The sequence below is a fragment of the Rhinolophus hipposideros genome (genome assembly GCF_964194185.1).
Source record: "Rhinolophus hipposideros genome assembly, chromosome: 5".
Classification (NCBI taxonomy): domain Eukaryota; kingdom Metazoa; phylum Chordata; class Mammalia; order Chiroptera; family Rhinolophidae; genus Rhinolophus; species Rhinolophus hipposideros.
In genome coordinates, this window is record NC_138051.1 from 30,160,212 (window position 1) to 30,262,491 (window position 102,280).

At 37.2% G+C, this 102,280-nt stretch overlaps 2 protein-coding genes across 44 annotated transcripts in view; one reads left to right on the forward strand and one right to left on the reverse strand.

Annotated features, from left to right (window-relative positions):
- Window positions 1-10,540, reverse strand: part of RPGRIP1 (RPGR interacting protein 1) — a gene marked incomplete at its 5' end in the record, with an annotated part of 40,072 nt that extends 29,532 nt beyond the window's left edge. The window contains 5 exons of the mRNA XM_081050251.1: window positions 3,165-3,303; window positions 3,856-4,059; window positions 4,513-4,697; window positions 9,900-10,050; window positions 10,502-10,540. Coding sequence (XP_080906377.1) covers window positions 3,165-3,303; window positions 3,856-4,059; window positions 4,513-4,697; window positions 9,900-10,050; window positions 10,502-10,540 — 718 coding nt within the window. The remainder of the gene's footprint in view (window positions 1-3,164; window positions 3,304-3,855; window positions 4,060-4,512; window positions 4,698-9,899; window positions 10,051-10,501) is intronic.
- Window positions 10,541-53,397: 42,857 nt separating this feature from the next.
- On the forward strand, window positions 53,398-101,988 carry HNRNPC (heterogeneous nuclear ribonucleoprotein C). Of its 43 annotated transcripts, none has more exons than XM_081050277.1 (12): window positions 53,413-53,558; window positions 54,171-54,216; window positions 57,941-58,101; window positions 58,428-58,453; window positions 58,985-59,156; window positions 80,893-81,171; window positions 83,434-83,509; window positions 84,142-84,189; window positions 100,332-100,492; window positions 101,008-101,121; window positions 101,360-101,520; window positions 101,620-101,988. In XM_081050277.1, the coding sequence occupies exons 6-12, from the start codon at window positions 80,931-80,933 to the stop codon at window positions 101,701-101,703; spliced, it is 885 nt and encodes a 294-aa protein (XP_080906403.1). In that variant the 5' UTR covers window positions 53,413-53,558; window positions 54,171-54,216; window positions 57,941-58,101; window positions 58,428-58,453; window positions 58,985-59,156; window positions 80,893-80,930; the 3' UTR covers window positions 101,704-101,988. The 43 variants fall into 43 exon arrangements, with proteins under 43 accessions (XP_080906409.1, XP_080906426.1, XP_080906402.1 ...); XM_081050288.1 differs by having other exon boundaries at window positions 59,059-59,156; XM_081050297.1 differs by lacking the exons at window positions 57,941-58,101; window positions 58,985-59,156 and adding exons at window positions 62,708-62,874; window positions 76,841-76,953 and having other exon boundaries at window positions 101,363-101,520.
- Window positions 101,989-102,280: the final 292 nt, after the last annotated feature.

A 102,280-nucleotide genomic window follows, 5' to 3' on the forward strand; every position in this document is an offset into this window, starting at 1 on the left:
TTACATCTGCAAAGACTCTTTTTTCAAATAAGGTCACATTTGTTCTGGGGTTTAGGACATGGACATCTTTTGGGGGGCCACCATTGAAACTACTACATTATTTATTTAGGTTATAAATATATTTTCAACCACACAAGTTAATATTTTTGCTTTATACAGTCACTTAAATTAACTGATATCTTTTGGTTTGCATTCCTTGTTGCATCTTTGTGTTTTCTTCTGGGATAATCTTCCTTCAGCTTAAAAAAACAATAAGTTTTCTTTAAAATGTAGCTTGGAAGCAAACTCTCCATTTTGGTTTGTCTTAAAATGTCTATTCCGTTTTCATTCTGGAAGGATATTTTTGTTGTGCAGAGAATTCTTGGCTGGCAGTTAATTTTCTTTCAGTACATTGGAGGTATCTTGCCATTGGTTTTTAGCTATAGTTGTTGCTCTTGAGAAGTCAGTTATCCGTTTTACCAATGCACCCATGGCTGTCTTTTTCTTATAAATGGGTGCTTTTGATGTTTTCTCTTTGATTTTCAGCATTTTTCCCCTGATATGTCTAGATTTGCATTTATTTGTACTTATCCTGCTTGAGTTTTATTTAATTGAATCTTAATATTCATTCTGGAGAACTCTAAGTCATTATCATTTTAAACATTGCCTCTGTTCCCCTTCTTTCTCTTCTCCTACATTTAAGTGTAGTTTAGACATCTTCATTTTATCTTATGTCTCTTTGCTCCTCTTTTTTATTTTCCATCTTGCTGTCTCTTCTTGCTTTATTATGGATATTTTCACCAACTCACTTCAGTTGTGTCTTATCTGCTTTTATATCTTGCTCATAAATTTCTGTATTTAGCAAGGTCTATCATTCCTATTAATTTATTCTCAAATTTGCAGTGTATTTTGCAAACATTTCATAATTGATTCAGGGGAAAAAAAACAACCTATAAATGAATGTCAAAAGTATTAGGTGAAATTTGATGAGGAACGAGATAGTTATATAGTCTCAAAATATCTTCTCGTAAATTACTTAATAACTATGAAAGGAAAAATAATAATTTTCTGATGGAAAATCGTGACAGGTGCTTCCTTAACCAAGTGATCAAAGTTAACATCACCAATAATGGGACAAACTGACATCACATACCTCCTAATATGATGCAGTGAGGGCACAATATCACTTCTGTGGTATTTCTGTAAAAAAAATTGATGACCTGAATCTAATGATGAAGAAACATCTGACAAACCCAAATTGAGAAGGAACACTTTACAGAACAGCTCATCTACACTGTCCAAAAACGTCAATATCATGAAAGACAATGAAAACATGAGGAACTGTTCCAGATTAAAGGAAACTAAAGAGATATGACTGAATGCAATACATGATCCTGGATTAGATAAGGGGAAAGAGTCTGCTACAATGGACATTATTGGGATAGTTGGCAAATTCTGAAAATGGACTGGACATTAGGTAATAATGTATCCATGCTAAATTTGCAAACTTGATAATTATACTATATTTTATAATTTCTTTTCTCTTATTAAAATACGATGTTTGTAACTTATTCTCAAATGCTTCAGAAAAAAATGATAAAGCAAAAAGTGGAAAAATATCAAAAGCTGATGAATTTGCATGAAGGGTTAATATGATTTTTTGTCCTATTCAATGTAGCTCTTGTGTAAATTTGAATTTTTTTAAAAGATTTTATTGGGGAAGGGGAACAGGACTTTATTGGGGCACAGTGTGTACTTCCAGGACTTTTTTCCAAGTCAAGTTGTTGTCCTTTCAATCTTAGTTGTGGAGGGTGCTGTTCAGCTCCAAGTTGTTGTCCTTTCAGTCTTAGTTGTGGAGGGCGCAGCTCAGCTCCAGGTCCAGTTGTCATTGCTTGTTGCAGGGGGCATAGCCCACCATCCCTTGTGGGAGTCGAACCAGCAACCTTGTGGTTGAGAGGACGCATTCCAACCAACTGAGCCATCTGGGAACTCAGTGGCAGCTCAGTTCAAGGTGCCGTGTTCAATCTTAGTTGCAGGGGGCGCTGCCCACCATCCCTTGCAGGACTCAAGGAATTGAACTGGCAGCCTTGTGGTTGAGAGTCCACTGGCCCATGTGGGAATCGAACCGGCAGCCTTTGGAGTTAGGAGCATGGAGCTCTAACTGTCTGAGCCACCAGGCCGGCCCTGAAATTTTTTTACAACAAAATATTTTTTAAAACTTACAATAGCAATTTCCATTAGCTGTAGTTCCTTGCTGAAAATGAAAGTTCAGCTTTTCTCTCCATGAAGCTAGTAAACACAGTTGTTATGCAGCTTGTGTCGGATAACTCCAGTATCTGGAGTCCTGGGGGGCTTTGGGTCAGCCCTGGCCACTCTAGTCCTGCTAGCGCCCAAAGTACGGTTCTGCCTCTCAGAGCAGAAGAGGCTCGGAATGGTATTGCCCTCTGGGTCCCAGACCAGAGTGGGAAATTCTGCCTGGGCAAACACCTGTCTACCCTGGGCAGACACCAGAGTCTGTCTGCATCCCATTTCCCCATCCCAAAAGTCCACCAAAAGCATTCTATCTCTCCCTCACTTCCTTCAGACCAGCAGTGTCCCAGACCTGAAGTAGTTCCAGCCCACACGGTCTGAGCTCCAGTCACCTCCTTGATCTAGGTTTGGTCATTCTTCCTTCTCTTATTGGCTCTTTAATGCTTTTAAGAACAATTGAGACTTTAAAAAAACATATTCGCTTTAGCTTTCTAGTTGTCATCAATGGGAGAGTTAGTCTGAATGACCTCTTTTGCCATAACCATAACCTGAAATCATGTCTACTTCTCATTATAACACAAAAGGCTTACCTTAGTTAAAAAAAATTGGATTAACATCACAAATGATCCAATCACACTCCTCCTCCTATTTCTTTGTAACCATAATTCACAAGACCCTAGAGTAAATTAACATTTTATAATTGCTAGGTAACTAAATTGGCTATTAGCTGGCTTAAATACATAGAAAGCTATTTGAGAATTCCAGTCTTGATTGGCCTAACTAGCACACTATAACATAAAATTCAATCTAGGATCTTAAGTACGACCTTCTCATGAAAAGTTTAGCAATGCAAGATGAACAAAGAAAGTAATTAATTGTCTTGATAAAAGAATTCAATAATTATATAGGAAAATTGGATTTTAAAAAGACAATACCATTTACAGAATGTAGGGCTTCCTTCTGTATCAGTGCTGAAGGGGATGATGTTATCTCCTCTTCTTTCTGCTGATTTTTAAAATCGTCATCTATGGAGATCTGAAGTCCTGAGAACTTCCATTCAGTGTAATCCACCTGCTTCAGAATAAAAACAAATGTAATTGTATGTAATTATAATAATTTCATCAAGTTAAACACATAAAATTACATATTATTAATATAATTCTATAATTAATACAATATAAATTATTGTAACATAATGTAATATACAATTACATATAATTATATAACCATATAATAATACATATTTATGTCATATATATTACATATATATTATGTATATTTTAGGTGCTACATAGTAACTTTAATCTAGTTTTCTATGAAAAAAAGGCAGTATCAAGCACATAGGAAGTGTTCACTAAATACTTGTACTTTAATTACAGTTGAGTGGACTGGTTAAATTGTGGTACTAAAGTTCTAAGCATAAACTGCAGGATCTATAATTTGTTGAATTAAATTAAAATAAGTGGACAGTCAAGAGGTTTATTAAACTACTGTGTTTGCGGAAACACATACTAGACATGACTATTGCTTATCACGTGTGTCTGTTTCTGCTTCTACCTTTGAGAATAATATATCTAGGAACACTATAACCCATATTTTAGCTCTTCGGGGTTTCTAAAGCCTTACCTGTAGTGTATTCCCAGTTAAGATGTTCCGACTAAGATACTCCATTCTGTTCTTTCCTTGGATCCCTGTTCTTTTGCCATGTTTTCTTCTTGAGTAGCTTGCAACCTGGTGTTCCCTTTCCTTTCTTTCTCCTGGCTGAGGAGGTTTTCTCTTAGATGGATACTGGCCAGTTTCAATGGGAATCTCAGCAGATACCACCTGGTCCTAAATAGAAGGATCAGAGACAGCCTTACAAGATGATGGTTTAACAGCCTAGATACTCAAGAAAGGAATTTTTAAACTAGCATCAGATTTCATTTCTCTCCAGCTACAGAGGTGAGACGTGCCATCTCTCTCTCCTTCCCACAATAAAACCCAAAGTTTTGCTCCATCAATAGCCAGAGGGCATTATGAGGGAGGCAGATTAAGCATGCAGAATACATGACACAGAAGGAACTTCTTTTCCTCCAATTTTAATACTGTCTTCTTTTTTTTTTTTAATACATTTTTTTTATTTTTTTTATTTTTTTTTTTGTTGAGAGCCCACTGGCCCATGTGGGAATCGAACCGGCAGCCTTCGGCGTTAGGAGCATGGAGCTCTAACCGCCTGTGCCACCGGGCCGGCCCCAATACTGTCTTCTTTAAATATGCTCCACAGGATTGGTGGAAGTCTCCTACCTGGGGAGGAAAGGAAAATTTTTCCTCTTCCGATGACATTTCTAAACTATTCTTGGTGTCGTTCTCCTCAGTCCGAGCTTCTGGTTTCAAGAAGCTCTCCGGGGGCAGGTAACAGGACTTCCAATCCAGCTGCACCTGAACAGATCCATTAGGTTTCCCCGCAGGGTCAGTGAGATTAAAATCACCTGAGAGGCACACAGACATTAATAAGATCTGATCAAATGAAATAGGCAAGTGAGCATTTATCATTCCCCCCCTTTTGAATTTCACTATAATTTGTAATTAATTAACATTCATCAAATAATCATAATAATACACTCAGAAGCAATATAGAATGGCAGTGAATAGTTATATTCCCTTACAATAGTTACTTCTAATATTTCCTTAGAATATTTATAGGGGAAGATGGATCTCCAGGTTTCAGGAAGGGATAGTCAAAAGATGGATGGAGAGGTCTAGCTTGCTTGTCATCAGTCACCCATTCAAGAAACAAGATTGTATTACTATGACTGTTATCAAAGGTTTGCTATGCCTTAAGCATACCCAGAAAACCATTTTTTACCCTCAAGTGGTCCTTATTTCTAAAGTAACAAAAGCCAAGAAAACTTCCACAAAATGGCTTTTTCTAAATGCCAGACTTCTGATTTGTAACACTGATTAATTAAACAGATGACTCACTCTCCTCTTTGGCAAAGGACAAGTTGTGAGTAGAAGTGTCAGTAAGCCTTTTTTTTTTTTTTTTAAGTACTTTTGGTATTGGAAGGAGGGAGGCCTCACACACTTCTTGGTATATCCAGATGCTTGTTAAACATGGTTGGTATACTGGCTGTACCCATCCACACTTCCTAATGAAAGCACTGATACCCCTGCCTCACCCTCCCAGGATGGCAATCAGAGAGTTGACCCTTCCTAAGTGCACCTCACAACCCTGGGTATTTAAGTAAGGTAAGGAGCATGAAGTGAAGCTCCATATTGGGGGAAAAAATATTCAAGAAATTCAAGTCATGGTAAGGCATGGAAATTTTGCTAACTTGTGTCTAATGTTTAAAAAAAGCAAGAGAATTATGGGGGGGTTTTAAGGGCACAGCTTATAATCTGCTATCTAGTCATGTGCTAAGAGACAACAGGCCTTAACTAAAGACAAATATTGGGAAGCCCTACAGAATGAGAAAATATTTGTTCAGAGATACAGACTTCAGGTTGGTGGGTCTACCCACTTGGAAATCTTGTTTATATTGTTGAAAAGAAAAAGAAGCCAGTTTCCATGTGATTAGTGAGGACCTAAGTCTGCTCTGTCGCTCTTCACAATATTCTAAAATCCTTTCAGCATGTTTTAAGAGAGAGTGTTCCAAGCAAGTAAGCAAAGGAAAGCAGGATTAGGACAGGGAAACACACTGGGCAAAGACCATAAAGATGCAATAACCTTGAACTCCCACCTTTAATGGATTTGTTTTGTGCCAGAGGCAGCAAGGGCACTTGGACTTTGCCGAGGTACAAGCCAGGCTCTGAGTCTTCATCATCAAAAACATACACAGATAGGGCCTCCCGCCTCAGATATTGATCCAGGTCAGACGTCACAAGCACTGGGAATTGAGCTTGGTCTCTAAAGTAGGGATTGTTACTGGCTGGAATGATGGCAGTGTCATGGTCAGAAAAGGTAAAGAAGCGGTACATGGCATACGGACTGGGTTGGGTTCCCAGCCATCGACTCTGGAGGCCGCAACATCTGGTGATTTCCACCCGCAGCTCGTTCTGATGCTTCCAAGTCTCCGATCTGGACTGGAGAGATGTTGGTCTTGGATGGAGGAAAAGGGCAACCTGAGAGAGTTGTTATCGGTGAAGCCCAGCACCCTTGATGAGCAAGAAAAGAGCTATGATCTAGAGAACTGTTGAATCCTGACTAGGTCACAGAGAAACCTAATGACTTCACCTGCCTGCAAACTGGCTCTGGCAGATAGTTATCTAAGGGAGATGCTGGCACTCAGGCCTTAGCTTAGAGAATGGAACAGAGAAGCTATTTTGTTCACAGCAGGGACAGGTAGCTAGCTCCAAAGGCATGGTTTCATTTCAAACTCAGGCTTGACTAAGGGAAGAATCTTGTGGTGTAACAGTTTTTCTCTTTCATCCACATTCAACACTTATTGAGAATAGTAGACTGAGCTGTGTTCATGAGCTGCTTGGCTGAGGCTCCTTTGAGATGCATGGGCACATCCTTTTTCTCACCTCATTCTCCTGGGCCTCCCAGGCTCCAAGCACATTGGCTGACAGGTAGGCCTGGGCTTTCTTTTGCTTATTGCATGCCTGTAGACTGGCTCTTATGGGGAAATGCAGCTTCATCCAGTATTCTAGCACCCCGAAGTCTTCTCCATGAGCTCCTGGGTAGCAGAAAGTATGAAAGGCACAGAGGATATACTCGTAGATGGTGTGGCAAGGGTCAAGAATAAAGCAGAGGAAGAAAATGGGAAACTACTAGAACAACGATAGACTGGGAGATGCTGCATTAGTTCCGGGAGCTATGGGAAGCTAACAGCACTTACCAATAAGTGTGGCAGAGCCATGGACGCTCTCTACAGTCTCCAGCACCCTGTCAAAGCAAATCCATCCAGTTGCAAGGGTGTGGTGCTCACTGGCTAGAGCCTGGTGGAGATCAAGTCGGGCTGAAGCCCCTTGAAGGTAGTGCAAGAAAAGGGAATCTAACTCTACCACATACTGTGAGGTGAAGTCATACAGGGGCTGTGGTCCCACAGCTAGTGGGGTACAGTGGGTCTCATAATCATAGAAGGAATAGGTGCAGAAAGTGGTAGGTTGAGTATCTTCAGCCTGAGCCAGGGCAGCAGATGTCAGGAAGGCCTGGTGGATATGCAGCTCAAAAAGATTCTCACTCTGACGCAGCAGAGAAATGTCCACTTCATCCTCATCTCTGTGGGCTGGCAGTGTTTCCATATGTAATGACATCTGTCGGGTACCATAAGCCACATCTTTGAGCTGTTCTAGAGGTAAAAGAAAACTGCCTATCCATTAAAGAGTAGGGAGCTCTTCCTTACTATAAAAGAAGGTGGACAGAAGGAGAATAAAAACAGTGGTGGAAATCCAAGTTGTGATAATCTCAAGAAACCATGTGATTCTAAAGAAAAAGCAATAGAATAACAACCAGGAGCTTTGAATTCTGTTGGCCAAATAATCCAATGTCTTCTTTTGACATAAGTTTCAAAATGAACATGGAAACAACCAAAATGTCCTTCGATAGATGAATGGATAGAGAAGTTTCAAAATGAGTGATTGGAAAGTAAACACTAAGCTCTGGAAAACACTGGAGGCACAATTTCATCTATAAATGACATTGTTTTGGTTTACAGCAAGATCCTATGGATTAATTGGTAATTCCATCAGAGGAGCACTAGAAACAGAATATATGAATATTTTCAAAAGTTTGGGACATTGGCCATGGAAAGAATAGTAAGTTATAGTCATGGTGTCTATTACATTGCATTGGGCTCCACCAAGAAATGATTCCCACTCTCCAGCCAGATCACAAGAATCTTCATCCTGTTAAGAATTTGGTTTAATGTAAGAAGGCAAAAAATCCACTTTAAGTTAAACAGTAATGGAGTAAAAAGTGGAGGAGGACACTTACTAGAAAGAGGTTGAAAATACTGGCAATAGAATGCAAAGATATGTAAGAGAGTCTACCAGATCTGTGCATTACTTCCCATGTTCAACCAATCAGAACTTTGATACACAGTCTGCTTCAAATCGGGTAAAATTTGAGTCATCACAGTGTGTTGATGGTGAAGGTCCTATTTTAAGAGTTAAAGTTGTAGAATAAAAATATTTGGATACATCAGAATTGCTTCCTGCCCAAAATAAATGGAATACAGAGACTGACTAATAGTTTCTTAATTGATAAGATTAATATAAATAAAATATACTTAAAACTTTGCATTACATGACACAGAGTTAACAATCTCAGCACATATAGAACTTCTACAGGGCCGGCCCGGTGGCTCAGGCAGTTAGAGCTCCATGCTCCTAACTCCAAAGGCTGCCGGTTCGATTCCCACATGGGCCAGGGGGCTCTTAACCACAAGGTTGCCAGTTCAACTCCTCAGAGTCCTGCAAGGGATGGTGGGCTCCGCCCCCTGTAACTAGCAACAGCAACTGGACCTGGAGCTGAGCTGCGCCCTCTACAACTAAGACTGAAAGGACAACAACTTGACTTGGAAAAAAAGTCCTGGAAATACACACTGTTCCCCAATAAAGTCCTGTTCCCCTTCCCCAATAAAATCTTTAAAAAAAAAAAAAACTACAAATAAATAAAATACTATTGAAAAATGGGTAAAGGACAGAAACAGGCAATTCTCAAAAGAAATAATACAAATAACTGGAAAACATATGAAAAACTCTTAAGCCTTACCAGTAATGAAAGAACTATTAAGTTAAAGCAAATGAATCTTCAGAAGTAGATACGGTTATTTATCCTGCACTGTCCCAGGAGAAAGACCCTGAATCTGAAAGACATGAGCATTTCAATCCAAGGGGGGATTCCCTTTGTCATATGGCAGTGACCTTTAACAGACTCACCCTGGCCTGGATAAATCATGCCCCAGAATGACTCACCTCCCTTTACTCTAGTTCCATCCTCACTAAGTAACCTACTTATTGACTCTGCTTTCCAGAGAGAGGGCTGATCTGTACAGTGGTTCCCAATATTCTCATGGCAGCAACAAGATAGCCACTATCATAAAATAACAACAAACATTCCGGCTGAAATATCAGTCTTTGCTGAATTTTGGTTAGGGTAAGTTAGGGCTCTCATCACTGGGTATAATAACAAAGCCAATTTTCTTGACATGCAAGGCCGAGACCAGCTCCTGGTCATCAGTGATGATACTAAATATAGGAAGTAGCACATTGTGAAATTTGCACAGATGTCGAGCCAGATGCCCCGTTATAGCAACAGGCTCAAACAACAACAAAGAATTTAGAGACTTTTAGAGAGAAATCACAGAAAAGGATGCTGAGAGATAAGTGATGAAGCTCTATTATTTCATAAAAACCGCTAGACTGGCCTGGGTCGAGGAAACAATCTTGAGAGAGGGAGTTTACAACCCTGAGGGCCAACAGTGATATGCCTCTCATTCTCAAAATAGATTCAGCAATTGCTGGGCCCTGTTGAAACTCTCTAGAGAAATCAGAGAAAGGCGCTGACATGATGGTTAGGCTGCTAACCATGTACGAAAACAACAAAGACGATAGGGTAAAGAATGGGAGGGGTAAGTCATATGCCGAGGACATAAGTGGGCTTCTACATAGGCACACAGAGGGGAGCACAGGCATTAGCTGTGTGATGGGTTCCAAGGGGAGGGGAACAAAGTACTAAGACTTGCCGGATAGTGGAAGGCCATGGCTTCTTAAAATACCTTCCAGCTGCTTGATACGATCGTTCTTGAGGTCCAGGAGTTGATTCAACCTCCCCAGTTTTTCTTTATGATCTTTATTTTCATTATTGGCTTTTGTCATCATTGCCTCCAGTTCCTCCTGAAACAAAATAATGTCTGAACATTTCTATCTCAGTGGCCCAGAACTAAAGAGCTAGATAAAAAGGTGGCACTTGCTGGATAAAGAAGACTCTGCTATCTCCTTAGCAGGGCAGATTATCCACTAGAATAATCACAGACCCCTCCAAGATCAGTAATGTTATTAGTGCCATGGGATAATATTTTCCTGGGACTGGGAAAATTTGAACTCAGAGGTTCACACCTGCCATTTTCATTAGCTGGCCCCTTCACTGGCTGCTATTGCCAACATGCCATGGGCATGTGTGAGTACTCAAGTTCTTCAAAGGACAGCACTTCCTGTGTTTGCACAGGACCTTGCATATCAAGTTGCATCACCCCTGGAAACACAGGTTGTGCTTCATTCCCAGTCTTGTAAGTGGTTCCCATGTGCCATTTTATCTATACCCTTCTTGTACCATCTTTTCTTGCACCTGATAACACATGTTGATTTTGCACTGCAGAACAAGCATGTCTCTGGTCTTTTCTAGTTCCAATATGGTTTCTGCATGTGACACTTGCAACTCACTTAACATCTGGGACAGTTTCTTTTCTTCTTGGTTGTTTGGTTCACAGGGCTATAAAGGGAAAAGCATTAGTAAAAGGGAGTATAAATATAATAGGTACAGTAATAACTATTCTCCATAAAGCAGTTGTTGGTCATAGTAAAATACTAGCAGCAGAATCTACTCCAAAATGTAAAAGAGGGCTTGTGTAAATTCATGTTCAGTAGCAGCAGAAAGTTATACAGCCTCTAATGGCTATTTGCTCCTCAGCAAATCATTTCAAGTCTCATCTGAAAAAAATCTTTTAAATTTTTTGAGCTATAAAGGGTAGGAAAATGTGTGGAGCTCATGAAATTACCTCTACTCTCAGTCTTCTCATATCCTTTCAAATATTGTCCTCAATCAGGACAAAATGTCATTCAGGTAGTATTCTAATCCTTTCATCTTTCCTAGGGATGTTTTACAGATATCCCTCTGTAGAGGGGACTTGCTTGATTAAAGATGCACAGACCTCTATCTGAGTGTCCTCTTGGAATAGAGCTGGGGGAGTAGCTGCGTCAGGTTGCTTGTCAGGAGATTGGGAAATTGTGTCTGTATTTTGAAGGATCTGTACTTCCTGTTTTTGCTTCTGAAGTAGGTCGGTGACTTCAAGATTCAGATCCTTGTTTTGAGCTGTGGAAAAAATAATCCAGAAAGCTGAAACTCTGTAGTTATCAGTAACCATGGTTAAAGCCGGACCAAGTATGAATTAAATGTTCCCACTAATGTTTAATTGATTTTATAAATTTGCCCTTAGGTATTTCTACAAATGGAGATCCTAGCTTAATTGACCTGACCTTTGGACTCCAAAAACAAAACAAAAAACAGCTATAGAACTGTAAAGTGGAAGGGAGAACATTAACAACAAATATAAACAGCCTCTTGATTGGCTAGGACAGTCCAAACTTTTGACAGCACCATCCAAACCAGTATCTCAACAACTTCTCTCCAACTCCATTCTGACTTCTATGCTATTGACTCTGTGGCACCGACTCCACCCCCACCCTCAATCTGGAGGGAGTGTGAGCGTTTGGGCGTTTCTGTGTGTGTGTGTGTGTGTGTGTGTTTCTGGTAAGAAAGGTGATCAGTGTTTAGTGTGATCATTTCATTATCATGCATTAAGCAGGGCATTAGTTTATATTACCCTTAGGTCTTTACAAGACTTCACTTGTGCTTCATACCTACTATAAGGTCTTCAACATGTGCTTGTAAGCTTTAACCTTTGATAGTTCCTGCCTCTATTTTTCTTGATGTCTTTTTTTTTCTTTTCCTTCACTCTCCTATGTAACTATACTAAAATATGATGAAATATAAGCTAGGTAAGACTAAATATCAAGGTCTAGGCTATCAAAAAGAAGCAAGACAAAGGTCTCTTTGACATTGACAGTGTTTTATATCTTTGGGGGTTTTTTCAAATTTATATTTGTTTCACTCTTAGGATATATTCTGATGATTAGTCAATACACTCTAATATACGCTATGGTAACAAATATGTGCTACATCTCTGTGGTATAACACAACAAAGTTAAATTCTTTGCTTGAGAAGTCCAGGATAAATCAAGAGGCTCTTCTCCATGTGAGTCTTGGGGATTAATCAGATTTAATTCTGTGGCTCTACTATTTTGACATGTGGTCTCCAATACAGCTTATACAAACTAAGCAACTAAAGCAAGTCAGCCAAGAGTACAGGGTGCTGGGCCATCGCCCTGCCTGCCAATTGCCTCCTCAGCCAGGAAACCTTGAATGTGCTTCTCAACGTACAAGCCCCTAAGAAATCTTTGGAATAACTACAAACTGTTTTCAAATTAGCAGGGGAAGGGGTAGAGGTAAACGAAAGCAGCGACTTGCTTCTCAATTTCAGGTATTGCGTGTTAAAAAAAAAAAGGCTCTTAGTCACCTCTAAACTGATTGATAAGATCAAAAGGCAGAGGAAATCCTTTTCAATACTTTCAATAAATTAAGTATATGTTTGAAAACATAATAAATTATGAACTGGCACACTCTCAAATGGGAAGTCATTATGTAAGAAAAAAGTATATGAGTGAAGTAGGTGTCGTGCTTTCTGGATTGTCAATCCAATCTGATTGCCAGTGTTCTTATTCTAGTTATCCATGACCAAGTGAGGGATGGGAGAAATGCTGGCCCAAGGTCCCTTCTCCCAAACCAGAGATAGGTGCTTCATTTGAGAGAGCTCTTCAAGCCCGACCTACCTTTCTCACTGGACAGCTGAAGTAAGACTTTTCTCCTCTCCAGTTCAGCATCCAGCTGATCCTGCAACTCAGAGACTTTCTGCTGTAGCTGTTCTCCTACAAGCTCCTCGCTCAAGTGGGGCTGACTACTGCTGTCCAACATGCTGAAAATGGGGAGCAAGTAAGGAAGGAGGGCGGAGTTGTCAGATGGATACTCGAAGCTCCGTGATAGGATGCCTTTATTACAGTTTCAGCATCTTCTTTCAGCATCTCCTGGGACTTGTTCATCATTCATTTCCCTACATGTTTTTTTCTGCCCCTGCTTTATCTGTAACTGTCATTTACCAACTGCCTTGGAATTTTTGGATCCCACTGCGGAATTCTTTAGTATCACTTCTGATTAGGTCTCAAATAGCCCACTGAGCAAACAACCCAAGTCATATCTATTTCCCAAGAACTTTTCCAGCATGCTAGCTTTCTTTAGGCAGGTACCTAGCTGTGTACCAAGACATTCTCAGGCCTGCTGGATTAGAAATAAGGAACAAAATGCTCCTCTTTTTCTTACTTCATTCCTCTACCATGACCAATGGCTTGTTTAGAGAATATTTGCCTTTGAACTAGATTATAAATGACTATACTAAAGGGGAGGAATTAAATCTTTCAGTGACTGTACCCTGCATGCCATGAGGGCAGATGCATTTTGAGTGTAAAATACACATGGTCAGTCCTTGACTGTTTACACAAGTAAAGTAACGTTCATAAATTATTATTTCTGCTTATGTCTTTTTCTTATTTATCATTTTAATAAATGTGGTCTAAAGACAACTTGCTTAGGCTACCGTGTTTTCCTGAAAATAAGACCTAGCTGGACAATCATCTCTAATGCATCTTTTGGAGCAAAAATTAGTATAAGACCTGGTCTTATTTTACTATAAAACCGGGTATAATATAATATAATATAATATAATGTAATACCAGATCTCATATTAATTTTTGCTCCAAAACACGCATTAGAGCTGATGGTCCAGCTAGGTCTTATTTTCAGGGAAACACGGTAGTATTACGAGTTCTTGGCACGTCCTGACCATACATGACAGGGTCCAAGAAGATAATACGAATGGTGAATGGAAGAGGAGTTGGTCACAGGGAGTCTTCAGAGTGGATAATCCCCACACTGCTTCTTTTCACTGAATTGAAGAGATTCCGTTGCTCCCAGGATGCTCTCACACAACCTCCCCAATCTCCCCTCTGCTGCCTTTAACTGAGTCAGAAGGCACGTTTCATGTTTTTTAATTCTAGCTATTTTTAATTTCAAAATTAATACATGAATATATATGTGTTGTGAAAAAGTAAAATGATGTGAAAGAATGTAGAATAAAATTGAAAGTGCCTCTTTGCCCTACTCTAATCTTTTTAGGTCAGAGTTAGCATATTCTTTTGCAACCTGATTTTTCTTTTAACAATATATCTTAGTTATACAGGTCTTACCTCATTGTTAACAGCTTCATAGTATTTTGTTGTGGGAATGAAACATGATTTATTTAGTCAATCCCTATCAAAGGAAATTTGGATTGTTTCCTTTTTTTTAACTATTACTAACAGTGCAGTAATTAACATTCTTATTATACAATATTTTTGCACATATATAAAATGACTTCTTTAGTTTTTATTCCAAAAAAATGGAATTGCTGGCACAAAAGACATGAAAATGTTTAATATTTTGACAGTGTCAAATTCCCTTCCAAAAAGACTGCCAGTTTATATTCTCCCTAACAGTATTGAGTACCAGTTTCCCCATATCCTTATCAATTCTATGTGTTATTTTTTAAATTGGGAAGGTACTTTTCTTTTCTATAATTGTCTCTTATAACAAACAATGCTCTGGAACCCAAACTTGGTACTCACTTTTCTAAGAGTTTGTCATAATTGTCATTCAGCAATTTTCGTTCTTTTTCCAAATCTTCAACTCTTTCCTGAAACTAAGAATGATGGTAGAGTGACTGAGATAAAACATTTAAATCTACTGCCTTGTACAGGATCTCCTTTTTCTGTTGCAGGATGGGGCTTGGGTGGGAGGTTTTCTACATTCATCTTCCATGTCTCTGAGGAGCCATTCGACTGGAAAGACTTGAACCAATTAAAGGTAGGCTAGAAACTTTTATTGGTATTAACAAGGAGTCTCTAAAGAAATCATCATGGTGTCTGGTTTTCTGTTAGGGAAGCAGCAGAAGACTGTAATAAAGCAAAGACTTTGGAGAATAGACGTAAGTATAAATCACAGTTTCTCTCCCAATGGTATAATCCTGAGCAAATTATTTAACACCTGGAGGTTCATTTTTCTCATTTGAAAAAATGAAATACCCATAGTGTTGCTAAGATACACTTTTTAACATCTCTAAAATTGGAACATTTACAATTGACGGTCTCCTTCAATTGTTATTGTTACTTACCTCCTTCAGTGTTATCTGCAGGATGGACACATCTTCCATCTGGCTCTTCAAGCTCACAGCTTTCTTGCTTTCCTCCTTCAGCTCTGCCTTAAGCTCATTCACTTGGCTAAGGAGGGCATCGTGGGCTGCACTCAAGACGCCCTGATTCTGGGGCAAAAGGAAAGTTGCTATGGGAATGGTCATATCACTCACTAGGAGTGGTCTCAAGATACTAGCAATCCTAGCATTCCCTAGTGGATGTCACAAAGAATGGTTTTGATTAATATCATGTTGCATTTGCATTATAAATTGACCTTGTTTTTCACCCTACCATTTCTCAGGAAGCATCGTTTCCCTGTTAGTGAGGATTTCCCACTCTGAGAAACTGTAATTCATAATTAAGAATTCATAATTCAAATTAATTCTTAATTTTCCCAAAGTTCAAATTTAACCCTGACTCTAAGTGAAGTACCACATTTTACAGCTGCCTTTACTTTTTAAGCAATTTGAATGCTTTTTATGATGATATACTCCTCCCTTTGCACCTACCGTGTTTTCCCGAAAATAAGACCTAGCTGAACAACCATCTCTAATGTGTCTTTTGGAGCAAAAATTAATATAAATTTTTATAAATAATTTTATAAAATTAAATAATTTTATAATTTTATAAATTAATTTTAAAATTAATATAAATTATAAAATTAATATGAGACCTGTTATAATATAACAAATTATATCATGTTATGTTAGATAAGACCCGATCTTATATTATAGTAAAAGACCGGGTCTTATATTAATTTTTGCTCCAAAAGACACATTAGAGCTGATTGTCCAGCTAGGTCTTATTTTCAGGGAAACACGGTAGCAAAGTAACATGTTAACTCTAGAAGATAAGTGTGCATTTTTCTGGTGGACATCTCAGGTGAGGAGGTCCTGGCTTTAGTGACTGTTTTTGTTTGTTTGTTTTTTTTAGATTTTATTGGGGAAGGGGAACAGGACTTCACTGGGGAACAGTGTGTACTTCCAGGCCTCTCTTTTCCAAGTCAAGTTGCTGTCCCTTCAATCTTAGTTGTGGAGGGTGAGGGTGCCGTTCAGCCTCAAGTTGTTGTCCCTCCAGTCCTAGTTGTGGAGGTTGCAGCTCAGCTCCAGGTCCAGTTGCCGTTTTCTAGTTGCAGGGGGCGCTGCCCACCATCCCTTGCGGGACTCGAGTAGTTGAACTGGCAACCTTGTGGTTGAGAGCGCACTGGCCCATGTGGGAATCTAACCGGCAGCCTTTGGAGTTAGGAGCCTGGAGCTCTAACCGCCTGAGCCACCAGGCAGACCTGCCTTAGTGACTCTTAATCATGGACGTTCACCCAGCTTCACTTGCACCACACTCACAGTGGTGACCAGGGCCAAATATTTAATAACATCAGAGAAGATCTGCAACAACTTTTGCCATATCTCACCACATCATCCACGCTAGAGGAATACTCAGGAATTTTTGAGCAAATGCTATAATTCTCTCTAGCAATAGGTTGAAAAATATTATTCCAAATATTTCTCAACTCAGATCTCATTTTCAATTTTTATGAAAACAGTGTAATATGTATCTTCTGATAATAATAATAGTATCATTTGTCTTAATAGAAATTATATGATATAATAACATTGATTTAGCTGGCTAAATTCTGGCGTTATGTTACTTGAAGATGAATCCTAATTTCTTTGGGTTTCATTGCTCTGATTATTCAGAAACAGAGAATCAAGGAATCTTTATTAAGTACCTTCTGGAGCAGAGTTTCATATGCCTGCAAGACAAAATAAGTATTGTTTTATTGATGTATCAACTTGATGTTTATTTTTATGTTTATCTCTGTCATAAGAATATAAACATTTATTTTAAAAGATGTTATTAAAAATTCCTATAAAACAAGTCAGTTTGTATACATGTTTACTAATTGCTGCTACTTTTCCCCTGGCCTAACTTGCTAGGTAGTCTGTGAATGTACTAGATCACACCATTTCTTTAAAAAGAATGAAAGATCATTTATTGACATTTGCATTGCACTTGGTGAATTATCCAAGAAAAGCATTTCTTTTTAAACTAGGCATTATGTTACTTAGCATGCTTCAGAAAGGTCTCTTTCCAATTTTAGAAATAGAAAAAACAACAATAACCAAATTAATTGCAATAGCTATTAATACTGATTAATACTGATTGAGCAGTTACTATGTGTTACATGATACTATTTGCATGTGTTTCATTTTCTATTACATTATGATCATAATTGTTTCACATATATTATCTCATTTAATCCCTACAGCAAATCTGAGAGGCAGGTATTAGGGCCTAAATTTTAAAAATGAGAAACCCAAAGCTCAGAGAGCTAAGGCACTTGCTCAGACTCTAGTCCAGAGCCTCTGCCATTGACCATCATATTTTACTGCTAAGGGATTAAGAGAATGCACACTTACTTTAGCATATGTGTAAGAAAGCATGACTAAAATATAAATTGCTGAAAAAAACAAACTGTAAAACATACATTTTTAAAAATTGTGGATGATATTCACCATTTTAGGTCATCTCTACCACTACCACTGACATTGGTAAAGACGTTCAAGTTAGAAGGGCTTTCTTCTTTCTTTCCTTTAACGCAATGGAGGAATAAATGAATTTTAAAAAAAAATCGAATCCCACAAATACAGGTTTCCCCTGTTTTTCAAAAGTTTGCATTATGCTACTTCACTTTTACGAAAGACCTACATTAGTACCTGTTTTTGCTAACTGAAAGAAATCCGAAAAGGATTCTTGCTTTTACCAAAAAAGGTGAAAAGCAAAAATTCAGTGTTTGTTTTGCAGTGAGCCTTTATAGAAGCAGCACACGCCCAGAGCAGAGCAGTGAGAGTGGTACCGCCAGGCTCATTTCTAGGAACCGTACTCAGTATCTCAGCATCAAGCCACCAGAGCTTTGAACTGTGTCTGTGAGCAACTGTGTTTTATCTGTCCTTTATGCATCCATTAAGATGTGTCCTAAGGTATCAGAAAAGCCTAAGAGAGCTCATAAGGGTGTTACACAGCATAAAAGTGGATATAATTTAAACATTTGATCGTGGCAAACAAAATAAGGATATTGTGTGTGTGTTGAACTTGCCTCTGTCCACCATTCATACTATTTAGACACAGAGAGGAAGAATCTTAAAAGCTGCAAAAAATTACTATTGGTCCGCTAGTAGCAAAGTGGTCTCAATTAGAGAGCATCCAGTAACAGATAGAATGGAAAATCTGTTGCTGAGTGGATTGCTGGGTATACAAAGCGTGGTGTGCATGTATCACATCATTCCTGCTTTTATAATATACATGTTAGTGTTATTTTAGGTTTCATGTGTTATTTGGTATGATTTGGGAGGTTATTTTTGTGTGTCTGGGAACTTTCCAAAATTTTCCTGTATAAATTAATGGTAAATGCATCCTTGTCATTTTGGTTTACAAAAGGCATCATTGGAACGTTCTACTTTGAGATAGTGGGGTAGGGGGATGGGGTGGAGGGGCCTATGTAGCTATTTACCCATGCAATTTAAAATTATCTTCCTTCCTATATCGCCACATCCTTTAAGTGCTACCACAATTAGCCAAATCAAAACAATACAACCATATGCCTAGTTCTCTACAAAGCACAGGTTTGAAGGTTGGCTTTGTAAAGATGCCTTTAGACCCCATCAGAAGGGACACACTGAGGGAGGTCCTAATTGTGGCCAGTCTCAATGAATGGCACCACCATCAGCTAATCACCCATGCTAGAGACCCAGAACTCATCCTTCATTTCTCCTTTTCCTTCACCCACTCCCCTTTGGTGATGAAGTCCTTTCTTCTACTTCTTGGACCTCTCCCCAAACAGTCCTTTCTCTGCAAGCCTTTCTCACTACCGTGGCTGGGACCCTCATCCTGTCTCCCCGGGACGATTGTAGTCATCTTTTACCTAATTTCTTTGCCTCCAGTCTTATGCCAGCCAACCCGTCATTCACTCTGCTGCTAGATGATCTTTCCTTGTAATTCTTGTAATTTTTGAAAAGTTGAAAATTTCAGAAGACTATAAAGACTATAATAACAGTTATCTATCAGCCTACTACCCAGAATTAATAGTTATTAATGCTTTCTAATAGTTTTTCAAAAGTATTTGTCTCCCATCCAAGTACTAACCAGGCCCGACCCTGCTTAGCTTCCGAGATCAGACGAGATCGGGCGCGTTCAGGGTGGTACGGCCGTAGACAAAAGTATTTGTTTATTAAAATGTATATTCAAAAATATTTCAGACATTTAAAAAAGGCAAAGTGATGTCTTTGGGGGATAAAAATTGATTGTTATCAACTTGCTTGAAACCTTTCTGCAGTTCTCCCCTGTCTATAGGATAAAGTCTAAATGCCTGATAAGGCCTCCATGACTGGTACCTAATGTTTCTCGCCTGTATGCCTTGGCCTCCATCTCTCCTCTGCTAGAAAGCTCTCCCCACTCCTGTATACTGATTAACACCTGCTAATCTTTCAGTATCCCAGTATTTAACTCATGGATGTACTCCTTTATGAATGATTTTAGGATCCTGTACCCCATCCTAGGATCTGACTAATCTCTCTTCTGTGTCCCCCGTACCCTGGAAATGCATAGCTGTACTTGTTTACTTCTTACTAGTTATACTTATTTCTGTAAGTTCCTTAAAGGCACAAGGTATCTTACTTATCTTTATAATCTTCGCAGCCCAGTGTTTTGCACAGTTCCTGGTACTCAGTAAATACTTATTCAATAAAAGAATGGTGCCAATGTGTCACTTAGACCCTTGATGCCCTATTTCCACCATTCAGATATGTGTTTCTATTGTGTGGTAAAGAGAAAAGAGCATGAGCTTGGTGCCAGATAAACCTAGACTCAAAGCTTGCTCTGCCCCATACTATTTTTATGACTTGAACAACTTACTTAACTTCTTTCAGGCTCAGTTCCTTCATCCGTTAAATGTACATAGTACCTTCAGGGCTGTCGTCAGGTTTAAAGGAGATCATGGCTGTAAGTGTCTAGTAGAGTCCAGCACACAGAGGATCCTCAGTGGAAGATTCCTTCCCTTCCACTGTGACTGCTCTTAGCTTTCAGACTTAATTACATTCTGCTTGTGGCCCTTGGCTGGGACCTTAACCCTGAGACACATTAACCCCACTTAATTCCACCTTAGTGGGCAGAGCCTGAGCCTTCTTCCCAATAGAGAGATAATGGGAAATATTGGAAAAAGAATGGACTCTGAGTTGCAAGGTTTGGATTTGAATATCACTTTTAAGTTTTGTGACCTTTGACAAGAAGTAACTTCATTTTTCTCTGTTGTTGCTCCCACGTACAAAATGGAGAAAATAATACGCAGCCTTTAACTAATTGCTTTTTCCCCCCCAAAAAAGCACAGCTGATTATGGCAACTCACCTTTTGAATTTCTGATAATTGTGCTTTTGTCGCTACCAATGAGATATTCCTTTCATGTAAGAGCTTCTTAAGTCGAATCAGCTCTACGTTCTCTTTAATAGAAGCTCTGGAGAAAGTAGACAGTGACAAAATATTCTGTCTGAGAATGGACAAAGCTAAGCACCTATTACCCCTGGCTCTGCACCAATAAGAACATCTCCTTTTTTTTTTAAACTTTTTAAAATTAAAAAAAAAAATTTTAACTTTTTTTATTAGTTTCAATAAAACAATGTAATAGTTAGACATTTATCGTTTATATCCCTCACAAAGTGATAGCCCTCCTCCCCCAATCTACTACCCCTCTGACATCGCATGCAGCCATTACATTTCCACTGTCTCTAGAACATCTTGCTCTTACCTCTTGCCTGCCTATTTCCCCCAGAACACACCAGAAATAGAAAGTGTATATACACTCCCACAATAATCTCCTTTCTCCCATTTCCCCTCACACCAGCTGAGATTTGATAGAGAAACTACTAACCCTCAATTCTGTGTTCTAAGAAAACATAATAGCTATTTTTAAAATTATAGTGCTCATAGTTTCCCATAAACTTTGCAAAGGCCTGCTAAATCTGACACAAGGGAAGAGTATTCTTTTTGAACCTAGGAGATGTTTTCTTTAGTATTTGAAAAGTACTGGGGAGGCTTTGGGTTCACTAGACTCTATCTCAGTAATTCCCAGTCCTAGCTGCTTATTAGAATCATCTGGAGATATTTTTAAAATTATATGCTGCCCGGACTCCACCCCCAAAAAAGAACTGATGGCTTGATGAATGGAATGCCACTCTTACCGAAGCGTTGTGGCCTTCTGAGCACACTCCAGAGAGCTTCTCTGCTCAAAATCTTCATCTTTGGACCACATTTTCTCAGAAGACTTGGGTGGTTCTTCTACCTGCGTAGCATTGCTGGTCATAATGTGGGCACTGTTAGGCACACATAGACCAATGAGTTTAGTCTTAAGTATGCCGCTGAAAGAAATTATACTGTTAGAATTCGGAATATTAGACACAAAAAGGAGAAAGAGAAACTGCTGTTACAGAGGCTGAGAATTGGCTCTCACATATATAAAAAGAAGTTAGAAGAGTTAGTATGTGTGGAAGATAATCTTACAAAACATAGCTTTTAAGTGTCAAACTGAGATAAAAATGAATTATGACCTAAGGGATAAAAATATAAAGGGAAAAAGAGGGAATAACTTCAATGAAGAAAATGACCTTTATTCTCCTTTCCTTGGAAGACAGAGAAATGCTTATTTTCCATTTTTAAGTAACAAATTAGAATTTGACCTAGGGTTGACCTTCATCTTCTCTGATTATGCTATGAAGACTCAAAAATGCCAACATGCACTTGTTCCCTAAATGACATATTCTTAATGAAAGCTGAAAGAGTAACAGTGCAGGATAAGTGAAAAGAACTCACAGTTCGCTGGGTTCATTGGGTATTTCACCTCTGGTTTTTTCATTTGTCACATGCTCCTTGAATGTGGGAGGGGCTGTGTAGCTCAGCCTGTCCATTAGCTCTGAAAGTTTAAACAGAAAATGTAGACTCTGGCAAAAGATTTTTCCAGAACACCAACTGCTAGAACTAGAACACAAAGTGCTAGAAGTAGGGAGCCTTGAGAACTGCGGGAAATCCTTATATGTTTAACCACTGATTCCAGAGGAGAGGTTCTCAGTCTTGACTCTTGCACAGATATGTAACTACAGATTTGTAAGTAAATGGGACTACAGACATTCAACTGAGTATAAACGGGAAGAAGAAAGGTGCAAGCTTGTCCAGGACAGGGACTGTATGACTAACTCTAATGCATCTTTATTTCTAGTGCCTGGTATATAACTGGTACTCAATAATGCTGAGGTTAAACTGAACTGAAATTTATATTTATTTAGTTCTTCTACTTTTAGATGTTTTTGCCAAGATTTGGTTGGTTCAGTAGGGAGTTTGAAAATATAGGAGCATACTAAACAAAACCTAACACTGAATCTCCAGAGTAAAGACACTCCATTCCCGTGGACCTAAATCAGGACTGTGTAGGCTACATGAAGGAAATTTACACACACGATTTTACTTAGTTCAAGGTTGGGTTTCATAGAAGCCTGAGACTCTTAGCCACTTTAAATACAGGAAGAGGAGAAATTGCAACTCTTCACTCACAGCCTAACTTCTAAGCCTGGACTTCAGGAATAGGCTTTGGGAATCACTGAACCCATAGAATTGTATCAAAGGTTTGTGTATGTGTTGTGCCTTTTTCTTGAGAGGAGGCCTCCCTTTGATCATGGTTTCAAAGGAGTCCACTCCTCCCAAAATGGCTAAGAACTCCATTTTAGAGGCACTGTAATAGGGTGAAATGCTTCTCTCCCTGACTCCACCTTATTTCCAACCTGCATATCTGTAGATATGCGAATTGACTTGGAAGAGTTCTGACTGAGATTTCAGGAACTTCCATCTGACCCACTAGAGACAAAGAGATTTACAGATTCCATCTCCTCTCCCCCCACTTTCTTGGATCCCGTCTCTTGCCCCGCCCATTCTCTCATCTCTTGACATAAAAGAAGCCTGAATTCTGGACTCTCTTAAGATGGATTTGAGAAAATTTTGAAGTCTCCCATCTTCTCTTTATCGTGCCATTTTGATAAATAAAACCTTTCTTTATTCCAAACTCTGATGTGTTGAATATTAAATATTTAATGCACCGAGCACACGGGCCTTGCGACTGCAACAGCACGGCCACTTGGCCCAGAGTCCCAGTAGAGGGACTCTGTCTTAAGATCACTGCGGCTCACACCTGAGCTGGACATCTATGTTATCTTTCTGTCTGTTTTCTAGACCTGCTGCAGAACAAATTCCCGTTTCCGTTGTCTGATTCTCCTCTCCACAGTATTTAACCGTGAACTGAAAATTTTGAACCTGACACCCCACTCAGGGGAGAAAAAATAAATATTAGGGAGATAGAAAGGAATGAGAACAACAGAACAAATGTACAAAACGGGGTGTCAGGCAGAACAAGGCAAGGAAGCGGGAAATGTGGCTGGCAAATCAATCCTTCCCAGTGTTTTAACCTGTAGCCCTGTTGAGGGCTCGGCCCTGAACCTCACCCCTCTTGGGTTTCTCCCGCACTGGTGCCCCAGCAGTGTGGAGCTGTCTCTGTCCCGCGTGGACGCGAGGCTGGCTGCGGCACAGAAACTGCTGTTGCAGCGGTAGTGTAAGGGGACGCTGGTGCTTAGGGGGGCGTTGCCGCCAGCCTGCATTCCGCCGCCTCCTGGCTGGCTCTGAGAGCTGCTCAGTGGTCGCCGCCTCTGCCCTCAGGTTCCGTCCTGCAACAGTCAATCGAAGCAAGGCTGTCCTCATCCTATAGGCAAAAATAGAGCTGGTGGCATGTGACTTCTTCTATGACACTTATTTCTAGTTTATTTGGTGGCAAATAATCTGAATTAATCTGTGATAGACAGTTATCTACTGTAATTCATTATATGTACTTCAAAAAATTAATTTTTCTGCCCCCAATACACCGTAACTCTGAGGGCAGGGACATGGTGGTGCCATCTTTGTCCATTCTGTTACAGTGATCACACATTCATCTTAGTAAAAAATGTTGGGGCACTCCTCAAGATACTTGTGTGTATATTTATTTTGAAATTATATACATGCACTTCTGTTCGAATAAATTATGGCCATTATAAAACAAACCAAAATACTAATTTTTAAAGGGGAAATAATTAAACATAAGTAGAAATTTTAATATTTACTTCTCCCATCCCAACTGTCTACACAGCCCTGTATATATGCCCAATTTTAAGGATTATTAGTCTTCTAATACCCCAGTATGATATTCTGTGATCCCACTGCCTGTCAGTTCTGACATTTAGTATGTGGCCTTGGCATGTCATTAACCGTTTGTGCTCAGTTTCATCATCTATGAATAATGATAAAAATAGTCACTGCCTCATTAGATTGTTATGAGGATTAAATAAGTCAATATATGTAGAGTGCTTAGAACACTGATGGTGCACTGTAAACACTGTATGAGGTAGCTATTATTACTTATTCTTAAGTCCAGATAAAGAAATCAAGGTTCAAAATAGCTAGGTTAACTTGCCCAAAGCGAGGGAGTGGGATAGAATCCAATTTAGTTTCTTAACATCTATAATATCAAGTACTTTTTGGTTATCAACCAAGAAGCAATATTTTTTTGTCCCATGCAAACTTCTGACTTCAGATTCTTGAGTTCTCCACAATATGAAAGAATCTCCAACTCTAAAGAATGAAAAGAATCTAACCTCTAAAGAATGCCGACGTATACTGGAAGCCTACAATCCTATAGATTCTAAATGAAGCTCTGAACCACTCCTGGGGATTACCAATGAGAGGGCAAAAAGCTGCTTTTGACATCAGGGAATCGGTCCGACATAGTGCTCAGTGTTGTTTGAAGTTGGCCTGGTGCTCACAGCTAGGCCATGTTTTCACCCTCTTGGACATCATCTCACAGAACAAGGCCATTCTGAGACCACGACAGAATGATACAAAGCAAGTCCAGTGCATAATCTTGTCTAAGCACAGACAAAAAGCAAGGTGGCTGTGACACCACAAAACACCAAACATCCTCCTCTCCTGGCTAATACGAGTGACTGCTATTTCTTTACCAAATACAGCTTTAGCCTCACTCTGGTCTACCCTCCCTTAGATAAGATTTTTTTGAGAAATCCAAACATAGAAGTGTCCCTGCTTTCTGACAGTACCAAATCTGGAGTCAACTCCTGTTACATTGGACCCTCCCTCAAATCAACCAGCTGAACCCAAATCCTATAATAGTTTCTTTCTAACACATTCTTACTGAGATGCCTTTAGTTCCCCATGGTGTACATTTTCTCTAGCTGCAATGAGTAATAAATCCAACTTGCTCAACTATAGGTGTACCCTTAGTGGTCTTTGGCTGGACACCACTATGCATTGACACCAATATCTTCAAAATATGTCCTAGGGATAAACCTGGAACTTTTAGAACTCCCATTCTTCTCATCTGTTTATCTACCCATACCTCATCTCAGATTCCTCTCCAGGTCTGCACCTAAGAGATCCACTTTTAAAACCAATACCCTAAGGTCACTGCATATAAATTTTGGAGTTAACAGCTTTCAGCTCTGCCACTCACTAGCTGTGACTTTGGGCAAATTACTTAACCTTTTTGTGCTTTTTTTTCCTCTTAGTAATACTTCTTTGAGAGTATTAAATAAGTTAATAGCACTTATAATATTAACTTAGTTAATACATATAAAGCATTTACAACATACTTCCATACAATAGTCAATATGGATTTTGGTTTTGTTTTATAAATAAAACCCCCTTTTCTACTTGCACCTCCTATAGCTTTATTCCCCTGAGATTTGGGCCATTTCCCCATCCCCTCTTTGGTGACCAGAGCAGGAGCCTGCCCAGTCTCTTTCTCTGTGGGCTGAAATAGCTTTTTAGGATGCTCTGTGGCCTATGGCCACAGTCAATTGATATGTTTGGCAAGAAACCCAAGTATGGCAAATATTGCTTTAAAAATTATTTTTGGAGTGAACCATTCTTGACATTTGAATTGTTTTCTGGTGCAGACAGCTCAGGAAAAAATAATCGTTTTGGTTTTCTGTGGTATAGGTCTTGTGTAGCTGCAGCTTTTAAAGACTTAAGGTACCTTTTCATCTCATCCTGTTGCTTCCAAGAAAGCTCCTTCAGCAACAAGTGCTCTTCACGAAGACGAAACAAACGGTCTTCCAATTCTTCTCTGCTCATCTTGCTCAAAGGTGGTTGAGTTTTTACATTCTTACCTAAAGTCCCAGGACAGGGTAAATGGAGATTATATGCAATTTTTTAAACCCCTCAGGTCTTTCATCACATTTTGTCTAGAGGGCTTGAATGTATCCTAAGTCAAGTGTTTAAGAGGAAATGAAGAAGTATATGAAAAATGTGTGCTAAGGGACCTCTTTGTCATTCCATATCACTTCTGTATAAGGAATATCATTCCAGCATGAGATATGACTCAACTTCCTGTCTAGAAAGTACATTCTCTTTTTAAAAACATCGAAAAGGCTGTTAGCCTACTTAATTTTTCTGTTTAATTTACTCTTATATATTTTTTCTCCTTATTAGATAATTTGGAGCTAGAAAAAATTGTGCCCACAACCGTCTTCAAATCCCCAGTAAGGAAAAAAAATAGAACCTTTTTTGATTGCTAAGAATCATCTCATTTGTATTTATGGTCTGGAGAAACTGTCCCCAAACTGCTTCCTTGGAATAGAGCCTCTGTTTGGTCTAAGCAGAAGAAACTAGAGAACACTTTTCAGTGTGTGAGTGTTCACTGACCCAGGGTCAGCTCTTATCTTATGGGAACCATTCTAAACCCACAGAAATCAGAACCACCTCAGCCACCACTACCACCTCTCTGATCTATCCTTTGGAAATGATGACAAGTAAGTTTTTATAAACAGCTCTATTAAAGTATAATTGACATGTAATACACTGAACATATTTAAAGTGTAAAATTTGATTAAATTTTACATATGTGTATAGCTGTGATACCATCACAATTAAGATACAAACAAACACACACATCTAGTATGTCTATTTCTACATGCTAGAAACTACTAGTTCACTCTGATACCTCCATTTAATATCCAAAATCATATTGTTTATTCTAGCCTTCTCCTGGTCCATATTTGTCTCTCTCTCTCTCCTCAGTGAGAAACCAGCTCCTACCATCCTCAATATTTTTATTTGCTCCATCTCTTTGAATGAAACTAGTCTCCCAACTAGGTGAGCTATGTCCTTATCCATGATACTGTTGAATCACACTGGCCTGTGCCACACACACACATATACACACTGAGTCTCACACACACACACACACCAACCAGGTGACATGTTGATTTATACCTTTCTGCAATGGCAGAGAAGTATCCCATCAGTTCTGGTGGTATACCTGCCAAGAGTTTGTTTGTTTGTTTGTTTCTTTTTAATATTATATTTTATTATGTTCTTTCTTTCTTTGTTTTTTTAACTTTGTGATGTCAACATTTTTAGTAATACAACTAACTCTGATAAAATTTTACCAGACATGATTATTTCCCTTCGGAAATGGTGAAATCAGAAAAAAAATATTAAAATTAATTTTTGAAAATATACCATAAAAATATTCCCTTAATGTGGTCTTATCCATTTATGACATCAAAGTTTTTCTTTTCCCAAAGCAAAGTTTCTACGATAAATTTAAGATTGCTTACAAAGTAAAGAAAAAAAAGATACAACTTCCAAACCAACAAAATTACAAAACGAAGAAGTTGATGGCTAGGCACACTTAGCTTAACAGGAAAATACGGTCACTAAGAAGAAAATTTGTAACATGACCATAAACCTTTATGAAAATCTTCATTTACAAACACTTCACTTCTTTTATGCCTAGCTATTTCATAAATAACAGAAGGGAAACTGGGCACAGTTGGTAATAAAACCTACAAAAGTTTCTTTTTCCACAAAGTAAATGTGCAAGTCCTCCACTTTGGCACTTTCTTCTTTAGTTCTTCTGTTGTGCTGAAGAAATATTGAGTTCTTTTAAATTTGGGACTGTGTGGATGGCTTCCAAGCTGATTAGACTCTCTAGGTAGTTAGCCAAAGACCCTGCACAGGGTCTTCCTGTCACTCGTTCTATGACTTTTTCAACTTTGAAAACTATCTCAACCAGTTCATTTTTCATGTGCTTTATTTGTGGAACAGTTAAAACTTTGAGAAGCACAAAATCCTGAACTGTGCACTGCTAAAAAGCATCATGAACACAGTAGATTTTTCACTTATTAAAATATTATGATTCATTTAGCATCAGAAATTGAATACGCTATAGACATTACATGGCTTTGGTTACCTCCCAGCTTGACTAGGTCCCACCGTGAGTTCTCCTTTTTTTTTTTTAAATGAAACATGTTTTATTGTTAATATCTTATACAAATGAAAGCACAACCAAAACTTATCAAGTGCAGCTAAATCAAGAATAACAGGAAATTTTATAGCTGCTAATGCTACATTAAAAAGGAAGAAAGATCTCAACTCAATCACTTAATTTATACCTTAAGAAATTTGAAAAAGAAAAGGTAAATAAACCCAAAGCAAGAAGAAGGAAGGAAATAATAAAGATTAGAGCAGAAAAAAATGAAATAGAGAATAGAAAAATAATAGGGAAAGTCAACAAAACCAAAGTTGGTTTTTGAAAGATCAACAATATTGACAAAACTTCAGCTAGATTGACCAAGAAAAAAGAGAAGACTCAAATTACTAAAATCAGGAATGAATGGGAAGACATCACCACCAACCTTAAAGAAATAAAAAGAATTATAAGGGAATACTACCAACAATTGTTTGTCAACAAATTATATAAATTAGGTGAAGTGGATACATTTCTAGAAAGACACAAACTTCTAACACTGGCTCAAGAGGAAATAAAAACTCTGAATACACTTGTAAGAAGAGACTGAATTTGTAATAAAAAAAAAAATTCCACAAAGAAAATTTCAAGACCAGATGACTTCACTGGTGAATTCCACCAAATGTTTAAAGAAGAATCAACATCAATCTTTCACAAACCCTTCAAAAAAATAGAAGAGGGAGTACTTCCCAATTTATTGCAAGAGCCAAAACCAAAGACATCACACACACAAAAAAACTACAGATCAATCAATATCCCTTATTATTGTACACACAAAATCCTCAACAAAATAATCACAAACTGAATCCAGCAATACATAAAAAGTATTATGCACCATAACCAAATGAAATGTATTCCAGGAATGCAAGATTAGTTTAACATATGAGTATCAATCAATGTAATATACTATATTAATAGAATAAAGGACAAAAACCACATGATCATACCAATAGACACAGAAAAAACATTTGACAAATCCAACATCGTTTCATGATAAAAACACTCAACCAACTACTAATAGAAGGAAACTTCCTCAACCTGACAAGGGTCATCTGTAAAAAACTCACGGCTGAAGCCATGCTTAATAGTAAAAAACTGAAAGCTTTCTCCCTAAGGTCAGGAAAAAGACCAGCATGTCCACTCTTGCCATTTCTACTCAACATTTCACAGGAGGTCCTCTCCTTGGAAATTAGCCATGGGAAAAAAAAAAAGCATCCGAAATAGAAAAGTAAAACTACCTCTATTCATAGATTGCATGATTTTATATACAGAAAATCCTAAAGAATGCACTAAAAAAAGCTATTAGAATGAATAAATGAATTCAGTAAGAATTCAGGATATAAGATCAATATAAAGAATGAATGGTATTTTTATATATTAGCAATGAACGATCTGAAAATAAAATTAAGATGATTCTATTTACAATATCATCAAAGAGAATAAAATACATAGGAATAAATTTAACAAAGAAATACAAAACTTGTATACTGAAAACAAGAAAGAATGTTTAAATAAGTAGAAAAACGTCCCACGTTCATGGATTTGAAGACTTAACTGATAACATGGCTATTCTTCCAAAATTCATGTACAGATTCAATGTAATCCCTATAAAAATTCCAGTTGGCTTTTTTTTTCAGACACTGACAAGCTGATTCTAAAGTTCATATAGAAATGTATAGGACTCAGTGTAGCTAAAATAATCTTCAAAAAGAACAAAGTTGGAGGACTCACACATCCTGATTTCAAAACTTACTACAAAGTTACAGTAATCAAGACAGCATGAATTGGCACAGGCTAGGCATGTAGATAAATGGAATCAAATTGAAAGTCTAAAAATAAATCTTTACATTTATTATTAATTGATTTTTGACAAGCATGCCAAGAAAATTCAATGGAGAAAGAATAGTTTTTTCAACAAATGGTGCCAGGATAACTGGATAGATACATGCGAAAGAATGAAGTTGGACTCTTACTTCATACCATATAAAAAGTTAACTCAAAATGAGTCATAGGGGCCGGCCTGGTGGCTCAGGCGGTTAGAGCTCCATGCTCCTAACTCGAAGGCTGCCGGTTCAATTCCCACATGGGCCAGTGGGCTCTCAACCACAAGGTTGCCAGTTCAATTCCTCGAGTCCCGCAAGGGATAGTGGGCTGTGCCCCCTGCAACTAGAAACCGCAACTGGACCTGGAGCTGAGCTGCGCCCTCCACAACTAAGAGTGAAAGGACAACAACTTGAAGCTGAACGGCACCCTCCACAACTAAGATTGAAAGAACAACAACTTGACTTGGAAAAAAAGGCCTGGAAGTACACACTGTTCACCAATTTAAAAAAATGAATCATAGACCTAAGTGTAACAGCTGAAACTATAAAATTCTTAGAAGAAAGCATAGAAATAAAACTGTGACCTTTGGGACAGCCAGATGGTTCACTTGGTTAGAGCATGAGCTCTGAACAACAGGGTTGCCGGTTTGATTCCCACATGGGAGAGTGAGCTGCGCCCTCCACAACTAGATTGAAGGACAACGACTTGGAGCTGATGAGCTCTGGAGAAACACACTGCTCCCCAATATTCCCCAATAAAATTTATTAAAAAAAAAGAAAAAACTGTGACCTTAGGTTAGGCAGTGTTAGATATGACTAACACTATGAAGTTAGACATGTAAAGCACAAGACAAAAAAAACAGATAAATTGAACTTCATCAAAATTAAAAACTTTTGTGTTTCAAAGGACACTATCAAGCAAGTGAAAAGACAATTCACAGAATGGGAAAAATATTTGCAAATCAAATGTTTCATAAGAAATTTGTATTGAAAATACATAAAGAACTCTTACAACCAACAATATAGAGGCAAATAACCCAACGTAAAAAGAGGCAAAGAATCTGAGGAGACATTTTTCCGAAGAAGTAGGCAAATGGCCAATAAACACATGAAAGATGTTCAAAGTGGTTATTCATTAGGGAAGTGCAAATCAAAACCACAAAGAGAACAAGTAAATTAAAAAAACACACACACAAGATACCACTTCAATAATAGTAAAAAGTATTGGTAAGGGTATAAAGAAACTAGAACTCTCATGCATTGCTAATAGGAATGTAAAAGGGTGCAACTGCTTTAGAAAATAGTTTGACAGTTTCTCAAAATGTTAAACATAGTGCTACCATATGACCCCACTTCTAGGTATATACCAAAGTGAAATGAAAACGTGTCCACACAAAAATTTGTACACAGATATTCACAGCATCATTATTCAAAAATTGAAAATGACCCAAATGTCCATCAACTGATCAATGTCTAAACAAAAATCACATGCTCATACAATGAAATATGATTCAGCAATAAAAAGGAATGAAGTATTGATGAATGCTACAACATAGATGAACTTTGAAAACATTATACTAAATGAAAGAAGTCAGACTTTAAAAACCATATATTATATGATTCCATGTATATGAAATGTCCAGAATAGGCAAATCCATAGAGACTGAAAGCAGATTAGTGATTATCAGGGACATGGCATGGCGGACACTGAGAATGTCTGTCACAGGATTTCTTTTTGGGGTAATTAAATGTTGTAAAATTAGTGAATATGGTGTACAACTCTGTGAAAACCATAAAAATTGCTGAGTTGTACACATTAAAGAGTGAATTTTACAGTATGTAAATTATATCCCAATAAAACTGTTATGTATTATATATAACATAAATTATATATGTATTATTATATAAGCAAATTATTTTATGTTATTATATAAATGAGGAAATAAAACATATATGGACAGTTCAAAGAATAATAATAAAGTGTACACAAACATACATACCAGCTTAAGAAACAAAATTAAGAACTCTCTCTGTAACTTCCTCAATCATATTATTTCCTTTTCACCCCAGAGGTGACCACCATCTAAATGTTGTATTAATAACTGCTTTATATGACTTTATAATTTTATAAAGAAAATTAAATTTATTTTTGTCTATTATAAAGAAAGTAAATTTATTATTTCATTGTATGAATATATATCAATGTATATTCATTTTCTGATTAATGGCTATTTATGTTGTTTCCATTTTTTACTATTATGTATAACACTGCTATGAACATACGGTAAATGTCTCCTGGTACACATATGCAAAATTTTCTGTAAATTTTATATCCAGAAGTAAAGTTGCATGTTCAAAATATCCCACAATGACAGACTGAAAGTTGTATTAATTATAAAAGGCATCCATGCTCAGGCACTGAATTTACCTTTTGACACTGGGATCATTAGAGGTATCGAATCTATGTCTCTAACAAGTTCTCTAATGTATTGTCCACCAGAAGATGTGTTGTCATATCAGTTCCCAAGCGGTAAGAGATGCCAGAGGACACTGAAATAAAAACACAAAAAAGTCCAGCCAATTACATGCAACTTTAGGATGCCTTCTGCAGGCCATACTTAAGTTGTAGCAGGAATTTCTCACCACTTTTGTGATGGTACATGACTCATCACAATCTTTTCAGTAGTGGTGTGGGACCACTCTATACTGAAGAGTAAAACCAAGCATTCAGCAATAATGACGTTACTTTTTAAAAATGAAATCATTTTTTTCAGATTATCGAACAATACATATCATTTTGGATCATTTTTTCAGTGTCTCCTCAGCCTCAAAGCTAATGATCATCCCCTCTCTCTGGGAAATGAGCCCCCGACCCACCCCTCCTCACCCCATTTACAGGGACTCAGCCCCCAGCCACCAGTTCATACTCTATGATACAGTTCCCACAGTGATTGTTCATTGTACCAGGCGTAGACAACTGACCTGAGCTGGGACAATCAGATTCTCTTTCCCGGGAGACTGGAAATGGGACTAACAGTTAAACTAACCTCTGTGGATGGCTAGAACTTTTATGTGAACTTGGGAGTTCTGGGAAGGTCATATTCAACTTTGTACCCTGAATAACTGTGAAATCCTGTTTGTAGAGTCCCTCTCACCTTGGTCAACACAATTTTCCTGGATTATAGTATCCAGTCTCCTGGCCTGACATTCTGCATATATGCATGCTGTTCCTCCCAAAATTTTAATCTGCAGCCCTGACCTTCAGATATGTACATCTTCCTGTCTTTTAAATATTTCCACTTGCATGACTAGTGGGTATCTCAAACTCACCTGTCTCACACGGGAGTTTTGATCTCTCTCAAATGTGATATACCAGTCTTTCTCTATCTCCATAAATGGCATTACCGTCATTACCAGTTCCCAATTGATTCCTCCCTTTCTGTCATCCATTACCAAATCCTCCAAGTACTTCTGAAAAAATCACCATCTCCACAGCTACTATTATAATTTAAGGCACCTGTCTCTTACCACAACTATCATGTTTTCCTAAAGCTCTCCTCATTTTCATCTCCCTATCCCTCTCCCATCAATTCTACCTAAAACATCCAAAGTGATCTTCATAAAACAACTAGGTAAGAATTCTAGAAGAGGATAAACTGGGTCAAATATATGGTGATGGAAGGAGAACTGACTCTGGGTGGTGAACACATAATGTGAGATATAGATGGTATATTACAGAATTGTACACCTGAAACCTATGTAACTTTACTAACAATTGTCACCCCAATAAACTTTAATTAACAAAACAACAACAGCAGCAACTAGGTCATAGCATTTCCTGCTTAAAATTCTCCAATGGCTTTCCTTTACATTTAAAATAAAATCTAAACTCCTTACCATGGCCTACAAAGCCCTCCACAATCTGACCTGCCTCCTATTCCTCAGATCACTCCTGGCACCTTTCCTCCTGTAGCTCACAACACTCCATGCCACTGGCCTCTTCTCTGCTCCCCAATCATCAAGCTTGTTCTTGCCTCAGTGCCTTTGCACTTCCCTGGAATGTTCTTTCCTTGCTCTTTACAGGGCTGGTTTAGTCTCTCAGCATATTTTCTTTCATCAAGAGGACTTTCTCTGACCTTCATAACTAAAGTGAGCACTTCCTCAGTTTTACTGTCATGTGGCCCAGTTTATTTTCTTTGTAACACCATACTCAGAAACTGCCTTCATCTATTTACACTTGTTTATTGTCTGTCTCCTCTTAGTAAAACATAAGGACATTGGAGGGAGAAAATTGGTTTATATTGTTTATCTCTATTTCCTAGTACCTGAACGGCTCCTGGAACATGTTAGGCACCTAATAAACATATATTAAATAAACGAATAGATGAATGAATAAACTAATCAAGGGAGAGTGACCCTGAGTGGCTGAGATGAGTCAAAATGTCCTGAAAGCTTTTTGTTCTTGATTTCAGTCTTTTCCAAGGCTGAAATCTGTTCCCGTCCTTATGTTCCATAGGAGATTCCTGTGTTCTATACAAAAAATTTCCCCTTTTTGCTGAAGCTAGCTTGATTTGTCAACTGAAGAAGCTTGTTCCCAAGCTTGTTTTAAACAAACAGAGAAATATAAATAAGAAAATAAAATGCATGATAGAGAAATTCCATCACTGGAAGAGATCTATTTTCCAGACAATTCAGCTTAAATTGGGTTATTCATATTCTGTTCTGTAATGTTTCATTTTTTAAAACCAAAGTAAGGAACATCTTTCCAAAGACATAATTTTAAATGGGTCTATACAGATTTAGCATGCCTATTTGAAGGAAGCTGAACAATCACCCAAAAGTTGACATACTTTCACATGGTAGAAAATAGTCCTAGGATTAGAACAGAATGGAAGCAACCAAGGAAACCATTTTTGTTTTAAAGTAAATCTCACATTTAAGCTTTTGAAGATTTGCTAAGATACCCCATCTTCCCAGTCTTCTTCTATAGAGAAGTAATGTGGAAGGGAAAGGAGAGGTGACTGCATCACAGGCCTATAGACCTGAAGCCATTTGCAAAAATGGAGCTGTAGTGAAAGAAGAAATGCTGTGGTTCTTTAATATCTGGGCCCAGAGAAAATTGTTTTGGTTATTACTATTCCCAAATACACCACCAAAGCCGTACAGCACTGTTGAGAAACTGAAAAGTACCACTAAAACTGAAGTCAAAGAAACTCTAAGAATGAAATGGAGGTTATCAGCATGTTAGGAAAAAAAACCCAGGAAAGACTGTCAGTGAAGGTGTGATAAAGGAGCATCCAAAATCCAATGAAGTGGCCAAATTTAATCTCTCACGAAAAATGAAGAAGAGAGAATAAATATAAAAACGGAGGGCTTACCAATCATTTTAACTCAAAGGAATGAAAGACTTAAAGAATTCCCTTGCAAGGATGGCAGGTTAGCTCAGTTGGTTAGAGCATGGTTTTAAATAACACCAAGGTTGCCAGTTCGATCCCCTCGTGGGCCACTGTGAGCTGTGCCCTTCTTCAAAGATAAAAAAAAAAAGAATTCCCTAGCAGTGATATTCAGAACTGCAGTGCCCGGGGGCAAGGGGAGGTGAGTGGAGAATAGCACTTCACTGGTGATAGATGCATAAAGCCAGATTGATGTCACCAGCAATTAAACTTATATTGATTTTATACTCACCTCTGATTAAATTTGAAGAGGATGAATTTGAATAGTGGCTGTGATCAAGAGCCTAGAAATAAGAAAGACATGGATTCACATTCTTCCTTGGCTGTGTGACCATGGACAAATTGTTAACCACTCTGTTTATTGTTTTTCTATCTATAAAATAGGAAAGAAATACTCACCTCATTGATATAATGAAGACCAACTGAGATAATGCCTATAAAAAGCTGAGCATAATGTTTGGCCCTTAGTAGAGGCTCCATATTAGCTAAAAGCTAGCTGTTTTTGTTGTTTCCACTGAAATAGTCTCTGACTAATTGATAATTCTATGTTGTATTTGTCAGTATAGGTAAAAGATTTATACTATGATAGACTGTATGTCATTTTTGTGTGTGTTGGTTAATATGAGTTCTCTATAATTCTGATACATCATGCATCTCTTCACCAGTCTATGAACTCTTTTGAGAATATCTGTATATATACTACCTAATACAGTGCCTGGTACCTGCAGATGTGTAATAATTTTTCAGCAGATGTATTATTATGACATTGGATTGTGACAGAAATTGTTTTTTTCTTTCTAGAATTGCTTTTAATGATTTTACAAAGTTTTGCATTAATCCTACCCACCTCCAAGAACACAGTGAAATGAGAGCCATAATGGTATCACAGGTTTGAGTAGGAGAGAGGAAGAAGAAAAGAAATCCCAAACTCAGATGACGAATTTGCTTAAAGGAACGTCAGTTGCATTTCAATAGAGTATAGAAAATAATACTGCAAAAATGTTCTTATCTTTAAAATGATCAAGATTAAATAGACCTGTGTGACAAAATATAGAAGTAGGGTTTTAACATTTCAAATCTAATATGGGAAGGAATTCAAGTCTTTCTGCATAAGGAATAAACTTTAACAGTCCCAATAAATACGTCTCTGAAAGGGGGGCTGTAGTTGGGATCCTTTGAGTTGAAGATTTTGGGGAAGAAAGGGACAAATTATTAATAGATCCTTAAAGAAAAATAGTTTTCCACTTAGGTAGGGAACTCAGAAAGAGTTGATTTTACGTGAAAGGATAGAAGCAAATGAGATTTAAGCACTGAGAAAGAAACTTGGAGCAGAGCTGAAAAGAAGCTGTAGAGAAAAGTGTAGGTTCTGTAATTACAGTGTTAATTGTATGAATATTCATAAAAGATGATAGGAACTCCTGAAATTTGGATTGAACTCATTGACAAATATCACCTTGTGACAAATATTACATATAGAATGATTTTGTTAACTTGCCACAGGAAAAGAAAAATAGAGCCCTTGTTCTTAGGAAGTGATTAATAAAGATGGGAAATGAGAAAACACACTCTTAACTGGAAGTTAAAATATAAAAATCAATCAGAGATGAACAAAGCAAAATGAGCGTGAAAAGGAAGACTGAGATTCACATTTACTTGAAGGATCAGATAAAACTTTATGGAAAGAGGGTTGTTGGAGTCTGGGAGGGATTTGTCTGCAGGTGGACATACAGAGTGTTCCATACAAAGAGGACAGTTTGAATAGACTCAGGGATGAGCAAAGAGCAGGATGGCTTTGCACAATAGCAGGTAGGCATGACAAGTTTGAGAAAGAGAGTTGTGAGAATTTAAGTGAAAGGAAGCATATTTTTGAAGACCTTGCATTTAAGATAGAGGAGTTTTATTCATTCTGCCAACAATGGCCAGCAATTTACATACAGAGGCACCCTACACAGGTGGCCAAAAAAAAAAATGTATGCACATTTTAAGAAAGGAAAACAGTATTAAAATTGTTATACTCAATATGTGCCAGTAACAAAAGATGAATACAAGTCACGTTTGACTTCTGCAATTACTAGAGGTGCTCAAAGTGGTTACCATGAGCATCCAGACACTTCTGATTACAGTGAATTACTGCTTGAGCAACATTGACCAAAGTGTCCACTTGTATACAAAAGAGTTGACAATTAGTTGGATGTGGGATGGAGTGAAGAGGGTGACAGGACTAAAGATGATCTAGTGATGTGCCTAACGCCTGGGAGACTGCTGGGATGATACAAAATGAATAAACTATTTCATTCTACTCAAAAACATTCCATGAAGAAAATAGGAGACCAGAAATATGTATTAGATATAAACTTACAGTTTTTGCGTCCTTCAGAGTTCTCTCTAATTCTTTTCTCTGACTTTTGTGATGTCCTCTAATACTCTAGAATCCTCTTGTCTGCCGGGCTTGTTAAGAGAGGAGTTAATACATTTCTGTTTAGCTCCTAAGATATTAACTCTTTCTAAATCAGAGCTTGAAGGCTGTGCTGTTTCACTATGCATGTTGTAGTTGGAAAAAGAGCACCTAAAAGATTCCTTAACATACCAACTTCTCAATTAAAACTAAAAACCTATTTGCTTGATTTGAGATTGATAGAAATTTGTTGGTGTTGAGAGAATGATTTTTAAATCTCTCTGAAGGACAACAACAAGAGATTTTCTGGAGCCATGAGTTCTCTTTGAAGACAACAAACCTTGCTACACTGGCGGGATCAATAGGCTTACCCACATGTGCCAGAACTCTCTTTAATGAAAGAATGTATGAGGTCTGACAATTAATAATGCAAACTCATCTTAGAAAAAGTGCTACCTACCTCATTGCTGAATATCACTAAAGTCACCCTCGAAGTACTCCCCTTAAGAAGCTATGCACCAACACCAATACCTAATCCACCCTTCCAACCAATTTTGAAACTCTTTTTCTGGAATGGCCATCAGAGCTGTCATCATACTGCCCTTGATGTCCTGAATGTCATCAAAATATCTTCCTTTCAATATTTCCTTTATCTTCAGGTAAAGAAGAAGTCATGGGGGCCAGATCAGGTGAATAGGGAGGGCGTTTCAATACAGTTATTTGTTTACTGGCTAAAAACTCCCACACAGACAGTGCCCTGTGAGCTGGTGCATTCTCATGATGCAAGAACCATGAATTGTTGGAATTGTTGGAAACAGTCCACATTGTCTAACTTTTTCACGCAGCCTTTTCAGCACTTCCAAATAGTAAACTTGGTTAACTGTTTGTCCAATTTGTACATATTCATAATGAATAATCCCTCTGATATCAAAAAAGTTTAGCAACATCGGTGCTGCAAGATCGCTAACTTAATTGTCAGGCCTCGTGTATCTCCATTTCATTGTGACCAAATATTGGGATGTAAGTATGCAATAATAGGACTTGATATTTGAAAATTAGATGCCTTAATGTCGATGTAAGAAACATCCAAAGCTGTAGAGAATTTTTTTAAATTAAAGTTTACTGGGGGACAATTGTTAGTAAAGTTATAAAGACTTCAGGTATGCAGTTCTGTATCACATCATCTATATCTCACATTATTTGTTCACCATCCAGAGTCAGTTCTTCTTCCATCACCATATTTGACCCAATTTACCCTCTTCTAGAACACCTGTCCCCCCTTCCTCTCTGGTAATCACTAAACTATTGTCTGTGTCTATGAGTTTTTATTTCTTCATTTGTTTTTCTTGTTCTTTTGTTGTTTCCAGTTTTATATACCACATATCAGTGAAATCATATGGTTCTCTACTTTTTCTGTCTGATTTATTTCGTTTAGCATGATACTCTCAAGATCCATCCATGTTGTCGCAAATGGTACTATTTCATCTTTTCTTATGGCTGAATAGTATTCCATTGTGTATATATTCCATAACTTTTTTAACCATTCATCTATTGAAGGACACTTTGGTTGTTTCCATGACTTGGCCAAGAATTTTTCTGAGTTTATTTGAGCCAAATTGAAGACAATTGCTGGGAAGCAAAATCTCAGCGGATAAGAAAATGATCCAGAGAATGGAACTTTTACAGCTTATTTTATGCATTAGAATCAAAGGAGGAGCTGTAAAGGGGGTTATATGAAATTCATTGGTGGTAGATTAGGGAGGTGGGAGAAAGCAAAGTGGAGAAATTTCTGAGATTGGATGGAAAGTAAAACAGAGAGACACAGACTTCTTTTACATTGATGGGTACAGGATAGTTAGTAATTAACATTTACAGCACATAGCATGGTATGTGGGTAACAAGATAACAATGAGAGGTTTTGCAGCCTTCTGCTCTGGTGGGACATTGTGCCCTGAATGGTCTCTAAAAAGGAGATTACGCTGCCATTTCAAAAGTATATTATCTTAGATGCAAAAAGACAATAGTCAGGCTCCCTTAAGGTAATGATATATCTTTGTCAAGGAAACTACAAGCCTAGGACAGTGACTACCAACCATGAATTGCTTTCAGTTGGGAATTCCTATGTTCAGATCATCTTCTGTAGTTACTTTCGGTCTCCGAGTTCATAAGGACCACCAGCCATAGGCAGGTCTCCCCTGAGCTTGTCAGGTTTGGTAAGCGGCCCCTTTTTTGTCCACATTAAAAATCGTTCATAGCTGGTCACTGGATTCATATTATATATTAACGAATATAGTCTCCGTTGTTACAAGAAATCTTGTCTTTTATGTATGCATTGTGTGCATTGGGAAAGCCCCCATTCTTGTTACATTCTGGTTACATCCCTTATGAAGTGTAGGGACTCCCAGGAGGGTGAGCAAATACTTCATGGTCCCTGTGTGACTTCCCTATATCCTGTGAAACAATAAAAATGGAGGGGACAATTAGAAGTCATCCAGAACACAAATTTCCCAGTAAAAATAGAAAAACCCAACATAATATTTTCCCAGGTCTAAGTGACAGAGGTATGGAAACTGGCCTATTCCACACCCAAAATTACTTCTTGCCAATCTATTTCACAATGAATCTTGGGTCTTCTTTCCTCTATTGGATTGTCTAAGCAGAGACAGTGATGTAGGAATATTTTCCTGTGAGTCCCCAAATGATGTAAATGATGTTGAATCTGTCAGCAGTTTCTGGGTGTGGGCCGGGATCGTGTCTCGTGAAGCCGAAGGATGGACACACGGACCAGGGAGAGGCAAAAAGTTGTAAAGGAAGGTAGTTTATTAGAGGCAGGAGAAGAGGTTGCACCTCCCGAGCAGAGGGGGTCCCGAATGGGGGTGCCCAGTGACTGAGGCAAAAGCTCTTAATTTTATACCTTCCCCTGCCTGCTTGCGGAAGGGGGCTGGAGCCTTCTAATTGAGTTCATATATTAGGTGTGTCCTGTTTGCTCCTGAACCAACCCATTTCTGTCTATCAGATTTGCTCCTTTGTTCTGCCGGAAGGGATTTGACATTATCTATTAACCTCAAGGCGGATTCTCCTGTCCCTGTCCTGGAGTGAAGGAAACATTCCAGGGCCTGGAATTTCAGGATATGGCTGCTTTTTGTTTATTCCACCAGGGACCCCCCTGTCTACCTAGCAGTCATACTAACTAACTTGTTTCAATAGTACTAGCCAAAATTTTGAAGTAGGCTACATTTATGGTTGGTAATCTTGCTCTCTCTTTTCTGAATCTCTGACTTGTTTATTTTTAAAACATTTCCTCCTACACCTTTCGGGCAACCAGTTACCTCCTGTGTTTTCCCTTGACATCCTAACTACATAGACCATTTCCACTAGACCAATTTTTCACTAGACTTAATATACTTCACAGGGAAACAAAAGTTATCACCCCAAAATGTGTCTCCCTGGCATGAGGATTATTTCATTTTTAATAAACAAAAGACTCAGGAAGAATCATTGACCTTCCCCCAAACTGCCTACAAGAATTTAAGATAGAAGGCCTGTCCCAGTGAGAACTACCACCATACATAACCATAGTATAACATGAATGACGCATGGTTTATAATATAGGCAGGATCCTAGCAGGCCCCCTTGGATCAAAGTCTTCTCTGTGTCCCATTATTTCTAGATGGTCCAGCAAATTCTTTTTTTATTAAACAGTAACTCTTTTCAATTTATGAATTGCCTTATTTTCCTTTGAAGTCCCAGAGAGTTATCTTGTTCTCCTTAGTCAAAAATGACATATATACCTCATTTTGCCTTACTATTTTGGAATTTTCATGCCTATGTCAATTCCCTGTGCATATGTATTAAAATTTGGTTTTCTCCTGTTAATCTGCCTTGTGTCATTTTAATTATTCTACCAGTCAAGTTCCTCTCCTCTACGGCTTCTGAATGTGGAATGCAAGACTTTGTTCCATGTTAAAGGAATTTCAGTCATCAACAAGGAGTTGGAGGTATAACATTTTTCTGATTACAGAAGTAATACGTGTTCATAGTAGACATCGTAGGGGTTCCGAACAAGCTGCCTTAAGATGCGCCTCAGTTGTATGCAGATTATTTTGAGCTAAAGGTAACTTTAGCTGCAGGCTCAAGAGAAACGTCTGCCCCTCCCTTAAATTACCTAGAAGAAATTGAATTAGGAGCCTTACCCATACTAAGCTATTATTAGAGATAATTTCTTTTGATCTATCTCTAGGGCAGGACAAACTTCTATTCACTAAATGTCTATTCTTCTTATCAACCTGTAATGACCCCTTGAAGCCCCCAAGGTGCATTACCTCATCCCTAGCTCAGGATGTCTTACATACCTTAATCACCTTTTCTATCTCTGAACCCTCCAGTGCTTGTGGGAGTTCTGACTCCCTCATGTATGTGGGATTACCATACATATGTATTAAATTTGGTTTTCTTTTGTTAATCTGTCTCATGTCTATTTGATTATTAGACCAGCCAGAACAACCTTGAGGGTGGAGGAAAATTTGTTCCTCCCCAACAAAATGAAAAGAAAAATAAGAAGGAAATGAAATGTACTACTGTTATTATTTTGCTACTGTTATCATTTTGGTTTGTGTATGCATATAAGTGTACAGAATATTTAAAATAAAAATGGGATAGTTTATCTTATTTTTAAAAATTTATTTAAATAAAATTTGTTTTAAATAATGGTAAAATAACATAAACTTACTATCTTAACTTTTTTAAGTGTACAGTTCATTAATGTTAAGAATATTCACATTATTGTGCAACCAATTTCCAGAACTTTTTCATCTTATAACACTGAAACTTTATACCCACTAAACAATAACACCCCATCTCTCCCCCCTCCAACCCCTGGCAACCACCATTCTACTTTCTGTTTATTTTTTTAAAGTCTTTTTTTTTAACCAACATATAAGAAAAAATGAACAAACATTTAAAAATATTATTAAATATTCTACAACATAATTTTAAATGACTGCTTAATATTCTATTCTATAAACATACCACAATTTAGTCAATGCCCTATTGATAGACATTTAGATTATTTTAAGCTTTTTTGCTATTATAACTACATTGCATTAAAAATTCTCACAGCTAAATCTTTGCTTACATCCATAATTATTTTTCTAAGATGAATTACTAGAAGTACAATTGCTAAGTCAAAGAGAATGCCCATTTTTAAGGTCTGTATTACTTATTTCCAAATTGTCCAACCAAATTACAGAAAGAATATATTAGTTTATAGTCTTATCAGCAGTATGCATTTTTTCTCATCTTAATATTAGGAGCATTTTTTTAAAAGTATCTATTTTATACATAAAAATACTAATTTACCGTCATTTTAATTTGCATTTCTGTAATTGCTATTGCCTTGAACTTTAAAAATAGTTATTGTTCTATTTGTCTTTTAAGAGTCTCTGATGTGTTGAGGATACTAAACGTTTGTATACTTTCTATTTTGGTTGTTGTGTATGCTGTAAGTGAAACCGGAGGGTAACCGAGTCCAGGGCTCGTGCTGCTGGTGCCACTCATCTAATAGACCGACACAGAAGTTGGGTTATAGGATAAACATTTATTGTCAGAGCATCTGTTACCTCAGAAGGCAGCAGGTTAACACATTCAGCAACTGCCTTAACATTCTCAGACCAGCTTGGGGTATTTAAGGGAAAAGCCCGGCATTCCTCAGAAGCTACAGGATAATTCAGGGGGTCTGCAAGGAGGAGCCTTCCCTCTGGAAACGTGGTTCTCCAGTGGCTCAGCAACTCAGGAACAATGATGGGAGAAGCCTGGAAAAATGCTAGACCCTAGAGATTGTGATCAATAAGCTTAATGGTATTAAGCATAAGTTTTAGGGTAATTTTCTAAAACAGGGAACTGAGGGAACATTCTGAGCTCAAGCCGCAGGGGATGATCTATTGTTAAGCTACATAGGTCAAGGAAAAGGGCCCTGGGACTTAGCGAGGCCTCTACTACGGGGGTCCCATGAGTATTTTGAAACTGATTTACGAAAGTATTTTTTAACAGCATGGAAAAGTTTTATCTAATAGATCTATGCTGTCCAAAACGGTAGCCACTAGCTACATGTGCTTATTAGGCACTTGAAATGCAGCTAGTATAACTAAGGGACTGAATTCTTTTCTTTCTTTTTTTTAATTTTTATTAGGGAATATTGGGGAGCAGTGTGTTTTTCCAGGACCCATCAGCTCCAAGACAAGTCGTTGTTTTCAGTCTAGTTGTGGAGGGCACAGCTCACTGGCCCATGTGGAAATCAAACCGTCAAACCGACACTTCGTTGGTGTTATGAGCACTGTGCTCTAACCAGCTGAACTACCCGGCCACCCTGGGACTGAATTCTTAATGTTATTTCCTTTCAATTTTTTCTTGCATTAAAAAAAAATAACTTTATTGAGATATATTTTACATATAACCATTTCCGGTGTAAAATACAATAATTTTTTTTTTAGTAACTTCACTGATTAATGCAACCATCACCATAAATCAATTTTGGGACATTTTCGTCCCCGATTTTATTTGCTTTACATTTAAATTTGAAAACTGATACTTCATTCAGTTATTGGAACCTTTATTCACACAAGTTTAGTAAGGTTTTCTTTTCCTTTTCAGGACTCATTAGAAGGCAAGGGACTTTAATGTCCTCTCCACATTGGTTCAATCTACCAATTCAAATGCATGCTACCATGTGATTACCTTTCTTTGTGATATTATTATCCCTAATTCATTCAGCATTTCTTTCCATTCCTGAAATTTACCATTCTTTGACCCCCTGCTATTCTGTTTTTACCACTCCCTTGAAAGGAATGGTAGTCAAGATTCTTTGGACAATGAGGAAGTGAGAAAATAAGTAAATTCTGAGGTTTTAGGTATTTGAATATAAATTGAGATGACAAAAAGGCAGTATTCTGGGGTGGATTTATGGAATAGGTAGTAACAAAAGATTAGAGGTATTCTATTGGAAATGTTCCTCAGATATTAAGAGAGGTCTCCCAAATTGTGTATATAAAAAAAAGTCCTGGGTAAATTGTTTAATGGTCAGTAATGTGAAAGATAATTACTATGTGAAATGTAACTTCATATTTGAAAGGACCTGGGACAGGCAGGTCATAGAGTATTTTTATTGTGGACGGAAAAGGGGCCACATGTTAAACCTGACAAGCTCAGGAGACTGAAAATAACCACATGATGGCGTGAACATAAAAATTCCTGGGGTGGCCAGATGGCTCAGTTGGTTAGAGCGCAAGCTCTCAATAAGGTTGCCAGTTCAATTCCTGCATGGGATGGTGGGCTGCGTCCCCTGCAACTAAAGATTGAAATGGCAACTGGACTTGGAGCTGAGCTGCACCCTCCACAGCTAGATTGAAGGACAACAACTTGGAGCTGATGGGCCCTGGAGAAACACACTGTCCCCCAATATTCCCCAATAAAATTAAAACAAAAAAAATTCCTAACTAAGGTGGGCCATGGGAGAAAGCCACATTGGCCTGTAGCTTCTTTGACAAAGGTCATTCTTTACCTTAAGTTAGCCTGTCCTCTTTTTTGCATCTAAGATAACATATCTTTGGAATGTCAGAGTAATCCCTTTTTCCAGACCTCCTGAGGGGGCACAACCCACCACAGCAGAGCAGGAAATTACAAAATCCCTCTTTGCTATCTTGTTCCCCAAATACCATCTCTATGTGATATAAAATGCTATTAACTATCCTGTACTCAGCAATGTAAAAGAAGTGTGTGTCTCTCCATTTTGCTTTTTATTCAATCCCAGAGATTTCCCCTGCTTTGCTTTCCCCCACCCCTTTAATCTGCAACCAATGGATTTCATGTAATCTTCCTCTTTTGATTCTAATGTATAAAATAAGTTGCAAAACATCCATTTTCTGGAGCATTTTCTCACTCCGTTGAGACTTTGCTTCCTGGCAATTGTCATCAGTTTGGCTTAAATAAACTCATAAGTTTTTTCTTAGGCTGGATATTTTTTCGTTGACATTACAATATTTAGATATTTGCTCACAAGGTCAATTTCTACCATAATAGTAAAATAAACACTAATTATGAAATGTAAGACTTGTCAACTAAAAAGCACTTTGTAAACTGTACAAAGAAAAATTACCACATAAAATCTTGTGCTTCAGAGCCAGAAGGAGAACAGATGGTAAGTGTGTTAAAGAAGGCTTAACCTATGAGAATCCAGATTTAGGTCATGGCTAGGATGAAAATCAGAACAGGAGGAAAGAACACAAAGGAAAAGATGGAGAAAAACATTTAGCAGGAAAGGGGAAAAAAAGAAATTGAGGAAATAAGAAATAGAAAGACTTTTTAATTAAATTACTTATTTTCACAATATCTCTTTGAAGGGGCCGGGACCTTTGTTAACAGGTCTCAAAGCACCTTGTATTTATCTTTAGTAGTATTTAATACAAGTTATTATAAAGAATTAATGGAGTAATTATTCATTTAATACTTGAATCTGACCTGAGGGTCAGGGGCATATCTATTTTACTTTTGTGTTCTTGTGACCTGGCAATGGTCATTACATAGCATGTACTTCATAAATATTTGTGGAATAAATGGGTAGGATTTTCCCACTTGAGCAACCTTACATTATTAATAACTGTGTAATGATTATATGTACGTACTCTAAAATCAGACTTCCTAGTGTTAGAATATTAGCTCCACCAAAAATTAGACGTACCACTTCAAGCAAATTACTTAACTTCACGGTGCTGTAGTTTCTCATCTTTAAAACGGGAATAATAAAATTACCCAATAAACTAATTCATGTAAAACACTTTGGAAAAAGTGCTAGACACTTGGTATTTGCTCAATAAGTTAGCCATTGTTTTGATTATTATTAATATGAGGGTTGTCCATAATACCTAAAATCAAATACTACGCAACCTCAAAACCACTAAATGAATGTCATGATTCAGATTGTATCATTCTAATTTTTTTGAAGCTTGTGGATAAAGATTTTTTGTGTATTTGTGTTTTAGTTTTTCAGCTCAGTGTTTTTGGTTATTAAGAAAAAAGAGATGAATTCTAATATTGTCCAAAGCTCTTATGCCTCGCTGAAGGATATCAGTGTTCAGAGAAACTCTGGTAACATTTAGTCAATTTTTGGTATTCACAGGTTCAACTATACAGTCCCTGTATGGGTCACTGTCTTCCATACTGTCAATTGATAGAAATACTTATGCTTCCAGGCAGTTACATTTCCATTTTAGAGTAATTGATATTAGTAAAAAACAAAATTCAACTGAGTAAATTTGAAAATCTCCTTAGCTTTATTAAGCAATTCATGTATCTAGCATCATCCCAACAACTAGAAGGGAACAAGGAGGGGTTGTACAGAATGGAAGGCTTTTAATAGGAAGAAGAGTGGGTCAAGAGGGATATTAGCCAAAAGAAAAGAAAGGATAATATTTGGGCTGGGATATGTTTTCTTTTGGGGAAGGAGCCATGAAAGGTTTTTATCATGCAGATTGTTTCTTCTTTCCCTGGGCGATGGAGAGGAACCCTGTGACTGATTACCTTACTGGTGCTTGAGGAGGAAATTCCATACTGATGGATTAACTTTCTGTTTCTGGGAGAGGTTGAAATTGCAATTAGATCAGGTATTAAATCTAAGCTTGGTATCATGGGCTTTTAGCAGAAGTGACACCATTTGAGCCTGCAGTTTTCTCTTAAACAAAACACAAAGCTAATAATCTAGAAACAAGCTCAATGGCCAAGAACAGAGAACTGTTTTTTTAAAAAAATTATGTTGTAGAGGTGGCCGGTTAGCTCAGTTGGTTGGAGTGCGGTGCTCTTAACAAGGTTGTGGGTTCGATTCCCACATGGGCCAATGTAAGCTGCATCCTCCACAACTAGATTGAAATAACTACTTGACTTGGAGCTGATGGGTCCTGGAAAAACACACTTAAATAAATAAAAGTTTTTAAAAAAATTGTGTTGTAGCCATAGATTTTAATGCAACGTTGTTGTCAATAAGGATGAGGTTGATCTTTACATATTGATATAGACAAAAATGTACTATGTAACAGTAATTTGAAAAAAGATTATAGATTATGATATTTAGATAAAAATTAATCCCTATATGTATTTTAAAAGGTTGTAAACATCTATCCCAAATAGTTAAGAATGGATGTTTTTAGAGGGGGGCTCATGTTACAAGGAGGGCTTACTTCTCTATTTCAAATTTTTACAATGATCACACATTACCAGAAAACAAGTGAACGTGATATTTCTATCTGGGAAGCTTTAAAATATGAGAAGAAAAAAAGAAAAAAACACTGGAAGCCTTGAGAAGATGTGTATCCAACCAAAGTGATGAATAATTTTATTAGCAGCATGTGAAATCTGCTTAAGAGAATTTGTACTCTAGAAGCCAGATCATCAATAATCTATTTACTAGACTCTATATTCCGAATTCCCCTACTATTTTACCTACTGTCAAAGGTTTTTTGGGGATGAAAAGAGAAATGGATATAATGAAATGCTGTATCAGATAGCTAGTCAAACACTCAATCTATCAAATATGGTGATTCATACACATACACCAAGCTCAAAAGGGTCCATAAATAAAAGAATTACAGTATAAAACAGTGCTATTTTGTTCTAAGGCCAATAATGACTATGAAATGAGTTTGAGAAGGGGTGCAAAGCTTGAGGACTGAAACTGTTCTATTCAGTTATGTGATGTTTAGGTCAGTGTCTTGAATGCACAAAACACTTAAGGTTAAAAAAACAGTTAAATTATATGTTGATTGAATAAGTAATTGAATGAATCATTATATTAGAGTAATTGATGTTATTAAAAAACAGAAGTATTTAAGAATTATTAATTCTTAAAAGAATTAATTGGGACTTGAGTTGGGTTTTAAAGAATGGACTAAGGGGAAAGAGAACCTGTAGAATGAAGACTGCAGGGCTTCATCCTAGGGACTAATGGAGGGAATAACGTTGTTAGGTAATAAGGGCCAGTCAGGGAAGAGGAATGAATGAAACAATGACAAAGGAAGACTGGAATAGAGAGCTATTTTAGGATTTTAGTGTGGGAGTCACAAAATAAAAATGAATGCTTTCAGATGATTTCCATGACAGCAGTTTGCAAGATCAGCTTAGGGAAAGACTCAATGTTAGAGAAATAGGCTGCAGTAAAAGAATAAGGGGTCTTGAAAGCAGTAAATGATACCTTTATTGTGTTATTTTCCAAGTAGAACATGGTTGCCTGTAGAAGATACATTGCAAATAATCAGAAAGGTCTCCAAAGTACTGTAAAGAAGTATAAAGTAGTGTTGGGTAAATTAGAGAGCTCTGTGAAGTTTTAAATAAGTGCTTCATCTGGATTTATTAGAGGCCACCTTCACATGCTTCAGTGGAAGATGCTTATGACATGTTGGATGATGGAGGATGCAGAGAGAGAGAGGCAATAAAAATTGTAAAATTCTATTTGACTTGTTAAATGGAATAAGATAGATGACTAGGTAGACGGACAGAGGTTATGTAGCGTGATAGACATTGAGGAGACTATATAGTTAATAACAGGTAAAAAGTAAATGAGGCATTTCACAGCTGCTACTGCTTTTCCTTTCTTCCCCGTCTTAACAGGTGGCTTGGAATTGGGAGGAGGGAAGGTTGTAGGTGATACTTTATTCCAGTAATACCTCCAAGTCACATAAAGCCTTCTTCAAAGAGAATTACTTCTGGAATAAAGACAAAAGTTCAGTTTTGCTTTGTTTTCTCTTTAGCCTAAGGTAAGGAGTTACTGCTTTTCTGTTTCCCTACCTGTCCTCTTACTCCCCTTCCCTTACTGGAGTCTGGCTCATGGCTTTCTTTCTCCCTATACACAGCCACCCAACAGAGGCATTCAACTTGAGATGTGTAAGAGAGTGTAGAGTACACAAAAGAGATCAAGGGAACTTCCAACTCTCCATCTCATCCACCTAGGTTTACAGATCTTACAACCAGATAGTTATGAACGTTTGTCATCAATATGCTACTTAGCATTCTGATTTGTATTATGCTATTTTTGCACTGGTTTTTTCATCCTTAGTAAATTCTAACTTACTTGATCGAGGAACTTGTTAATTCTTCTTGGCTCCTCTATTTCCATCTCAATTAACATAAGGGTGAATTCTTGAAAACATAAGTAGGTCGTGACAAAGTTCATACAGCAAAACTGATTTCTGGTAAAATGAAAATAAGTAGTTTTCATGAACATTGTATAGACTTATTATATGAGAACAATGAATAATAAAACATTTTAGTGTTTATTGTAGTTTACTTAAACCAAGAATTACATGAATCACATGTCCACCAAGCCTTACAACCTCTAGGTCCCTCTGAGTAAGTGCTATATAAAATATATAATAAAAGACAGTCTACCTGTTTGTCCTGAGAAAATAGCAATTTCCCTATAAATAAAAATTATGATTATCTTAATATAAACGACACTCTCTGTTTAAAGCCCTGTGATATGTAGCAAGCAAGGGGGAATATTGAGAGAAATTAAAGTTAATCTCTGTCATCAAAAAACATACCATCCAGGAAGGGAGAAGTGATGAGTGTAAAATTAACCACAGTGCTATAAGGGAGTTTTAAATAAACTGCAGTATGGCAATTGAGCTGAGCTGTAAGCACATGGAAGATGTTTTCCCTTTGATTACTTTTTCAATATTGACAATTTAGAAAATATAGAAAAGCAGAACGAAGGAAAAAAGACCACATGTCCCACCAGGAGAGAACTACCATTAACACTTTGGTATAATTTTTTCTTACATGCTTTTTAAATTAGCCGAAAGCAATACATACATGCATATGGCAAGAAATCCAAACAGTATAGAAAGGCACTCCTCTATTGAAAAAGATTGTCAACTGAAGTTCATGGCCACAAATCCAACGACAACAGAAATCCCCAAAATGGGGTTCAGTGAAGGGAGACTATTGAAGTGAAGCAGCTCAAGTGTTACAGCTCTGATGTTATAGCCCAAACAGGGAAAAGGCAGCTGAAAGTGGACTTCACTGAGGCCGAAAGGAGGGTGGGTTATACAGAAGTTCCTGCCCCTGGTCCCTGATTGGTCCATTTCTATGTAAATGAGGACTCCAAATCTGAATAGTTTGGTTGGTCCAAATAGCATTGTGTTGATTGGTTGGAATTGCCCATTTTGATTGCCCAATATGGCCGTGCTCTGATTAGTTTCTAAAGATGAAAATAAGGGTAAAACTTCGTAGCTCCGACTGGAGGGGAAAGGTCTCAGTCTCACTGGTCCAAATAGAATACCAGGAGCTTGTTTATAAGGGTCTACTCAACTGGCAGGACCACAGTGCAGGTAGACCAGGAGCCCAGTCTTTGGCTTTTCCCTGAAATGCAGCGGTGCATGAGCAGCTCTGTAAACAAACAGCTGTTAGACTTTAATTATAAATTTGGGCCCAGTTAACCATAGAGTTCTTTTTGACAGATATTTTCCTTCTCAGTGTCAATAAGGTAAAAGGTTCACTTCCAAAGGTATGTTGAAATAAATTTCTAGGCTGAAGATGGAGCCGCTCCTGCTGGGGTGTCACTTGCAAACTGAACTTTTGTGTTCCTGTAAAAGCTCCTCTTGACCAGAAATGCAGTATATCCAGTAAACTAATCACCAAACACCAGGCCAACTCTGGGCTCTATATTTACTTCCTTGTTCCTTGATCTTTCTAAATAAGGTCAGATAATCAACTCCGGACAATCATGCTGTTCCCCACTTTGCCATTTCTAACACTATAAAAGTTGCTCTTGCCTAAAATTCCTCAAGAAGAGTGCTCCACTGCTTGTGAGGCACTGTACTCCCCCAATCCACGGATTGTTTTCCCTTGAATAAAGGACATTAAACTCATTATTAAATTATCTTAGTTTTGTCATTTGACAGATAACTGCTAGCTTCCTTGTGAATTTCTCAAGAATTCCGAACAAATTCAAAACTAATGCAAAAAACTACACTCATATATACATATGTCCCTTAAATTGTATATATAGAATCATTTTATCTAGTGTTCTGTACCTTGTTTTCCTAACAGCACAGAGACATTTATTTCCCTCATTCTTAGTATAGCTTGTCCTATTCCATTGCATGCCTGGCTGCTATAATATTAATATAATCAGAAGGATTGGCAGGAAATGGTCTGAGTGAACAGGTTCAAGATAAGGGGAATTTAAGGACCAGATTGGGGGTGGAGAGGGGTGACAGATGGGTAGGCAAATTTGATTGGCACGTGTATGGTATTAGTGCGATTACTTGGCGTCAAAGAACGGGTATTTCAGGCCAGCGTTTTAGACTTCCTTTACTTTTTGTAGTTAAGAGTAATAGTCAAAAGTTGATTTGGATGAGGTATGGGTTGTCTGAAGAAAACCTTGATAGGCTAAGAAAAGTTGTCCAGGAGGTAGCTGACTGACATTCTTGTTTGGAACTGAGATAGGATCTAAGGTTGGAAAAACTGCCAGGGCAGGTTAGTTTTTAAACACATGACTTAATCTTCACTGTTCCCTCCCCGCTCTAGCCCTTTATCCATACTGCAAAAGGGAGGATTTGGCCCATCTCCTTTATCCTAGGCCCGGGGCTAGAGCAGAAGCTCCTTGAGCTCCCTACCCACCCAAATCCCTCAATCCCTCCCTGCCCCCGCGCAGCCGTAATTCCGAGATATGTGAGGTCCTTCTAGTAGGCACTGTAAGGAGCAGAGATAGGATACAGCGGCCGCCAATCAGACCTCCCGGGTACCCGGATGTGAAGCTGTGAGCGATACAAAGGAGAGTTTCTACCCAGCGCTTCGTCAGGTACGGTGGCCAATAAGCATTTCTCAGGCGATAAATGACAGGAAAAGTAACCATTTACAAACTAGTTTCTTTCACGCATGCGGAAATTCTTTTGCTTAGTCTAACCCACTACTGATTGTTATTGGGCAAAATTGTGAAGAGCGGTAGAACTGTCTAATTAGAAGCGGAAGCCAGAAGAATCACAGCCAATAAGAAGATTCTCAGGAATGGGGCGGGGATAGGCCTTCGCCTCGGCGGCAGAGGAGACTCGGGGGCCATTTTGTGAAGAGACGAAGGTTGAGTGGTTGCGACCGCGTTGCCGACCTCGAGGAGCAGTCGGCTTCTTCACTTACAACCCGGGAGTAGGAGATTCAGAATCGAATCTCATCTCCCTTCCCCCTTCGGGTAAGTGGAGGAGGCGGAAGCAGGGGATGGCTGGGTTCCTCGGAGATCGAGAGGGGGTGGGAGAGAAGTGGAGGGCTCTCTCCTCAGTAGAGTAACCAGGCCCCCATTTATTCTGTTTTGCATTGGGGGACTAGATCTTATGCGGGAGCGAGTTTTATAGGCCTCAGCCCTTCCGTAGATTTAACCTGGTGTGCTCTAGGCCACGATCGTCAGGGAAAAATGGCTTTTCTTTTTCGTTCTCTTTCTATGCTAACGGCTGCTTTCCTTTCATTTTCTACGCCCATGAGGACTCGAAGAGATAATGAAGGGGAAGACCGAGATGCTCAGTATAGTTGAAGTTAATGTAGTGCTGATGCCTCCTATGAAATTTAAAAATGGGGCGGGGGATGGGGAACGGTTACCAAGTAGATGTAATAGTACCGCAAGCCTCTAAATTCTGGAGCGTACCGCAGGGCATAAAAATAATAGATTTCGTATTTTACTGATGACTTTTTATCTTCTCTGAGAAAATGATGGACCTCGAAGTCGTTCTTTTCGATTCTGTTTTTTAAAAGATTGTAATTTTATTTACATATTAACAGTAATTAAAGCTGGCTTACTTTTTATCTGCAGGTTACAAATCACTTGAAATATATAAGTTAGTGGAACTTTGCTTGAGGTAGGTATTACTATCTTTCTCAGACAGAAACTCAGGCATAAGTCTTGGTGGCCAGGGTCATACTGAATCAGTAGCGGAACTAGTAAGTCAAGTGGTTTTAGCTAGCTATTGGAATACTAGGCACTAAAAGTACTGTATTTGAATCTTTATGGGAACCTAATTACAGCAATCACTACCAGTAACTGGAAATTCCCAACTGCACTTGGGAAAACTATTTGATTAGGAGAAATGCATTTATTATAACGTCCCTTGATAATTTTCAGGATATACTGACATTAATTGTCCAGACCATCTAAACTGGCAAAAATGTATACCTACATATTTCTTATTAAGCAAGTGTTATAGTGCCCACTATTTACTAGGTCTTGAAACTTACTAAAAATTTTGATAAGTTTATAAAAATTATACATAGGTTTCTAAGTAGTATTACATTCCCTTATCCAAAAAATTGCTTTTTTAAATTCTCTTGTAAGATTTAGTTGATCTTAATTTTTATGTGTTATTTCACAAAAACTTACTAAGCGCAATGTAAACCAGTACTGCAGGGTAGAGTCATCCCTTAGGAAACCTATCTGAAAGGAAGTGAAAGCAGTCTTGTTCTAGATAGCTAGACATCTGTTGATTCCTCACCATGTAGATAATTGAAAATGTATGTAATAGGGATCAAAAGAATTGCTTTTTTTAAAAAGTCTAAACACGTATTAATATACATGGGCTTAAAACTAAAGTTTGTCACTGCAGAATTGTTAGAAATGAGGTAAGGGCAGTGATTGGTTAATTTAGGAAATCACCTACCTAATGAAAATATTGTTGGCAAATAAAGGTAAATGTCAGGAATTAATTTAAGAACAATTATTGAGGTGAGATTAATTGAAGGGCACTTTTCTTGCCTTGAGGTGTTATAAATATGGGTTGCTTGGGATCAGCATGTACCAAGGTAACAGTTTCTTTGAGTTAATCCATCAGGAATAATTTGGCCACAGAATTAATATCTGAAACAATTCCAGATGTATTTTTTTACTTTTCTTTTTTTTAAATTAAAGTTTGTTGGGTGACAAGATGTGTTTTCAAATAAGTAAGCATTAGCAACATGTTGGCTAGAGAGGAGAGGTTTAAGCAGGATGACTAATTTGCAGGTCTTCTGACCTTTCTGTTTCCCATGCTCATGCATTGGCGAATGTTTGGTGGTGGTTGCTATTCCTTTTGTAGAGAATTGAAACATAGCTTATATTTGTAATTAGGTCTCTAGAGGATTTCACATAGCATGTTGACCTTGTTTAGATGGAATTGCTGTTAGAAACAAGCAAAGAATAAACTCCAAAATAGCTAGTTATTCTAATCTTAAAGATTATTATTATTATTTTTTTAAAGATTATTTTAAGTGGTGAATGTGAGATTTTGACTGGCGAGTGTAACAGTTGAAGGAATCTTGACTTAGCAGTTAAGAGAACTGGATTTTATTCTCCCCATTATTATTGGCTGTCAGGCAAATCAGTTAACTTCCTGGATTTCAGTTTTATACTTATAAAGGGGCTTAGATTTTTGTTTTAATTTGATTTCTATAACTCATTTGTTGCCAGAAGGCTGGAAAGTGTACAGAAAGTTTACTATTAAAAGCCATTTTTATATTACTAATGTTAACTGTCTTTAATTACAGTGTTTCAGTCAAATAATTTTATTAGTAGTTGTCTTTGGGGAGCATTATTTGCTCGTATTCATTCTCATTGGGATTAGGGAAAATAATGGTTTTGTACATGGTTAGATTTACTAGAGAATTATTGACTGTTGAGATCCAGAACTATTAGATGTAGCATACATAACTGCACGTGTTCTCTTAGATGCAGGAAATTTGGGGTTTATAAAGGAAAAGGATTGCTATAGGGTTTTAAAAATTATCTTGGTGTGCTTACTATTATAGGTTATAATTTACTTGGATTAATTTTATATAATGTAAGGAACACATGAAGCCTTGGTGCTCCTGCTGTCAGTACACTGGAAGGATGAGGCACTTTGTTTATAAAGACTTGATCTTAACTAGGGGATAGAGGTTCCTCATTAAACTTTTCACAGTTCTTAAACATGAGCTGACATCAGAATCAGCAAGAGGGCTGGTTAAAACACGGCTGGGATCTGCACCAGAGTTTCTCATTAAGTCAGTCTGGGGTGGGCCCCGAGAGTTTGTATTTCCAGTAAGAGCCAGTGATCCTTGTTGGCAGACCTCCCTTTGAGAATACCCGTTTAGAAGAAGGGATTCAAACCTCCCAGAAGATTGACAGTATAATGTAGGTATACTCTTAATTACAAAGCATTAGAATTATGTGCTAAAGTAGTTTGGTCTTTTTTATGAGCGATAGTGCATCAATTTATATAACATCTTGGGAGATACCTTCTTGACTTTGAAAGATGTAAATGCTTTTCATATTAACCACTTTTCTTTAAGCTTATGTCTTGTGTGACACATGTGCAAAGTATTTGTAGATGAGTCACAAAGTAACTTAACATATCCTGAAAATTTTAAGTACCAGGTTCAGGCTGTGACTGCAAGAAAGAAAATTGAATGTTTCACCATTACTGTACATCCCAAACACTGACTCGAAGGAGATAACATTCAGAAGAATTTACATTTTCTACAATTTTTTCTATAGGCTGTTACATTTTGTACAATTTAACATAATCCAAGTGTAAGAGTAACTTAAGTCATTTCTAAACTGGTCTACTTTTTAAAAATTTACAGTTAAAATTTAAGTTATAGTACCTGTTCTGTTGCTGTAGTGTTCATACATAATTGATTCATGGAACACTCTTAAAAAAAAAACTCAGCTTAAAATGTTTTTGTTTACAGACATTTGGAGATGAGAACCAAACCTCATGGCTAAATACTGAAATGTGAATGCAACCAGTTCATTCTTATTTGCTCAAACACCTAGGTACAGTCCAATTGCAAATGTTGTTTTCACTGATGAGGCAGTCAGTCTGTTGTATGTTTTTGATGTATATGTATCCGATTCTTAGAATTCATATCTTGGAATTAGCTACATATACTAGTTTACAAATAGTGGGACCACAAATTTCTTAAGGACCATAATTTTTTGCCTGTTTTATGGCATTGAATAGTCAGTAGCCATATCTTTTTTTCCTTCATCTGTGGTTTTTCATTCTGTCAACGAGTGGAATAATGTGCTCCTTATTTAAAGCATCTTTCCCATTTACTGTAGAACCTATTAGGTCCTATACTTTTATCAGTCTTTGCCTTTGAGAATAGATATCATTTCTATTTTGTGCCTTCATGGTAGACCATTCTTCAGTCTGTATTATAGGAAAAACTACATGGACTCAAAAATTTAAAAGCCCATAAATTCATTTACCTTCATAATCTTGATATTTCACATTTGCTCACTTCTTTATCTCTGTTGGCCTGGTTTTTCTATATTTTCCTTGTCCAAACTGCTGGTTATCAAGATGAATGTTTGAACTTAGATATTTTTTGAGACCCTTAAGGGAATACATGTGTGTATTTTGTTAATTTTAGTTATCTACTGATGTTGAAGAATTGTGAAGAAAGTCACTGGTAGAAATGATTCTGGAGAGGCTCTCCCCATCCCAGTGGAATGTTATGCTTTACCAAAATGTGTTAGATGCAATAGACAGATGTTTCTGTCTTGGGGGTTTATGGCACAACATTTCTGAGGAACTCTGACTCAATCTGTCCCTTCTCCTTTCACAGGGCAGCAAGGCGAACCCCATCCCTACTCACTGGAGCTCAGCTTTGATTTTTAACCTCCCTTCCCCACCCTTCCAGAACACACACATTCCCATTCCAAAACTGATTTTATAAAGACATTTTAAACATAATGCAACTTGGTGTGCACTACAGCAAATTTACAGGTGTTTTTTTTTTGTTTTCAAAAACGGGACTTGGATTTAAGTTGTAATTTTTAAAATTTCTATTTCTATTTTTTTCTGCAGCAGTTGGGTTGAGGAGGAGGAGCCTTTTAGCCTCTCATAAACTGACCTCTCTACTTCCTCGTGTATTTTTAAGATTGATTGATGATGTGGAAAGGGCTTTGCTTGTCTGCTACTGAGAACTTTACCCTTGCGGTTTTTGTGGAAACTGCTTTTGGAAAGAGAAAAGAAATGAACTTTACTGACTTGACATTTTTGCACCTCCCGTTTTTCTAATCTGGGCTATTTTTATTTTTGTTTTTTTACAGTGAGATTTTTTTGATCTTCAGCTACAGTAAGTTATTCCAATTTTTTTTTTACATTTTTCCTGACTTTCCGCTGATTTCCTTTTTATTGTTGTTACTAGTTACTATTATTTATTATTATACTTATGATGGTGATGATGATGATAATAATGACACTGATGATTTTTAACCGGATTAAAATGGAGTTTTTCTGAATGTTCATAAGAATTTCTCCGGCCTCCTAATTGACTTTGGAGTTTTGCATCTTGGGAGAGAAAGTGAAGGCATTAGCATTTTTAAGTGGATTGATCACATAAACCTTTTCTCTCCCAACCCCACCCTTGCCCTCATCCCCTTCCCCACGCTCGAAAGAATTTTACTGGCTGTTAAGTCTGTGACCTTATTTTTCCTGATCTTTAACTTAACTGTTTTAGAGCATCTCTGGACGTCTGTATTTTTAATTTTTTTATTTTTTATTTTTTTTTATTTTTAATCTTTCATTTGTTAAATTTTTAAACTGTGCTGCAATAAAATGTGTGTGGTACTACTTAACACCTATGATGGTGGTGGCATTTTCCCAGAAAGCCATCTTTCTCCTGTTTCCCTTGAAATCCCATCCTGCTTTTCCTGTACACTACCCCTCACAAACCACAAGCTGCAGCAACATGGATGCCCAGCCTGGAGCAGCGGCAGCCAGGATGACCTGGAGCCAGGGGGGCCTTCGGAACAGATGCACACCCTTCCTGGGTGATGGTAAGAGGTGTGAGGTCCACTAGTTTCATTGCAAAAACTAGGAAATACACCAGTTCAAGTTTAGTTGATAAGTATAGGTGATAGCTTCTGGAAATGTTAGGGTTAATCCTTTGTGTGAGTATCGCAAGAGATATTTCCCAAGGGAGATCATTTCATATTTTTTTTTTTGTAAACTAATGGAATTATGCCTAATTAACTTGGGCTGCCTGGGAATTTTTGATAATTGAAAACAGCCGAAGTTTACATATACAGTATTTTTAAATGAAAATGGTTTGTTTTAATGACTAGCAAGCAACAAGGTGGTCCTTTTTCTTAGTAATTACTATTGCACATTAGTAAAAATGTCATTTGGAGTAGTCTTCCTTGGGTTAGTGACAACAATTTTGGGTTGTATTTTATTTAGACTATTTTTATCATTGATATTTAACATGCATCAAACCACAAGAAGCTTGCTGTAATATTAAAATATTATTTCACTGAAAGGTTTTTAAAAAGAAAAGCATAGGTAGCCTTTTTAACCTCAAAGCAGGGAAATCCTCTTAATCTTTGTATGCACCTCATGGAAGATCTAGGGTGGACCACTTTTTCAATGATGACTTGTGGCCCAGCTGTATATTAGAGAATCCAGTCTGTTTCCAAAGGTGGTAAATGAAAGAGTGAATCTGCTCTGATCACAAGAGTAATGCAGAGATAAGGATGTGGATAGTCAAAGTTAAGAATTTTGCAACTTGTATTTTGCTGAAAATTTTGACAAATTGATTTAGAATTGCTTTAAAAGATTTTGAGCTGGGGCAAAAAGTAGAATGATGTTTAAAGGCATATCAGTGCTATGGTGCCAGGGTAAATTACTTACTTGACCCCTACCTTTACTCCTACTGAAATGGTAAAAATCTAGTTCAAGTGAAACTGCAGGCAGCCTCCGAGGAAAACACAGTGGGGAAAAGTTAAGTAAAATGTCCTTAGGTTATCTGGAAGAGGAATGGAAAGTTTTCTTTATTGGACCAAGTTTTACTGATGTGCTCTATTCTGTGACAGATATTTCTACTTTGTTGCTGTCATTGTGTGGCTGCTGTTCACTAGAGGTTGAGTTTAATTTATTTCTTACTTGCTAATTCTACAAATTCATTGTATAGGTCATGTTCTGGTTTGGGGGAAACAAAAGTATAGTTCTTCAGGGACTCAGCCTCATGGGGGGGAGAATGATGAGCTTATGTGATGCGATTAGAGGTAAGCACGGAACCTGCATGAATGGGTACCTAATTGACTCTTCAGAGGTCAGGAAATACTTGTAAGAGAAGGGGAGCTGAACTGAGCCTTAGAGAGGTAAGGCCAGATTTTAAGAATTTTAATGCCATGCCAAGGAGTTTGTATGTTATCCAGAAACCAGTGGTGAGTGTTGAAAGACTGGAGTGACATCAAATTTTCCTTCTTAGAAATGTCATCCTGATGGTGTGGATACTAGAGTTAGAGGAGAAGGCGGTTGGAAGTAGGTGATAAATAACGAAGATATTAAAATACAAGGAAAAATACGACCTGAACTGGTCAAAAGCAGTGGTATTGGGATTAGAGAGGAGGGGATAAATTTAGGAGGACTTAATTTGTGATGTGATGAAGAGTGAGGGATTTGGCATGACCTCTAGGTTTCTAGCTTCTGGGATGGGGATAGATGATGGGTAAACAAAGGGTTAGGGTTGAGTAGGAAAAAGAATTTAAGTATTAATTTTTGAGGTGCTCGTGGAACATTCAAGTAGACATGTTTGTTAATTAAACATTTGAGTGCTTATTCGGAAAATCACCATTGGACTTGGGCATATAGGGATAAACAAAACATACTGTCCCCTGCCCTCTTGGGTATTATAGACCATTGAGGGGATAAAGAACAATTAGCACTGTAACAATCTATATTCCTGAAGTAAAAGAACAGGTAGGATGAGATGATAATAAAGGAACCAAATTAGAATATGAAAGTGCAAGTGCTGCTGGTGAGACCTTAATGAAACTGATGTGGAAATTGAGATCTGTAAATGTATTGCCATATCTGAAAGCAGATAATAAAGTGAAAAACTAGGCCTCCGAGCAAGAAATACTACCTACTGCAGAAGAGTCATTCAGAATACATAGGATAAGAAACAAAATTTGAAAGGTAGGCAAGTACCAAGCATGTAATGGGTCCTTGTAGGGCTATGTTTAAGACCTAGATTATCTATTGAAGGATTTTGGAGAAAGAGATCTCTTGCTTTCTCTGGAATTTCCTTCTGGCTGTTTTGTAGGGAATGTTAGTAATGAGGACTAAGTTCAAGTAGGACAATAAATTAGAAGACCTATTTATTAGAGTAGGCCATTATCTGTTAATCTCGCATAAAAGCAGTAATCCTAGGCTTGAGGGTACTTGCCCTGGTTTTTCAAGTGAGTTTTTTAACTTTTATTTATTTCAAGTGTGTTTTTCCAGGACCCATCAGCTCCAAGTCAAGTACTAGTTTCAATCTAGTTGTGAAGGGCGCAGCTCACAGTGGCCCATGTGGGGATCGAGCCAGCAACCTTGTTAACAGCGCTGCTCTCTGACCAACTGAGCTAACCGCCTGCCCTCAGATGAGTTTTTCATGTGTTATTAGTGAGCAATGGTAGTTTGAAAAGAGGATAGGTTTGTCAGGCTTTAGGAAATTACTGGTTATTTCTGTAACACCCCTGTTGGGTCTGGTATAGTATAACCACTTTCCTATTTGATAGGAAAAATGAAGAACCTTAAATTCCATTTGGATGTAATAATCTGGACACTTTACTACCACGTGTTCATTGTTAAAGTTCTTGTGTTAACTTGTTTAATCATCATTCATAACCTTGAAAATGATATTCACATTTTGGAGATGTGAATATTGAAGCACAGAATTTAAATGATTTGCCTAAAGTTAGATATACCTAATGAATGTTGGACCATGGATTCCAATCCAGGCTGTTAAGCATGCATGTAGATTTCAACTCTTAATTATACTAGACTGACTACTTGATGTGTAGTATTCAGAAAAACAGAACTTTATTTGGTTAAAGTACCAAGAAGAAACTGCTTTGGACTTTGGGTTTTTAAAAATATATTTTAAAGTGTTTTATACTAAATATTGTTGTATATTTGTTTAATTCACAACACCTTAAATGACATGAAGTGTCCAAGGTAATAAATAAGGTAGTTGTATGTAGCTTTGTGGTATAATTTTATAGAATCTTTGGATGTGACAGCATTCTTTTAGGGAAGTAAAGACATTAAACTCCAAAACTGGGATTCCTGCTATTCTTACCTCAGGCCAAGTTCTTCTGCAATGTTGCTCATTTCAGTTCATGAAACTTCAGTTTTCATGTCATTTAGGCCAGACATTGGTTAGCCAAGACTTTTTTTCTCTCATACCTCACCTTTCTCCTTGTAGAAAATCTTGTCAGTTTTTCCTTTAAAATAAAACAAGAATGCACCATTCAAACTGCCATCACTTGTTCCAGTTTCAAGCCACCATCGTTTCATGCATTATTGCAATAAATTTGTTTCTTTTGCCCCTCCCCATCAGTGTATGGTAGCTCCTATTAAAAAGTAATGCTTGGGCCGGCCCCATGGCTCAGGTGGTTGGAGTTCCGTGCTCCTAACTCCGAAGGCTGCTGCTTCGATTCCCACGTGGGCCAGTGGGCTCTCAACCACAAGGTTGCCGGTTTGACTCCTCAACTCCTGCAAGGGATGGTGAGTTGCGCCCCCTGCAACTAAGATTGAACGTGCACCTAGAGCTGAGCTGCCGCTGAGCTTCCAGGTGGCTCAGTTGGTTGGAGTGCGGGCTCTCAACCACAAGTTTGCCAGTTCGACTCCCATAAGGGATGACTCCTGCAAGGGATGGTGGGCTGTGCCCCCTGCAACTAACAGTGGCAACGACCTGGAGCTGAGCTGCGCCCTCCACAACTAAGATTGAAAGGACAACAAATTGACTTGGAAAAAGCCCTGGAAATACGCAGTTCAGGACCCGAGGAACGTCCTGTTCCCCTTCCCCAATTAAAAAAAAAAATAGTAATGCTTGAAAATTGTATTGCCTGAGTTTCTGCTTGAAACTCACCCAAAACTGCCTATTTCAGCATTAAAGTTAAAATTTTCACTTACTTTACAAGACACTCTATGTGATCTGTTATCCCCTCTCCCTTACTAATACACGATGTGATAAAATTGTTACAGTAAAAGACACATTGCTATTAAGACCCCTCAAAATACTCCCTCTCGCTTCGAACACACCCCATCGTTCTTGCCACTTGCTGAAGCTGTTGTGGAAGTCCTCTTTCGTGAGTGTCTTTAGTTGGGCTGTTGCGCCTGCCTCGGTACCTGAATCATTCTGACTGGGGAAGAGCCAGAAGTTGCACAGTACCAGATCTGGTGAATAAGGTGGATGAGGACACCATAATGTTTTTATTTGACAGAAATCGCTGTACCAGAAGTGGTGTGACACAGCCTTTCAATTGTGATTGCTATGGTGAATGCTGCTGCCGAGTATCCAATGGAAAAGCAGAAATCTTGAATACAAGACTTGGAACACATGTCAAACTTTAGTAACTGACCAATTTCAGCTTGTTCGGTTCAGTCAGTCGGGTATGAGCTATGGTTGAGATGTTTTTTAAAGTGTGCTGTAAATCATCTTCTGCTGTGTCAGACTTCGCTTCTGGTATGCAGTCATTTCTGTCAAAAACATTACGGTGTGTCCTTATTCACCAGATCTGACACCGTTCTGTTTCTGGCTCTTCCCAAAGTCAGAATGATTCAGGACATCAAGGCAGCCACAACAGTGCAACTGAAGACACAAAAGAGGACTTCCAGAACTGCTTCAGAAAGTGGCAAGAACGATGGGATAAATGTTAGAAGCGAGAGGGCTTAATGGCAATGTGTATTTTACTGTAATAAATTATTTTTTATGTAAACATTATTGGAGCACACCTTGTTATACTCCAGCCACATTGGACTTGTTAGTGTGTCTTGAATATCCTAGATGTCCCTACCTCAAAGCCTTGTATTTTTCTTCCCCCAGACATTCATAAGGTTAGGTTCTCCAGTTTGTTTAGGTGTTTACTCAAAAGCCACTGCCTCAGTGATATTTTCCCTCATAGCTCTTCCAGTGCTTCCCCCCCTTAGTACTCTAGCTCTTTCACTAGCTCATCTGTTATAGAACTTTATTTTCTACTATGTAAAAGCAGAGAAATATTTGGAAAGAACATACAAAATTGATCACCTCTGGGCAAGGGAGAGGGATTTAGGAAGGTGGAAGGAAACTTGTTCTATGTGCTTAAAGACAATATTATAAAGTGCAACACAATATTATTTGGCTTCTAATTTAATAAAACTCCTTATTGTAGATGTATTTCAACTCTTCTAATACTGTCTGGGTATGAATAGTATGACTATAGCCTGTGGAGTAGTTTATTTAATAAGAGTTTTGATAAGTTGAAAAATCAGCCTTGAAATGGGTTTGGCTGTGATGAAATGCGTCAAATTAGCATTTGAGGGTGTAGGCGTCCGTGTTGCCTGTGATAGAGCTGTAATCAAAATTTGGAAAACCTATCATTTCTAAACAGTTTTATTCTCCAGTAAGAATATGAAGCTATTTTTAAGAGGTAGCCATTCACAGATTAGAGGACATCTGACTTTTCTTCCTACCTAATCTGATTCCAGTTTTACCAGTCTGAAATATTCCAGTTTCCCATTTAGATTAACCTATGGCTTTTGAGTTGATTTTAGAATTAATATAACTCTGGAAGTTAATCAGACTGGTCTAGGCTTTTCTGGCTAGGGCAGAATAACATTAGGAATAGTTTAGTGGAATACATGTTAAAGAATTTTCCTCTAGTCCTTTTAACTAAAATTCTGTTTTCTGAAAGTAACATTCGTTGCACACTATCATTCCTTATATTAATCCTTTAAATGTGATTTTGGTGTTAACTTAAACTTTATGGCTAAAATTGAGTTAGGAAAGCGTGCTTCCCAAAGAAATGTTTTCTGCCAGATCCTGCCAAAGACATACTTCGACCAGTCAAAATGAAAGTTTGGTGTGTCCAGTTTTTTTTTGCATAAATAGGCTTTTCAAGAAGTAATATTGTAACATACATCACATACGTTTAAGTAGTAATTTTTTTTTTTACTTGAACATAAGATGTTAGTAAATAAAGATCTAAAAATTTTAATAGCCTCATGGTGTTACTTGCATATGTATAAAATACTTTACTTAACTAAGTCTATGGTTGGATCCTTAGGGTTTTGCCCAATTTTTCTCTTATAAACAGGTTCATAAACAATTGAGCGGTCTTAAAATTAAAATGCCATTGAAATTTTTTTTTTTTAGAATTAATCCCCAGAAATACAATCGTTCAAAGACATGCATGTTTTAAAAACTTTTCAATCTAGGTTGCTCTCCAAAAGTTTATCTACTTACTGGCAGTGTAAGTGACTACTGATTTTTAATTTTGTGAATTACCTGGATCTTTTGCTAGTATCATATTTAAGGCTTGGACACTAAGTTTCAGTGTCAATATTTTAATAAGTATAAATGAAAGAATAGGAATATTTAGAGTTACAGATTTGCTGAGTGAAAAATTACTTTGTTGAGTATTTCTGTGTATAGTTGGAGATTCACATGGAATTTTTGTTTTCAGATATGTGTACGCATATATTTGGTGTTTAATTTTATCGTGCAAGAATTGCAAACATACACAAAAGAGAATATGTCTGTTCTTTATCAATCCTTGGGTAATCAATTTTGTTTCATCTATATCTGCATCTTTCCTCTTCCTTGTTATTTGGAAATAAATCCTAAATATATTTAATCTATATTTTAGTATTTGTAAACGATAAGGACTTAAAAAGAACCACAGTCGTCATTGCACACACAAAAAAATGTATTTTAAGACCTTACAATGCTATTGAGGGTATTACCCAATTGTGTTTTATTTCTTTGAGAGTGGTAACATGGATGGTTGTTTTTGCTTATTAGTCCTTCCTGAAATTTGGGAAGTTGTTTATTAGAGATAAGCTTTTAAAAAATTGAGATAGAATCTTGGCATAGTTTATCTTCCTTTGTGATAAAAATCAAGTTCAGGATAACAAAATATGGGATTCTATTATATATGCATTTAACTGTTAAATTCTCAAATTTAGGGTATAATTATACCATACTGTTTAGGGCTGAGTGATGGAAAACATTGTAGTAGCTTTAAGTCACATTTCCTTATTATTATTTCTTTATGAAAATTTTTGTTATACTGGTCCAAAGTCTTATTCATAATTCAGAAATTTAAAAAAATATGAAAGGTTTTCATTAACTTGACAGACTCACTTGGTGACAAAACTTGGCCTCAATTGACATGAGATTGTTCCTGGTATGTGTTATATTTAGTGACTATGCATATGTATTATTGCAGAAATATTAATATATTTGATTTAATGGCTGGGTGCTTCCTCAGGTCCCATTAGGGTACTACAGCAAAAAAGCACGGTATTACTTGTGTAAAATCTGAAAAATCCTGATTTTCTAAACACATATTTCCAAGGGATTTTGGTATATTTCGAAAAGTATACTTTGAACTCAGTTTGAGTTTACAGATACAATTGAAGCTTTCTACAAGATAGTGAGGAAAGGAAGTCTTGTGAATAACTATTGTTGACTCTTGCTATTCAGAATATGGTTTGTGCTCCAGCAGCATCATCACCATCTGGAGCTTCATAGAAAGACAGAAGTTCGCAGCTTACCCTAGAACTGTTATGGGCACATACAAATACACATAAAGAGGCACTACTCAGTACCATTTTACTCCTTTTTATTCCTTGGGAATTAGAAATTTTGGTGGACTTTCTGGCAAGAGTGTTTTTGATGTTTGGGGGGGGGACAGTTGATCACAGTGTAGCCATATTTTATGTAAATTTGAAATATTTAAAATTGACCATTTTATGTGCAAGTTTTGAAATAATGACTTCCCCCAAATTGCAAATAGAATTAAAAATCAAGTATTTTGAACAGGTAGGCTGGATAAATGGTAATGCCATTTAAGTAAGTAATCAGAAATACACACTATCCTGAAATATGTGTATTTTGAATGATCTGTGCTCTTTGGCAAATCATATTTCTGTTATAATGTGACCATGGTGATAAATGATAGCAATTGGTGATTTAAGACAAAGACCCCCTAAATTCTTAAGCATGAATCAGTTAAGTACAGAGATACTGCTTTTCCTCTGACCAGGGGTTCATACACTAACCGTTTTGTTATCCACATTAACATAAGTTTTTAGTTATATTAGAAATAATAAGTACTTTGTATATTTTTTCTTGATTTTTATTGTATATTGAATGTTCCCTTGATGTTTCAATTCCCAGTCAAGATTAATTGAAGTAATTTTTTTTTTGATTTACTGAAGTAATTTTGAAATGTTGATTTTTAGTTTATCCCTGTGAGAAGCATTCTTTTATATATTTCTAATGCTTGTTTGACACTTGCAGGAATCTCTTTTTTTTTTTCCAGATGGCTTAAATGTCCTGAGAGTAGATAAATGTTAATGGGTAGAAGCTGCTATAGTAAGAGTATGATGAGTATGTTGTTTTTTTCCCCTTAAGTATGATGCAACACTCTTAGAAACAGGACTAACATTTAATTAATGGCACAGCTGATTGAAATTTGAGAATGTCGAGAGAAATGTAGAGAAACTATATGTGTTGGGACTTCCAATGAATGAGAATAATAACCCCAAATTTCCAAACAGAATATCCAGTGAAAATTTTTGCCTTGGAAATGCCCATTTCCTTGATTTGATATAGTTCTGAATTCCTCTTAAGGAAGAGAAGTACTCAACTTTTCCAGCTTATATTTAGGAGTTTATAGAAAAGCTTCGCTGACTCTTTGCCAAGCTGTATATCATAATCACTACATTCTAGGGTAGCATAAAATTACAAAAGCAACATGTTAATTTAAAAAATGGGAAAAAAGAATACTTAGAAACCTCACAATCCTATCACTTCTAGAGATGTCTAACACTTTAGTGTATAATCATCTAGATAACCTGTTGGTGTATGCTCTGTAATATCTTAAACCTCTCAATGCTAATACGTCATTCAGTGCTGCTTGGATTGATTGAAATTCATTTACCCAGTCTCATTGTCATGCATTTGTTTTCTAATTTTTTACTGTTAATATGTCTGCATCCTTTTTTCCTACACATGATTTCTCAAAAGTGAGATTATTTATTGAGTTGAAGAATATGCAGTCTTAAGGCTTTTAATAAAATAGGCTAGTTGTCCTGAAAATCCACCAGTTCATACTGTCAGAAATAATGTATGAAAACGACCATTTCAATTGAAAATATTTTCATTTGGTAGGTAAAATTGGTATTTGGCTTAATTTATATTTTCTTTATACTGATGTTGAATTTCTTTAAATCTCTAAAAAGCTTTAATATTATTTGTTAATCACCTGATTTTTGTCCCTGGCCCAGTTTTTGTGGTATGTACCAGTAGTAGTAAATGATGTAATAACTGCAGCAGCTGTAGCAGCAACACTTGTGATATCCAGGCACCACGTCAGTGTTTTCTGTCTTCATTTATGCCTCAGACCTATCCATGAGGCAGATAGTATCAGTGATACTCATTTTACAGTTGAATCTGGTTTTTGGTAAGGAAGTGCGCACACAAGTGGTTGAACTTGAAATTGAAACAGGTCAGTCTGACTCCAAACAAAGCCTCTGAGCCCTTAACCATTAGGATGTATTTATGTATTTCCATTTTTATATGTAGTAGTAAAGACTTGAATTATTATGGACAAATGTATTGCATTATGGACAAATGTATTAGTCATTTCTTTGTTTTTTTATTTATGGTATATTTTAGTGTGGGGATATATTGTATTCTGTTTAGGAACTTTTCATCTTAAGGTTAGTCACTATTTTAAATGAAGTTTGGTCATGATGGACATGGCATGAATTTGTGGGAATAGGCATTTTTGTATCTGCCTTTAATTTTTTAATAGATTTTCCCAAAACTTTTGATTTAGAATTTTTAAAATATTAACCTGGTCTTGCTCAAAGCTACATCAGGGTAGAGCCTTTCAGTGTACAGAAAATGTGTTCAAGGGCTGCTCACTTGAGATTGACTTTACAAATTGTTCAAAAACTATTATATAACATGAAAAAATCTTAGGCTATTGAAGGAAAATTGACAGTATTACATTTTTTAAAGTGACTTGGGTGAGACCCCTCAGGGTATATTGAAAAAATCAGTGACAGATGTAACTGGGAGAGATTGTCAACATTTTACACGATGAAACTTTCTTCATGCTGAAACCAGGGAATATGAACTAGGTATTAGAGGATGAAGTAGTATAAAATGGAAAGCCCTATGCTTAATGTAAATAAACCCAACGAAATAGTTGTCCAAATACGGGAAGTTAGCATTATGGTAATAAATGAATAGGAATTAGCAGTTTTAATAGTGAATTCTGCATGTGTTGACAATAGCTTCTGGAGAGCATGCAGTGTGCCATTCTTGCAAGAGCAACCAAATTTGGACTACTGTGTTCAAAGTGACATTGACAGATTAAGTTGAGTTTGTCATAAGACACAATTTCTTATTTTTATAGAAGATGGTAGGAATTATTTTCATTCATTCATTTATTTGAGGAGGGCGCAGCTCACAGTGGCCCATGTGGGAATCGAACCGGAAACCTTGGTGGTGTTAGTATCATGCTCTAACAAGCTGAGCGAACCAGCCACCCTTACAACATGTTTTTAAATGGCTTTCTAATTTTTTGTCACAGGGATTTAGAAAACTTATAATAGACGGTCAGTCTCTTGTTCAATGACAAACATAGGATGACTTGAAATTTATTTAACATCTTCAGTTGCTTGATTTGTACAAATACGTAGACCTACCCATTGCTTAGCACTTTAAGTAATTTTCAAATGAACCTACAGAAACTGGTTTTACTTCGTTACAGCAGTGGAAGTGTCAGTTCCCTCCTGTATGCACCCTATGGGATTGTCCTTTTATTAACAAATGTAACCCCCAAAAATGTAATTTTGCTATTTTCTGGAAACTTGTTAAATTGTGTAACCTGGCATATATCATTTTTCAATTTGCTGTAATAGGATCTTTTTAAAAATGAACAGGTGATACGTGCACGTGTAAAATACACCGTCTGTGCTTCAGCCTTCTGGCTCTTGTTCTGGTAGGAACTGTCTACATTGTCATGTTAGATCTGTATTCTTTTTTCCCCCCCTCTTAAATGATTTTAAAGTTACGGGCATGATACTTAGGAACTTCAATATGGCTGCATCTCATAAGAATAAAGGTAATCAGTATTATCAAAATAATTATCAAAACAAGGCAAATTAACATTAATTTAATATTGTATAGAGTCCATCATTAAAATTCGCTAGTTGTCACAAAAAAAGGTCTCCCTTAATCCAGTATCTAGTCAAGGTCTCACACATTGCTCTGTTAATCTGGAAAAGGCCCCCTACTTTTTCTTTGGAGTCCCAACCAATTGTGTGATGTCCCCACGAACTTGAAACCTGATTGTTTTCCTGTATATATATTTCACCAGGAATATTGCATGGGTGATGTGTGTTACTTTGTCACATCAGGTGACATATGTCCTATTACTTGGTTTAAGTGGTGACCTCTGTATCTCCATTGTAAACATAATACTTTGAGACCGTATAATTTGTTTCCCACCCAACAAGCTTTTCCTCAGTGCTTTTAGCATACATTGACATTTTTCTGAATTACTATTGATATAATTTTCACCAATCTAATAGTTTTAAAAAGTGGTATCTTTAAATCTTTTAATTTCAATATTTACTTTTTTCTTTTTTTCCCTTCTCCCCCCCCCCTCCAGTTCAAGCTGTTTCTCAGTGTAGTTGTGTAGGACACAGCTCCCTGACCCATGCTGGTATTATGGGCCTTGCGCTTCCCCCAGCTGAGGCAGTTGGTACCCTGCTCACAGCAGCTCAGGCAGCCCTTGCCGGCTGCCGGCCACTCACTCTGGCCACCAGCCGCTCCTGGCAGCACACGCCAACCTCTGGCTCCTTACGGCAGCCCAGCTCCAGAGAGAGCAATTGTTCAGTCTTAGCTGTAGAGGATGCAGCTCACTGGCCCATGTGGGAATCAAACCGGCGACCTCAGCATCAGGAGCACTGAGCTCTAACCACCTGAGGCACCAGACCAGCCCACTGTCCTTTTCTTGAAAGTTTTTCATGTTTATTTGGTTTGGATTTTTGCCTTTTTCTGTTACACTTTTTCGGACAACTGAGTTTTGTCTTATTTAAGTTTTGACAGTTGCCTATGTAATTTTTTTACATTTAAGTTTTTTTGTTGGTGTTTGGTGATGCCCTTGCATCTCTCCCCTTTCCTCTGCAGACTGCTCCTCACCGGCTCCCCCCACCCCTTCAACTGAATATCTCCTCTGGTATTCAGGTTAGCAGTTTGTGAGTTGGTTTGTGTGTTATGTGTGGGGTTTTTGTTGTTTGAGGGTGTTTTTTTCCCCAAAAAGCAAGAAAAAGGGCTGGGGTGGGAGGGAGGGGACTTATTGGCTGGTGGGATTTTTAGTTAGACTGGTTTCATTTCAAACTTGTCCAGAAAGGAAAAAGAAAAAGTGGGTATTTTTGCTTTGGATTAAGGCTCTGGGCAGGTGCTTTGTGACTGGGTGGGGAGGAGGGTTGAGTGTTTACATGACATTCTATATCAAAATTGATAGAATGTTTATAACAAATGTTCAAAGCAATGTAATAGGCATTTAAACCCCTCATAAAGTGATAACCCACTTCCCAAACTGCTACCCCTCTGACAACTTAAATGTAGCTGTTAAAAACCATTGACCTTATGTAGTAAGTGCGTTGTGGGGTTGGTTCAGTGGCGCAGTCTTTCAGGTCTCCTGAGCCACACGCTCCAGGTGTGCCCCTTGTGTGGGTTGTGTGTGCCCTTCTCTTGTAATTGAGTCTTGGTTGATAATTGCACATCAATGGGAGGGACTCACCCTTGGGATCACTGGTTGTGAGGACTGGCCTTGACTACTGTGGAAGAGTTGTTGTGCAGGGGCTGATCCTGTGGAGCAGGATGTGCCTCAGCAGGACTCTGGTGCCTGCCCTATCTGCCCCTTGGGTGTGTCGTACTTGGAGGCTGCTGGGTGATGCTCCAGCTCGTTTTGAAGCTGGCCACTGGGGCCTCTAGCCCCAGGACCACCTCGGAGTGGATCCGCTATAGGTCTACTGCATCCACAGCCCATGCCCTACCTCGGGCCACCTAGCAGTAGCCAGAAAGAAATATGCAGATGGCTGCTGCTGCCTGTGCTGTGCTTGGAAGCATCTTGAAGGCAGGGCATGAACCAAAGCTGGCTGCTGCTAGTGCCAGCTTAGGGCTGCTCAGCCAGATGCTGTTTGTCTCAGTTCCCCAAACCTTTGAGAGACCCTAGGAAAGTGTAGCTTGAGCCTAGGCAGGTGGTCTGCACGAAAAAAGCTGCCTGGGTGTGTCCAAAAGTTGGGCGGGGCCAGGTCTCCAATCACCAGAGCTGGGTGAATGAACAGCACAAGCAGGGAAGGGGGAAGTCTCAACAAAAAACAATGGCCTCCACCAGCTCCCCGTCCAGGAGAAAGCCTCATCTCCAGCCCCTGTCCCAAGCCAGACAACTCAATTCCCCAGTGGTCCTGCCTTTCCAGCTGCTGCCACAGCTCTAGAGCTCAGAGCAAGTGATTCCATTGCTGTGTAAGTCTGCACGCAATCCCTTTCAGAGGAGCACCTGTGAGTCCAGCCGCACTGAGTCACAATCACCGCTGGTTTTCACAATTAAAAATTAGGGATACTTCTCTCCCCAGCATTGGAAACCTGGGCTAGTATCTCTGGCTTCTTTGGGGGTTGGGGGTGTAGTGGTCCACACAGCTGAAATATCCTTCCCGATCTTTAATGGTCATACGGGAGTGAGGGACCAGCCTGATTCAGGTCTCTGACCTTCCTACCAGTCTGTAGGTGGCTTCTGTGAGTCATTTGAAAGGCTTCAGTTCAGCTTGATTTTATTTAGGCGATTCTCAATAATGGTGGTTTTGTAGATTAGTTGTAATTTTGATACGGTTGTGAGAGAAGGTAAAAAGTGTTTACCTACTGCACCATCTGGGTTGTCCCTCTTTTAGTTTATCTAAAAGTGGCCAACTTTGTTAATTCACGGCCTGAAAATGTCTTTAAAATACTACCATGTACTATTTTCTCATGCTTTGTAGTTTTCACATGATATTCTTTACCTTGAGATCATAGTATCAAAAAGATACTGAGAAACTTGACAAGAAATTGTGAAAGACTGAAATAGAAAACCTTTGGATTCAAGATTTAGTCATTTTAAGAAATTGCCAACTCATTGCTGCCATCTAGTGACATTTTTGTCTTTAAAATTCTTCAAAGAAGGATGGGAAACAGATTAGGCATGACAGTTGTATCTAATTTTAATTGAACGTAGAGGCTACCTTAGGGTTTTAGGGATTATAATAAAGAAAATTCTAAGGTCGGGTTCTGAATTTCCTAGTTCGTTCTTTTCTTAGTATGATTTGACATCCGATAAGCTATACTTGGTGCCATCTTTAATTTCTTTTTTTGTTGTTGAAGAAACAGACGTGATATGCGTAAGTATAATGTGATTACCCTACATGAATAGGGTGAACAGTTAGAAGACTGACTAAAATGCCCAGTAGAATCATCTTGTGGCTTGTTTACTTATTTTCTGCCCTCTCCCCTTTTTGGGCAGTAATTTGCCTAGATATACTGAGCACAGTCTGAGTGGCACGATTTTGTAAAACATTTATCTTCTGTCCCCTTGATTCCTTTCCATTAAAGGTGGGATTTTAGGGGCCAGGACATATAGGCAAGAGAGCTGAAGGCTTGATTCCACTGTAAATTTGATTTTGGCCCAGCTGCCAGCAAACTCAGGGCCTTCATAACCTGTGTTTTTGGACCATTTGAACCTTGTATTTCTCATAATTGTCAGTGAATTCTGCCTTTTCTACCTTGCTATACTTCTTTCCAGCAGAATTTTCTTGAGATTTAATGTGAACTTAAGAAATGGACTAATTGTTACCATGTTTCTCCGAAAATAAGACCTAGCCGGACAGTCGACTCTAATACATCTTTTGGAGCAAAAATCAATATAAGACCAGGTCTTATTTTACTATGAGACTGAGTCTTATATAACATAGTATAGTATAATTAATATAATATAATATGTAATACTGGGTCTTATATTGATTTTTGTTCCGAAAGACACATTAGAGCTGATAGTCCCGCTATGTCTTGTATTCGGGAAAACGTGGTATAAACATCTCCCAGATTTTTATCTAGATTGACAATCCACTGTAGGTTTGCCTCTCTTAAGAGGAAAGAGGCATGATAGCTCAGACTTTACGAGTAAAATTAACAGATGGAAATAAATTGACAGTGTGCTTGCATCCCAACCAGATGCAGATTTTATTTGGTTTTAAGATATGTATGACCAGGGTGGTAGAAGTAGAAATACATTTCTGTATCCACAAATCTTCAGCATTGCTTTTCTTTCACACTGCCACCAAAATCTTGTTGCTTTTATTGTTTCAGCATGAAGCATATGATTAAACAGACACATAGATCCTTTGATGTAAGGAAGCAAAAGTAACTCAGTATTCCTGGTTTTGACATTTACTCACCAGGTAACCCAAGCCTTAGTGATCCTTTGATGATAAAAATCATGGAAATAACCTGGGATGAAAAAAATTTATACAGAAGCATGCAAGCATATGCATCCATACAATAGAGACTTTAGTGCTGCTACCCAATAACCTGTAGGCAAATATTTGGTGTTTTTCTGTTATTCTGGTAGAATTCTGTTTGTCCGGAAACCAGATCCACTAGATCTCCACTAGTGAGTTAAACAGGATTCAGAGTAGCCTGGGAACATACTAATTTAAGAAATCTGGGGAACCCCCATTTGGGACCCCGTCCCACTCAGGAGCTCTGACCCTTTGCTTTTAATAAACTATCCTCTTTACAAAAAAAAAGAGAGAGAGAGAAAAATCTTTTCCCTGTTGGCTTTACTCTGAACCTAATTTTAGGAGTATTATTTTTTTTAAGTTCTCATTTCTTTTTTTCTTTTTTTTTAACTTGTGTTTATTTAAGTGTGTTTTCCCAGGACCCATCAGTTCCGAGTCAAGTAGTTGTTTAAATCTAGTTGTGGAGGGCGTAGCTCACAGTGGCCATGTGAGGATCGAACCAGCAAAGCAACCTTGTTAAGAGCACACGCTCTAACCAATAGAGCTAACTGGCCGCCCCTGGAATATTTTTAATTTCATGTATTTTTATTTCTTAGGTCTTATGTAGTCTAGTGTTCAATACTGAGTTTAAGAAACAATTTGTCTTAACCTGACTTCAAATAATTCTGCTGAGAAAACTTTTAAAGGCTGTGATAGACTATTTTCTTTTTTCTTTTTTTTTTTAAAACAAGATGCAGCTTACAGTGGCCCATGTGCGGATCGAACTGGCAGCCTTGGTGTTATTAGTACCGCACTCTAACCAACTGAGCTAACCAGCCACCTGACTGTTTTCATCTTTGAGGAATTATGGAGTATTTACCATGTGCCAGAAACTTCTGATTTTCAAAAAATGGAAGACGTTGGGATTTATATAAACTGGAGCTTCATGAATTATTCTCCTTCGTGATACTAGACTAAATTTCTTTTTTTAAATAAAATTTCCCAATTTATTTTTTAAAAATTTTTATTGGAGAATATTGGGGAACAGTGTTTTTCCAACACCCATCAGCTTCAAGTCAAGTCATTGTTTTTCAATCTAGTGGAGGGCACAGCTCACTGGCCCATGTGGGAATCGAACCAGCAACCTTGGTGTTATGAGCCCTGCACTCTAACCAACTGAGCCACCTGTCTGCCCTAGACTATTATTAAAGTTAAAACTAATTCATGCAGATTAATATGATTTATTTAACAGCATTATTAGGCTCTTAGTACATATATTAACACATCTGAATGGTTTTATTTAACAAATTTTTAAGACCTGCATTATTAGTCGATATTAACCCAAAGCAGATTACCCACACAATGTTTTAAAATATTTCTGCCCTATCTTTCTTAATCACATACACCATATATGTATATACTGTGTAGTTTATATATACCTCCTGTTATGTGTTAGATAAATGTGTATACAGCTTTTTAACTTAAATTTTTTTTTCATAATTTCTACAGCACTTAAAGTGATGACAAATTTTCTAAAGGCTGCAATTGCTGATAATTTGAATACTGAGTTGTTAAAGATCCATTTAAAAAAAATGCATGTAGACTATAACAATGCCACAGATCTGTGTAAGGTAAAAAGCAAAAATTGACCCATTCTTTTTGCAAATATTTTTTAGTATATGTGCTGCCAAAGAGCACACATTTTGTAAATTTTACACTTGAAATCTGATGTATTTCTTTAAGATTAGACCATTTGGATTGGATTTTTAAGCTGGTCAGCAACCCTCTCGTTTCTTCTTCCCTAGTACTTACCTTTAAAAAGTTAAGAGAAATTTGCCTGTTTGTGAGGGTAGGATATTTTCAAGTGTAAATGTTTATGACCTATGAAGCTCAAATACACTCATTTAGACCTGTTCAATTTATATTGGTCTTCCAGAAAACACTAATGAGTTACAAAACAAAAGCCCTTGTAACTACTACTCAAGTTGGGAAAAATAGAACTTTGCCAGCAAGATTTACACTTTGGAATGATCCTGTGACAGTCCAAAAGTAAGTGGCATAGTATACTTAAGGAAAGAACGTGTGATCCAATGATTTTATACCCAGCAAAACTGACTTACAAATAAATATGAAGGGCACAGGGAAACTGTAAACATGTAAAAACTGAGAAACTTCTTATGAGTTCTAAGTAATAAATTAACGATAAGCTTGGAACACTATAGAGATGAGGTAGAATTTAAACATTAATAGCATCGCCGAAAGACAATGCCACCTCCCTGCCCATAGTCTTGCAAAAGGGTCATGCATGAATCTAATCAAGCCTTTGGTCCAGTTTCCAATTTCAGGAAATATAGAGGTCAGAAGAATATATGGAATTGTTCTGAGTATGAAATTTCAGAAAATCTAGACTGTCGGTTAGCTCAGTTTGGTTAGAGCATGGTGCTTATAACACCTAGGTGGCCGGTTCGATCCCTGCATGGGCCACAGTGAGCTGCGCCCTCTTTAAGAAAAAAAAAAAAAAATCCAGACTGGGAAACTGCCGGTGAAATGCCCTGGATCCTTCAACACAAAATTTAAGTTACAGGGATAAAAGGGGAACTTATCTAAAAACCTTCAAAGACATCAAATTTGCTTTACTGAGTAAGACTATACTATCTAGGAATATACATTTAGATAATGGAATTATTTTAAAAGGAGAGTGATTACTGTGGAGTAGTTGCTTTTGGGGGAAAGAGACTGAGGATGGAACAGTGCACATGGGGCTTCTGAGTTTTGAGATTTTATAGAGACAAGCTGCTCTAGACCCTTCAGACCTTTTTATTAAATATAGTACCTTGTACGACTCACTGTTGGAGCAGGCAAAACCTTCCCTGTTTCAGTTCAGTTGCTTTTCTTAAAGTTGGGTCTTTGCTTTCCAGTTAATACTAGTTGGATATTTTGGGATTCTTTAATTTCCAGATCATTTAGACTCCCAGTTGCTTCTTCCTCAGTGATACTATCCATGTTAGATGGTGGCTTGCCCTTAACCAACATACGTTTTGGGAGTTTTGGTTGGGATACCTTGACACTAAGTTTTGTTGTAAATGCTGTACATGGGTTTTGGCTTTATTATCTGGTTGCTTTTATGCGAGGATTCAAACAGTAGTACCATTTAGAATCACATCTGTTTCTTTAAGTATCCCTGGTGCCTAGTACTTAGCAGACACTCAGGAAATGTTTAATGAAAATATGGATTAATTTGTAGTTACTGTTTTTTAATTATTTAGGAGGATGTGTTCCTAGGAATGGGATTAATGGCTCTTTGTAGGTTCACCTGTTTTTACTGTTGCTTATACCTTGGTTAAATCCTTAAAGCATGACCATTGAAAGGTGTTCCATTTACCTTAGCCAGGCTTTTGGAGCTGCGATCATTATGTTCTTTTAACCGTTAATAATCGTGATTTTTGTATCAAATTTAAAAACCACACATAATCAAAGAAAATGAGAAATAAAATCACTTCTTTAAACTCAAAAGTGACAACTGTTTTCAGCACCTTTTTATTTGTATACCTAGATGTTTCTCTACCAGTCTTTTCAAATGGGGTTCCTTGAGAAAATTAAGCCCTACTAATACCCTAAGGAATTCTTTGTATATAATGAATTCTATATATCTTGATGGTATTAGATACGTGTCATCCTTATGCAAATTGAAAAAAGTAATTTAAAATCCATTTCTGTTCTGTGGTTTACAGGAATGTACAGGAAAGGGACATTAATGTCTTATTTTGTGTTTTCACCTCATAGTATGCTGGTGGCATGTAGAACCACCGTGGTTCCCCCATAGGTAATTTTTTATTAAACCCAGGGAGATTTTATCTATATTTAATTATTACTGATATTGTTGGTGAAAAACACTTGCTGAAAACTGGCTTATGTCCACATTTATAATAATAGCAAACCTTAATAGTCAGCAGTACTATTTCAAACCCATTAGGCCTTTTAGTAGGTTTATTATTTTAATTCCTCTCGGTGTTCTAAGGATTTCTGGCATTCACACTTATGGTTGAAAGACTTGGTGATTCTCTGTGGCTGCTATTTGGTAAATTTTTGTTGCTTACTTTAAAAAATATGATTAAGAACTACTGTTAGTAAAGATAATTTAGAAACCAAAATATAATAAAGACAGATTTTTATGAATTTCAGAAAGGCTAGGAGTGAAAAGCAGTTAATATCTTTAAAATTGTTACTGCTTTATGAAACCGACTAGTATTTTAAGGCTCAGAATGGTAGTGGTCATATTTAAATGATGTATACTACATGTTTTATTACATATGTATATATAAGACATTTTTACCTAGTCTGTCATGGTTCTATTGGAAAAATAGGATTGGAATAATAACACGGTAGAAACTGGTATCTTTTGATATGAGGTTCTTTAGTACCTTTCAAAGGGATGAATGGGAGATAAGTTAATCTTAATGTTACTCTAAACCTAAGGTAGGTACATCATAGTAACTGTTTAAATTTGGTGGTTGGAATGGGAAGGGGCAGCAGGATGATTAAAAAAACTATTATTTAATGTCAAAACATTTTCACTTTAAAAAGACCTAAGACATTGTGAATCTTCATGCAATTATAATAGGATTGAGCCTCTCTATCATATAAAGATAATTTTTGTTTTGAAATAATCATCTGAGGAAAGTTCCCATGGTCCTCTTGATTCATGCAGTGTTCTACCTTTAGTTTTATCATCATCACCATCCAGTATTATTAAATGTCCCAGCTATATTTTGTGGGTTATTACATAAAAAGGAAGTAAAGAGTCATCGATTCTATAAAACGATGGTGTTATATTTCAAGTGTCTGGCATATTATAAATCCATTGACGTACCTGGAAATAGATATTTCCAGAGAGAATGGTTTTATTTATTGCCGTTGTATAATAAGGTTAATTATACTTGAAGGGCAGAGTATTAGTTGTCCACATTAACATAGCTAAAAGAATGGTTTGTGGGCAGAATTTTTTTTTTTAATTGGGAAAAGTTTTCCAGGACCCATCAGTTCCAAGTCAAGTCGTTTTTTCAATTTAGTTGTGGGGGGAGGGCTGAGCCCCAGGTCAAGTCGCTGTCTTCAGTCTAGTTGTGGAGGGCGCAGCTCAATGTCCCATGTGGGAATCAAGCTGGTGACCTTGGTGTTATGAGCACTGCGCTCTAACCAACTGAGCCAACGAGCTGCCTACCCACCGGCGGCTCAGCTCCAAGTCAAGCCCTTGTTTCCTCACTGCCCATGTGGGAATTGAAAGAGTGAGCTTGGTGTTATGAGCACTGCGCTCTAGCCACTGGGCAGGCCGGCCGCCAACACACCGGTGGTTCAGCTCCAAGCTCAAGCCTTTGTGTTCAATCTAGTTATGGAGGGCGCAGCTCATTAGCCCTTGTGGGACTCGAACTGGAGACCCTGGTTTTATGAGCTCTAATCACTGCGCTATAATCACTGAGCAAACTGGCTGCCCCCATTGTTGGCAGAATTTGGAGTAGGTTTTTTATTTTTATCTTTTTTAGAATTTGGAGTTTTTACTGTCTGGGGAAATGAATGTGACTCATTTAGTAAAAGCAGTATGCAAGAAGGTGAAATTGATAGCAACCAATCATTAGATTCACAAAGCTGGGAAGGTGAAAAATGAGGTGGAGAGCTTAGGGGGTTCTAATTAGCTTGAGGACATTAAAACAGAGGGGCCACTTAAACGTGTCCAAGAAGATTGTGTTGCCAATGGTTTGAAGATTGTTTTTTCCCCTCCGTTGAAATGATAGTCTAGTGCTGTTGGAATAGAGAATAAGAAATTGAATTTTTATAAGGATATATTTAGGGGTTCTAATGCCATGAGATCTGCTTAAGTTGACTGATACCACCATTTTATGTAGTCATAGTGGTTCAAAATAAGAGTAGAAGTTTTATCAAGGAATATTTTGTCTTTACCATTTTTTCACCTAAATGCGGTTTTTTTCCTTGCAGTTTTTTTGGCTTTGTGAGGAACCTTATCATCAAAGACAATGGCCAGCAATGTTACCAACAAGACAGATCCTCGCTCCATGAACTCCCGTGTATTCATTGGAAATCTCAATACTCTTGTGGTCAAGAAATCTGATGTGGAGGCAATCTTCTCAAAATATGGCAAAATTGTGGGTTGCTCTGTTCATAAGGGCTTTGCCTTTGTTCAGTATGTTAATGAGAGAAATGCCCGGGCTGCTGTGGCAGGAGAGGATGGCAGAATGATTGCTGGCCAGGTTTTAGGTAAGGCCTGGGTTGATTTAATTTTTTCATTATTACATGATTCAAATACGAGAATTTTTCTGTTCGCCTTTCTCCTCTCTATGAAGCTAATAGTCTTAGATTTTCTGGATATGACTGATTTCAGCCTAATAAAAATATGTTGGGTTTATAGGTATATTTATATGTGTAGGGGAGGTAGGAATATTTCATAAGGTACACTTACTGCCTGAATGGTTGTGCCTACTACTTACACTAGGGGAAGACAGCATGGCTTAGTCACTTATGAGCTCTGAAGTCAGTCAGAATAATTTGTGGGTTTAAGTTTTCTATCCTGATCCATCTGTGTGTGATCAAGTTCACCATCAATTTGTCACCTTACTGTGATCGTCCACTGATGATCATTGCTTAGATAATTCATTAGGGTTTGCAAAAGAGTGGGTTTTCTAATTTCTTGTGCACATAACTAATTTTTCTAAAATGCACAGAGAGCTCCTTAATATTTGGTTTTTCTGCAATACTGTTCACTGAAAAGGCAGGATAAATCTTTTTCAAAGTTTGGTATAAATAGTTGACACCGTGTCAACCTTTAAATATTATTATTGCTTTATTTTAAATTGGTGTGTTTTTAGTCCGTTGGAAATAATTCTTAAGAGTTCATAATATTTTATCTTTGGCCAGTGGATCACCTTCAACTTGGTTTCTGTGCCATGAGACCCTCATAATGTAATGCATTGCTTCCTTGCTTTATGCACCACAAGATATTACAGGTCATCTGGTATATATCTTGACCTAATCCTGGAATTTGCCACTTTTTCCTAAAAGCCTTGGCTCCTTTTAATGGGAATTACTTAGAAACCACTATCTGGAATGTTTATTGTTATTATTTTTTAAACTTTTTTATTTAAGTGTGTTTTTCCAGGACCTATCAGCTCCAAGTCAAGTAGTTGTTTCAATCTAGTTGTGGAGGGCGCTGCTCACAGTGACCCATGTGGGGATCGAACCAGCAACCTTGTTAGGAGCACTGCGCTCTAAGCAACTGAGCTAAGCGGGCGCCCTGGAGTGTTTATTAGTATTGAATTTTAATTGCTTCTGTTTAGTTTCAGTGGGCAGTAGGGGCACTTTGTTAACAAAAGAAAACAATTTTATGTGCATTTTGTGCCATAGTTTGAAAATAACCATACCTGTATTTTTACTAAAATTAAGATTACTAAATGTAATGTAATTTTATTGATACATATTCTGAGTATTGAACTCAGTATTGTAGTTTAGAATCACATGAACTACTTCTTTAATAAGGTTCTGTAATCCACTTTTATAAAACTAAAGACAATTAAAATTTTTAAAAAGCAATTTAAAAATAAAATTAAATAGAACTAAACTGTATCAAAGGTTATATGATTTCAAAGTCAAAACTATACAAGCAAGGTTGTTACAAACATAAACATTATATGTATGTTAAGTATTCAAAATGAGTTTAGTGAACCCAGGACTCTGATGATTATTCATAAATACAGTGGGGTTTAGCAAATAGACCATGTACTAAAAGTCTGTTTTTCAATTGGTCATTTGATGAACTGAGTTTTAGAGAGCTAGCCTTTGGCTAATTGGTTTTTGACAAATTGGCTCCTTTTTTTTTTTTTTTTTTTTTTACAAAAGAGAACAAGGAGTCTTGTTTGGTAGGCATTGGGTGGCAGGGTAAGTAGCTGGCCACTGGAATAGGTATTTAAAATATCATGTATATGGAAACCAGGATTTTGCTCCTTTATTTCCCTTTTCTTGGTGTGCTTTATGTTCAGCGTGTAAAGGTTGTTTACTTAAGCAATTCACTGTCTGCATAGTATTTAACAAGCATTTTTTGGTGCAACTTTACAGCTGAGCCTATATGTAAGGGGGAACTTCAACCGTATTAATTCATAAATTGCCGTGTATTTGTGTATCTTTGATACATTTGTGCTAATTTAAAATGTAGGAATCATTCCTGGAAAGGCAATGTTTAGTCATTGATACTTTTCTCCTATGATAGTAACTGAATGAGCAGAGTGGGTCCTTTGAATGATAAGAGTTTTTATATATAATGAACACTTCTTTGGTACAGAACAGAGGATAAAGGAATAAGAAAGTCAGCTGTATAGAAATTCTTGAGCATTTTTATATGACAAGGAAAGATGAGATACAGTGTTTGACCTTTGTTGATTTACATGACTATGTACACTTTTAAAAGCTGTACTTTGAGATTCACCCCCAACAGAGATGTCATAAAAAATTTTGTTTTTGTTTTTTCAGATATTAATCTGGCTGCAGAGCCAAAAGTGAACCGAGGAAAAGCAGGTGTGAAACGATCTGCAGCGGAGATGTACGGGTCAGTACCAGAACACCCTTCTCCGTCCCCTCTACTCAGGTCCGGAACTTTATTATTTATAACTGCATTGTGTCCATCAGTGGGCATCTTCTCTATCTGTTTTCTGGATGTGGGGAGGGTTAACTGTAGTATGTTTTATCTGTGTAAGAGTAAAGCTTTATTAATTTTGTGTTAATATGCCTCCTTTTCTCCCATTTCTCAGAGAATTATTAGAATTCCCTGAGATTTTTCCTATTAAAGAATAGTTGGATATTTGTAACATAAATTTAAATCCTTCAAGAGCTGTTTTGCTTCTAAGAAGCTGGGGATTAAGAAAAGGAAGAGGGGGATGGCGTAAGAATGTTTAGTTTACTGTTATAATATTCAGTGCTCTTATTTTAGCTATTATGCTGTATGTTGAAATTTTCACAAACTTTTGCCTAAAACTGTAATTTGGCCATTGCATGTTCAGTGGCCTGATGTGTTTGAAATTTAGTGATCTGTTGTTTGAATGACTGGGGATTATTCCATGCTAACCTATCGATATATTTTGTGGTTGATTTGGCATGGGTTTTGGGGTTTTTTTCCCCATCTGCTGTAGTGAATTTACATTAACAGCTCCAAATTAATACTCTTCGGTATTTATTTTTCAGCTCCTCTTTTGACTTGGACTATGACTTTCAACGGGATTATTATGACAGGTATGTTAAAGGTGTTTTGCTTTGCCTATTCTGGTAAAAAGCTATCCAGTGAGAACCATTTTATTTTTCTGTATTGTAGTAATGAACTTTCCCTTTTGTAGTAATGAACAAACAAACATTTTTAAATAAAGTCCCCTATTTCTGCCAAAACATAATGAAAAATTCCTGCTCGCAAATCATCTGATAAACTAGATAAGGTGCCATTCATTTCTCTTAATTTCACAGAATCAGTTTATATATCATTAGGATGTATGGGGACATGACCAGTATTTTCTGGACTAATGGCTTTTCTTGAGACAAGTCAGATTTTTGTGTTTGCTTGTTATAATTTGCCAAATAAAAGATAACTGATTTTTGCCTAATTATGAAATGGAACTTAATTTGCCATTCATGTTCTCTTTATTATTTCCCTATTGCATATTTGGCACTTGACTTTGCATTGTATGGGATTACAGCAAAAGTATAAAAAATGATCCCAAACCTTAAAAATCCTATAGTCACCTTTAAGCAAACCAAATAATGCAAAATAGGATACAGTCAGCATATATAATGAATCAATTTTTTGCTCTAGGAGTTCGTGTTAAAGATTGGGGATTGTAATAAAGTTCTGAAAGGCAAGGAGGTTGGAATAATGTTTATGATTTCCTCTTGTGCCTTCAGAACTACATTATTTTTTGTCAGGGAGTCATGAGAAATAAAATTGGGACAAGTGGGTAGGGGAGTAGGTTATGGATGGGTTTGAAAGATGGATTTAGACCCAGTGTAGGAATTAGTTACTGTGGAATGGTATGCTATGCACAAAATATATATTAGTATCACGTTGGTGTTCTGATACTAGTCTTAGTGAATGTTAAGGAAACATTAAGTATATTTGATTTTCTGAGTTTTAAATTATGCATTATATGTGTTTGAGAATATTCATACATTGGACATGATGAGAAATCAATATTTTTATTTGCTGTTTCTCATCTTAGAATTCCAGTATTTTAATCATGAATGTGTCTATGTTACATACAAATATATGTGCATATATATATATATATATATATATATATGAAGTTATAATTAGATCAGTCCTTGCTTTTGAAATAAAAGTAATTCTCTTGATGTGAGAATATTAGGCAGAAGAGAAGTATTTGGTCTGAGTTGATCGATTATGCAAAGGGAATTGGGTAAAGGAATGAAGTCAGCCAATTATTTTTAATAATTTACAATTATTTTTAACCTTTTAAACTACAGTTACTTTTGCACCAACCTAATATAATTCTACCTTCATGTGATTAGTCCACTAAAGTTTTAGTTGTCTTGGTGAGGCAGGAAAACTTTGACCATCCCTATCATCTCACTGTAAATATGTTTGATAAAAATTGTTTTAAGTGAGTGATTTTACAAGGTTTAACTGATACAAAGAAATACAGAGAGCAAAGAATAGTGAAAAAATTTAGATGTTTGCAGAAATATCTTTAAATTTCATACCACTGCTATTTGATCTTAAATTGAGGCAGCCCGCTGTTGGCCTTGCCTTTCAGTTTTTGTTTTAATTTATTGGGGTGACATTTGTTACTAAAATTACATAGATTTCAGGTGTACAATTCTGTATTACATCATCTATAAATCCCATTGTGTGTTCACCACCCAGAATCAGTGCTTTTCAGTTTTCAAAGAGGCAAGAGAATACCTTTAGTTATTCTCCGTGTTGTTTAATATTACAGAATGTCAGTGAAAAGTAATGTCTTTCCTCTTCATTCTAATCTCAGTCAATAGAAAAAGACTGCTGAAGACTAAATAAATGGTGCAAGTACATAGTAGCTGGTAAAGAGTTGAACTCAAGTACTCAGTACTCAAGTATAGTACTGAGATGTGGTAGGGAAGTGAACAGGTTTAGAGTCAAGAATGGAAAAGCTACTAAGGAAAATGGTAATGGTTTCTTCTTAGAAGTCATTCTGAAGGTACTTTATTTGCAAGGTTAAGATTTTTGTTATTATTCTAGTTAGTAACATAGTGATCCTAAATCAACTATGTTGTATTCTTTATTAAAACAAGATGGGAAATTGGCTCTGGTGTGCTAAAAACTCTGGGTTTCCTATGCAAATGGGAGTTAAAGCAGTGTCTACTTAGTCACTTTAGTCATGCCCTTAAGAACATGAAATCACATGCTAAATGTTTCAAGAGAGATTTGGCATTTCTTTAGATCATTTCTTTATTATCCAGCCTTTGGGGATCTTGAGGTCTACTATTAGTTTGGTGCAAAAGTAGTTGCGGTTTTTGCAATTGTTTTTAACTTTTTAAACTTAAAATTACTTTTGCACCAACCTAATATTCATTGCTGTGGTAGAGGAGGCAGCTGATAAGGAGCAGAGAAAAGAACGATTGAGGAATCCAAAGACTTGGCACTTAGCAAAGAAGGTCATGACTGAAAGTCATATATGTAATCTCAGTTTTATTACCCATAAAATAGAAATAATAGAGTTTTACAGACCGAAACATAAAAGGAAGTTTCGTTATAAATGACCCCAAAATATTATTGTAACTGTTTGTAATCAAGAATTCCGAATCTTTTTTAGAGCATGAGGATGCCTGTTTATTATCAAACTCCACTGATTCTTATATGCTAATGTTTTTTAAAATTACACTTATGAATTAGTATTTTATTAACCCTGTTAATACTGACATACATTGTTACTACTGCATTATTTTGTTGACACTGTATTAACTATAAAAATGAAGGGAGTTGTGGACACTCTACCACCCCTCCCGAGGAAATAATTTCCCTAGCTTAACTAGTTCTTTATGTGTCAAGTTTTTCAAACTCTAATGCATAGTGAAATTAAGGATGGTTGGTGTTTGTTTCCTAGATGTCCTTCTTAATAGTTATTTCAACTTTCTAAAAAACTCTGTATTATGGAACATTTCAATTCATATACACACACACAGGTAATAAGACTAGTATGTCAGTAGAAGATAAAGACTGCTTTTATAAACATAACCACAATACCATTTATACTTAAAATAACATAATCCCTTAATCTCATCAGTTTTTGCAGACCTGATCTCCCAGGTTGTATTTTGGTAGCACCTACATTTTCTGTTTATGGGTAGGTAATCAGGTTATAGAAGGCTTGATGCATTATTCAGGCTCTGGTTTTTTTTTTTTTTTGCTATAGTGGGGCGGGAGAGTGGCCAGAATATTTCATAAGGGTGTTACTCATTTTAGACACAATTAGCCTGACTTTTTTTTTTTTTTTTTTCGGTTTCTGTAGGTGTTTTTTTTTTTTTTTTTTTAATTGGGGAAGGGGAACAGACTTTATTGGGGACTTTATTGGGTGTACTTCCAGGACTTTTTTTGTTGTTTTCCAAGTCAAGTTTGTTGTCCTTTCAGTCTTAGTTGTGGAGGCAGTTGCTGTTGCTAGTTGCAGGGGGCGACATCCCTTGCGGGAGTCAAGGAATCAAACTGGCAACCTTGTGGTTGAGAGGATGTGCTCCAACCATCTGAACCATTTGGGAGGCAGCTCAAGGTGCCGTGTTCAATCTTAATTGCAGGGGGCGGAGCCCACCATCCCTTGCAGGAATCGAAGAGTTGAACTGGCAACCTTTTGGTTGAGAGCCCACTGGCCCATGTGGGAATCGAACCGGCAGCCTTTGGAGATAGCACGGAGCTCCAACCGCCTGAGCCACCGGGCCAGCTCTGACTTTTTAAAATAAATAGTTTTTGTTAAATTTATTGGAGTTCCATTGGTTGGCGTGACTTGATAAAACTTTAGAAATGTAGACACTGTTTTGTAAAGGGAAACATTTTAAATATCAGGAAACAGGTGATATCTATGTTTTGTTAGAATTACAGTGGTTTGTATTTTTGCTTGGGTGTTCATGGGTATTAAGCGATCAAATCCTAAAGATTGCAAGTACTTTAAAACTGGACGATAATCAAATGATAAAAACAACTGAGTCTTTTTTTAAAAAGTTTATTGGGCTGATGGTTATTAGTAAAGTTAATAGATTTCAAAATCGGTGTACAATTCTATAATATATCCTCTCTATATATCACATTCATCACCCAGAGTCAGTTCTCTTTCCATCACCGTCTATTTGATGAGTCTTATGTTTTCATACGCCTTCTTCTGAGAAGGAAACAGTAAAGGATTGGATTCTCTGGCCTTAATGCTACTGCCTCCACTGCAGTAAGGTTACTGATTTTCATTGGTTGGGTGTTTAAGAACTGTTCAACTGCAGTCATTAAAGATTACCTTAGTTTGAAAGGCTTTTTAGTGCAAGTTTTTGCTATTGCCATCTTGTTCTTACAGAATTTTTTATTCTAATTTTTAAGCCCATTGCTAATATTGTAGGTGTGGAAGTTCTTAGATGAATTTAATGTAAATTGTTGACATGAAACTACGATTAATATGTGACACTAATGCATTGTCAACTGTTTCTAATATGCTATCAACTCTGTCACAGATAGTTTATAATTACCAAAAGATTCTTTATAACACATTTTTTTCTGGTAGGAAAATAAGCACCATAGTAGCTTTTTCTTTTAGGATGAATATTCATGGGAGTCTATGTAGAAAACTAGGGTGTTGTGTAAGTCACCTTTATATGGAAAACATTATTTGTCAAAAATGAAAGTCTGATAAACCTGTAAACTCCTGACAAATTTCCACTTCCATTTGTGTCTTGTTGAGAATCTTGTTGCTTCTAGGAAAATTGTTGCTGGAGGAGTTCTTGCGAGAGGACTTTATTTGTGTGAGCAGTTCTTTTGAAATACTTTGCAATGATTTCTTTTTCAAGTTCTTAAGCTTATTTCTGTAATTGATTTCAAATTTTTTCCACATTGATTTTCATTCATTTGCTTTTGAAATTATTGATCATTAGAAAGCTATATAATTAATAGGTAGTACATTAAGTAAATACGCCAGCAAACCATGATTAGAATTAACAGGGGCTCCTGTGTGTCCTGCGTTGTACAGGATTATCTTACAAAGAGATGAATTGTGTTGCCCTTTGCTCCCCAGTTAAGATTTAAAGAGCCCCATTTGGTTTCACGAAGGGCTGTATTTGAACTTTCCTTGATAATAAGTAGGAGGTTTTTAGGTAGGTAGGGTGAGGGTGCAGCTCTAATAAAGATTCCGTGTTGTGAATATCTCTGGTGTATTTGGGGAAACAGCCAGCTGCAATTGAAAAGAATGTTGGTTGTAAAGGGTTCTGTATGGCGTATTAAGGAGTTGTGTCCTCTATGCAGAGATATCTTAGAAACAACCAAATGGCTAGAAAAGAAAATGGAGGGACAAAAAGATGTAAGTAGTTACCACTGTAAATATTAGAATGGAGAGCTAGGGCAGATTGGTCTTGTTGGCTTAAAGATTGGCTTAAAGTTATGAAAGTAGGTGCTTTGTGGGGAGAGAAATACGAGGGGTGATCAAAAATGGTGAATGTTTAAATTTAAATTTATTACAGCAAAAGACACATTGCCATTCCATTAATCCCTCTCAAAATACCCCCTCTCTTTTTTAACACACTTACCCCTTCTTGTCTCTTTCTGAGGCAGTTCTGAAAGTCCACTTTGTATCTTTGGCTGTGCTGTTGTGTCTGCCTCGATGTCCTGAATCGATTCAAAACGTTTACCTTTCATGGTCATTTTGACTTTGGGGAAGAACCAGAAGTCAAACTGTGTTAGATCTGGTGAATAAAGTAGATGAGGACACACTATAATTTTTTGTTTGGCAGAAAGTGCCGTACCAGAAGCGATGTGTGACACAGAGCCTTTCCATTGTGGTCACAAAATACTGTGAATGCTGCTGTCAAGTGCCATCCGATGGAAAGGCAGGGATCTTCAATACCAGAAGCTGTGTGTCGATACTTTATGCCTCAAGGGGGGCTAGAGGAACTGTCATCTTACCTCCCTCCTTTTTTCCCATTTTTCTGATATTCCTGCGTAGCTCTGGACCTAAGAGATGGGTGTGGGTGTCTATGTATGTATGTGTGTACGAAGGGACAGTACATGAAATACTTATGTTTTGGAGAATTGGATGAGACTACCTGCTTGGAAGGGCATGCGATTCAGAGAACAAAAGGGTTCTTGGCTACTTGGAAAAGCTAAGAGATAACCTTTTTAGGTATCACCTAAAGTGACATTTTAGATATATAAGGAAATACTGTATTTGCCCAGAGTCCCTCTGTTGGTGTATCTTTCTTGTGGGAATCTGATCATGTTATAGTTACCAGGAGGATTTTAGATGAGGACAGAGATTAGTAACAACACACTTTCAACATGAACTTGATATTTATTGGAATTAAACTTTTGGCAGTAATCTTTATTTTACTTAGGCTGTTCTTTGGAGTCTTGTTGAGTAGTTTGAGAGTTTTTGAAGGGTAAATAATAAATAAGCATTTGAACCTGGATCAGAGAACCTGCCATATGACTTTGAATTAAGTGGTTTACCGGTTGTATTATCTAGTCCAAAAGGTAGTCTCTGCTGTTTTAAGAGGACATTCTCTTATCCCTTTTTAAAACTTAGTTTTATTGAGATATAATTCACATACTATAAAATTCATTATAAAGTATACAATTTAATTTTTTATATTCAGAATTGTACAGTCATGCTCACGATCTAATCTTAGGACATTCCATCACCCCCAAAATAAACACCTTATTAGTAGTCATTCCCTATTTTTTCCCCAGGCCCAGCAGCCACAACTCCACTTTTTATTTGTAGGTTTGCTTATTCTGGACATTTCATATCAGTAGAATCATACAATCTGTGTCTTTTGTGACTGATTTCTTCCGCTTAGAATAATATTTCACAGTTCATCCATGTTGTACTGTGTATTAGTGCTTCATTCATTTTTATTGCTGAATTATGTCCCATAGAGTGGATATTAACCACATTTTGTTATTCATCCGTTATTTGACATTTGAGATGTTTCCACCTTTTCAATAATGCTGCTGTGGACATTTGTATATACGTTTTTGCATGGGCATATGTGTTCATTTCTCTTAATATGTGCCTAGTAGTAGAGCTGTGAGGTCTCAATAATTCTATGTTTAGCCTTCAGGAACTGCCAGACTATCTTCCAGTGCAGCTATACCACTTTTACATTCCCATCAGACACATATGAAGGCTCCAATTGCTCCACATTCTTGCCAGTATTTGTTTTATCTTTCTTATTTAAACCATTCTAGTTAGAGGATTAGTAATTTTGTCATTTTGTGATTTACATTTTCTTAAAAGTATGATGTTGAACATTCATGTGCCCATTGGCTATTTGTTTATCTTTGGAGAAATATATTCAGGTCCTTTGCCCATTTTTGTATTTGGTTGTTTTTTTGTCATTATTGAGGAGTAAGTCTTCTTCATATATTCTAGATATGTCTCTGGATACAGTATCTGATATGGACAGTTTTAAAGTTTTATTACTGGTCTCAGTTTTTTATAGTTTCACCATTCTGCTTTGTGATCGTAGATGTGTAACATCAATTTATACAAAGAACATTTGGCTGATATATAAGGATTATGGTTTTGTTATAGACGGAAAAAGTACAGAATTCTAGGCTTTCTTTGGAAATTATATATAGGCAGTAGATAGGTGTCTGTGGAAACAACAAACTAGAACAATGCTGTCCAAAAGAACTTTCTGTAATGATGTAAATATTCTATATCTACACTGTGAATATGGTAGACACTACCCACGTTTGACTGTTTAGCACTTAAAATGTGACTAGTGCAACTGAGAAAGTGAATTTTTCAATGCAATTTAGCCACATGTAGCTAGTGACTCAGTTGGACAGTGCAGGCCTAGAATACTGCAAAGTTAGTCTTAATGGGGTGAATGAATTTTGAATAATGTTCAGTATGAGAATTGTAATGAATGCTCTTCAGGCAAGAAATTAGAGACCCCAGCAGTTTAGAACAAAGATGGCAAGAAATATTGAAAGACTTACCAGGAAAAGAGAAGGTATGCTTTTGATGAATAGGATAAGATTTTATTTTGATAACACTTTTAACAACTAATCCACAAGGAACACAAAAAATAAAGTCTACCAAATAGAATTTAACTTTTCAGGCAAATCAACTTTTTTTCAGGACCTTGATTAATTTACAATGATTAGTGTATTATTACTGTGAGATTAGTGGAGTTTAGTGAGGGGAACAGATTACTAGGGTACAAAAATATAATAGAAATTCACCTATGGAAATTTGTGTTTGTGATTTCCTCACAGTAAGCATGACTTGTGGTAGTCTCATCACATCTGTTATAGGTGCAAGACCTGGTGTTTGTTTTGTAATAAGTACTTGATAATTCAATTTTGTGATACATTATTCAACTAACTTTTGTCTAATTTTCTTAAGGTAAAACTCCCACTAGTCTTTATACTAGAAAAAAGGCAGACTAGTCCTCCTGGTTTTCCAGCTATAAGGATAGTTTTGGTTGTTATCGGTTGTTGGTAATGTGATTTGTGATAAATTCTTTCCTAAAAGCCAGTTTAGGAAAGTTATTTTCTCAACAAACATTTGTTAAGATCTTATTATGAGGCATTGTTGTATGTACCAGTGAAAAATGACATAAGAATAGATGGATGGGTTGAACACATACAGAGCATATTAAGGCATTGTGTACCTTTAGCTTTTGCTCAGAATGAGATGGGAAACCATTGAAGAATTTTGAGCATAGGAGTGAGGATCTTAATTGTATTTTAACAGGGTTACTTACTTGGAGAACAGAAAAGTGGTTGATGAAATTATCCAGATGGGTAAATCGTTTGTGGGAGGACCAGGGAAGCAGGAGTGGTGAGAAGCGGTTGAATTTTGAAGTTAATTTTAGACAGATTTGCTTTCAGATCAATGTGAAGCCTAAGAGAGGACTCAAAGAAGTCACCAAAGTTTTGATCTGGACAATTAGAGACTTGGAATTTACAGACACTGATAAGGGAAGAACATAAGAGGAACTGGGGTGAATCATTGTGGAGATGCTAATTTAAGCTCCTTATTAGACATCTACTTTGAGAGATGTTAAGTAGGTGGCTGTTTCTGCTCAGAGGTCATCAAATCCTGATACTAGATGAGTGGAGATAAAAATAGAGATCCCTGGAGCACAACAACTTTTAAAGAATGGGGAGGTGAGGAATGTGCAGAGATGATTGAGATGCCACAAAGAAAAAAATTGGAGAAAAGCCAGAAGTGTGAAGTGTCCTGGAAGCTGTGTGAATATATGTCAAAAGAGTAGAGATATGAATTGACAAGTCTTGATAGTTTAAGTAATAAATGAAAGTTTAGAAATGTTTGAAATTGATTTAGCAACATGGAGAACATTGGTGGCTTTGGCAAGGGTAGGTTTGGTAATGGTGGGGGCAGAAACTTTACAAGGAGATTCAAGAGAAGAGAATGAAAAGATAGAAATTGGAGACAGTATAGAAAACTTTTTTCCATACAATAAGATTTGTGCTTTTGGTGTACAATTTTGACATGTATACCCATACAAATAATTCCATATCTCCCAAAAATTTATCAAGAAGTTCCTTTGTTGAAGTCAGCTTCTCCCTCCACCCTATCCCCTGGCAACTACAAATATGTTTTCTCAGCTCCTTAAAAAATTTTTTATTGTAAGTGAAACGAGAGAAGTGGACGCTTCTGACCTAAGGCTTGATGAACAAATGAGAATATAGGAATGAATGGTATTACATGTTCTTAATGTATATTCTTCATAAATACTTTTATGATTTTTTAAAAATAAAAATTGGTCCACAGTAACAGTTTAAGACATTATCTTCAGAAAAGGTCCAAAGTTGACATTTTGGAGGATGTATGTTGAGGACATTGTGACAAATCATTAATGTTATAAATCTTTGGAAATTGAGTTTAGAAGAGATTATCACCTGAATGGAAAGCATTATGAACAGAAGCAAAGCCAGGAATTAAAAATTATGCTTCTTAACATAGTCTTGGATCCAGTTCCCTTTCTGAAAGGCTTGATCTAGGACTTAAAGCACCTTGCATATTACCACTTAGATTATTTTTTGTTTTAGAAAGTTTTGGGGTGAATTTTCAAATTGTTGCCATGAAACAATTGGAGGTTTGTTTCTTGTTAACATAGCTCTCCAATGAATCTATCATTTAATTTTTTTTCCTTTCTTGGAAAGCTGTTGTAAAAATAAATTTTCAACCCAATGTGTCTTTGAATTTGCAAAAATAACCCCTCAGTACTAATACCAACAATTCTTGCTGAAAGAAGATTGCAGAACTAATTGGTAATTGGCATCTTTGGTTCTATATCTACAGGAGCTATTGATTCCTGCTCTTTTAAGGAATGCATGTGGTGTTCCTCACCCTTAATGTTTGTTCTTGGGAAAGTTTCTTAAAGCTAACAAGGGGTATAATGGCGAAATTCCAGATTGTAAATGGAACAAGTCACCCCCAAATGAAGTTCTTGGCAATTACGAAATTCTGTACGATGAAGAGCTGGCACAGGGGGACGGGGCTGACCGAGAGCTGAGAAGTCGCTCAGGCCAATTGCTAGGGTCCAAAGGGGGACGGTCGAGAGACTCAGGGAGAACTATGCTCACAACCTGGAAGTGATCGCCAGTGACAGTAAGACTCCAGTCTGGACCCTTGCAGAACTGCTCACTGCACCCGGGCCCTCACTAAAGACCTAGGAGGATTTTGAAATTTCCTTTTTCTAGAGCTTTTTTCCTTTCCTACGTCTAAATAAATACAGGCACTTCTTTGGGGGGGAAAAAAAAGCTAACCAGGGTAGTAATAACCTGTTTCCATATTTTTTTGTTTTGTTACAAAGTTGTTTATTCTTTCCAATTTACTAGTTTGAGTGCCCAGTTATTGAATGATCCTGAACATCATGCTGGTTTATTTAGTTCCCTTTATCATTTAATAAGTAATAAAAAAGAGCAGTGCTTGCTGTTTTTAATTTTAACTGTCATACAGATAATCTGTAGCCCTAATGGACCATTGGATAAAGGCAACAGGAAGAAAATTAAGGACCATAAAGTGCAACTATGCAAATTTACCTTGGGAATTGGCACTGTCCATAAATTACATTAGCAAAACAAGTGTAAATCAACAGTTGTATCCAGTTTGGCTTCCCCCAGACTCACCATGGCAGCATGTTTGTGAAGGAGTACCCCCAAATAACATTTAGAGACAAACAATTTATACAAATTAAGCCAGATGATTTATTTTTAAGCACCAAAATAAGAATTCCAACTACATCATGAAAATGGGGGTTTTCTGGCATTTTTTGATGAGTTTCATATTTATATTTTGATGTAAATATGAATTCAACATGTTAAATTGTCATTTTGGCACTTTTTTTCTTACGTAATTAAAGCAAAGGCAATAATTACTTGTAAAATAAAGATTTGAAATTTAACGAAATATATACTATAAAAATTAGGGTGAACTCTAAAATTTTGGGCCTTTTAATAACTTTATATGGTAAAATGAATTTTGTATTATCCTTAATACATTTAAGATAATTTCATTGTGTTAATTACCACAGTAAAACAGATGACAAGATTTAAAAAGTCTACCGAGGGGTTGTACCACCTATATAGTTCAATGCAAAATGAAAATGTTTTGGTAGTTTCAGAAAAGATTGGAAAATAGTTATCTAAGTCATCCAAACATGGTTTTACAGAAGTCTTTTTTATAAAGACCGAGAAAGAAATATCCAGAAATACATTTTATATTGTTCAAACATACCAGGTGTTGAAGGCCTTAATTCTTGAACATTTTTACAAATTGGTATTCAGGAATATCATTAGCTGATATTCTGCTCATGCAATATAACTGCTTAGCTTGAATCCACACAAGGCCAAAGAGAGACAAAGTCCTTTTCTACAAAATACAGAAGAATGTTACATAAGGTGTGTGTTCTGAAGGTTTATTCTGGGTGATAATGTTAGGAAACCTATAATTGAAGTTGTAGATTGTCAGAGGTTGGAGCACACTGGCAGGAGCCAAACTTTTATAAAACAATTACAGTAGCAGATCTTTACTCAGTGCTTTGATTTAATTTAAACTCAAGTGAATTGTTAGTACGCTGGTTTCATCTACAGGTAGTCCTGGTGGCTACAGAATTTGGGGCAGGGCTGTCTTCATTTGGGGGTTTATTTAATTACTAATGAATGGAGCGGGGTTGGAAAGACATGCTCTTTTGGCTCTTAAAATTCATATTTTAAAAAATTGTGTCACTTTGTTTTCCATGGTTCTCTGTGTATATGTCTCACAAGCTACATTTTACTGATTTATTCATTGGGATCTTGTTTATCTTTCTTAAAATCAGTTTGTGTAACGGGTTTGTACCAGTTTTTCTCTGTACCCTTCTAAATATAAAGCATGTTTCCCACAAATGAGCACATAGTATTCTAGATTTGGTCCTGATTAGCTCAAATAGAATGGTATATTCCTTTTGTTTCTGGATCAGTGCTTTTTAACTTTTTGTGAATGAGTACATTCACAGAATTTTAGCAATTTCAGGGATTTCAGACATTCTAAAGCTGAAATATCAGCCTGGAAAACAAGTTCCTTTTCTAGGAAAATTAAAGGCTAGCTGGAATAAAATTCATCTTGAAAATTTTCCATGGTAGATAAAAAAGAACGAAGCGAAACAAGATGATACCTCCTAACACTTTAATGAAATTATAATGGGATTGCACATGTAAGCCGAATTTGATAAAATTATGCAGGGGGAAGTAATCTTACTAGATTGCTCTCACCTACAAGTTATTTCACATTGTGCTGTTAACTTTTTGTGGCCAACAATACCTGACAACTAGTCAGTTTCCGGAATTACCTATTTGATAATATGCTTAAAATTATTCTTAATATATCCAAATTTTTGTGACAGGGAACATCTATTGTACATTGAATAAATGAATTCAGAAGAATACATATTTTTCCTAATGTATTCTAATTGTTTTTACTTTGGTAGTGATTATTAGTACTCGAGATTTTTGAGACCCAACGAAGATCATTGTTTTGCATCTAATCATTTAAGAAGCTTGCCTTTGAAAACCTTTATTTTTAATAAATGCCTTGTGATGCTTATGTTTTAGCTTGGAGATTAATAGAGGTCCATTGTCTTATCTGTTGAGATAATTAGCTAATGTGTATTCAGAAATGTTTTAATTTCTTTAAAGTGGTATTCTTTTTAATAGTATTTTAATTACCTTTATTCTGACAGATTTTATTATCAACACTTAGCGTCCAGATTTCTGATTTAGGGTGTAGTCATAATTCTTTTAGTCTTAAGTATTTGTTCCTTTGGTGATAATGAAACTTTCATGAAGACTTTTAATGATTTGGGCTTCATCAGTTTATCGGTATTATGTGTGTGGTTTTTTTTGTTTGTTTTTTTAATTTGGTGAAGTTTTTTGTTTTTGTTTTTTTCAAAAGATTCTTATTAGGGAAGGGGAACAGGACTTTATTGGGGAAGTGTATACTTCAGGACGTTTTTCCAAGTCGTCGTTGTCCTTTGAATCTTAGTTGTGGAGGGTGCCGTTCAGCTTCAAGTTGTTGTCCTTTCAGTCTTAGTTGTGGAGGGCGCAGCTCAGCTCCAGGTCCAGTTGCCGTTGCTAGTTATAGGGGGCGCAGACCACCATCCTTTGCAGGACTCAAGGAATTGAACTGGCAACCTTGTGGTTGAAGCCTGTGCTCCAACCAACTGAGCCATCCGATAGGCAGCTCAGCTCAAGGTGCTGTGTTCAATCTTAGTTGCAGGGAGCGGAGCCCACCATCCTTTGCGAGGAGTTGAACCGGCAACCTTGTGGGTGAAAACCTACTGGCCCGTGTGGGAATCGGACTGGCAGCCTTCGGAGTTAGGAGCATGGAGCTCTAACCACCTGAGCCACCGGGCTGGGTCTTATGTTTTGTTTTATATTATATTTTGTTATACCAGGTCTTACACTAAAATAAGACTGGTCTTATATGAATTTTTGCTTCAAAAGATACATTAGAGCTGATTGTCTGGCTAGATTTTATTTTCAGGGAAACACGGTAGCTGGTCCTTAAAGCTGTCATACTGAATTTCCTATTTCCTGTCCCTTGAGTTATCACAATAGTTGTGCTTTTTCTCGTTGTAACAACCATGTGCTTGGACATTTTTCAAGGAAAGGTAAACTAAACGTCTTTGAAGGAATCTTTGTGAGTTTTTTGAGAGTCCATTTTTGCTTGAGCAGCAGTTAAGTTCTATGGCACTAAAAGCCCTTTAGGATTACCAGTTGATCTTTTTAAATATATTTTTCTTCCAAGAACTAGAGCATTTGACTCTTATTTGTGTTTGTGGGGTCACTGCACAGATTCAAAACAAACTGCATTTCTTGCCTCATTTTCATCATCGCCATTTACCTGGGTCAAATTAAATAGTAGGGTTCAAAAGGAAATTCCAGTACCATGAAATACAGGAAACCTGGAAGGACTAGCTCATTGGTTTGGATATTGGTGCCAGTGAGAGCGAGTGGGTTGGGAGGTAAGTTTGATCTCTGTTGGGGCATGAGCTATTTCATGCCCAAAGATACAGATAACTCATTTTTCATTTACCTCCAGAAATTATTTTAGATGCATCATCATGAACAAAGGAGAGTAGTTTCTGAACGCTGATATTTTATAGTATCTGAATCATTATACTTAGGAAAATTATTTTCTGGACTCAAACTTAAAAGTGTTCCTTATTGTGGCTTAAAACAAGAACATAATATGAGCACTTGACTGTTACCACATCATTGATTCTTTGGCACATGGTAGGCAAATCACTTATTGTGTTTTAAGAGGGAAGGTGGTGGGTGGTCAATGACTAAAAACTGCTAAGTGAGGACAAGTAAGTCATTCCCCCACTTGTTTAGCAGTGTGTCTATGCTCTTAGGAAAGAAAGGAAAATGTTGTTGTCATAGTAGGAAAAGACACAAGATGTGATCTTGTTAAAATAGGATGGAAACAGTTTTGGTTAAGTTGGGATGAGTAGAAGAATTTTTATAAGAGCCTGTAAAATCAGTGTTTTCACTGTCAGGAGGGTTGGGGACAATGTTATATATAATATTAGACATTAATAAGATATATAAGAAGGAGACTCAACATCACATTATATGTGAATTATACAATTTCAATGTGTAACGCATTACATTTGTTCCTTAAATCCTTTGAAGCTAGAGAAGTAGTTGGTGGGGTTTTTAATAGAAGAATACCTGGGCCTTGGAGTTAAGTTAGTTGCTACAAAGGTGCAGAGGTAGAATTATAAGTTGTTTTTTTTCCCCTGCTGGTGTGACTTATCATCTTAGTCTGCTGCCAAGAGACTTTCTAGATCTGATGTCTGTGTAAGAAGTTTTGTTATTTTGAATTTTCAGAGAATACCATCACTTTGGTGTCTCTTTAGTAATCACTGGGATACTTATCCAGTGGATGCGGCATTTGAGCAACCAGTGATTTTTGAGAGCTAAATGTGCGCTGGGCAGCGAGTGTACCCAGTAGTGAGTCGGGAACAAGATAGACAGTATTCTCCGCCCTGTTGGAGCTCTGAGTGGGGCTTACACTTTAAATGTTGGTAGAGGGGCAGTGGTGTTTTACACCCAGCTGACACATGAGAAATGGTTGTGTTTGTAGGCCCAAAATGGTTAATATTGGCGAGTTTATATGGTTCAACCTAACATCATTAGTAGTGATGATTTTGTATGCTTCTGTGGGTGCAAAAGATCAATGATTTAGCTAAAAATAAATACGTACGTACCTCTGTTTTCAGACCCAGTTAAATGCAACCCCCTTTTGAGAGTACTGTCTTTGTTTTATATAAATTGTTTATTGTAGCATATATGAAAAGAATAAGGTCAAGGTAAAGGCCATTCATTATTTTAAAAATGCTTTATTAATACTGCCATCGTACAGAAGAACCTTTTAAGGCCAACCAGCAATATCATTGGATATATTTGTGTATATGTATGTACTAGTTCCCTAAAGAAAAGTACCTATGGTGTTAAAAATTTCAAAAAAGAAAAGTTTTTATGGGCCTTTTGAATGAAATTAGCAAAAAAGAAATGATTGAGAGACAGTGGACCATTAATTTATTATTTTGTAAGAGCATTATTTGGATCTTGCTGACTCAGGTTTAGTGGTAAAGGAATCCTGTCTCCATTTCCCCGATAGGATGTACAGTTACCCAGCACGTGTTCCTCCTCCTCCCCCGATTGCTCGGGCTGTAGTGCCCTCCAAACGCCAGCGTGTCTCAGGAAACACCTCACGGAGGGGCAAAAGTGGCTTCAATTCTAAGAGTGGACAGCGAGGATCTTCTTCCAAGTCTGGAAAGTGTATGTATTATTATTACACCTTTGTGATTCTGCTATTTCTTGTGTGTCAAAATAGGGGAATTGATGCAGTTAATAATGTTCCATTTTTGTACAAATGCCTTTGCATAACCAAAATAATGAAAGAGAAGATAGTGATTGAGGGACCAACTCGAGACTGCCTTCTAACCTCAGTAATTTGAATAGTTATCAGTCTTTAGAGTCAAGGCACCTGTTCAGTTTATGAAATATGGAAGCCAGTAAAACTGTACAGAAAATACATTAAAAAGGAATCGAGGTCTTTATCAGGCCTACAAAAGTCAGAATCTACTGCTAAGGGAATAGGCACATGAGCTGCAGTTTTCAGCTACCAACAAAAAGATTGAAGGTCCCATTATTGGGACAGTCTGATACTGGCCCCATTTCCCCCCAGGGAGCTCCTGTTGCCTCCGGGTGTATAGTTAGTGGGAATGTGTGTTTGATAACTGGTAGCTTCTGGTACATTTGATTCTCATCTAGGGTTTTGTTTATATTAAAAGTGAAAGGAGATGACCTTCAGACCATTAAGAAGGAATTGACCCAGATAAAACAAAAAGTGGATTCTCTACTGGAAAGCCTGGAAAAAATTGAAAAGGAACAGAGCAAACAAGGAGGTAAATGGGTGTGCTGCTTGTTTTGTGTAGAGTTGGGTTAGTTACCTAAGATAGTTGAAAATACTGGTTGGAACAGTGGGATATAAAGAGATTGAATATGAACCTTGGGGAGTCTGAATTGGGAAGGGCACCTGTGGGAGGATTTAGAATTGTGCTGCACTTCTGAGTGTTAGAGGGGATTGTCTACGTCCCGTGGACATTACGTGCCCCTAGACAGACTTGTCCTTCTCATCCCCAGTAGAGATGAAGAATGATAAGTCAGAAGAGGAGCAGAGCAGCAGCTCCCTGAAGAAAGATGAGACTAATGTGAAGATGGAGTCTGAGGGGGGTGCAGATGACTCTGCTGAGGAGGGGGACCTACTGGATGATGATGATAATGAAGATCGGGGGGATGACCAGGTGAAAACCACGGGAAAGGAGAGAAAGAGGTGGTGGAGGGGGGAGCAGGGACACATGGAGTGCCTCTAACTCCATCCTGTTTGTGTCTGTTTCTCACAGCTGGAGTTGATCAAGGATGATGAAAAAGAGGCTGAGGAAGGAGAGGATGACAGAGACAGCGCCAATGGCGAGGATGACTCTTAAGCACATAGTGGGGTTTAGAAATCTTGTCCCATTATTTCTTTACCTAGGCGCTTGTCTAAGATCAAAATTTTCACCAGATCCTCTCCCCTAGTATCTTCAGCACATGCTCACTGTTACCCCATCCTTGCCCTTCCCACGTTCATTCATTCATACTGCCCTGCGCCTAGTCCCATTCTCACTCCCTTTGACGCTCCCAGTAGTTATGTTAAGTCTTACCCTGTAATTTTTGCTTTTAATTTTGATACCTCTTTATGACTTAACAATAAAAAGGATGTATGGTTTTTATCAACTGTCTCCAAAATAATCTGTTGTTATGCAGGGAGTACAGTTCTTTCCATTCATACATGAGTTTAGTAGTTAGTTGCTTCCCTACCTGCAAAGGCAGTCTCATTAGTTGAGTAGCACCTGAGAGCAGCTTTGAGTTAGAGGTATGTGTGTTATACCCCACATGAGCGTTCTGTGTGGGGCTGTTCAACACAAATGTAACAATGTATTTTTGTGAACGAGAGTTGGCATGTCAAATGCATCCTCTAGGAAAATAATTAGTGTAATAGTCTTAAGATTTGTTTTCTAAAGT

Coding starts and splice junctions, on each gene's coding strand:
- HNRNPC (XM_081050300.1), top strand. CDS start 80,931: ATGGCCAGCAATGTTACCAACAAGACAGATCCTCGCTCCATGAACTCC. Junction 81,172..83,433: donor GATTGCTGGCCAGGTTTTAG/GTAAGGCCTGGG, acceptor TTGTTTTTTCAG/ATATTAATCTGGCTGCAGAG. Junction 100,493..101,007: donor TTCTTCCAAGTCTGGAAAGT/GTATGTATTATT, acceptor TTATATTAAAAG/TGAAAGGAGATGACCTTCAG.